The sequence below is a fragment of the Engystomops pustulosus genome, chromosome 1 (assembly GCF_040894005.1).
Source record: "Engystomops pustulosus chromosome 1, aEngPut4.maternal, whole genome shotgun sequence".
NCBI lineage: Eukaryota > Metazoa > Chordata > Amphibia > Anura > Leptodactylidae > Engystomops > Engystomops pustulosus.
In genome coordinates, this window is record NC_092411.1 from 251,789,745 (window position 1) to 251,933,923 (window position 144,179).

A 144,179-nucleotide genomic window follows, 5' to 3' on the forward strand; every position below is an offset into this window, starting at 1 on the left:
TTTTAAATGTTAGTGTTTCTGTACTTTATAATAAAATTTATCTGCACTATCTAAAACAGTTGTGATTTAAACCTCTTTGCACATCCCACCTTCTTACTCAAGAGATTTATATGAACAGGGATGTGAGGCATCTAGAGTTGCCCATATTCGTATAGTTCTACAAAAAATGCTTGACAAAGATTCATGGCGAATCGAAACGTTGCAGTTTTTTCATGCCTGTGTGAATAAAGGTTTATCACCTTTTTCATCATATTGGATGCTGTGGCTTTTTCCTTTCCATATTGACATGAATTATAGTAATGCTGGACAATACAATTTTTTGTTATATAGATGATTCTTAGACAGGAGAAAACACAACATGCCATGACACATACAAAACATCTGTAGGCAAAATACTTTATTTCAATTGCTTAGTAAAAAATAAATCTTATTGAATTGTGTCTGCCCAGTAAAGTACACAACACAATTGTTTCCACAACCTTATGAGACCTTCCCCACCTAAAACTGCAAACAACTCACCAATCATAAAACTCACATTATTATTATTATTATTATTATTGTAGTTTTCTTATAAAATCAATATAAAGTACATTAGTATTGTTCACAATGTAGTAATAAAACACACTACGTATAAACTGCACATAACTAAATAGTCTTTCACATTTTTAACAATGAAGGTCTGAGGTACTTTGGAGGACACATGAAGCACCACTGACGTTGACCATGATTCATGATGGACAAATTTCACTCACAATTCCATTTAGAATCCTAAAGAAGAAAACGTATGGGAATTATCTATGGGGGAAATGTGTTACAAAGATTAGCAAAGTGACCAACAGTGATGTATTGTATACCCTCAAATTGAAAGGCTTCATAGTTTCAGCAATACATCTGTATTCTTTACCAGGGTGAATATCCACGGTTCTTTTTAATGATCGACTAAGACTCAATAACACCACTAGACAGTATGATGACGAGCGGTGTGACCTCTTTAGAGTCTACCAAGCAAAGAACCATATATTGTACATAGACTATGCTCAATTTTTCATCTCAGCCCTATTCACTTGAACTGAGTTGTGAACAAGCCACGTAACCAATGGACAGTCTATAAACGAAGAACCTTGTAGAGCTAATATTGAACACCTATCATAAGATATTCAATAATTAAGAAAATCACAGACTACCCCTTTAACACTGCTACAAACAAATAAAAGTATAAAAACATTTTGGTTTTCAGTTTGATTTATTTGTTATGCGGCTATATCCTTGTTTCAGCAATAACTTCAGGTCCTTCAGATGGCTGATGTAGGCTGTTTCTTTAAGTACTTAACATAGATAGGTCAAGGAGCTGGCTATCATTTAACTTACGTGGGGTTCCACTTCTTCGTGGAGATGGACTACGGCTTCTAGATGCCTGAAAATAAATACAAATAGAAGAGATGCTTAGAAATATTCTAAAATTGTCTTTTTCTAAATGTATAGCTTTGGAAAGTATATACAAGTTTATTGTGAATACAACAAAGCCTCCTTGTTTTGTCTTGGAACTCAGTTTGATGTCAAGTGTGAGAATTGAGCACATTGAAAGGTACTACTCCACCTATCTTCTTTATAGGAACACTCCAGTCAGAGCTGACTCATCGTATTTTGCCTAGCACAGGGTCTGAAAGGAGACCCCAAGCCTGAGGGTACACTCACCCAGGCACTGCGGTAGACATGATTCAAATGGGGGGAATATATCAAGACAGGCGTTATTCATGTCAGTCTTGTCCCCCCCTTTACTTCAGTGCAGCATGCACCTAATATATGTTGAGACGCAGGCCTCATCTTAAATAAGGTGCAAGTCCTTCCTACACTTTAGTCATCAGTACTAATACTTTAATACTAATTTCTTATCTGCTACCATCATTAAAGGGGTTTTCCCAGGAAACAAGTTAGGCCCTTGCTGATTGGTGGAGGTCTCAGTGATGAGACCCCCACAGATCACAAAGAACAGGGGTCTGATGGGTTCCGAGGTAGCACAGTCACAACCCTCCACAGTCACAATCGCTCCCCGAGATGAGCCATGCTCGGAAATCTCCGGGGAGCGACAAGGTGTCCAACGGAGGTACCTTGGACCCTATCGAACCCCAACCCCGTTTCTCGTGATCTATAGAGGTCTCTATAGGGATCCCCACTGATCAGGAAGTCTAACTTGTTTCCTGGGAGATCCTCTTTAATGTTACTGCTTCAACTCACTTTTAAAAGTACATAAAAGTTTACCTGGCTCTCCACCAGCAAACTGGATCAAGTCACAAGACTGCATTCATCAACATTATCTGCTCTGTTCATTCTCTCACTCCTCCCTCCTGCAGCCATTAGCTGACCACGAGCTCCAAGCAAATCTATGTTAGTTCAAGTCTGCGAGAGGGAGGGAGGAATAGGGCTAGCAGAGCAGAGAGGATGAAATTAAGATAACACCAGGGACTCCCTTGATCACATGACTCAATGCAGTTTGCTAGCAGGGAGTCTGGTATACTTTTATCAACTTTAAAAAGTGAGAGGAACAATTAATGTTAATTATAAAAGAAGATTATGAAATTGTATTAAAAAGGCTATGTAATCTGTCAAGAGGTGAGAATGTGCGCCCTGATGACAGGTTACCAGGTTTTATCCTTAGAAACCTTTATCCTGACATGTTAGTATACGTTAGCATGCATGGTCTTATTACGTTACTGCACTATTGCAGCTGGGATCATCACAGTGATGGAAATGAGGAAATGCCATAAGGGAGTCATGTCAGATATCTGCTAGCTAGCTAAAGCATAGATAGATTGATTACATTACTCGTATATAGGTAATCTATGTGTTTATTTGTGCAATATTAGTCACACTTCTGTACTTACCAAGGTACGGCCTGGGCTGACTGATCGGGAACGTAGAGGGCTACTGCTTCTACTTCGGCTTCTGCGGGGACTCCACTGACAATACAGGACACCATATTAGTACAAATATCATTTAGATGTTTATGTATGTATAAATAGCACATCGGATATCCTGATACTAATTCTGACTTATGCAGAAAATCATGGACTATTTAGTGTTAATTTGTTTAATTAGCACGCAAGGAGCATTTTGTACATTAAAATTTGATAGCTAACCATAAAAGTTATGTCATGTGTCATACACAAAACCCAAACTGATTCTGGTATTATGTGAAAAAGTGATATTGGAGAAGACCTTACACTCACCAGTGCGCCTCTTTTTGTCACAGCTTCTCCTTTCACAACAACAGAGTCATTTTCCATCAGAGTCGGCCAGACGTGGTAGAAAACCAATGGAGCAGTGAGCTCAGAGTCATATGTACGGCGATATCTGAATAAGAAAAAAATATTTTCATTATAGTACACTCTTTATATGAGTGGATATATACTCCGATAAAGGGGTCCAGGGGTACAAGTTGCAAAAAGTTCCTGAGGTCTGAAAGGTCCATTTGCCATAAAAAAATAATTAGTGACATAGATGACATATGGTGGATGGGCCACATCTTGCTCTACTGAAATTGAGTTGGGTTATTACATTATATTACACGGGGGCCTCCCTTTGAAAGCTGCTGCCTACATTGGTCAAATCTGGAGCTTTTTTTATAATGGTACAAAATGGCAACTATAGTTTTAGAAAAAACACAGTCCCAAATACTCCACGTGGGCTAAACGACATTTGATTTAGTTTGATGATGTCTTGACCAGAAGCGTAAATACAGCGGTAACAGCCATAGCAGCTGCCATGGGACACAGTGTCAGGGGGCCCCGGCATCCGACCTGACACTCAATAGAATCATTGATGTGCACCATTATATACATAGTATGCTGTGAATTGTACAGTATAATGTGAATATAACAGTGCACATCTTCCACTGTAAACAGCTACTCGATCAGATCGGTGTAAGTGTATAAATGTATATACCAGTGCATAAATGTGTGCATATAAGTGTATAAATATGTGAGTATACAAATATGTATAATTCCTGAGGAGGAACATTCAGAAGTCTTCATTGGAAGCCATTTTATCACATGCCAACAGGGCTCCAGAATGGAAAAACTGTGGCAACAGCTTCCAAAATATAGGACCCGTGTTATGATTAATATAAATTTTTACTTTAAACTAGATGTTAAACAAATATAGGACAAAATTTCACTCCATAGACTTTCTCTTACTTGGTTTCACTAAACAGTTCTCCATCGACGGCAAATGCAATGTCTAATGGGTTCTCAAGGGTTTGCATGGCAAATGCAACCCGACACACTTCCCGGATAAATCCACTGATGAGAATAAAGTCCACTTCAGCTGGGAATGAGATTTTAGGATTGACATTCATGGCACTGATCACCTCCTAAAATAAAAATGGAAAATTATTAGAAGGATCATATTCACTTTTACATTATATGTAACAGTTCCAGGCTAATGGCGATTATGTCTACAACTATGACCAATCACTTGCTAAGATAGGGTAGGTCAATTCCATTCTGAAATAATTTATAACTAGACATATGAAACCGTATCAAAGCAACACGTAAAAGTATGCACTGTGCATATTATAAATACCAAAGGAAAGCCATACATTGACACTGGACTGGACATCATAGAGATCCAGATTGCGGACAATGTAGTCAATCACAGCATCTTCCAAGGATTCTGGTCCCATGTGAGATGGAGACAATGACTTGCGTACACGAAGTTTAAATTGCCTGAACGCCATCTTGGCAGCATGGAAGGATTCCTGCAGACAATAGGGGAAAAAAAGAAAAGTGTTTTTCTAAATGATAGCATCTACACTACTAGAAATACATGTTGAGTCATAACTGATCAGTCACCTACCATGGTAGCAATGAATATGATCCTCTGCACCATCTCTAGGTCTTCAATGTAACGTCTCAGCAGGTTCTGAGCATCAAGACGATCGTTGGCATAGATGTCGTTAAAACGAGATATTAAGCGACTATGGCGGGAGGAATTGGTCAGTTGGGCAGCCGTAGGTGATTCGCTTCTGGCAAATGGACTGGCTGACCTGCTGGAGGGGCGGATTGGACTTGGAGAGCGGCTTCTGGAAAGTCTGGAACATGAAGAGATGCATATGAAGACATTATTTATAATCTTGAATAGCTGACTGATCCATCTGTATTATGACATGGATAAGTGACCTTTCCACACCGCCAAGGTCAACACTGCAGCAAAGTCATTGTCTGCAGTGGTCACATATCAGTGTTGGGATATTGTCACATGTTGTCTTACAAAGCTCAGTATCATTTCATATCCTACTTACCTTCCATGCAGGATACTCTTCTCTGCTGACAAAATAGAGATCTCATCTTTCAGTAATCGTATCTGGCGCTGGTAGTCCTCCTCTGAATCTAGTTTCCGGAGTTCCAGTTTGTCATGGGCTGCCCTCAAGCTGTGATTATAATATCAAGTACATTTTGTTTGATACATTTTATTGATTCATGTAAAGCAGATTAAGTTTCCCTTAAAATTCTGATACAATAGATAAATATGAGATGAAATAAGATCAGCCAAAACCACTCAACCTCAACAGAAGAAATATTGGGTATAATGCATGTCGGCATGCTATGTTCTCACAGGAGATATTCTGCTGAGGGGGTTACTTCATACTAATAAAATGGGAAATATTTAATATGATACATTGGGAGAATGTTAAAATGTCAAAAAGAAAAGACTTTAGATTTAAAGTCAATTCCGTTGCTTTTTTAATCATTGGTTTACCTGTCCTTGATGATAATTATGACCCATCTATAGGATAGGTCACCAATATAGGATTGCCTGGGTCTGACACTTAGTACCTACTGCCTCTGGCACTGAGAATCAACACAGAGAACAGAACTAGAAGAACAGCGCTATTCTCTGTGTAGTGGTCAAGCTGTGTAACTGCAGTTCAACTCTTATTCTCTTGAATATGAACTGAACCTATGCTGCATTTACTCTGCCCAGCCACTGCACAGAGAAAGGAGCTATTCTTCGGAGTGTCAGACCCCCAGCAGTCTCATAGTGATGATCTATTAAATGGATAGGTAATCAATATTAGAAAGCTGGGATGTCAGGAGCTCAGTTGCTCCTTCTCTATAGGCCCTTTATTTTTTTTACATGGATGGCTTTGTCCTCAATTTGCTCTTATAAAATAATAGTTCTTAATGTACTGTATAGCTGATCTTGAAAACCAGACTTGCAGAGATTAAACAGTGCAAAGGACATCAAAAGCTTAACAGGTGGAAACAAAAATGTCTTGTAATTTGCTCTTACTCTGCCCTAAGTTGTAGTATCTCATCTTCTGTGGCTAGGAGAGTAGTTGCTGACTTGGTTTTTGTTTCATCAAGTTCCATTTGAGCTTCAAGAAGGCTACAAGTAAAGAAAAAAGATGTATCACTGAATAGTATAACACCCATTGTGAACGGTTCCTGGTTAAAGGGGTATTCTAGGTCTCAGATACTGATGAGCAGTAAATAATATAATGTGATATAATCACAGGATCCCATCCATACAGCCAATGTAGATAGCTGCGGCAACTGTGGTCCCCACTGCAGTAACCAGAGATGACCACCACACAGTGCACGGAGCTGTCTGCTACTAGCATGGTACACTGTCTGAACAATTAAATGTGGGGGTGCCAATTCTTATACTGATAACCTATCCTAAGAATAAATCATCAATATCCAAATCCTAGGAACCCTCTTAAAGTCTTAAAAATGTACACACTTTTACTTACTAATACTTTATTAAATTTTACCAAGAAAGACAATACATATATCGCCAAAGATTCAATAACATATCCTACATAAAAATAATACAAAGTGTACCCCAAATACCCCCTCCCCACTGCTACCCACCCATCTTAGCTATGGTCAAAATAATTCACACACCTAAATGGGTTGTCTGGGCTTTGCAAAATCTATGTAACCAAACTGGGGGGCTGTTAAAAACTAAAAAAATTTTATGCTAGCCTCCTCCGTTGCTCCCGTTATCCTGCACCACCCGTTCTGAGTCTTACCACAGATTGTTTACAGAGGTAGGGGCTGCTGTCCAACTACTTTTGGTCGCCTGATTCAAGAACAACAACAGATTCAATGCCGTTCCAGGTGCGCGGCATGGGACGGGTGGGTGTGTCTGCCTCTGTACACAAAAAGGGGCACGGAAGTGATAGGCAGTGACACGGGACAATGCGATCAACAGGTAACAGGTAATAGAAGCGAGCAATAGTTTTTTGTTTTTTTTTTACAGACACCCCCCCCCCCCCAGGTCGGTTATATAGCTTTGTCAAAGCCTGGACAACCCCTTTAACTCAAACTATTGTAGAAAGTTCCCCCTAGTGGTGACTGCAGGGCGCATCAATTTTAAAATGTAACACTTTAATTTCAGCATTACAGAGCTCTGAATCCTATAAAGATATTTTAAAGGGAATCTGTCAGCAATCAGCTCCGGAGATCCACAACCCAATACCCATCTACTGCAACAATGGAGATTATCGGTTTCCATCGGTTTCTACTACCCAATACTCACATTTTCCCATGAAGCCCACATGTAAATTAACTTGTGTAAACTAAAAAAACATTCTTAACTTTCCAAAGATATGCAAAATTGGAGACTGGTAACTTACTCTTGCCTTACGGAGTTCAGCTCCACACGTGTAGATGCTAGCTGAGCTTCCAGCTTGTGCAGCTCTTTTTCATGAGATGATGACAAGTCCCTCATTCGTTTGTCTCTTTCTAAAGACTCCTGAAATATCATATGAACCCATTTATTCTCATGAGCAAAGGCCTACAGAACTACAACTATCATTGCTTAATATTTCCTTATTCCAGTAGAACCATTCTATTCTTAACTCTTTCCTTCCTCTGTTATAGTATGGTATTACTTTATAACTGAATATCATTAGTGGGTACAGGAAAGCTGTAAAGATGCTTTCAACCAATATAAATTCCTGCAATAATCTAACCAGGATTTTATCATCCTCTCTCTTTCCCTCCTGCGTGGCTGCGTGGCAGGAGAGAAATATTTGTTAACATAATTTTAAAAGTTTATATTAGAAGGGAGGAGGCCGTGTAAACAAATATTAGAAGATTACCACAGTCACAGTGTGGGAGTGTGGTCCACAGAAAGAAGCTGAGGATAGGGGAGCACCTAGGACCGTCCCCTCATGAATACGTTGGACCGCTGTAAACTTGGTCTGGTGTTCGGAGGGATATGTTCTGCAGTGTTTCCTAGATTATCAGTATGTTCTGATAAAGCTAGCAATTTAAAATTGCTATAGGGAGCTGCTTACTTTAGTAAGGGCTGCAAGAGGGTTTTTTTTCGGGTGACTGGTCCTCTTTAATTGATGGGCCTGGCCGCATCAAAGTCCTGGCTGCACTGTTTAGTTGTTTAGAACTTCCAAAATTGGCCTGGACCAATTACCCTAGGTCACGAAGGGGTTAACACACAACTTCTAGATCTCGGATATCATTATGCATGTTGCTACTTTATGCTTCCCTTGATAAGGCCACCATAGAGAATAAGATACTAAAAATAATGAAGATGGTGATGTACCTGGAGGAGGCCAAAGCTGTTGTCGGCACAGAATGAGTTGGAGAAACAGGTACCGAGCCATGGCAGAAAGCGACTCTTAAGTGTTTCTACCCCCGCATACTGACCACCTGTAGGAGCAGAGAAAAAAACATATTCATATAACACACTTACATCTAAAACATATAACAATATATTAATTTGCATTGATGGACAATGCCAATGTAGGAGTGTTTTTGCAGATATTACACATTACTTTTCAGCTTGTGTTGTGTGCAATGTGGACATGTTCAGCAAACTTCCCAGAGAGCAGGATTACCATAAAAATAAATAGCTAATGGTGCCGGCTCAGCTACTCATCTCCTGCCCAGCAAATAGATGACGCAGAGCATGCCCACAACTGGCTCTTAATAATTAAGTACATCCATACCACACATTGGCACACAACATGATGTCAGCAAGCGGCTGATACCATGGTGTATATGACGGGACCTCGCGAGGAGCCGAAGCCTGAGCTGGAGCTGAAGACAGAGAGGACCTGCAGGGGGGCGTCGGAAAGGTGAGTACAGAGTTTTTTGGGGGCTTTTTAGGCTGGGAAGGGGGCTGCAGGCTGTATACTATGGTGGCAGGCACTGACTATATACTGGGGGGCAGGTGCTGGCTATATTCTGGGGGCAGGCACTGGCTATTTACTAGGGGGGAGACACTGGCTATATACTGGGGGCAGACACTGGCTATATTCTGGGGGGGAGGCACTGCCTATATACAAGGGGGCTGCTGCCTAGATACTGGGGGCAGGAAGCAGCATGCTATATACAAGGGGGCAGGTACTGGCTATATAGAAGGGGCTGGCTATATATACTAGTGGACTGCTGGATATATACTGAGGACAGGGGGTATTGGATATATACTAGGGGCAGGCGCTGGCTATATACTGGGGCGCTGCTGGCTATATAGTGGGGGGCATGTGCTTGCTGGCTATATACTGTGGAGGCTGTAACCAATGCAATTGTCCCACTCGAGTGAATAGGTTTCCCAATTTTGTGTTAAAATTAGGTGCCTAGCCTTATACCTGAGTCGGCTTATACTCCAGTATATACGGTACTTTTAGTTTTATGTCTGCTGCTGTTGTTTTATTACCTCAGACATGATAGGATATAATGGTGTCAGTCAGCCCCCAAAATGTGATAATTTTTCGTACTGGCCCTTTCTCTTTTATGAACCCTCCTGATGTGTACAGAACAGTGGTCCCAGCTCTTGCGTTATACTTTCTTAAACATGTGATTCCTTCAGTTTCTTACCTTCTCTTGCTGTGACATTGAGGATTGTAAAAAGTTGTCCCTGGATTTTGGAATTTAACTCCAGAAGTTCACAGCAAACGTTGAGATTTTGATCACAGGAATTAATCTGTGGGTGCAAAAGCAACAATGTAATTGAGGACTGACTTGACATGAATAAAGAAGTTGTGGCTACAGAAGAAGTCTCTACAGCTGCTCTTTGACCTAGAAACTACTATGTTGGATGCATGATCCTTCTAGGGCAGTGATGACGAACCTTTTGGAGACAGAGTGCCTAAACTACAACCAAAATCCACTTATTTAACGGGAAGTGCCAACATGGCATTTTAGGCAGTAACTTAATGCTACCTGTTCTACCACATCTTTCAATCCTATCGACCCCATGAGGCCACCAATACAGTTGAAAGAAGGAGAGCAAATTCAGACTCTCGTTGTAGCTTCTCTCCAGGGTCTCTCTGTAGGAGAAGAATGGTGGGTCCAACAGGAGGACCTCCAAAGATAATGCAGTTCTGTCCACTGACCTTCTCCCTTTTCCCGCAGTTCCAAACAGCCAATGAAATGTCGCTTTAAAATAGCACTGAGAGCAGCATCTCTTAAGTTGCCTGGGACTTGGTGGATTTGGTCCTATTTGGTAAACTCTGTCCTGGGGTGATGTCTGAGTGCCCACAGAAATGGCTCCGAGTGCCACCTCTGGCACCCGTGCCATAGGTTCGCCACCACTGTTCTAGGGTAAGAGGTACAGTAGGTTTTGTACCTAGTTCCCTATGTCTGGATCCTGGATGGTGTTACCGTGTTGTGGTAGAGTATGCCTATACACATAATAGTGTATGAAATCACAGATACATGGCAGAACAATAGGGACTTCATGTACAATAAGGAACCACAGAATAGATTTTAGTCAGTATCACGTCAGGTGATATACCTTTTATTTTAATGGACAAATACCTCAAATACTATTCTCTTCATGCACACACAACATGATTGTGGAGGATTTTTCCCAGAAAACAAAAAAAAAAATTAACTATACTGAAAATTTTGATTGCAGACTGTTTCAGGATATGTGCAAAAGTACATGTGGAAATGATATGAAAAATTGCTTAATGTTTCCATTGTCTAATATGATATTTACATTAAACAAGAAAATTGCATCCATCAAATAAGCAACACTGTAACGCTGTGTAAGGAGGCAAATAGCAGATTACAGTGTGAAATACTTGTCTTATCTATGTTTACCCTTCTCCTTAACATGTGGTTTCTACTAGCTTGGCCTGCCAGTGCATTACATTACATGGCAACCATTCTGAATTGTCTGGACAGGTGATCAATATTAAGTAGGAGGCACAGCGCTCTATCAGTGTGTACAGTAGCTTAACAATCATCAGATCAAAGGCGAGCGTCTGCAAGTCCATTCATGTCAGGAAGCAGACAATAGAAAGAAAATAAACACAGGAACAATTTACTATATGTTCTACATCTTATAGTAAGGAATGTGTGTACGGTTGTGCCGGCCATGAACATTACAAAGATGTTTCTTTTGGCTTCACCATCAGAGGTGTAACTTTAGGAGGTGCAAAGGTTGTGATCGCACCTGGGCCCAAGAGAGTTAGGGGGCCCTTATGATGTCACTTTCCCATATGAGAAGACTAGTACTATAAACCATACATTATAGTCGGGGCCTGGCCCACCAGCTTCTAGTTGCGCCACTGTTCACCATCCACATGTATTCTCAGCCTAGCTCACAATATTTCACCTATATCTAGAATGACTATATCATTACATTAGTTATACTTTATTAACTGCTGCCTTATTGGTGCCAGGTAAAGGAAACAAAGGAAGACATTTATCACAAGTGTCCGAGAACAAAGCTCTTCTAGTTTCTCATGGCAACTAATTGCAGATCAGCTTTCATTTTCCCATAGCAGTTTCTAAAATGAAAGCCGAGCTCTGATTGGTTGCCATGAGCAACTACAACACTCTGGCTTTTAAACACCAGTTTCCCCCCACCCTCCCACCCCATCTGTGTATCTTTTTATCTTCCTAAGTTGATAAGGTCATGGTAAAATGTCGGAGAAGTGAAAGCCATTTGTTGGCTAGAGATTAAAGCCACTTCAATACTACAAATCCATAGTGTCTACTAAAAGCAATGAAACCCCCATTATCACAATAAAGTTCAGAATGAAATCAATCTATATATTAATATTCATCATTCATTGTATAGAGGATAAGTATCAGATCTCTGGGGTCCTACTGCTGGAAGAATAGGGGTCCGTGAGTGAATGTAGAGGTGGTGTTCAGCCAGGGTCGGCTCCAGGTTTCAGTAGGCCCCTGGGCGACAGAGCCTCATGGGCCCCTTTGCAGAGAACTCATATGGTGGCATTAAAAATTCCTAAACTAAAAAACAGTCTCTTGTTCCCTAAAATATTCTTTAGTTTATCATTCCAAACAGCCCCCTCATGGGTATTTTATATAAAGTCCACTCCCTATGAATTCATTAGATACAGCCCCCCTCACCCCCATGGATTTATACAGCCTTATGTGCCCCCCCCCTCAGCTCTGGGCCCCAGCATTTGCCCAGGTATGCCCAGTGCTTGCGTCAGCCCTGTGTGCAGCCTTGCCCTCTACCAAAACACTCTGGGCCCACAGAAATAACAGGAAGGATAGCAAATCCTGTACATGTATATATATTGTGTAGCACAGGTGTATGTGTATATATTGTGTAGTACAGGTGTATATGTATATATTGTGTAGTGCAGGTGTATGTGTATATATTGTGTAGTGCAGGTGTATGTGTATATATTGTGTAGTGCAGGTGTATGTGTATATATTGTGTAGTGCAGGTGTATGTGTATATATTGTGTAGTGCAGGTGTATATATATATATATATATATTGTGTAGTACAGGTGTATGTATGTGTATATATTGTGTAGTACAGGTGTATGTGTATATATTGTGTAGTGCAGGTGTATGTATATGTATATATTGTGTAGTACAGGTGTATGTATATGTATATATTGTGTAGGACAGGTGTATATGTGTATATATTGTGTAGTACAGGTGTATGTGTGTATATATTGTGTAGTACAGGTGTATGTGTGTATATATTGTGTAGTGCAGGTGTATGTATATGTATATATTGTGTAGTACAGGGGTATGTGTGTATATATTGTGTAGTACAGGTGTATGAGTGTATATATTGTGTATTACAGGTGTATGTATATGTATAGTGTAGTACAGGTGTATGTGTATATATAGTGTAGTACAGGTGTATGTATGTGTATATATTGTGTAGTACAGGTGTATGTATATGTATATATTGTGTAGTACAGGTGTATGTATATGTATAGTGTAGTACAGGTGTATGTGTATATATTGTGTAGTACAGGTGTGTGTGTGTATATATTGTGTAGTACAGGTGTATGTGTATATATTGTGTAGTACAGGTGTATGTGTATATATTGTGTAGTACAGGTGTATGAATGTATATGTATATATTGTGTAGTACAGGTGTATGTATATGTATAGTGTAGTACAGGTGTATGTGTATATATTGTGTAGTACAGGTGTATGTATATGTATATATTGTGTAGTACAGGTGTATGTGTGTATATATTGTGTAGTACAGGTGTATGTGTATATATTGTGTAGCACAGGTGTATGTATATATTGTGTAGTACAGGTGTATGTGTGTATATATTGTGTAGTACAGGTGTATGAGTGTATATATTGTGTAGTGCAGGTGTATGTATATGTATATATTGTGTAGTACAGGGGTATGTGTGTATATATTGTGTAGTACAGGTGTATGAGTGTATATATTGTGTATTACAGGTGTATGTATATGTATAGTGTAGTACAGGTGTATGTGTATATATAGTGTAGTACAGGTGTATGTATGTGTATATATTGTGTAGTACAGGTGTATGTATATGTATAGTGTAGTAAAGGTGTATGTGTATATATTGTGTAGTACAGGTGTATGTTTATGTATAGTGTAGTACAGGTGTATGTGTATATATTGTGTAGTACAGGTGTATGTGTATATATTGTGTAGCACAGTTGTATGTATATATTGTGTAGTACAGGTGTATATGTATATATTGTGTAGTACAGGTGTATGTGTATATATTGTGTAGTACAGGTGTATGTATATGTATATATTGTGTAGTACAGGTGTATGTGTGTATATATTGTGTAGTACAGGTGTATGTGTATATATTGTGTAGCACAGGTGTATGTATATATTGTGTAGTACAGGTGTATATGTATATATTGTGTAGTACAGGTGTATGTATATGTATATATTGTGTAGTACAGGTATATGTATAGTGTAGTACAGGTGTATGTGTATGTATATATTGTGTAGTACAGGTATATGTATAGTGTAGTACAGGTGTATGTGTATATATTGTGTAGTACAGGTATATGTATATGTATAGTGTAGTACAGGTGTATGTGTATATATTGTGTAGTACAGGTGTATGTATATGTATATATTGTGTAGTACAGGTGTATGTATATGTATATATTGTGTAGTACAGGTGTATGTATATGTATATATTGTGTAGTACAGGTGTATGTGTGTATATATTGTGTAGCACAGGTGTATGTATATATTGTGTAGCACAGGTGTATGTATATATTGTGTAGTACAGGTGTATATGTATATATTGTGTAGTACAGGTGTATGTATATGTATATATTGTGTAGTACAGGTGTATGTATATGTATAGTGTAGTACAGGTGTATGTGTATATATTGTGTAGTACAGGTGTGTGTGTGTATATATTGTGTAGTACAGGTGTATGTGTATATATTGTGTAGTACAGGTGTATGTGTATATATTGTGTAGTACAGGTGTATGTATGTATATGTATATATTGTGTAGTACAGGTGTATGTATATGTATAGTGTAGTACAGGTGTATGTGTATATATTGTGTAGTACAGGTGTATGTATATGTATATATTGTGTAGTACAGGTGTATGTGTGTATATATTGTGTAGTACAGGTGTATGTGTATATATTGTGTAGCACAGGTGTATGTATACATTGTGTAGTACAGGTGTATGTGTGTATACATTGTGTAGTACAGGTGTATGAGTGTATATATTGTGTAGTGCAGGTGTATGTATATGTATATATTGTGTAGTACAGGGGTATGTGTGTATATATTGTGTAGTACAGGTGTATGAGTGTATATATTGTGTATTACAGGTGTATGTATATGTATAGTGTAGTACAGGTGTATGTGTATATATAGTGTAGTACAGGTGTATGTATGTGTATATATTGTGTAGTACAGGTGTATGTATATGTATAGTGTAGTACAGGTGTATGTGTATATATTGTGTAGTACAGGTGTATGTTTATGTATAGTGTAGTACAGGTGTATGTGTATATATTGTGTAGTACAGGTGTATGTATATGTATATATTGTGTAGTACAGTTGTATGTATATATTGTGTAGTACAGGTGTATATGTATATATTGTGTAGTACAGGTGTATGTGTATATATTGTGTAGTACAGGTGTATGTATATGTATATATTGTGTAGTACAGGTGTATGTGTGTATATATTGTGTAGTACAGGTGTATGTGTATATATTGTGTAGCACAGGTGTATGTATATATTGTGTAGTACAGGTGTATATGTATATATTGTGTAGTACAGGTGTATGTATATGTATATATTGTGTAGTACAGGTATATGTATAGTGTAGTACAGGTGTATGTGTATATATTGTGTAGTACAGGTGTATGTATATATTGTGTAGTACAGGTGTAGGTGTATATATTGTGTAGTACAGGTGTATGTGTATATATTGTGTAGTACAGGTATATGTATAGTGTAGTACAGGTGTATGTGTATATATTGTGTAGTACAGGTATATGTATATGTATAGTGTAGTACAGGTGTATGTGTATATATTGTGTAGTACAGGTGTATGTATATGTATATATTGTGTAGTACAGGTGTATGTATATGTATATATTGTGTAGTACAGGTGTATGTGTGTATATATTGTGTAGCACAGGTGTATGTATATATTGTGTAGCACAGGTGTATGTATATATTGTGTAGTACAGGTGTATATGTATATATTGTGTAGTACAGGTGTATGTATATGTATATATTGTGTAGTACAGGTGTATGTATATGTATAGTGTAGTACAGGTGTATGTGTATATATTGTGTAGTACAGGTGTATGTATATGTATAGTGTAGTACAGGTGTATGTATATGTATATATTGTGTAGTACAGGTGTATGTATATGTATATATTGTGTAGTACAGGGCCGGGGACATGACACTAGATTTGTTAGTTTCTGCCATGTCTGAGCTCCGTGTTGCCATGTCTCCCCGCGTCCCTGGTTACGGCTGTGTCGCTAGTCGCAGGCCGGGATTGCGGGTGTATAACGCAGTGATATAATCCTATAATCTCCCTGCGGTAATACTGTGTGTACAGCGCATAGTAATCCCATTACAGTATATAACGCTATATGATATATGTGCGGCTCCTCACATGGTAGTCCTTGTACCAGTCGTCCAGCTTGTCCTGCAGCAGTGTGCACGTCCCGCTGTGGCTGAGCCTCCTCAGGGTGTCGGCCATGGCTGTGTGTACGGCTGTGTGTACAGGGTGGCGGGGGAGCTGCCTCTTATATACCGGGGCGCGTCCTGCTCTCCCGGTGCCGCGCTGGTTGCTCTGCTCGGGTGTTAGGGACGCCACTGGATCAGATGGAAACTTTTTAGTTGTAGCAACGGCTTCCCCCTGCCCACCCCTCACCCTGCTGTGCTCCCCTCCCCCTGCCCACCCCTCACCCTGCTGTGCTCCCCTCCCCCTGCACTGTACTGGGGGACAGGCAGGATAGACGGGTGATGTCCCAGAGGAGTTGTCATAGGCACCAGAGACTATACATGACTCGTAGGGGACTGCTGACACCAGCATCACACTCTGAACTGAAACCTGCATTAACCCCTTGAAGGATACACATTTTTGGAAATCTAGCAAACATCATTTTACATTTTTTTCATTGCTACATGTAGGAGGGTCCATTCGGATGATATTTCTATCCTGTGTAAAATGGAGGCACTTGACTGTTTGACCATAATAAAGCCCCTTTCACACTAGCGTTTATCTGCCTTTGTTTTTCACATGCAGAACGTGCACGCATACCCATTTTATTCAACAGGTTTGGAAAGATTTGCATTATTTTTAAAGCACAATTTATTTTTTAACACGTGAAACTCTCAGCATGCTCGACTTTTGCAAGTCACACGCGTGTGAAAAACGCACCATACAAGTCTATGGAAATGCATCAAAAACGCATTGCACTCCGAGACACAGGCAAAGTGATGCATTTTATTACTGATCAATTGCCATAAGATAGACCACATTCTCGAGTTTTAGGGTGATGGCACAAATGGCGTTTTGAACCAGTTTTTGGTCCGTTTTTAAGCAATCCTTTAAAAACTGTAAAAAATGGATGCATTTTTAAAAAACGCATGTGTTTTTTAAAAAGCAGATGCGTTTTTAACGCATGCGTTTTTAACGGAGTGCTTAAAAACAGACCACAAATGGTTTCAAAATGCCATGTGTGGCATCACCCTTAGGGTTTTTGCACACATGGCATTTTGAACCCGTTTTTGGTCCGTTTTTAAGCAGTCTGTCCAAAAACGCATGCTTTGTAAACGCATCCGTTTTTGACCAGTTTTAATTAAGATAATTGGTAAAACTGTAAAAAATGGATGCGTTTTCCAAACGCGTATTTAAACTGCTTAAAAACGGACCAAAAACAGGTTCAGAATGCCATGTGTGGCATGACCCTCAATTACGTGTGTTGTCTTCCTTGAAAATGCATTCAAAACTCCAACAAAACTGAATGAAAAACGTAAAAACGCTAATGACTCCTAGAAAAAAATAACCAAAACCGCAGGCAAAAACATCACTTTTTTATGCAATGTACTCTGACGTGATCTGCAACGCAAGTGTGAAAGTGGGATATGCTAATGACACACAGAAAAAACTGACAAAAACCGCAAATTCGGTACCAAACTGAATCTGAATCTTTCCTGCTTCACCTTGGAAAAATATTTTTTTTAAATTGCAGCTAGGTAATACAGTCATTCATCACAGAGCTTGAAATAAATAAATAAATAATCATGAATAAGAAACTTTTAATGAAAAATCAGGGGGAGGGGGTTATATACTAATTTTCAGCTTATTTGGAGCAACAACAGTTCGCAACAAATAGATCATTACACAGATTCCACAAATTGAATTTTTGATGATTCGCTCTTGTCTAGATATAATATTAAAAGAAAACTATACTTTGGGGGGGGGATGTCAAAATATGTGCAACATCCCCCACCGGGGCCTAGCCCTTGAGGTGAGGCCTGGAGACAGCCGGGGCCCGCGGTACCGGAGTGGCTGGCGGTTGCGGCCTAAGCACGCTATTGTCACGGTGCTTGGTACGGGGGAACCGGAGGGCTGTCCTACAGCCTGGCAGGTCTCCAGCAGGGTGGTGTTGGCAAGAAAAGATGAGGGAGAGGCTGCTATAGCGGATCTCCCTGGGGCAACCCCTTAATGTCCCGAGTGTGAGTCTCTGGGTGATGGACAGGGTGCCGGTGATGAAGGCAGCCGTATTAGCAGGGACCAGACGGAGACAGAAGTTGAAGAAAACAACTTACAGTTCTTTATTTGAACCGCAGGAACCGCAGCAAACGTGCCTTTAACAGGTGGAGTACTGGAGAGGTATTTGGAGGGAGCCACAGGATGTAGATCACCAGCCTGGAAGTATAGGGCAGGCTGGGAGGCAGCTGTGTCCTTAGAGGATGCTTCAGCTCGGTCCTGGATCTCTTCAGGTATCACCCTTGAAGGTAGGAATGATACCCCTTTCCTCACTACACTAGCTCTAGTCTTATCTTCCACTTCAGGCAGGGGCTAGGCTCTTCCTGCACTGGTCTGGTGTGCTAGAGACTCTGAGCTGCTGCTCAGCTAACTGCTCTCTGCTTGTGTCCTACAGACCCAGAGGGCCTGACTAGGACCGGTCTATTCTCCCTTCTGGGAGAGACTGCTCTCTTCTCTCTCCTGAGAGAGACTTCTCTCACAACTCTCTAGAACATTCCTGGCCAGGGGGTTTTATTACCTTCCTTTGGTCAGGTGGTGGCTGCTCCTCCAATTACCTCTCAGTTCACAGAGACAGGATGTAACACAGATCTTGGTTGACATAATTACATCACAAATTAACATCTGCCTTGCCAGGCAGGATTAACCACTGCAATTTCCCCTTGATCCTATAAGGACCATGTAGTGTAATGTGATGTTACCTACAGGTGGGACGTATTCGCAAGCACTACCTCGCCATTGCATCGGCGAGGGTGTTGCATACCCCGGGGGCAATTGAAAGAGCCGCCCTCGGCTCGACTACAGTTGTTTTGGGGCACAGAGGGGGCTAAGGGCACTTCTGGGAAGTGCAGGCTGTGTGAGGTGTAGGGACAAACCGCCCATGGTCCTGGAGACAGGCACCTGGGTTGGTGTCGGACTAAGACAAACATGTAGCTATATGACAGTTGGTCGCTGACGCCATTAAACCGAACTGTACAGTAGGAAAGGTGTGGTGTCATGTCCTGTAATCCACTCCTTGCACCAAGGCCTGTATATTTGTTGTATCAACGCTTCTTCCCTGGCGGCAATTATATAAGGTGTCTATCTGCATTGCATGAGCATATGCGACACGAGTACCTCCTGACTGACAACCTTACCCATGTATGAGTGGCATCCAGGTGCTAACTGTGTAACACCCCCGGTCCCCTAAAGACCCGCAGTTTACGGACTACCCCCATGTGCAAACCTCAGTTTGAGGGATCAGGTAGCGGTCAGTGTTTTACATAAAAGACGGTCCGACACAGCCACACTACAACCTGAAAAGCCTATAAAAGGGTTAATGCAGACTACTGGCAGATATGACAGTGTGCAACAGGTTAGCAAAATCACATTGGCTTAGGAGCCTAATGGGTACACATCTTATAACATAACGTTACAGATAGATAGGCTACTCAGAGTAGCACGGTAGCAAATGTCTCTTTTCCTGCAAAGGAAAGGCATAAAAAGTGCAAGCAGAATGTCCGTACCTAAAAAGGAAGGCATTAAGTGCAAAATAATAAGTCAATAGACATAGCAACTTTTCCCTGGTAGTATCTGGCAAAAGTCTCTCAGAAGGTCTCTACTGACAAAGTCCATCTTCTGGGTACAGCCCTTGATGTGGGGAAAAGTGCAATGAAGAAGCAAAGGGTCTCCTCTATTTGGAGAGGGACAGAGTCCTTTGAAGAAATCTCTGCTGTGGCAGAGGAAGGGTGCTATCATAGCACATAATCTCTTGACTGAGATAAATAAGGGTAAGAGTCTCAGGAAAGTCTCTGGTTCTATAGGGAAAATGAAGAAATATACACAATATGTACATAGTTCAGTACCTGGAGAGGGCGACAGCCCTTCAGGGATTAGTCAGTATCGCTGGGTTCAGCAAAGACAGGATCCAGTTCCTGCAGGGAATCCTGTGCATCCTCAGCGGGAGTAGGTGCCGGCTGGGGACACCCAGTGGCAGTAGTGGGTACTGCAGGTGCAGCAACATCCTCCGGACCTTCAGGGGGAGGAGCGCTGTCGCCCGGGGTGTTGGCTGTTCCAGCCGGGGGCTCAACTGAGCCAGGGACCACGGAGGGGTCCAGGAAGAAATAAACAGGGCCCTGCGGCAGCGCCGCAGCCCCTTCCAGCTCCGGTTCTTCCGGGGCCGGGTCATCACCCCATTGGTAACCAGTCAGGGGAGATGTGGGCCTAGATGGGACCTCCGGACAAGGCTCGCTAGCCGGGATGTCTTCTCCCACAGAAGAGCCGCGGGACCTGGCAATGCTCCCGGCAGGGGAACCGGTGGGGGTGGCGCCCTGTATCATGCCCGGCCCATGGATGGCAATGGGACCCGTACTCACAATTACTGTGGATGGGGCATTCACGTGGGTCACCGCCCGGGGACTTGCAGCCGAGGAGGAAGAGGTGTTCGGAGACTCCGGCCACTCGTCGTCCTCATACCAGTCGTCCTGCGGGAAGTAACGGTCCTCGTCGGAGTCGGGGATCCGGATCACGCCAGCCGCCCAGGGTCCTCGAGGTCCTTCCTGCAGGGAGAACTCGATGCACTCTCCCGGCTTCAGGTTGTGCAGGCTCTCCGGCAGATCAGGCCTCTTGACGGACCGGCGGGGTATAAATACTTCCCGTCCGGTGTAGTCCTGGGTGGCGAAGCCATAGCCCTTCCGCTTGTCGAAGAACCGGACCATGCCGGTGGTGCGATTCTTCTCGACCCAAGCTCCCGCTGTGGATCTGCCGGCCATATACCGCTGGGCCTCCTCTTCTCGGCGCCGTTGGTCCGAGACAGCGTCTCGGAGTCGCCGGCGGGCGGCCTCACCTCGGCCTTGAGGCTGCGGAGGTTTCGGTGCTGGGGCTCGTGGCTCCGGTTCAGGCTCGGATCTCCTTGGACGACAGGTAGGTGCCGGAACAGGAGTAGGAACCACCGGAGGATCAGGAACCACCACATCGGGGTTAGCAGGCCGCGCAGCTGGAGTAGTAGGCCTCGGAGCAGGTGGAGCGGCAACACTAGGCCCAGGCGTTGGCTCAGCAGGAGTCGGGGCCTCCCCACGTGGCGCCTCCACGTGGACCCGCGGTACCGGGATGGTAGCCGGGATAGGGACGAGGAACCGCCCGGGTGGGATTTGGTACTGCGTCACCGTTTGGTAACATGTCCTGGTGACGAAGGCCCGAGTCAATCCTCGGTGCAGCCGATGTCCAGCGGAGGGTCGTCGGACGGGCTGCGCAGAGACCACCACCATAGTCTCTAGGACCTCGTAAAACTCCGGACGCTCCACAGGAGGGAAAGGCGGAGGACCCCACATGGCGTTGTCCTTGCTGTCCAAAGTCCACTCCAGTTCTGGCGCTTCTCTGAGGCAGGGCAGGAAGTCCGCCTCGAGCCAGTGGGAGGAGTCCAAGTCCTTCCCGCCAAGAGCTGTGGCGGGCTCTAATTTTTCCTGCGCCACAGGAGGCGGGGTTCGCGCCCTTCGCGCGTGGGTGGAGCTTGATGCGTCATCTGGGTTTCCCGCCAGTGAAGGTTTTGGCGGGCTTGAATTATTTGCTGCGCCACAGTTCCTGAGGTAAAAATCTTCGGGCGCGGCAGCGCCGGATGTAGCAGAGCTGGTACAGTTCTTGCCAGGATTAACCTCTGGAGTGCGGGAGCGGCGCTCGACCGCACGTGGCAGCAGTATAACACAGTTCATTCCAGAAACGCACAAGTCCTTAGGCCTAAACCCGGATGGCAGCAGGGTTAGGCAGCACAGTCTTTTTCCAGTAAAGGAAAGTCTTTAATGCCGTAATAAGGCACAGAAGTCTATATCCTGTTCGTGACGCCACTTGCAACATCCCCCACCGGGGCCTAGCCCTTGAGGTGAGGCCTGGAGACAGCCGGGGCCCGCGGTACCGGAGTGGCTGGCGGTTGCGGCCTAAGCACGCTATTGTCACGGTGCTTGGTACGGGGGAACCGGAGGGCTGTCCTACAGCCTGGCAGGTCTCCAGCAGGGTGGTGTTGGCAAGAAATGATGAGGGAGCGGCTGCTATAGCGGATCTCCCTGGGGCAACCCCTTAATGTCCCGAGTGTGAGTCTCTGGGTGATGGACAGGGTGCCCGTGATGAAGGCAGCCGTATTAGCAGGGACCAGACGGAGACAGAAGTTGAAGAAAACAACTTACAGTTCTTTATTTGAACCGCAGGAACCGCAGCAAACGTGCCTTTAACAGGTAGATGGAGTGCTGAGATGTGAGTTGGAGGGAGCCTCAGGAGATAGTTCACCAGCCTGGATATAGAGGGCAGGCTGGGAGGCAGCTGTGTCCTGGTAGGAAGCTTCAGCTTGTCCTGTAGGGCTTCAGGTATCACCTTTAAAGGTAAGATGATACCCCTTTTCCTCACTACACTAACTCTAATCTATTGCTCCACTCTTCAGAGGCAGGGGCTAGGCTCTTCTTTTTCTGGAGAGGAGGAGAGGAGGTGATCGCGGCTCACCCCTCCCCTCTCCATAGAGAATAGAGCCGCATGGCCGTTCTTACGGCCATGGATAGAGCACGCTCCATCTCTTTTGCTCAAAACAGTGAGTACTCGTACCGAGCGCGGGCGCTATAGATGCCTATGAGGGAAGTATATCCTTATACAGACATGTTTATACAATTACACACTGATATATACACACCTTTATATACACATAAAGTTCTACACTCGTATACTCGCACACACACACACATATACATATATATATATATATATATATATATATATATATATATATATACACACACACACACATTTATGCACTCATATACATTTATACACTAATAGACAGAGTATATACAAACTCATACAGTATACACATTATAGACATATAATACATATACAATACACATACATATATACACCATATATACACCACATACATGCAGGACATGTGTCACAGTCTATGGGGATTAGTCCCTTAGGACTAAGTAAGTGGACTCCCTGGACCACCGCGGGAGATAACAACCTTAGCCACAACCAGGAGCGGAGTCTAAGTGAACTCCTGGTCTTCGCCAGAGCCCGCCGCAAAGCGGGATGGACTTGCTGCGGCGGGGAGTCACCAGGTCGCTCCACGGGTGCGACTAGGCCCACGGTGGCAGCCAAGGTAGGGACAAGGGGACCCCGGATGGCAGGCAGGACCACGGGAAGGCAGGCAGGCAGGACCACGGGAAGGCAGGCAGGCAGGACCACGGGATACCAGGACCGCCACAGGAACCACAGAACAGGGGAACAACACGGAACACAGGAAACCGGGAACTCAGAGGCGTCTGGAAACACTCAAGAAGGCTTTCTCCTCAGAAGAGTGAACTGAAGATCCGGCAGGGGATGCTGGGAGTTGCCAGGCTATATAGCCGAGCCTGGAATGCCAGAGCCAATAAGGAGGACGCTGGCCGTTTAAGGCTGGGAGAAGTCCGCGCGCGCTCCCTCTAGTGGCAGGAGCACGCGACTGCATGGAAGAAGCATGCGGCCTACACACTGGGAGCAAGAGTGCAGGCCGGAGCCTGGAGAGGTAAGTGAGAGCTGGGAGAGCGGGGACCGCGGCAGCAGGCACGGGTACACCCTCACTCCGTACCGAGGATCGTGGGTGTAACCGTGACAACATGCAGGATAAAAACACATGCTGCATATACACACAGAATATACACACATACAACAAATACACACACATACAGACGGGGGGGGAGGGGGGCATGGCGTCGACTGTGTCACCCTGCAGGGAGATGAGCGGGCCGGTCAGGGAGGCATCCAGGAGAGAGGTGGGCAGTCTAGTAGAGATGTGGGCGGTAGCCGGGACACAGAGGGAGGGGCCCGGGGGCACAATCTGGCCAGCACCCAGCAGTGCATCCCCGGACCACTTACCACCGGCAATGGCAAAGCACTGCAGGGACCGTGCATCCCCGGGCCCCTGAACCTCACGGGTCCCGTAGCAGCCGCTACGGCTGTTACGACGGTAGTTACACCTCTGGACCCACATATGAAAACTCAAGTAATGAGGTTATCAGGGTTTACTTTATTGTACTGTGCAGGGGTAAGGGTGCCCCTAAAGCTATGCTGGCTACGCCAGGCAACGTCAAGGTGTCACCACGTATTGCTGCTCTATGGAAGAGATGGCAAGAACTGGTGAACCCCAATGGGAAATAAGTCCAGAGAGTCAGTGTCTGCAGTGAACAGTTTCCTTCTTTATTGAAGAAATTCAGGTGTAGAGCAATACAAGCAAATCATAGGCTGATGTCTCCTATATCCTCCCTGGCACAAGAAGGGTTAATGCTGAGGAAAAGCCTGAGCTCCCTGTCCCTCTGTTTCTCAGAAGGTTGGTACCCTCAATGTTCTTTAACCCTTTCTACCAGTCTATACAGATACAGTGATTATAAACAGAATGTATATAACAAAACGCTATAGATTAATAACTATACACTATTGATGTCAAATAAAATAAGTTCTGAGTTCGCCTTTGAGAAATATTCAAATGCCCAAAGTCCAATCCTCTGATCCAGGGCATTACATTCTCCCCTGCTTTACCTGTGGGGAGAGTGTAAGATTTATGCAACAGGCATTAATTATGTACATGTGGTTGAAGATTTCCCAGTTCTAGGGGGCAGGCTCTTAAAAGTTACCAATGGGAGGAAGAAAGGCTTAGTTTTAGTCCATTTGAGATTGGTGCGCCATTGAAAATTTCAGTAGGTGGTTCTTTGGCAAATGTGAGTTATATTTGGACAGGACACAAGTGTTCGATGCAGGCTGTAGCTGTCACACTGGTCATCAGTGGTCTCAAGCTGGAAGCTGTTGGACGCGTTGAAAATGGTCATCACAGGGTCATCCAGGATTCAGTAGGCCCCTGGGCAACAGAGCCTTAGTGGGCCCCTTTGCAGTGAACTCACATGGCAGCATTAAAAATTCAGAAACTAAAATAGTCTCCTGTTCCCTAAAATATTCCCTTGTTTATCATACCAAACAGCCCAAACATGGTTATTTTATATCAGGGGTCTCAAACTCAATTTACCTGGGGGCCGCTGGAGGTAGATTCTGGGTAAGGCTGGGCCGCATCAAGTTTTCCACACAAAATGCGCTTACAAAATATCATTATTCAGATTCAAATGTCATGGCGTCTCCCAGCGCAAGGAAAGCCCCATGCTGGGAGACGTGTTCTCTCTATGAACGCGTCCTGTGCACCGAGGGGTCCCAAGCTCCTACCGCACTGAGCCCAGGACACTCCATCCCCCCCTCCCCCCCGGTACTTGCCTCCCATCGAAGAAGATGAAGTCGCCGCTCTGACCTGCACCAAGTGCGTTCAGAGCGGCGACTTCATCTTCTTCAAGTACCGGAGGGAAGGGGATTAACCGGTTACGGGCCCTTTCCTGTTTTTTCATGTCCATTTTTCACTCCCCACCTTCAAAAATCTATAACTTTTTTATTTTTACACGTAAAGAGCTGTGTGACGGCTTGTTTTCTGCGTAACAAATTGCACTTCATAGTGATGGTATTTAATATTCCATGCCATGTACTTGGAAGCGGGAAAAAAATTCCAAATGCAATGAAAATGATGAAAAAAACGCATTTGCGCCATTTTCTTGTGGGCTTGGATATTACGTCTTTCACTGAGCGCCCCAAATGACATGTCTACTTTATTCTTTGGGTCGGTACGATTAAGGGGATACCAAATTTGTTATAGGTTTATAATGTTTTTTACAAAAATTAAAACCTCCTGTACAAAAATTATTTTTTTGATTTTGCCAACTTCTGGCGCTAATAACTTTTTCATACTTTGGTGTACGGAGCTGTGGGTGGTGTCATTTTTTGCGAAATTTGATAATATTTTCAATGATATCATTTTTAGGACTGTACGACCTTTTGATCACTTTTTATAGATTTTTTATATTTTTCAAAATGGCAAAAAAGTGCCATTTTCGACTTTGGGCGCTATTTTCCGTTACGGGGTTAAACGCATTGAAAAAACGTTATCATATTTTGATAGATCGGGCATTTTCGGACGCGTCGATACCTGATGTGTTTATGATTTTTACTGTTTATTTATATTTATGTCAGTTCTAGGGAAAGGGGGGTGATTTGAAATTTTAGGTTTTTTTATTATCATTTTTTTTTTTTTAACTTTTTTGTATTTTTATTTATACTATTTTTCAGACTCCCTAGGGTACTTTAACCCTAGGTTGTCTGATCGATCCTATCATATACTGCCATACTACAGTATGGCAATATATGGGGATTTTCCTCCTCATTCATTACAATGTGCTATCAGCTATCTTCGGAAGACTCGAGGCTACCATGGAGACGGATCGCCGCCCCCCGATGACGTCACGGGGAGCGGCGATCCCAGGTAAGATGTCGGCGCCCATGCGCCGCTATCTTTTTGAGGCTGCCGACAGCTTTGCCGGCAGCCATCGCTGTGAAAACACCCGCGATCGGTACTAGCACCGATCGCGGGTGTTACCGGTAAGCCTTTGCTGCAATATGCAGCAAAGACTTACCGGCTATGGAGAGGGCTCAGCCTGTGAGCCCTCTCCATGCAGCGCGACCTGCCCTCTCCATGCAGGTGGGGGCCGCAAAATATTGTCCCGCGGGCCGCGAGTTTGAGACCCCTGTTTTATATAAAGCCCCCCTCATCCTATGGATTCCTTATGTACAGCCCTATGTGGGCCCCCCAGCACCTCTGGGCCCCAGCACTTTCCCAGGTACGCCCTGAGCTGGCGCCGGCCCTGAGACCAGGATACCAGGTGCTGTGGTCTGGTTGCAGATCGAAGACTTATAGGGCTTGGTGCGCCCCTACTTTTTCCCTTGCCGGCAACTGCATCTTCTCCAAAAAGACTCAAAAGCACATACCGTAGTTACTTGACATAACCATTTACGAAACAAACATTGACTCCAAAATTGTCATCACATACACAGCGTACATGAGAATAAGCCCCTTCTCACAGTGGTCATCACACTACATATCATTTGAACATTTTATTACGCTTAACTCTTTGTAGGGCTGAGAGGACAGGAGGCCACAGGAACAGGCTGGAGGATAGGAGGCCACAATAAGAGGAGGCTGGAGGACAGGAGGCTGCAGGAGAAGGCTGGAGGAAGGGAGACTGCAGGAGGAGGCTGGAGGACAGGAGCTACAGGAGGAGGCTGGAGGACAGGAGGAGGGTGGAGGAAAGGAGGAGACTGGAGGGCAGGAGGAGGCTGGAGGATAGAAGGAGGCTTAGGGACATGGGGTACAAGAAGGAGTCTGGAGGACTGGAGGAGGAGGCTAGAGGACCGGAGGAGGAGGCTGGAGGACAAGGGGCTACAGGCAGAGGAGGCTGGAGGACATGAAGCTACAGACGGAGGCTGGAGGACAGGAGGAGGATGGAGGACAGGAGCTACAGGAGGAGGCAGGTGGACAGGAGGAGGGTGGAGGAAAGGAGCTACAGGAAGAGGCTGGAGGACAGGAGGAGACTGGAGGACAGGAGGAGACTGGAGGACAGGAGGAGGCTGGAGGACCGGAGGAGGAGGCTGGAGGACAAGGGGCTACAGGCAGAGGAGGCTGGAGGACATGAAGCTACAGGCGGAGGCTGGAGGACAGGAGCTACAGGAGGAGGCTGGAGGACAGGAGCTACAGGAGGAGGCAGGTGGACAGGAGGAGGGTGGAGGAAAGGAGCTACAGGAAGAGACTGGAGGACAGGAGGAGGCTGGAGGACAGGAGGAGGAGGCTGGAGGACAAGGGGCTACAGGTAGAGGAAAATAGAAAACAGGCGCCACACCATGTGACAAGGGGTGGGGTTAGGAGATCAGATAGTATTATGTGTAAGTTTGGGGAGATAAAAATAAATGTAAAGGGAGGATTAAAGAGGGGTTTAATATATTGCAGATTTTCATTAGGAAGTATATTAAGGGTCCATTGGTGTGTGTGTGGGGGGCATGTGGCCAAAGTAAAGGGGCACTATACTATGTGTGGGCGTGGTTTAGGAAAGTGCGAGTAGCCTTTTGTCCCTCTATCTCTCGCCCAAAAGTTGGGAGGTATGGGATATGGGCGGGGGGAATCCCCATTAGGATATTTCGACCAGAGCCTAGAGGGCTCTGATTACGCCACTGGGAATGGGGTAATATTTGGTGGCAGGTTGCCTTTAAGTATCAGCATTTTTTCTGAAAGCTACTCCACTACTACCCCGTTTTATCCTCTAGGCCTGCCCCATATGACTGCTCTTTGTCAGTGGAAAACGGACCTTGCACGAAGCCAGCCTGGACTCCAGACATCGTAGTGATAAATAATTCACGGAGTCACTGCTTGCTGGAGGAACAGCATCACAGAACTGTAATCATGATAAAATTTCTAATCTGCTGTTTTCAGGAAAGCAGGGACTCCTTACATCAACTATCACTCCGGTGCAAGGAGTCCTGTCCCCAGTGTTCATGAAATCTGGCCAGTACAAGGTCGGCTTTTAAAAAATGTAAGGTGGAGCAAACTGCAAATAATAGGCCAGAATCTCATCATTATGTTGGTTTTGATGTAAAACAAATGATTGTCAAGTTCAGTAATGTCCTTTGTTTAGCTTAGTACTGACTCTGATTCTGCAGTTGCATTTGCATAACTACAAAGATTTTCCCGAGAGTGTGTTCACACAATGTGTTGCGTCATTTTTTTGATAAGTTTTTGACACATTCACATACCTCCCAACATTTGGGAAAAGGAAAGAGGGACAAATCCCCCTAAGGCGATCCCCCTAAGCCACACCCCCAATCACTCCCTGGCCACGCCCCAAATTTTAGCCATATTAAAATAATAAAAATCATCATTTAAAAAAAAAAAAAAAAAAATTATCCTCATCGGGATTTGAACCCAGAACCTGCAGTGTCCATGTACAATACTAACACAGCGCCTCAACCAACTGAGCTATAGCCTTTGTGATTAACACAGGAGAATTTTGGTAACTAAGAACTATGAGTATATACTGCCTTCGTATATAGGGAGGGATCTTCTCAGATTATTGTAATTATTGAGACTATTATTATTATTATTGAGATGATTATTATTATTTTTACCATTATTAATAATCATCTCCATAATAATAAAGATAATAAAATTTATAATAATAATAATAGTCTCAATAATTACAATAATAATCTCTGAGAAGATTCCTCTCTATATATCAGTGCATTGTCTGTGTCACAGTGTAAATGGCAGATAACATGTCTTAGTTACCAGAAATCCTCAGACATATAGCACTGGGCTTACAGCTCAGTTAGTTAACCTCCGGTCTATGGTGCACAAGGTCCCAGGTTCGATTCTCAGCCTGGCCAAAACTTTATGTAATTTAATTAAATAAAGATCTTGTGTCTGGGGAAGCCCTGGAGACCATATATGGACAGATGCTGATCTGACCTGATGACGTGGTCCCTGCTCTCTGGCTGAGCCGACACTTCTCTGAAAAGGATTCCCTGCCCGATGTCTGCTCTGGGGAACCCTAGGAGATGCAGTGACCATATATGGACAGATGCTGATCTGACCTGATGACGTGGTCCCTGCTCTCTGGCTGAGCCGACACTTCTCTGAAAAGGATTCCCTGCCCGATGTCTGCTCTGGGGAACCCTAGGAGATGCAGTGACCATATATGGACAGATGCTGATCTGACCTGATGACGTGGTCCCTGCTCTCTGGCTGAGCCGACACTTCTCTGAAAAGGATTCCCTGCCCTCTGCTCTGGGGAACCCTAGGAGATGCAGTGACCATATATGGACAGATGCTGATCTGACCTGATGACGTGGTCCCTGCTCTCTGCTAAGCCCGACACTTCTCTGAAAAGGATTCCCTCCCGATGTCTGTAGCAGCCATTCTGTACTGTGAGTTCAGACTTTCAAAGTATTTACTATGCAGACACAGCGCGTTCAAATGTTTAGTTTTTCAGATGCAGTTTTTGATGTCCAAACTAGGAGTGGAGTGAAAAAAGAGGAGGGGCAGCTTCTCTCAATTATATGTTTTCACGCATTATGATCCACGCCTGTTTTTGACTTCAAAAACTGCATCTGAAAAACTAACGTGTGAACGCACATTAACCTCCGTTAATCACTGGTACATTCAGCAGAGTCACGGAGCAAAGTTGTCAGAGCGAACTCGCCTGTGAACAACCAGCCTGAATCAGCAGTAGGGCTCATTCACACTGCCGTCTGCGGGGCCGTACATGCGGCCGCAAATTTGCAGCCGCATGTACGTCCCCATAGACAGCAATAGCATCCTCTATCTTTCGGCGGATATGCGGCCATGTGCCGCTATTTCCTATGGAGGGAGGAGGGGCCACCTCCTCTCTAGCACACGGTGGTATGCCCGCACGGCGGGCATACCACGTGTGAATGTACCCTTAGAGTGTTAAACTCCTGGAGAACTCCATTAAAGGGGTTTTCCTAAAAGAAAGTTAGGTCCTATCAACAGAATAGGGCCTATCTTGCTGATCAGTGGGGGTCTCATGAGAACGGGGGCCCATTCTTTATGAGAGGCCTGTGGTAAAAAAAAAAAAATACAATAAATGTGTTAAGGAGGTCGCACTGGTTTCGGACGCCACCTTGACTACTGTCCGCCATCTTAGATACAGCGGCCATGTTCCCTGACCATTGTCAAGTTAATGTCATCATTCAAACTTCATTTTATGTAACCTGTTTGCTCGCCTGTCAGCTAATACCCTTTGACATTTAATGAGAAGCCAGTCTGTCCTCGATGCTGCATAATAATATGATTCTGGAGCCACTTATCATCTCCTTCTCAGCAAACTAGTATAAACAATATCTGTGTACAAGGTCTCTGAGAACTGAGCACAATTAATTAACTTTTTTCCCAGAATGTGCTGATGACCAATAGTTTTGGAGTATACTATTCACGCCCCTTTGATGACTCTTCTGTCTGTTATATATTATGCATTTTGATTATTAAACGGGAGAAGATCTTGACTAAGAGATTGACGTGTGTCTTGGTCTTTATGTTCAATCATGAAAGGGTTAATTAGGACTCACCTTACAAAAGTCAAGAGGGCTGTTGGGGCCCTGAATAAAAAATCCCTATCAAATGTATGGCTTGATAGCTCATCCCAAGCATGACACTCATCCCTCAGCTCTTCTGTGATACTGGACAATAAGAAGTGCACGGCACTTTGTGGACACGCCCATAGTGCACCAAAATGCTAATATAATTATAATGCAAATAATATTATATTATGCATAAAAATGAAGATTTGTGGTGCAGTACATTTCACCTACAGCACCATGTGCACTAGTGCTGTCTGTATATAACCTGCTCCTGATATGATTCCCTTGGACACAGGGGCGGACTGGCCATAGGACCCACCGGGAGAAATCCCGGTGGGCCGATTGGTTTAGGGCCGGTCTGGGACTGGTGGGGCCGGTGGAAAAATAAAAACAGATGAAACTCACCTCTCCGACGCCCCGACGCTGCTCCCCTGCTTGATCCCAGTCCGGCCGCGGTGTCAGCTCCGTACGCGCCGGCGTCGCACAGACCATGACGTCGGCAAGCGGCTGACGTCATGGTCTGTGAGACGCCGTCCCGTACGGAGCTGACACCGCGGCCGGACTGGGATCAAGCAGGGGAGCAGCGTCAGAGAGGTGAGTTTCATCTGTTTTTATTTTTATGTACTGGGGTGGGGGTGGCGCTGTATACCAGGGGCAGGCTGTATATTGAGGCTGTCTAAGCTGTATACTTGGGCTATGGGCTGTATACTGGGGCTGTCTTGGCTGTATATTGGGGCTGTCTGGGCTGTATACTGGGGCTGTCTGGGCTGTATACTGGGGCTGTCTGGGCTGTATACTGGGGCTGTCTGGGCTGTATACTGGGGCTGTCTGGGCTGTATACTGGGGCTGTCTGGGCTGTATACTGGGGCTGTCTGGGCTGTATACTGGGGCTGTCTGGGCTGTATACAGGGGCTGTCTGGGCTGTATACTGGGGCTGTCTGGGCTGTATACTGGGGCTGTCTGGGCTGTATACTGGGGCTGTCTGGGCTGTATACTGGGGCTGTCTGGGCTGTATACTGGGGCTGTCTGGGCTGTATACAGGGGCTGTCTGGGCTGTATACTGGGGCTGTCTGGGCTGTATACTGGGGCTGTCTGGGCTGTATACTGGGGCTGTCTGGGCTGTATACTGGGGCTGTCTGGGCTGTATACTGGGGCTGTCTGGGCTGTATACTGGGGCTGTCTGGGCTGTATACTGGGGCTGTCTGGGCTGTATACTGGGGCTGTCTGGGCTGTATACTGGGGCTGTCTGGGCTGTATACTGGGGCTGTCTGGGCTGTATACTGGGGCTGTCTGGGCTGTATACTGGGGCTGTCTGGGCTGTATACTTGGGCTATGGGCTGTATACTGGGGCTGTATACTGGGGCTGTATACTGGGGCTGTATACTGGGGCTGTATACTGGGGCTGTCTGGGCTGTATACTGGGGCTGTCTGGGCTGTATACTGGGGCTGTCTGGGCTGTATACTGGGGCTGTCTGGGCTGTATACTGGGGCTGTCTGGGCTGTATACTTGGGCTATGGGCTGTATACTGGGGCTGTCTGGGCTGTATATTGGGGCTGTCTGGGCTGTATATTGGGGCTGTCTGGGCTGTATATTGGGGCTGTCTGGGCTGTATATTGGGGCTGTCTGGGCTGTATACTGGGGCTGTCTGGGCTGTATACTGGGGCTGTCTGGGCTGTATACTGGGGCTGTCTGGGCTGTATACTGGGGCTGTCTGGGCTGTATACTGGGGCTGTCTGGGCTGTATACTGGGGCTGTCTGGGCTGTATACTGGGGCTGTCTGGGCTGTATACTGGGGCTGTCTGGGCTGTATACTGGGGCTATGGGCTGTATACTGGGGCTGTCTGGGCTGTATACTGGGGCTATGGGCTGTATACTGGGGCTGTCTGGGCTGTATATTGGGGCTGTCTGGGCTGTATACTGGGGCTGTCTGGGCTGTATACTGGGGCTGTCTGGGCTGTATACTGGGGCTGTCTGGGCTGTATACTGGGGCTGTCTGGGCTGTATATTGGGGCTGTCTGGGCTGTATACTGGGGCTGTCTGGGCTGTATACTGGGGCTGTCTGGGCTGTATACTGGGGCTGTCTGGGCTGTATACTGGGGCTGTCTGGGCTGTATACTGGGGCTGTCTGGGCTGTATACTGGGGCTGTCTGGGCTGTATACTGGGGCTGTCTGGGCTGTATACTGGGGCTGTCTGGGCTGTATACCAGGGGCAGGCTGTATACTGGGGCTGTCTGGGCTGTATTCTTGGGCTATGGGCTGTATACTGGGGCTGTATACTGGGGCTGTATACTGGGGCTGTCTGGGCTGTATACTGGGGCTGTCTGGGCTGTATACTGGGGCTGTCTGGGCTGTATACTGGGGCTGTCTGGGCTGTATACTGGGGCTGTCTGGGCTGTATACTGGGGCTGTCTGGGCTGTATACTGGGGCTGTCTGGGCTGTATACTGGGGCTGTCTGGGCTGTATACTGGGGCTGTCTGGGCTGTATACTGGGGCTGTCTGGGCTGTATACTGGGGCTGTCTGGGCTGTATACAGGGGCTGTCTGGGCTGTATACTGGGGCTGTCTGGGCTGTATACTGGGGCTGTCTGGGCTGTATACCAGGGGCAGGCTGTATACTGGGGCTGTCTGGGCTGTATACTGGGGCTATGGGCTGTATACTGGGGCTGTCTGGGCTGTATACTGGGGCTGCTTGGGCTGTAAACTGGGTCTATGGGCCGTCTGGTCGTATACTGGGTCTATGGGCCGTCTGGTCGTATACTGGGGCTATGGGCCGTCTGGCCGTATACTGGGGCTATGGGCCGTCTGGCCGTATACTGGGGCTATGGGCCGTCTGGCCGTATACTGGGGCTATGGGCCGTCTGGCCGTATACTGGGGCTATGGGCCGTCTGGCCGTATACTGGGGCTATGGGCCGTCTGACCGTATACTGGGGCTATGGGCCGTCTGGCCGTATACTGGGGCTATGGGCCGTCTGGCCGTATACTGGGGCTATGGGCCGTCTGGCCGTATACTGGGGCTATGGGCCGTCTGGCCGTATACTGGGGCTATGGGCCGTCTGGCCGTATACTGGGGCAGGGGCCGTCTGGCTGTATACTGGGGCAGGGGCCGTATACTGGGGCAGGGGCAGTCTGGCCGTATACTGGGCAGACTGAATATATTAGGAGGACTGTCTGTATACTGGGGGGCTGGCTATATATATATTACAGTGGGCTGGATGTATACTGGGGGGGGGTGTAATGGCTACTTTTAATAGTAGCTATATTCTTGTACATAGGGGGCAGTATTATAGTAGTTATATTCTTGTACATAGGGGGCAGTATTATAGTAGTTATATTCTTGTACATAGGGGGCAGTATTATAGTAGTTATATTCTTGTACATAGGGGGCAATATTATAGTAGTTATATTCTTGTACAAAGGGGGCAGTATTATAGTAGTTATATTCTTGTACATAGGGGGCAGTATTATAGTAGTTATATTCTTGTGCATAGGGGGCAGTATTATAGTAGTTATATTCTTGTACATAGGGGGCAGTATTATAGTAGTTATATTCCTGTACATAGGAGGCAGTATTATAGTAGTTATATTCCTGTACATAGGAGGCAGTATTATAGTAGTTATATTCCTGTACATAGGGGACAGTATTATAGTAGTTATATTATTGTATATAGGGGCAGTATTATAGTAGTTATATTCCTGTACATAGGGGGCAGTATTATAGTAGTTATATTCCTGTACATAGGGGGCAGTATTATAGTAGTTATATTCTTGTACATAGGGGGCAGTATTATAGTAGTTATATTCCTGTACATAGGGGGCAGTATTATAGTAGTTATATTCTTGTACATAGGGGGCAGTATTATAGTAGTTATATTCCTGTACATAGGGGGCAGTATTATAGTAGTTATATTCTTATACATAGGGGGCAGTATTATAGTAGTTACATTCTTGTACATAGGGGCAGTATTATAGTAGTTATATTCCTGTACATAGGGGGCAGTATTATAGTAGTCATATTCCTGTACATAGGGGGCAGTATTATAGTAGTTATATTCTTGTACATAGGGGGCAGTATTATAGTAGTTATATTCTTGTACATAGGGGGCAGTATTATAGTAGTTATATTCTTGTACATAGGGGGCAGTATTATAGTAGTTATATTCTTGTACATAGGGGGGCAGTATTACAATATATTTTACTTAGGGGCAGTAGTATCATAGTAGTTACATTCTTATTTATTGGAGAAGGTATTGTAGTATGTTTTTAATGTACATATATGGCAGTTTTAAGTTGTGTGCTCTTAAAAAGTGTTATTCCTTTACAAGGAGGCAGTATGAGTCTCTTTCTCTGCGGTGTACATGTGATTTAGACCATCTATTAATAGTTTGTATGGAGTTTAGTAACGCCACCCACATCACAAGGCCACGCCTACTCGTTTTGACCCCGCCCACAGAAAGGGGCCACTTTTTTCCAGGGCCACTTTAAATTCCCAGTCCGCCCCTGCTTGGACATAAGTGGACACTTTTTAATTGTTACTTCAGTTGTTGAGTGATATTTTCACTTCCTATGTGCTGCCTATAACTTGTGAGACAACTGGTCTCCACATAACGCTATTTATACAGAATCCATCCCCAACAAGGACCAAAATAGTCCAGAGCCCCGTCCATAGCTTCTCCCACCACTACATTCCTATGGACCACAGGCACAAATCACTGCTGAACGAGAGGGGTGCGGGTCGTAGAAATAACAAAGATCATTTTTAATTGACCACCTAATGTTAAAACGATTTTATTTTTAGTTTATGGCTTTGCTTCCGTTATACTGCAAGTAACATATCGTGTATATTATAAATCCGCAGAGAAATGACTACCCCCCGGTTTTCAGGTGGTACAGTCCGCGCAGCCTCTGTGTAGTCCTGCTGTCAGGATCAGGGCGGAGGGAAGATGGCGGCTGCCGAGCAGGTCGGTGCGGAGCTGACTGCATGCGGCTGTGATTGTGCTGGGGATGGGGGAAACAAGAGCTGAAATAAATAACTACAAAGCATAAAGTCTTGTATGTGTATAATGGCGGGCATTGTGGTGTGTATAGGAATGTATCATCAGGCGGGGGGCGCATTGCTGTGCTGCAATAGACATCAGTATAACTTCTCTTATTATAATACAACTAGTATCAGGCTTCTTCCTCACCAGTACTCCCTCTGTATTGTAGTCTCAGCTTCTGCATGCTCATAATCACTAGTGGGATAAGCGGCTGCCGGGTATAGGGCACCCCTTATCTCTAGAGTCCTTATACCAGTCATCAGTCCCATGTAGGACCCCATAACCCCAAGTCTGGGTCACTCAAGCGCCACGCCATATCATCCACAATATAGAAGTGATGTCTGTGGAATAAGAGATGTACACGGGCCATACACTTAATAAAGTTGTACCAAGTTAGGAAATGGTACAGAAGTTTGGAGAAAGGGGTCCCGTTCTCACTAATGGATGGAGCGGTAGGATGAACATGCTTTCTGCTGCTCCGTTCTAAATTATTGCCGTGTACAGTGCTGAGGTATCTCTGACACTCACTCAGGCCTCATGCACAAAACCGTATGGGACATTGTGATACGTTCGCACAATTTGCAGTCAGATCAGGGCCCCCTAGAACAGTGGTGGCAAAACTATGGCACGGGTGCCAGTGGTGGCACTCAGAGCCCTCTCTTTTGGCACTTAGGCTGTGACACCCAGCACAGAATTTGCCAGACAGTCCAGGAAGTGCTGCACTATCATTGCAGCTTCTTCTCCAAGCCCCTGTGATTCTTCTTCTCAAGCTATTGTATTGTGTCCTCAGGATGCTGATACGATTGAAAGCTGTGACAGAGCTGACAGCAATAAGTTACTGCTTAAATAGCCGTGTTGGCACTTTGTGATAAATAAGTGGGTTTTGGTAGTTTGGGCACTTGGTCTCTAAAAAGTTCTCCTTCACTGCCTTAGGAGGTGTACACCAAACTGGGTGGCTGCACGGAAAAATTTTGGAGATGTCCTATATTTGGATAGTTTAGATTAAGCTGCTTCACAACTTACAGGTAGTGGTTTATTAGGTAATTTTCTGATGACAGCTTCCCTTTAATGCTATGTTAACGCACGCATAAACATTGCATTTACACATGCATTTTGTAAGTGCAATGTAATTTGGCAAATCTCCTTTTCTCAACTGTTATGATACATTAACGCAAACAAAGCGCAACGTGTGAACACACCTTTAAGCTACCTGCGCAGGGAAACACCCATGTACTGGTCAGAGCACAATACAATCACGTTTACAGTATGTTAACAAAAGCGACTTAAACATAATGTTTATGCAATGTAAACTTAAAATATGAACGTGGCTTCAAAGTAATTTTTCAGTGGAGCTAGGGGCATTCCAGCCGGAGCAGAGAGCTGACAATGGCAACATCACGTCTGATATCTCCGTCTAGCCGTTCAAGCCCTTTGAAGTAGCTCTGTGTTGGACAGGGGCAAAATTGCACTAAAGTCACAATTTGCATTTCATATGCCAAAATTAGTGAATTTATTTTTTGCATTGTACTAATACTAATTTTCGGGTGTGCGAGGCATGATAAATTACCCACTTTTAGCTGAAAAAAGGTAGTTTGGTTATGATTTTTTTTCATGGATTTGCCATGAAAAGAAAAAAACTACAGGAAAAAGTGTAAGTAAGGGGTTTTAGTGACTGATAAGCCAGGTATGTGCTGTCCTGTTTAGCTTTGGCTTTTTCATACAAAGGATTTGTGAAGTTAAATCTCTGTGGAGAGCAATGCCCAGGACCACTGTGTACTGCATTATTACCATGGTTGCTGAGGTCAGAGTCAAGTTACAGTCTCTGCTCTGATGGTGGCTGATAAGGGCAGGGCTGCAGGCAGTGAGTATGTAACCAGGAGCTTAAAGGGGTTGGACCTACCTGTTATCCCCCATCCACTGTATAATGTTTAAACCCCCACCTACCAGAAGAACTGGTCTCCCTAAATGCAGTGAAACATTGAGCGTGCCTACTGCTGCTCTATTCACTGTGAGTGTGAGAAATCCCTGAGGACTGTGCTCCGGTATCTCTGCTACTCCTATTTAATGTTTATGTGAGTGATGGAGATGGCCTGGCGCTGTGCTCAGCAACTTCTGGTACTCCCACAGTGAATGGAGCAGCAGGATGCATGCTCAATGTTTTGCTCCTTTCATAAGTGAGAATAATCAGAATGGCATCTCCTATCCTTTAAAGGGGCTGTGGTACTGGCAATACTCATCCCCTAGTGACCGTGTAAAGAATTTTTTGGAAAACTTCCTTCTGGGGTCAAAGGAAACTGACAAGTGAAGTGCTGGTGCACATGCCCGATTGGAGCTCCATTCACTTCTATAAGACAGGTTAGGTATCGCTGTGTCCCAAAATGTCCAATCTGTCAAAATATAAAGACAGTTATTCCTGTCGTTTAACCCAGTAATGGAAATAAGCACCCAAATGTCAGAAACATTTCCCACGCTCAGTCCGAATCAGTTGGATTGTCCGACGGCCCGCCCCCGATTCGTGCCGCATGGGAGGCAGCGCAGCTGCACCAAAAAACGATTGCGTGCGATACAATCCCTGTGGAGACCCCTGTTAAATACCTGTCCAAGCCGTGCAATCCCCGAGAAAGGTGCAAAATCTGACGAAAGTGCAGCGCACGACCCTTAGTAAATGAGCCCCTGTACTCCCCGCACCACGACCGGTCGCTATAGACATCTATGGGAAGATGTGTGGCCATATCACCGGCCCCCATACGTTCTTCTGCATGAGGCCTGTTACCATGAACTGCTGAATGAATGAGGTCTTTAAAGATGAAAGATTTCACAAATATAGACTATGGATATCATGTCATTTTTTATCTGTTGCCCTAGAGCTCCAATGGACCAGTCAAGAAGTCGATGCGGGAGAAGGCAGTGGAACGCAGAAACGTGAATAAAGAGCACAACAGCAACTTCAAAGCCGGATACATTCCCATCGATGAAGATCGCTTACACAAGACCGGCCTAAGAGGCAGGAAGGGCAATCTGGCCATTTGTGTCATTGTCCTCCTGTTTATATTGGCTGTCATCAACCTGATTGTAAGTATAGAGCATTGGAGATGGGCAGTAGTGTTTATGGTCACTTCTGGTAAGTGAAGCCCAGAGCTTAACAGGATACGGCCTAAAATGGCCTTCAGTACACAGACCATCTTTTACATTTTTGCCTGCTCCAATTCCAAAGGACATAACTTGTTTATTTTTATGTGACATGGGCATGTGAGGGCTTGTTTTTTGGGGTAAGATTTGGATTTGCCGCTGGGTTAAGTTTTATGGTAAAAATTATTCTAATTTATTAACTCTTTCATGCAGCGGAACAGATTTAAACAACAGTTTTGCCACTAGTTTTTTAATTAAACACAATTACACAATTCACTGTAGAGTATAATAAACATGATAAAGGTATTCTGTATGTTAGTATGATTAAGGAGACAACAAACATGTACAGGTTTTCTTATGTTTTACTACTTAAAGGAAACCTGTCAGCAGATATTGACCTAATAAACCACTACTAGTTATGTTGTCATGCAGCTAACACCTTTCAGATCATGTTCTTTCATATTCTCGTGTGGTGGCATCATCCAGAAAATCAGCTTTGAAGTGAGATGTGTTAAATTCGTGGTATAAATCAAGGAGGCCGAGAATTTTGCACTGAAGTCAAGCTCCCACTGCATGGACTCCACTTCACTGTAATTGATATTCCTGCAACCCAAGACATCACTGAAGCACAGTGCATTATGTCAATCACATGGGAGGATGTAGGTGGAGCGTAACTTCAATGTTAAACTCTTTACATCTCACTATTACATATTTTTTTACAATACAGATATAATAATGTAATATCTGCTTGCCCAAGGTTTCTACGGACGTGACAATATCAATTGTGTGTGTGTGTGGGGGGGGGGGGGATTGATCACAGCAATTAAGGGGTTAAACTGCCCGTCAAGGAAAGATCTCCCTGCTGGGCCATTCCTTATGCAGAAACCAGTTAAAGGAGCAAATAATTGATATTGTTACAGCTTCGCCGATTTCCAGATCTCTGCTTGCTGTCATTCAACAGGAAGCTTCATTGTTTGCTTCCTGTAGATAAATCCTGACCATGGTCATGTAATATCACACAGGTGCACGGCTTGTTATATCATGTTTCGCTATTGGCCAATACTCACGGCTGACCCCGACCTAGCAGAAAAACTAACAGCAAAACCCACTATCACCTATCGGAGAGGCCCAAATCTACGCAATCTTTTAGTACACAGTCACTTTAGAGAATCATCTGAATCAGCCCAGAGACCAAGGAGCGCTGTACAAGGTTCATATCCCTGCGGGTCCTGCTCGTTTTGCCCGTTGATGCTAAAAACGAAAACATACACTAACCCAGTAGATGGTTTTACCTACACGATTAAATACCATCTAAATTGTAAAAGCACAGCTGTGATATACGTGGCACAATGTACCTGCCCACGATGGTATGTGGGCAAGACGATCCAACAGCTCTGCAGGAGAATGTCTAGTCACATCAGCTCCATCACGACAGGGAAGGATACCCCGATCTCCAGACATGTGAGACTGCATCATGAAGGAGATGCCAATGTCCTGCGTTTCTGGGCCATAGATCAGGTCCGATCGGGACCCCGACAGGGAAACATCGACCATAAGCTTCTACAGTTGGAAGCCAGATGGATCCACCGACTTAAATCCCTGAGCCCATCGGGCCTGAATGAAGGCTTTACCTTCGCAGCATTTCTCTAAGGGGCCACTTACGTGCATCTTTATCTTTTTCATCTTTTTCACAATAATATTTTTTTTTTTTTTTTTTTTGTCTTTATTAGAAGTAGTATTGTATACCTCATCACTTCTTAAATGATGGATATTCATTACTTGGTGTGCCAACCAAGAATTCTATACCCATATACCCCTCCCCCTCTATGCACCATTCTACTGACCTAGGATATCATATGGGAAATGCTCAGAAGTATACTTACCTAACCTAGCGGATGGGTGCATTTTGCCTGATCTCCACCGTGGCGTTTGTGGACAGAGTACCTGAGCGTGCGCAGTCAGCTCTATTGCTGACAGCATCTCTCCGCCGGCCGTACTCCGGAGGCAGAGTACCTGGGCATGCGCAGTCGTCTCCACTGCTGAATCAACACTGCCGAACTTGTCATGCGCACACTCGCTCGCAGGGATTGGTGAGTGTCATCGCCAGCTGTCTGAGGTAGCACCACCCCTGGCCCCGCTCCATTGGCACGGATTTCGGCTCCACCCACCTCTGTTACACATCAATCACGTTAGAAAAGTAGGTGGCGGCGAGCAACCGCTTCACCCATAGGTCAAATACCCTCAGAGGGGAGGGGTTAAGATCTTTATATACCCGGCGAGACAGCGCCGCCGATTAGTATTAGCCCGACCCCTGATGAAGCCAGGTCACTGGCGAAACATGTCGGGGGGCTAATTTCTTTTCTTATTTTAAATTGCAGTGGTCCTATCTAGGGGTGGTACCTTGGTTTTGTAGGCTGGATAGACTTAGGGTCTTGTGGGCTGTGGATACCGTAATAGATTCCTGTATAAGTCTGGGATCTCACCGATCCCATACTACAGGAATCAACGCTTGGGTTTAAATGATAATAACCCATAGCGTTCAGGTTTGTATATCTGCCATACTAGCTACCACTACCCAAGTCCAGCCCACTCCGATGTAACTATATACACAGATCTACGATCCTATACCCTAAGGCCACCTCTTCTAGGACACTTGTGCTTTTAATCACGAATTCTGTTTTGAGCACCAAGTATCTATTCATACCCTATATTATATACTTTAGCTCATAAATAAAAGTTAAGTTTTAAATCGCCACTCCTTATTGTCAGGATATGGGCTCCTTTGTGCCGCCCTAGGGCGGTTTTTGTATCTCTTTTCGGCTTGTTATATCACGCGGCTTTTATTACTGTAACGAGCCATGCACCTGTGTGACATTAGATGACCATGGTCAGGATTTATCTACAGGAAGTAAACAATGAAGCTTCCTGTTAAATGACAGCAAGCAGAGATCTAAAAATCAGTGAAGCCTCCTTCACGCAGAGTTTCATTAGATTTTGGTCAGTGAAAAACAGTCAATTTCCATCAGATTTAAATCGGTTCTCGGTCAGATTGTGTTAATTGTGTCAGTTTTTCGTGTGTGTTTTTGATGAGTTTTTACATGCAGGTTAAAAAAAACTGGTGACCAGATCAGTGATAAAGTCCCATAGACTTGTGTAGGACATATCTTATAGGCGTCACATGTGAAAGTAGAGCAAGATGAGAGTTCACGCGTGTTGAAAGGAACATTGAATACAAGTCCTGCACATCAGAAACATGCGCTGCACATGCATGTGAAAAACTCTCATGTGAAAGGCCCTTAGTAGATGATACAGAAAGTATATTGTAAAATTGTATAACTTTTCATTACACAACCAATATATTTACCAAACAGCACAACAGTAACGATTGCTGTGACCATATGGGGAAAAGCTGGCCATACGCATTAGTTAGCTTTTCTACTTGGCAAGAAGTACATGTGCTCAGTGGGAGATGGCTGGAAATTGCTGCTCGGCACATATGGTGACCAATGCTCCCCCCCCCTTCCCCCTTCAAGAAAAACAGAACATACAATTGGCTTGATTCTTATTCCCCCTCTCCCCACATCTTCTATCATGGGACAGTTGGGTGGTCCCATTGAACAAGAAGTTCCCATCAAAATCAGTTCCATCATTAGGGCAGCACAGTGACTTAGTGGTTAGCATTACGGCCTTGCAGGGCTGGGAACCTGGGTTCAATTCCCAGGGTCAACATCTGCAAAGTGTTTGTATGTTCTCTCTGTGTTTGCATGGGTTTCCTCCAGGTCCTCTGGTTTCCTCCCACACTCCAAAACATACTGGTAGGTTGATTAGATTGTGTGCCCCATTGGGGACTGATTTGCCAAGCTCCATGGAGTGCTGTGTGATTTGTGTGTACTACATAAATAAAGGAATTATTATTATTATGATGAACAGTTCCACCTCAGTGTATTATGATGGAAATATTTTGCCGTAAATAACTGATTTTCCTTCTAGCACTATGGAATCTGCTGTGGATCCTTGGAACAGAGTCCAAGCCAATTTGTTGATTTTAATTGCGGTAATAAATGTGAGGCTCATACACGTGGTTGCTACCTGTACAACAATCATATGGATCTAAATGAACTGTGTCACTGTATTCATCCGAAGAATTAATGTTCTTATTCAGATCTTACAAAATAAGATGTTCATTTGTGTTTTTTTAGATCACGTTGGTTATATGGGTTGTCATCCGTATTGGTCCTAGCGGCTGTGAAAGCTTGGAATTTCATGACAACGGGTTACTCCGGTTTAAGCAAGTGTCTGACATGGGGGTAATACATCCATTATACAAGAGCACCGTAGGAGGACGACGCAACGAAGATCTGGTGATCACTGGAAACAATCAGCCGGTAAGTTACATTGTATATTAGTATCTTATTATTTATCCACTCATTACTGAGGATGTACTAAACATGTATTGTCCCCCTTTTACATGTGATTGTTAAGTGGATACAAATAGTTACATGCACTTGATGTTACGAACAAGAACATTTCAGTGTCTTTATGGCATCTGCAAGCTCATTGGGGTTAATAATTGTATATAAGGTACTACTTCATTATGGACTTTACTCATGTCCCATTAACAAATATCCATCAGGGATTTCACTATCGATAGAGAATCTGTGGCAAAGTGTACAGGTATCACATCCAGATTTTGTGCTAGATTTTCACTATCGCATTGAAAGGGGTTGAAATTTGCAGGAAAATCTGCAGATAGCACTTACATGATCTAGAATAAGAGATGTAAAAATGTAATGAAATGTCATTTCATGTCACCCAGCAGACAGGACGGGGACATTGACATTATATAACTCCTTAATAACTGGCCCTTTTTTGTTTTTCCATTTTTACTCCCCATCTTCAAAAATCTATAACTTAAAAAAAAAATGTTGTGTACATTGCTGTATGAGGCTTGTTTTTCATTAACCCCTTAACGCTCTGTGCCGTAGCTCCACGGCGCAGAGGTATAAGGGATGTATGAAGAGGGCTCACGGGCTGAGTCCTTTTCATACAAAGGTGGGGGTTTTTGCATTTTGCACAAAACCCCCACCGCTAATAACCGCGATCGGTGCAAGCACCCTCTGAACGCCGCCGGCAAAGTCGCCGGCGCCGTTTAAAAGATGGCGGTGCGCGGGCGCCGCCATCTTTTTGCCGATCGCCGCGCCCCCGAACGTCATCGGGGGGCGGCGATCGGTTACCGTGGTAGCCTCGGGTCTTCTTTTGACACGAGGCTACATGGCTTATGCAGGTTCGTTACAATGAGCCAGTGGCTCATTGTAATGTATGACCTGCAAAAATAACATTTATTGCAATACTGTAGTATTGCAGTATATGGTAGGAGCGATCTGACCATCTAGGGTTAATGTACCCTAGATGGTCTAAAAAATAGTGAAAAAAAAAAGTTTAAAAAATAAAAAAAATTAATAAAATATTAAAAGTTCAAATCACCGGATATAAAACATAATAAACAGTAAAAATCACAAACATATTAGGTATCGCCGCGTCCCAAAATGCCCGATCTATCAAAATATAAAAACGGTTACGGGCGGCGGTGACCTCCGAGGCGGGAAATGGCGCCCAAATGTCCGAAATGCGACTTTTACACCTTTTTACATAACATAAAAAATGAAATAATAAATGATCAAAATGTCGCACAGACCTCAAAATGGTAGCAATGAAAACGTCGCCTCATTTCGCAAAAAATGACACCTCACACATTTCCGTGCGCCAAAGTATGAAAAAGTTATTAGCGTCAGAAGATGGCAAAAATTTTTTTTTCTTTTTTGTACACATTCGTTTAATTTTTGAAAATGTATTAAAACACAATAAAACCTGTATAAATTTGGTATCACCGCGATCGCACCGAACCAAAGAATAAAGTAGGCGTGTTATTTGGAGCGAAGAGTGAAAGTCGTAAAAACTGAGCCCACAAGAACATGACGCACGTGCGGTTTTTTTTCAATTTTTCCACATTTGGAATTTTTTTTCAGCTTCGCAGTACACGGCATGTTAAAATAAATAACATTACAGGAAAGTAAAATTTGTTACGCACAAAATAAGCCCTCACACAGGTCTGTACACATAAAAATGAAAAAGTTATGTATTTTTGAAGTTGGAGAGCGAGAAATGAGCCGAAAAACCCTGCGTCCTTAAGGGTTTAAACAAATTGTACTCTCTAGTGTCAGGACATATTCCATGCCCTGCACTGGGAATCTTGAAAAAAAATCCAAGTGTCGTGAAATTTACTGCATTTGCACCATTTTCTTATGGGAAACTGTTTTTGCGGCTTGCAGTGTGAGCTCCAAATGACACGTTTTTGTTATGTTTTTGGTCACAGAGATACTAAATTTATATAGGCATCGATAGGTCACCATATCCTGTACAGACCCGTGTACAGTGTCATGTTTTGTGGGATGAGATGATGTTTTCATTGATACCATTGATACATTATCAAGATGTTGTTCAACATTTCCCCTAAGTAACAAAAGTCTTTGTAAGGGTCCATGCACACTAACGTATGGGGGATGTATATCCGCCCCCCATAGTTGTCTATGGTGCCGGGCTTAGTACGGTGAGCACACCATGTGTTCACCACACCGTACTGTGGCTGCAAAAAAGATAGAGCGTGCTCTATCCTTGGCCATAAGAACGACCGTGTGGCTCTATTCTCTATGGAGAGAGGAAGGATGAGCAGCATTCATGCACATTAGCGTGCATGAGCCCTAAATGTTACAACGTGCTAGTTCTAGTGACCTAAGTGTTACTAGGTCCGTTATTTGCAGCCTGCGTGTCATGGGGGTGTGTGATTTGCGCTGAGGACAATAACAAAGATTGCCTAACCCATGAACACCGTCAGGAATAAGACCTGCCCAGTATCATGCAGTCAGCTCACACACAGCTGTGTGTATGTGTCCATAGAAATACATGAGGACGTGTACAAGCCACTGAAAGCATGCAGACCAAAACTTTGCTTGTTTGCAGGGAGACTTATTGTACATAATACTGTGTGATCAGTCCTGACACAAACATGAGGTGGGAGACTGAAAAGGATTTTTTGTATTTTTTTACAGTTTTGGGCCATTTAGAAGAATTATTTTAATGTCATGTTACCACCATCTTCATGTTAGATTCTGATAAATGTGCCTTCAGGTTTATCTTTTGGCATCATTTATGGACATTGATGTCGCCTTCTATAATGCTGGATGCTGAGAATGTATGAAATTATTCAGTCAGTGCATAGTGATAGTTTTCATTGTGACGTTCTCCTTGAAAAGTACTTTATGGGTTATTGGTCTCACATTTTCAGGTGATTCTTCAACAAGGTTCGACAGTATTGAAAGTGGATAAGAACAAGACCTCCATTACCAGTGATATTGGCATGGAGTTCATTGACCCGCGCACTCAGAAGACTTTGTTCAGCACAGACTATGAGAAACACGAATTCCATTTGCCAAAAGGAGTAAAAACGTTGAATGTCAAGAGAGCGTCTACAGAAAGGGTAATTCAGTTTTTAAAATTTTTTAACATTTCTTTGCATTTAATTTATATAGTGACTCTTAGGATAAAGAACCGCTATGATGTTTATAGTCATGACATCAAAAATTGTATTTTTTGTAGCAGAAGTTCAGACATTGTCATATTGAATTGTTAGGAGTTAGCTGCAGATTCTGCAAGAACCAGCAAGTATTTCACTGCCACGTGGAATTTTATAATTCATATATTTATTATTTGTTTATATTATTATTTATGACTTCAGTTGAGCCGATCCCTGCCTTTTATCTGCTTGCAGTTCTTTGTACTCAGGTCTCACCTGTAGCACAAGACTAATTTTTATGGCATAAAAGTTTTACTTAGAAAACTCAGTTGGAATATTGTCTGCAGTGGTAATTAGGTAGTTGGTATATGTCACAATAACATCCACATGGATGGAAGGACCCAATGTTTCCCAGCAAGATATTGAGCAAACTTAATACTATCTGCGGCAGGTGCCCAATTCACATTATGCATCCTCTTATCCAGGTAAGCAGTGGACATGCATCCACATTATGTAAGCCTAGCGGACATCTCCATTAGGTCTTAAGAATACAGGACAGGTGCAAGTCTTTCTGTATAGCCACTGGAAAGACTTGTATCTGTTCCATGTCTTCGACTACTCCTGGTTTTGGCGCGCAAAAACTGAGGCAAAAATCTTAAGACCTGATGGAGATGTCAGCTAGGTCTAACAGATTTTGTGATTCTACAGACCTTCTTCCATTTCCCCATGGTCCAGTAGCGTGTAAGTGCTGAGCATGGGTTGTTTTATATTGCCAATACACAGTGTGACTGGGATGCGGACAGCCATGGTTCTGATGTCGCCATTCAAATTAACACATTTTGCCAATAATTCACTACAAAATGATTCTGTAGTGACTGTATCATGTACTGTACTGCTTTCAACATTCTAGCTGCAAGAACGGCACGTGGCATTGTAAGATGATAATCAATGTAAATTACTTTAAAGGGAACCTGTCACCAGGAGAGCCATTTTAGCACTCCCCCAGTCCCCACAGAGCATAGTACATACACTGCCAAAGTGTTTTTGTATAAAAAATTGGTTTTACAGAACAAAATATATGTTATATTGTACCTTTCATTAGCATCTGCTGTGTGACTAGGCAGTTGCCCACTGGGAGGGGCTGGAAAGGAGCAGTTCCCCCCCACCCTTGGGAAACATGTGACCTTTTCAAATATATGAATAACTCCCAACACTCGGGATTGGCTGTAGAGGAGCAGGGGCGTCGCTAAGCCCAGTGATGGGTGTTTTCATATATTTGAAAAGGTCACATGGAGAAGCTGTTCCCCAAGGGTGGGGAGGAACTGCTCCTTTCCAGCCCCTCCCAGGTGACGACTGCCTAGTCACACAGCACATACTAATGAAAGGTACAATATAACATATCTTTTTTCTGTAAAACCAATTTTTAATACAAAAAACACTTTGGCAGTGTATGTACTATGCTCTGTGGGGACTGGGGGAGTGCTAGAAATGGGTCTCCTGGTGACAGGTTCCCTTTAATGTAAAGGCTCTGTGTATTGTATGACAAATCTATTGTAATTGCTCATCTCTTAATTTTCCAGATCACCAGCAGCGCAAGCAGTGATCTTAAAATAAATGTGGATGGTCAGATCACTGTACGTGGGAATGAAGGAGTCTTTATAATGGGAAAGACTATAGATTTTCGTACTGGTGGAAATATTGTACTGAAAGCAGTAAGTAGATGTAAATGTTAAGTAGTTTTATTGATTTCATGAAATTGCTCCCCTTCTGCTTATATCCATGTGGACTTTGGGTTTATTTCATTTTGTTTGCATCAAGAGAAATACAGAAGGATCATGGTATATGTGTTCAACAACAGAAGGTGTCCTAGAGGCGTTCACACATGGCGTTTACTTTGCATTTCGAAACAGCAGCTGAGGAGAGGAGATGCCTAATGACATTGCTGTTAACTTTGCGTTTTATAAACATAATGTTAACATGATGTTAAAGCGTGCATTTGCGTTTGTAAACACAATGTAAAGGCATTATGTTAACATTGTGTTTGGTAAGCGCAAATGTTAACACAAGGTAATTAGGCAAATCTCCTCTCCGCAGCTGTTGTATTGCATTTCAAAACGCAAAAATAATTAGGCTGATTTCATTTCAGTGATTTCTAAATTTGGTCCAAGTGCACAGAGTGTGTTTGTCAGACTAAGCTCACTCTTGGGCAACAGGATTTAGCTTTAGGCCAAACATTTGTTCTCTCCGGACACCATCATAAAGATTCACAGATGACAATGGTCTCAAAAAACCAAACAACAGCTTTTCAATGTATGGAGAACCTGGGACAGATCTGGTCGTGGATTATCTCCAAAGATCAGAAGGATCGAGCAGTTGAGTTCCATCTTTCCCAATCCTGAAGACAGTTGGGGAGGCAGATGAGATGTGGGGTCTTCATACACATCAGTCTGTGTACGGGGTGGTCTATAAACAATTGTGAACGAATTGTGATATTTTCCTAAAATGTTCTACTGATACAGATTCAATTTTAAAACTGGAAACTAAAAGACTGTGATGTGTTTCTCTCTAGGAAAACAGCATAGTTCTGAATGGCAGCGTGGTGGTCACTCCTTCCAGGTTACCTACCTCTACAGGAGAGCTGATGTACGATGACGGGACGGAGCGATACAAGCTGTGCATGTGTGCAGATGGGACTCTATTCAGAGTACTGGTGGAGAGCCGTAATATGGGGTGCCAAACTTCAGTAAACCCTTGTGGAGCCACATTTTAGAGCGAGAGAGGGGGCAACCAAGCCAGCAATTCATGCAGTATTATGTTTCATTCAGTATTTGTTTTGCGTGTGATCTCTCTAGGATACCGTCCTATGTATTGCAGCCTGTTTTCACAGTGTTAAAGGAGTATTCCCACAAAGACAAGTTTCTTATATGTACTCAGGATAACAAAATAACACATTCTCTAATTCACTGTTATTAACAAAAATGCAGCATTTCACAGATACAAGTCCAACCTGTCAGTCCTACTGACTTCTGACTTAGGGTCGGATGGCAGCCATCTTAGATTTTTTTGTGAGATCGTGCAGATGAGATTTCTGTCTCTCTGCTGTGTGGAAGTAGCCATGCCCCCTCCATGGAGCTCAGAGACACTCACTGATTACATCCTGTCAGCACATGGTGAGCAGAGAGAGAGGCTGCAAACTACAAGCTACAAGGAGATAAGTGATGGGTCATAATGTGCCTGCTTAGAGAGGCCCTGCCAATACCCTGGGATTTTGCAATGACCAGCCTAGGGAGTGATATCAGCTAAAACAGCAATAACACTGAGTAAAATTGTAAAGTAAAGGGTTAAAATGATCTTTATTGTGTTGACACCACTAGCGGATTTTCTTTTGTGGGAAAAACCCCTTTAACCGTCTTCTTCATGATTTGGAAACTTCACAGCAAACTCCAGGAGTCTTCAGTTCTAAATGCTAAAAAAAATATTTATTGGGGGAATTTTATTGAGACAACTTTTTACTACTTTCTAAAGCATTTTTATAAGGGGCAGGAGGGCTGGACACACTTTTATCCTCTTGTTAGTCAAGAAAACAAAGTGGAAAGTTGGAGACGTCTTATAAGAGATTTTTTTTTGCATCTTGTCCCTTATTTCCTGTCTATAGGGGATATATTTTTGATGACCCCCACTGATTATGAGAATGTGGGAGCACAAGTGCCCCATGTGTCGTGGTGCTGGTGCAGACGCTCAGCCAGTCCTCCATCCACTACCATAGGACTTGTGCATGCTCACCACCAGTCCAGTCATATGAGGCCGGTGCGGACCCCTGTTCTTGGGTACAAGAGTGGAAACTTATCTATCATGAGAATTCTTTTATAAGAAAACCAATAGAAGGTTGTTGTTAGTAGATGTGCCCATGTATATCACAAGCTTTATTCTCCTGCCCCTCTTGTCAGAGTTGTGTGACTTTTGACTTAAAAACGGTCAAAAACGGATGCGTTTTAAAAACGGACCTAATACGCCAAGTGTGGCATCACCCTTACACTATACTGCAATAAAACAAAAGGGGTGCCAATAAATATCATCCAAGAATAAACTGTTTTGGTTACTTTTGGGCAAATGACCCCTAAATGTTTTCTGTAGATATTGCACCACTTTTTTTCTTTTTTTGGTGCACCTTTAACATTGGAAGTGTAACACAATTCTGTCTGACTTTTCATGTTATATGTGGTGCATGGTACAACTGTGCACTAGAGTGTCCCCTAATTGGCATGATGCCTAGGGCAGACACGCCACAAAAGGGTCGCGTGTGACACAAATGTGCCGCAGATACTTCTTACATACATGTGCAAGCAGTTTGCACTAACTGGCGCAGGACCCTTAGTAAATGTTCCCCATTTTCTTCTATTCTAGTCAGTATAGAGTAGATCATAACTTCCATATAAGTGTGGCTGTATCCATAGTATATGTTAACAATAATATATCAGTATATTTTAACCAGGGATTTACCCTCCCTTGACTATTGGCTCCAAGTGAGGTATGAAAAGAGGTTGTAGTTACCCCCCTCTGGTGTGGCACCACCTGTCACTACCAGTCTCGTATTTGACCTGAAAACACTAATATTTAACACTTTATACATTGTGCACTAATAAGCCAATCCAGTATTATATGAGAGTGTGCTGCTTTTGTTGAACTATTTATTTGTGGTATGTTTGGTTTGTTTTATTTTTGATGAATTGCTGAAAAAGAAAAATTACAGCGGAAAAATAAAAATGAGACGTTTACCTAAATCTACACCAATGTGGCCCTGTGTGTTTTGTTAATTCCAGCTAGACCATACTATACATATGTGCATTATAAATGGGGGTAGCCTGCATGACCCCCATTAACCCCACACAAAATGTTCAAGCAGAAGATAAAATGTAACACGTATGACTCACTTGCAGGATTGAAAATGTTGTAAATAGCATCGGTATCATGGTTAATAAGTAGCTCAGCGGTAAACCATTGGCTACAGCCGGTCACAGCTTATCAATACTTGTGACAGTAGATTTAGGGATACCTACACCTCTGCTTATCACTAAAGAATGCTAGGAATGTACTACTTTAGCTTGAGTTACAATGCGTATTATATTCCTAATAAAGATACGGGAAATATAGAATATACCAGATGAACTTGAATGTGTTTAAAATCCCCCCCCCCCCCCAAAAAAAAAAAAAATATAAAAAATAGAATTTTAGGCTTTGTCTACATATGCACTGTTTTCCTTTCTAACACAGTATGGACAGAACTAACACTGCCTGTGCTGGATGGCTCCCGCTAGTTTACAATAGATTGTGTTTGCTTCCTCAGAGGTGTTCAAGTATCTCTATCCTATGGAGACTAATGAGAACATTGACAGGTAGTCCCACCTAAGATATATTCCTAAGTGACATGGTCACATGATTTGTCAAAATTTGTCCCAGCTTTGGAAGCCTATCAAGAATAGGGGTCCGCTGACCAACATCCCGGCCAAGGGTATAAGCTCAACATTTTTTTTTGCCGTTCCCATAGACTTGAATGGAGAGACTCACATGCAGGCTCTCTCCATTCGTGTCTATGGGAGTTCCGAAATTCACCTTTAGTTCCAAAAGTCTATTGAAAGTCTCATATGTAAATAGCAGATTGTCAGCTGGTACCATCAATATTGTTAATATCATTATGTATATATTGACTTTGTATTGTCACCTTTATTTCCAACTGCGGTCTACTACTCCATGGATTGATTGCCAAAAGTTAGAAATATATTAACATTATATATCCTGTTGCAAAAATGCAATCTACGGTAATATTGGCCAACTTGGCTTCTTATCTTTACCAAACTTTGACCTCCAGGTTTTACTCTTTGATAATACACTACGTGTAAGTAATTTCACGTCACAATTAAAAGCTGAATCATACTTTTCACCTATGTACGGCTTGTAGAGGTGGCTCATTCTATCTTCCACTTTTAATAGATTTGGCATCAATAATAGATGCTACTTTGTCTCCAAGAGTTCCAAGTTGTCTTCACTGTCATTGCCAACTAGATCACGTCTGATGTGCAAACCTTCTTAAACTAGACAAAATTTGACAAATTTACCTACATGCCTGATGCTACTTTTGTGACACCTTTTCGGTTATCCCTTAGGTCATCAGCCTTAGGCCTCATACACAAACGTGTGCAACAAACTGTCTGCAAACTGGCTGCATGGAGGAGAGAGGGGGTGATCGCTGCTCATCACTGCTCCCCAATAGGGAGCTGAGTGGCAGCAAAAACGCACCGGAATAGAATCTGCCCTACTATCGCGGTGCAACAACATGGCTCGCCGCACAGTGCACCCCTATGGCAGCCGTGAGCTAGTTGCCGTTTTTGTGGCCAGCTCACAGCCACAGTCACCTGCATGAGGTCTTATAGATATTGCACTGAGACTAAGAATAATACCTCTGTGTATGTATTGTATATTGGAGATTTTTAACCTAAACCTTCTTGTACATCTGCAAAATATTCTCTCCTAGTCCAAGACTTTATTAGCTGAAACTATGTGATTGATTGCACATTAGATATGTAAATTCCCTGTAATTATTGATGTAGACTTTGCCCAGTAATAAAACATACAGGAAGAGAAGGAAAGTGTGTGCACCCAGTAGACATTCTGGAGACTGACAATACCAGGACAGAACTTGTAATTCTCCATGATCCACTGTCAGCCTATCTGAACACATTGGGAAACCCAGGATTTCACAGAATCTTTAGATCTTCTAGATATTAGGAAACATACGATGGAATCGGCAGTGGTAGTCTCTGGCTTCTAGTACATGATTCGGAAGAAGACTGTGACGTCCAGGTATTTCTATGTATAGTTTACTTGGATATAGATATTTATTACGAATGATATGTATATTATACTTTTATACCAATTATTTCTATAAACAATGCTCTGAAGACAGAGGTTTACAAAAACTAATACTAATAGTTTAACTATGTGACACCAGTATTGGACTGGAACCACTTGCTGGGAGTAGTGGTGATCACATGGTGCCGTTGTATCTATATACAATGGATACAGAAACTATTGAGACCCCTTTAAATTTTTCAATCTTTGTTTCATTGCAGCCAGTTGGTAAGATCAAAAAGTTATTTTTTTTTATCATTAATGTACACTGCTCCCCATATTGACAGAAAAAAAAAGAAATGCAATATCACGTGGTTATAGGTCATATTTAGTTCACCTGCTGCCCATTTCCTTCTTGAGATGGTTCTAGTCCTTCACTGGAGTCCAGTTGTATTTAATTAAACTGAATGGATTTGATTCCAGGCACAGACCTGTCTATATAAGACCTCAAAACTCACAGTCAGCACGTAAGAATCATGGGGTCTAAGGAACTGCCCAAGGAGCTCAGGGACTGAATTGTGGCTAAGCTCAGATCTAGTCAAGGTTACAAAATAATTTCTGTAGCACTTAAAGTTCCTAAGAGCACAGTGGCCTCCATAATACTTAAATGGAAAAAGTTTGGGATGACCACAACTCTTCCTTGACTTGGCCATCCAGCCAAACTAAGCAACCATGGGAGAAGAGTCTTGGTGAGAGAGGTAAGGAAGACCCCAAGATCACTGTGACTAAGCTCTAGAGATGCAGTAGGTAGATGGGAAAAAGTGCCACAAAGTCACCTATCACTGCAGCCCTCCAGTGATAGAGGGATGACTTCTACCAACTTCTCCTCAGTGCAAGACATATAAAAGCTTCATACAGTATGCAAAATGTATGAAATTCGCATGGGTGCAGAGTGTACATTTATGAGCAAAAAAAACTTTTTTGATCTTACCAATTGGCTGCAATGAAACAAAGTGTGAAAAAAATGTAAAGGAGTCTGAATACATTCCTTCCCCCCTGTATATAGGAGTTTAAGGCTGGGGCTACACCAAGACTGTGAGTAGCACAATGGCTGTCGGTAGGAGACTAAAGTGAGAATCGCTTCACATTGCTGCAGTAAAGTGTGTGTTGCTGAAGTCTTTGGACATTGAACTGTTTTTTTTTAATGTGCTGCATGCTGAAACGCAATATACCCTCCATAGAGTAACATCCAAATCTCATGTAAATTTAGTAGCAGTTGGACAAGCATTTATTCTCTAGAAATCAGTTCACTTTCGCAAAGAGAAAAATAACTTGTCCAGTGATTCTGAAGAGATCTTCCAAATGGATTCATATGGATAGGGAGATCACTGCAATTTTTTTTTTGTTGCTAAAGAACGTCTGTGTGTAACCTCAACATAAGCTGTAGTCATGTATATGAGCTTGTAACTGTATGTATATGAGCTTGTAACTTTTGGAAAATATGTCATCCATACCTGCCCAGCTGCCAGCATAGCACCTAGCCCTGCCCAACTCCACCCTAGCTGCTGCTCATAGGGAAACTATGCTGTACATAACAGCTTAGCAGATAACACTAACTTTATATTGCAGGACTATTCTGAGTAATCAATTCTTTTCAGGGACATCCTCATGATTCATGAATGAGCTGTAAAATGCACAATTACAAAAATCCTATGTCACATTCCCATGGCTGTAATATCTGTATTAAAAGATCCATGGAGGGTCAGGGGCAGAGGGCTTATAAGTCAGCTTATCTCCGTAGGAAAAGACCAGTACTATAATCAATGCATTACAGGCAGTCCCCTGGTTACATACAAGATAGGGTCTGTAGGTTTGCTCTTAAGTTAAATTTGTATGGAAGTCAGAACTGTATATTTTATCATTGTAATCCCAGCCAGAACTTTTTTGGTCACTGTGACAATTGGATTTTAAAAATGTTGGTTGTCATAAGAATCAGGAGTAACACTAAAGCTTCATTACAGACACCTGTGATAACTGTTATAGCTGATTATTGTAGACTGGGGCTAAACTACAATAAATAACCAATATCCAGAGGTCCGTTTGTAACTAGGGGTCGTATGTAAGTTGAGTGTTCTTAAGTAGGGGACCGCCTGTATACTGTAGGGGCCTGGTAGACATTATGTGCCCAGTATCTTCAAGTTATGCCTAACCTTTAAAGTTCAAACATCTTTATCGATGGTTTTTCACGAATATGGAAAACTACCAGGGGGCCAGGGTGAAAAAAATAGAACACATACTGACCCTGCTCCGGCTTCCATTACCCAAGCTGCGGTAGTTCAGCTTTTTGGGCTTGTGTCAAGCCAGGAGTTTCAAGGGGGCACGACACCCGCTTCAGCCAATAGGTGACCTATTCAGACCAGGGAACACCACATGAAATAAAGTCCCCTGGAAAACGGAAGTGACAACCAGTGGTCTGGTTCATCATTGGATGAAGTAGGTCCTGTGACAGCCCAAAACTCCTGGCCGGGTACTGTACTGATGCAGGAACCTGATGCCATAGCATTCATTTCTTTTTACATTGCCTCCTGGAAGTTTTCCATATTCTTAGAAAACCACTTTAAGTTTAGGCTTTAGTTTTGACTTGCAGTTGATACAAGGTTTGCAGCGACAGTACAGAACTTTAACAGGTATCTAAATGTGGCCTCAAGTCACATATCATGGTTGGAATTGGGTCCAGCACATATATGACATACATGTTTTGGGCCCAATATTTTTAAGTTTTAAGTAGCTGGTTCAAGCTTAAAAATACTCATACAAAATACTCTCCCCGTGTATATGATAATGGCCTTAAAGAGAACGTTTCATGAAATAGCCCTCTAATGTAGAGAGAATATATTTTTTCAGAGGTTGGCACACACGTCCCATTTATAAAGAAGAGAAAGATCTATAAGCTGCTTCCTACGCAAACAGAAGCACTAAATACTTTAAAGGAAAATAAAGTATGGAACAAAGGGCGAGCTCATATACAATTTGTGTTTATGGGTAGAAAATAACACCAATCGTTATAATAAACCTTAAAACCATCTGAAAAAGGGCAACAAATTGTTGAATGCCCAAATTTGCAAGGGGCAAATTTACCATTCGACATTATTAGCATTCGACTCAAGATGTACAAATATCACCCACCATATTATTATTATTGGCTGTATAAGGATAAAACTTTTCAAGACATTAAAAAGCTCATAATCATACTATCAAGTCATATAATCATCATACATTAACCTTGGAACAGACTGTATATTACTTACAGGGTTATGTTTTATTGTGAACTTATTATTACAGTACTGATCTTTAGTTTTGTTTCAGCGCTCTTAAGGTATCATGGGGAGTTTCTGGATATTTGTTTTGGCCTCATTTCTTCTTGCTGGATCTCTTAGAGGACATGAAAATGACCTGACGTCTGGGTGTCTCTGGGACAACATGTATTCTCTGAGTTGTACTTCAGCTGGAATCTCTGTTCTACATGATGTTGGACATGAAAGCACAAAATTATCTTCTTGGCCCCGTTCACCAAGATTACTGAAGACTATAAAACACATCAACTTGAGTAACAACATGATATCATCATTGCATATGGCAGCTTTTTACAAGTTCTTGGCTTTGGAAACGTTAAATGTTAGCAATAATTATATCTCCATGGTTTCAATGAATAATGAGCGGGGGAGACAAGATGAAATTTTGACTTCTTTACATACCCTCGTGATTGACAGGAATGGACTGACCTTTGTTCCAAAAGGTAAGAGCACCTAGCCTAATAGTAAATGTGCTTTTGGGAATGCAGGATCCTGTTATCGTGGCATTTTATCCAGCTTTGGGAACTCAACACCTAAAAGGGATTTATACAATATACGGAATATGCATTTCATATATTTTTATTTAGTTCTGTCTACTTCATATTCTTAAATGTATTTAATCGTCCAGAGGTTGTAAAGTGGTACTGTTAATGGATTACACGAATGTGTGCTCGCCGGGCCGTAATCAGTGTGAGCAGGTGGCCGGGTGCAGGAGAGAGGAGGGTTGAGCTCTCCTCACCCATCCCCTTTCCATAGAAAGACTAGCATCTTGGTCGCAGCGTGATGAGACACCGAGTGCTAACTGCACTGTGACCTGATGCCATAGACATCTATGGGGGCTGTGATCTGGCCAATCATGGCCCTCATATCCATAGTGCCTTATGTAATATGTAATGTGTAATAAACATATTATATAATGACTAACATTTTTGTCTCATGTTCCATGTTAGGCCTTGGAAAACTGAGATCTTTGCAGACTCTGGATTTATCTGCCAACCATATTGTACGGATACAGAGGGATGACTTTGCCAGCTGCACCCAGCTCCAGATCCTAGATCTAGGGGACAACAGAATTCACCAAATAGATCCGGATGCTTTTAGAGACTTAAGGAAACTGCAGGTGATTGATTTCATAAAAATGATTATATAGGTTGGACCATAATGATTATATTATAATTAAAGGAGTTGTCTGGGATACATTTTTAATTTTACTATTCAGGCGGCATGAAATAATAAACAACCTATACTTAATAGTAAAATATAATGCAATCCCAGAGAAATCCTTTAAGAATCCACTGGTCCTGACATGATTCTAATCAGAAGAGTGAAAAAAAAACTGTGTTCATTTTATAGTTAGTCTAAATGATAATGAATCCAATGACACCTATTGGACATTGTGTACATCATAACTAAGTTGTGGCCTGGGACAATATAGGCCATACAATAAGGTTGGTGAACCCCACTCTTTATGGTGGGACTGGGGTATCTATTATGTATTAGATATTTGCCAATGTTTGAGTGGCATATGTTAGGTTAAAAAGGATAAGACATGTTTAACTTCAATAGGCCCGAACCTCATGAAGATAGGGATCAGAGGTGTCTGACTGGGGCTTACACTACCCTCACAAAATTGCAAACACTCGCACTCTCAGACAGTTGGTGAAGTGTAGGGGCACTTTAAAGGAAATGCGTTATGAAAAAATCAGATGCTTAAAATCAGGTTTTAATTTTAAAGGGTAACCAGTCACAAGGATTTACCCCTCTAGACTACTAAAATGAATACTCTCAGGTAGGGTAAGAAATGTCCTTTTTGGAATCCCCCCTGGTTCCCCCCTTATGTGAAATCTCAACTATTTATCTATAAAAAAAATCCCCCAAAGTCATGGAAATATGACTCTTCTCCCCTCATTTTCACATGAGATGAGTCAAGTTTAGTGGTTGCAGAGGGAGTGTCATTACAGAAGCCATTATCTTTGGTTTTATGGTAATTAGACACATCCTTTTAGTGATTTATTAAATACTCGTAATCCCACCAGTTTAACCCTATAGATGCCTTTATAGAGCATTGCCGGGTACTCACTCAGACAATCAGCACCCTCCAGAGGTGTCGATCATTTCCATGGCAACCCTGGGGTCCGATGAAGATCATGCTGAAAGCATAATGCATGGTCTGACTAATGTAATATGCTGCAGTACATCAGTATTGCAGTATATTACACTGAACATGTGATCAAAGTCCAAATCCCACACTGGGACCAAATAAAACGGTTAAAAAGGTTGAAAAAAAGTCCTGTAATTCCTGTAATGTTAAAATACATGTGACAAAAATTTTGCTGTTAACCCCTGTGAAACTAACTTCTAAAAGCTGTTTTTTAATTCGTTGAGTGGTGTCATTTCTATAATGGGGTAAATGTACATTTTGGTGTTTTTCATAAAAATGTGAAAAATGAAAAAAAAAAGTGAAAATAGTCCCATAACATCCTATAAAAATAAAAGTATACATAAAAAACCATACCAGCATAAAACTTACATTCGGGAAAAGTTAGTTATGAAGTTATTTGGGTGTCTGACTATCTGCTTGACAATTAACCCCTAGGGGACACAGCCTATTTTGGCCTTAAGGACGCGGCCCCATTCTTCAAATCTGACCTGTGTCACTATGAGTGGTTATAGTTTTGGAACGCTATGAGATATCCAGGGGATTTTGAGATTGTTTTCTCGTGACACATTGTACTTCAAATTAGTTTAAAAATTTGGATGATATCTTTTGTGTTTAGTTATGAAAAAAAACTAAATTTGGCAAAAATTTGGAAAAATTCTTTATTTTCAACGTTCTAAATTCTCTACTTTTGATGCAGATAGTCATAGCTCCCAAATAAATTCATAACTTACATTTCCCAAATGTCTGCTTTATGTTGGCATGGTTTTTTAAGATTCCACATATTTTACTAGAATGTTATGAGGCTCAGAATTTAGGTATCATTTTTCAAATTTTTTGTAAAATCACCAAAACCTGTATTTAGATGGACCTGCTCAACTTCTAATTGACACTGAGAGGCCTAAATAATAGTGGGACTCGTAAAATACCCCATTGTGGAAACTACACACCTCAACGTATGAAAAACCACTTTTAAGAAGTTTGTTAACGCTTTACGTGTTTTATAGGGGTTAAAACAAAATGGAGGTGCAGTCTGCAAATTGTAATATTTTTTCACAATACACTCATTTTGGGTGGAAAATTAAACATTTACAATGGATTAAATGAATAAAGGCTCCACAAAGTTTGTTACCCAATCTCTCCCGAGTACACGGATACTCTATATGTGGTGGTAACCTGCTGTATGGGCGCACGGCCGGGCATAGAAAGGAAGGAGGCGCCATCCAGATCAGATTTGCTATGTCACATTGTACAGGCTATAATTTTTTTCTTTTTTTAATGTGGACCTATAGGGGCTTATTTCTATTGCCACATGAGATGCACTTTTCTGGTACGTAATTTGGGGGAATCTATAGGCTAATTGGTGAGATTTTATTAACTCTTTGTTGGTGGAGGAAATGAAAATCATCACTTTTCAGGAAGATTTTTATGGGGTTTTTTTTTTTGGCTGTTTACCATACCATAAAAATAGTATATTATTTTTATTCTATGGGTCGCCACGATTACAAAAAGACCTCATTTATATAGATTTTTTATTTTTTTCCCATTTTTAGTGCATAAAAAGTAATTTGGCAAAAATGTTGTTACTTTTAGCATCACCGTCTTTCATATGCATAATTTTTTTATTTTTCGCCTCACAAATCTGTTTAAGGGCTTATTTTTTGCGAGAAGGATTTTTCTTTTTAGTGGTCTTATTTTAGAGTGCATAACATTTTTTAAATCCCTTTTTAGAGCATTTTTATAGGGTATTAATTGAAAATGATCTTTTTTCTGGAGCTTTTTTTTGTTTTGTTTTTTACGGGGTTAACTTTGCGGATCTAATAACGATTCTGCTTTATTATGCAGACTGTTACGGACGCAGGGATACCAAATATGTGGGGGTTTTGTGTATTTTATTCAATTGTACTGAATAAAAACCAATTTGGAGAAAATCTTGTTCATTTTAGCATCATCATCTTTTCATATGCATAACTTTTTTATTTTTCGGCTGACAAATCTAGTTAGGGGCTTATTTTTTGAGAGAAGAGTTGTTCTTTTTAGTGGGCTTATTTTGGAGTGCATAACATTTTTTAAATTACTTTTTAGAGCATTTTTTTATAGGGTATTAATTAAAAATTATCTTTTTTCGGAACGTTTTTGCGTTTTTTTTCTACGGCGTGTACCGTGCGGGTCCAGTAACAATTCTGTTTTATTATACAGATTGTTACGGACGCGGCAATACCAAATATGCAGGGTTTTTTGTGTTTTTGTGTTTTTTATACTTTATTAAGTGTTTTTATGGGAAAGTGACATATTAGGGGCTTATATTTTTATGTATTTATTTTTTATTTATTATAATGTGTAGTGTTAAGTGTTTTTGCATATTTTTACTTATACATACTTGAACTTGAACCAGTGATGCTCTGATCACTGGTTTAAGATCAATACACTGCTCTCCAAAATCCATTTTTTATTTGTAGAGCAGTGTAAACTGTCTGAGCAAGCTTGCGCATGCTCAGACAGTTTACAGTCAGACCCGGAAGGGGTCTGACTGCCATGGAGACCGGGCAGCTCCGGGGCACATGCCAGTCCTCGGAGCTGCCCAGAAGTGGATCGGATCCCCCGGTAAGCGGCACGGGGGATCCGATCCACAGCGCAAACACCCTTACACGCCGCGGTCATGTTTGACCGCGGTGTGTAAGGGGTTAACACCCGTGATCGGAGCCGGCTCCGATCGCGGGTGTTAGCGCAGGCTGTCAGCTGTACTAGACAGCTGACAGCCGCTGCTTCTGGTACCGGCTCCGTTCGTGAGCCGGTGCCAGAAGCAGGACGTTATAGAACGTCCCCGTGCGCTAAGCATCTAGCCCCGGGGACGTAGTATAACGTCCTGGTGCGCCTAGGGGTTAAAGAATTTAGAACTTTGAAAATGGAGAATTTAAGTTTTTGCCAAATTTTCATTTTTTTCATAACTAAACGCAAAAGATATCATCCATAATTTTAAACTCATTTGAAGTACAATGTGTGATGAGAAACCAATCTCAAAATCACCTGGATATGTTAAAGTGTTCCAAATTTAGAACCATTTAGAGCAAAGAAATCTGTAAAGTAGCTTAGTCTTTAAGGGGTTAATAAAGTCTATTAAATAAGTCCACACAACAATACCCTCTCACACAATATTAAAAAGTATCTCAAATGACAGTAACGCCTTCAAAGTCTGATAGGATGGGTGTGGGGTGGCCACATTAAGTACTAAAAGATTTTGACCAACGGTGTACCTCGATCACGGCCTAGTGACTGGCTGAGGGAAACTGCGCATGGGCAGTGAGACAGTTAAGACGTGACTCCTCTATACCATTCACTAAACCTTTCGGAACAAGACTACGGTAGACTACATGGTGATTTCCTTGAAAAGGTACAATGACGTAGTCAGAAGGGAGGGGGATGAGGCCGCACTGAGAGAGTCTTACTGCATGACAATATGACTCGTGGATAGATAAAGACACATGACACCCACATGACTCAAGTAGCCAGGTGCATTTTTAAACTTCTTTTTATGAAGAATCTTAGGGATCAGTGTTAAAATTGCTACATGTGACAGGTTCCCCTTAAACCAATAGATGATACCTTTTTACTATGGAAACAGGCCCGGCACTAGCTCCTAATATCTCCTACTACTACAACAACCTGATTGGTTGTATGCTGATATAAAATCTGATGAATTGTGAAATAAATAGAGTTAAATATGCATTTAAATATCCTTACTATAGAATGTATTTGTATTTTTCAGGTTTTAAGACTCAGCAACAATGCATTGGTCAGTATTTCTCCTCTGGTCTTCCTGTACAATCATGTCTTGAGGGCCAACATCAATTTATCATACAATCCCTGGGCTTGTGACTGTAGGATTCTGCCTTTGAAGCATTTACTTACTTCTCTGCCAGTGGATATGAAGAAAGAGTGGAACGTTACATGCAAGTCACCTCTCCCCAGAGCAGGACGTCCTCTGCTTTCCATAGACCACATTAATGGATCATGTGAATCCCCTATGCACAAATATATCAATGCTAGAAATATTGTAGTTAACAAAAGGGAAGATACATATTTGCCCTGTGACATCAAAGACATAAGTGGTAAGTATTTATTTAAATATTACCATTTATAATGAAAAAAATTGCATGCCTAAGTCTTCTGCATTGATATTATATAGTATAACAATACACAAAGGTACAGAATTTAAAGGAAATTTACCATTAAAAATCCAGCATTATAAAACAGGGACATTACTCATAGATCCAGGCACTGTGACTGTGGTAATCTTATTATATTTGTTATCCATGGCCTCCTTCTAAAATCAACTTCATATGCTGTTTCATTGTGGAAGGAGCAATCCCCCTCACACTGTGTGAGGTTACATCAGACACATGGAGGAAGGAAATGCTGAGGGGGAAGGGTCAGGACAGTGCAAAAGTATTTGAAGCTTCAGTACCAAGGGGCTCTGTTAACAAACACAGGAGCTTTCAGGCTTGTTAGCATAATTAAAAAAAAATCTCCCAAATAAGGCTGGGATAAAATCATGTTTTTTTTTACACATTTAGTGTACACCAGGAAAGCTCTCAGCTTATACACTAAATTTGTCCATTCACTGTCAGGCGGAGGCATGCTTTTTGCCTCTGACTGCTCTTATATGTGCAGTCTGCCCAAAATAAAGGAGGCCATAACAACCTATAGGGGTGGGCATCTGTTTGGCATCCATCTCTGGCCTCTGCTGAGAGTACACTCTGGGAGGACCCCAGTGATGTTACTGCCCATATAAGGACCGTTATGAATATTGGAAGAAGCCAATAACTTCCTGATGCTTATATTCACTCATCCAACAGCTTTCAGTGGGGGAAGTCGAATTGGAGGACATATCCTTCTATATGAACATACAGTAGGATGCATTTCAGCCCGCCTTTGTAAGGATACATTTGATATCCTACCAATATTTCCTTGAAATAGAGGGCTAAAAACACAATGTGAATCCAGCTTAAGGAACATAAAATGAGTCACCTGGTGATTGTCCTGGATCTTGGTTCAGAGTGCCATTAGAAAACCTTTCATTGTATCAGAAGAAACTTCCACCGGCCAGGAATGTTGATAACAGTAGGTTATGCCCACCCTTGTAATAAGCCCTGATTCAGCCAGTATGGAAGCCATCATATAGCTCTTAGTCCTGGCTTGGAGAGGGGGATCCCCTATAGGGGGTCCACTCCATGATTTCCTTGTGTCCCAATTTGGATTATGTATTGGGGCTTTCCTCACCGTACCACCCTTTTAATGATTTTTAAGCAACTTATTGCAAAGATTATTGAGAAGAGGAAATATATCTTACTACAGTCCTGGTTACATATTTCACAGAAAATATGTGATGTAGATTTAATTCAAGAATTTTTGTTTTACAGGGAACAAGAAAACATTTTGGTGGACTCCACAAGGTGTCATACCAGGAGAACCCTCAATAGCAAACCATTACATCGACAAAATGAACAACTTCATACTATCAGAGCATGGCCGTTTTCGTGAGGGACTTTATATCTGCATTGCGGACATGGAAAGGGTTGTGTACCAGGTACATTTCCAGGCAGATATAGAGAAGCCTTTAATAAGGAAGCCACGTGATGTGCAACAGCTTAATACCAGAGTACGAACGGATCAAGAGCTTGCTCTAGCAGTTTCCCTCTCCGTAGTCGTCACTTTTGTATGTGCGTTTTTACTGGGTGTCTTCCTTCGACCGTGCCTGGAAAAGTTATTGAGAAGGATATGCAAACCCAACTCAGAGAAAAATACCTCTGATGAGGTGTATGACAATGAAGCTTTTTCTGAGGAAAACATATCAACAAGGAATTCCTCAAATAGACTGGGGAGTAGTTTGCCAGTCCATGTCACTAAGGACAACTCTTCTGAAAGTGATATGGGCTATGAAGAATCCAACACTGAATATGTTAATGTCACATATAATGAAAGAGAAATCTACTATAATGATGAGCAAGCCCCTACACATATTGAACTTCAAGAGAGAAGCAACATTTATGATGCAGTTGAGGCTGATTCTCCTATTCCAGAGACTTCACACTTGCCCAATACAAAGAGAGTAACATGGGCAAGCGATGAAAAGGATAGTCCTAAAATAAACCTTAAACATGCAATTGCATTGCTTAAGCCTATTAATATAGTACCAATAACTGAAATGGGAAGTACTGATGACCATGATCAAAGCATTAGTGTCTCTGGAACGAAAAACGAACAAGATTATTCAAATGTGGTCATCCCTGAGAAAAATAGGGGGAGTTTTTCAGAAACGTCTTCTGATGGATCAGAGTTTTGGGATGCAGAGGATCTTCTTTCTGACGAAGACATTGTAATAAATGATGTTTCTACACAGCAAGTAGAATCAGCCAATAACGGGTCCAATAGGTTAGTTGAAGATGACAGCTCAGAAGAGGATGCTATAATCAATACAAGAGCAAATAGAGACCATGACAGCCCTAAAGTCAATCTAAAACATGCAATATCTCTATTACAACCTATTAATATAACTGTTCCACAGTTTACAGAGTATGACATAGTAAAGAGTCCTACACAGAAGCAAATATTTCCAATTCCTTTGCCAAGATCTTTCAAATCCAGGAATGAAAATATTAATAATGAAGACATCATATTGTCTAGAGTTCCAGAAAATCAACTTAAGACATCATTAGATGAATCACAAAGTAAGGCGAGTTATCACAGCAGTTCATCAGATGATGGGTCCATTGATTTTGATTACAGTTCAGATGAGGGGGTTACATTGAAACCTGATTTGCTGCCGACAAAGAGAGCATCAAGAAAAACCAAAGATGATGCTAACCCTACAGTGAACCTTCGACAACTTATTTCTCTTCTCAAACCTATTAAAATCATTGCTGAATCATCAACAGAAGAAGAACATATTCCTCAATATCATTACCAAGAGCCTAAATATTCATTCATTAGACCAACATTAGAAAGCCAAAAGACATTTTCTGACAGTAGTTCATCAGAGGATGAATCAAAGGAGAATGGAGAGGATCACAGTTTGGGTAAAGGGAGTATGTTCCCATCTCTTGTTATCACAAAGAGACCATGGGAAAGAAAGGAAACCACTACTCCCACAGTGAACCTGCAACATGTAATGTCTCTTTTTAAACCTATTAGTATCACAATTGCTGAACCCACAGTTATTGAACAAGTAAAGAGACCTTCAGAAATGGAGTTCTTACCAACCAATGTATCTAGATATCCAGAGCGCAAAAGTATAGATGATCTAGAATCAGAAAAGGAACCGTACAAAAAGATAAATGACAGCTGCTCATCAGATGAAGGGTCAGAATTTGATTACAATGACAGTTCCGATGAGGACCGTCAGCTTAATTCTGGCTTACCTCCAACACAGATACCATCATGGACAAACAACAAAGCCACAAGCCCTACAGTGAACCTTCAACAAATTATTTCTCTTCTTAAACCAATTAACATTGTAGCTCAAGAACCTGTACCATCCACAAGACCAACTTATAGTATGGAAGGAAAACAAATGTCCTCTGATAGCAGTAGTAGTTCCTCAGACGATGAATCAGTGGACAATCATGGTTCAGATGAGGGAACTATCATTCCTACTGTTGTGCCTACGAAACAAGAAACTTGGGCAAAGCCACAAACAGCTAGCCCTACAGTGAACCTTAAATATGTAATGTCTCTTATAAAACCTATTAATGTCACATTTCAAGATTCTTCAAAGACTGAAGAAGTTACAAGACCTTCACAAACACTATTTTTCCCAGGTAGTATACCCAGATATCCAGACCACAGAATGGAAGATGATATAATTACTATTGCCCCTGTAACTGGTGGAGAAGCAAAGAATATGTTGTATGAAAGCAGTTCATCAGATCTTACCGATGAGGACAGCTCAGATGATGATGTTAAGGGGATTCCACAGATGCCTCAAAATCACCAAGCATCATTCATAACCAACATTGATACTAGACCTACCGTGAACCTTCAACAAGTTATTTCTTTTCTCAAACCTATAAAAATAATAGCTCCAGAGTATGAAATCAGATTGGAAGAAAGAGACAGTCTTCTTAAACCATTACCGGAACCTGAAAATTGGTCCCCCAATCCAAAATATGAAACTAGTTTTATATCATCAAGACCAACAAATGATTTGGAAAGTAAGCAGATGTCTTCTAACAGCAGCTCGTCAGACGATGAATCAAAGAAGGATTACAGTTCAGATGAAGTAAATATAAAACCTCCTTTTGTGCTTATAAAACATCAAAAAGTTAGCCCTACAATAAACCTTCAACAAATTATTTCTCTCATTAAACCAATTAACATCATAGCTCCAGAACCTGTACTATCCACAAGACCAGCTTATAGCATGGAAGATAAACAGGTGTCTCCTGATAGTAGCAGTTCATCAGACAATGAATCAATGGAGGATGACAATTCAGATGATGGAACTATAAGTCCGACTGTTGTGCTGACAAAACAAGAAACGTGGGCAAGGCCACAAATATCTAGCCCTACAGTGAACCTTAAATATGTAATGTCTCTTATAAAACCTATTAATGTCACATTTACAGATTCTGCAAAGATTGACCAAGTTAAAAGACCTATGCAGTTTTTCCCAGGTAGTATACCCAGGTATCCAGACCACAGAATGGAAGATTCAGAAAATCTGTGTCATTACCAAGATATAAAACTATCTGGAGAACCAAAATATAAGGCACCTAATAAATATGGAAGTGATAGTACAATTAGTACTTCCCCTTTAACTGGTGGAGAAGCAAAGAAAACATTGAATGACAGCAGTTCAGACAATAATACTGATGAGGACAACTCAGATGATGAGGTTAAGTGGATTCCACAAGTGCCTCAACAAAACCAAGCAACATTACCAGGCAACATTGATACTAGACCTACTGTGAACCTTCAACAAGTCATTTCTCTTTTCAAACCTATAAACATCATAGCTCCTGAGAATGAAATCAGATTGGAGGAAAGAGACAATCTTCTTATACCATTACTAGAACATGAAAATTGGTCAACCAATTCAAAATATGAAACAAACGACATGGAAAGTAAGCAGATATCTACTGACAGCAGTTCCTCAGATGATGAAGCAAATAAAGATTACAGTTCAAATGAACTGCTTACAAAACATCAAAAAGTTAGCCCGACAGTGAACCTTCAGCAAATTATTTCTCTTCTTAAACCAATTAAAATCATAGCTCCAGAACCAGTACTATTCCCAAGACCAACTTATACTATGGAAGGGAAACAGATGTCTTCTGATAGTTGTAGTTCCTCCGATGATGAATCAGTGGAGGATAACGGTTCAGGTAAGGGACCTATAATTACTTCTGTACTAACAAAACAAGAAACCTGGGTAAAGCCTCAAACAGTTAGCCCTACAGTGAACCTTAGGCATGTAATGTCTTTAATAAAACCTGTTATTATCACGTTCCCAGAATCTCCAAAGATCGACCTGGTAGAGAGACCTTCACAAACACAGTTCTTCCCTGACAGTACATCTAGGTATCCACAGCACACTATTGAAGATATAACAAATAAACCATACAATGAAAATCAGGGCTACAGGGATTCTATAACAACGAATCCTGGCTTGCTTTTAACACATCAGCCATCATGGAAAGGAAAAGGAGAAGAAAGCCACAAGGTGGATCTTCAGAAAGTCATGTCTTTGTTAAAACCAATCAATATCCTAGCTCCAGACTACTCAGTATCGGAACCAACTGGAAGTCCTTCACAAGAACAGTTTTTCCCAGCTAGTAATACAAGTAATGAAGCTGGAGATGATAGCAGTTCATCAGACAGTGATTCAAAAGATGAGGATCACAGCTCAGATGAAGGAAGCATCAAAAGTTATGATTTACCTATAACACAACAATCATCATGGATAGGAAATGAAAGCCCCAGGGTGAATCTTCAAAAAGTCATGTCTTTGTTAAAACCAATTAATATCCTTGCACCAGACCATTCAGTAAAAGACCTAGTTGGAAGTCCTTCACAAGATGAGCTTTCCCCAGCTGGTAGTACATATGATGTTGGAGATGTTTTAGTATCCACAGCACTACCGAATGATAATAAAGAAATGCACACTTTTTATGATAGTAGTTCATCAGAAGATGAACCAGAAAAAGATGAGGATCACAGTTCAGATGAAGGAAGTATCACAAGCTATGACTTACTTCCAACAGGCCAAATACCATGGACAACACAAGAAATTGAAAGCCCCAAGGTAAATCTTCAAAAAGCTATTTCTCTCTTGAAGCCTATATCGATCGTAGCTCCAGGCCATTTGAGGAATCAAACAGTTGGAAGTCCTTTAGAAGAAGAGTTTTTCCCAGCTGGTAGTACATACTCTGAAGCCCAAGACTCTTTGTCACCCACTGGACTCCCAAATGACAGTAGCTCATCAGGAGATGAATCAAAGGAGAATGGGGACCATGATTCAGATGAAGGAAGTATTGGTAGTGACTTAGCTATATTAGATGATATACGATGGATACCCAAAGAAGATATAAGCCCAACTTTGAACTTGAAACATGTCATGTCTCTTTTTAAACCTATTCGTTTTATAATTCCAGACTATAAATCAAGTGAAACAATGCAAAGTCCTGCACAAATGCAGTTTGTTCCAAGTGAATTGCCAAGAAAGCCGGAATATAAAGCAGAAGATACCTTACAAAGATGGTATGACAGCAGTTCATCGGATGATGACTTAAAGGACGACCACAGTTCAGTTAAAGGGAATGTAATGCCTTTTGTACCTATAAAAAATCCAGAAACATGGACAAGTAAGGAAGTCACTAGGCCTTCATTCAACCTTAGACACGCCATGTCTTTAGTAAAACCTATTAATATTGTATCTTCAGAGTCAACAACTGATCTTAAGATGTACTATCCACATAATCATCAGTATATGAAAGAGAATGAAAAAGTTGAAAATCAACCACAATATCCAAATTATGAACAATATCATGTGGAAGTTATTACCAGACCCATAAAACATAAAGATACCCTATATGATGGCACTTCATCTGATGATGGTTCAGATAGAGAAGATGATAACAGGTCACATGTGAGTGATCGGAAGGACTCTGAGAACGTTATATGGACAAGCATAGAAAATGATAGCACAACAGTTAACCTTGAATCTATGATCTCTCTGGTAAAACCTATCAATATCAAAGCTCCAGACAGCACTGTAACTGAAGCATTACGCCGTTTTAAGGAAAAGTATAATATCCAAGTACGTGAACATCAAAGGGGAAACCAGTTACAGGATACAACATTTGAAGATCCTTATTTAGATAAACTCCATAGTCCCAAGACCAATCGAGAAGATGAACCAAAGCAATTTGTTTATGAGATGGGTCTGGATTCAGATCCCAGTAAGGGGATTACAAAATTGTTAGCATGGAATTATGATGAAGATTCTAACCCTAATGTAAACCTGAAACATACAATGTCTCTCATAAAACCCATTAATATCATAGCACCAGATTCCTCTTCCACAGTGACTATGAAAAGTCCTGAGCAGAAACCAAAAGATAAATTGGAAGATACAGAGACATACCAACAACACCATGATCAATACCAGAGATTTTATAAAGACATTCCTACAAAACAAATACATAAAACAAGTTTTAAAGACCCTAATAGTTCTAGTTCAGAAATAGCTAATGCTTCCTACAGCAGGTCTCCTGAGAATGAAAAAAGTCGGCCCTCATACAGGGGTGATATAATAAGTTCTGCTCCTTTTACATTAAAGCAGGCAAGTCCGGCAAGCAATGACAGCACAAGCCACAGACTAAACCTCAAACATGTAATATCCCTAGTGAAACCTATTAGCATTGTAGTTCCAGACTCTACATTGACTGATACTTTAGAGATTCCCACAAAAACATTACTATCAGATCGACTGTCACATAATACAATTTCTGAATACTACACAGATACCCTTCATGATAGCTCCTCAAATGATGGCTCATTCTTTAGCTTTAGTCAATCCGATGACCCCGAAACCATAGATGCTGCCAAAGTAAAGGAGGGAGGACTCATAGGAAAGATTAACAAAGATAAAGTTTCAGAGGGTCATCAAAACATAACAGCCAAAAGCGATGAAGGACTTAAAGACTTTGCCGAAGGTGGATATGAATTGAATAAAACTAAGGATGTTCTACATTGGTTAAATACCAATACAAATGATGAACCATTACTTCCAGCCAGTAAAGCCCTTACTACACAAAAACCTGAGCAAGAACTTGTCTTAGACCTAAACAAACATGAATGGACAACAAGAACTATTACAAGAAAAGAACCCTTGACGGTGCCCAGTTATGAATCTCAAACATCTGGGAACACAACTTATTTATTACCAGATTTTGGTGAAACTAGCACAGATGCAGGTTATAAAGAGGACTCTTCACCTCAATGGGATGTAATAATACAAAAGGTGGATTCGCCCACGGTGAACCAATCTGCGCCAAAGCATCATGGTAATTACCATACAAATAAGAGAAGGGTTTTTGATGCATTTTCAGACTCCATGAAAGAGGAACCAGTCTAGCATTACGGAGATACCATATTCTTAATATAAAAGCTTCTCGGATATGTAAATATATTGTAAATTATAATATGCTGTACATTAATCTACATAATGTTGTAATATCAATCTGTGATACTTATAATCATCCACCAGATTACCAGGAACCACTGGAATACAAGGTCTATAAATCACAGTTGAAATAAAAAGTTATTTTAAACTTTTTGACATTGTATGAAATACAGTGGGTACGGAAAGTTTTCAGACCTCTTTAAAGGGGTTATCCGGGTTTAAATATTGACTTAGGGTCGGGCTGGGGTGGGCTATTTAAAAATAATAAACGTGTACTTACCACGTCCGGTTTGTTTACAAAGGTGCACAGGGAGCTTCCTGCAGGCCGGAAACTCCCATCCGACACCCTCTCCCAGCGCTTACAATGCTGAGAGATAGGGACGATGGGAGGAGCCGGCCGGAAGCTCCCTGTGCGCGGCTTATGTGCCCCTGTAAACAAACAGGGGCATGGATCAAACGGACCAAAGCGCCAGACATCAGCGGCACAGGAGGAGGTAAGTACATGTTTATTATTTTTAAATAGCCCTCCCCAGCCCGGCCATAAGTAACTTTTTATAACCAGATAGCCTTTTTAAATTTTTCACTCTTTGTTTCATTGCAGCCAATTGGTAAGATCCAAAAAGTTCTTTCTTTGCTCATTAATCTAAAATCTGCCCCCATCTTGACATAAAAAATGAAATGTAGATATTTTTCTTTAAGACAAACTGAAATATCACATGGTCATAAGTATTCAGACCCTTTTCTGTGACACTCACATTTAACTCTCATGCAGTCCATTTCCTTCTAATCCTTCTAAAGATGGTAAAGGGGTCTTAATACATTCTGTACCCATTGTAGATCAGGAGGTGAGCATTTCTAGTTATATAGGAGAACAAATAGGGATGGGGGGGGGGGGGAATATTTTTTGGTTACCTATTGGATTCAGCTTCTGCCTGATATAGCTGCTTAAGGCTGAATGGCCAGATATTACCAGCCTGCAATGGCCAGAGATTACAGGACTGTGCAAAAGCTTTAGGCAGGTTTGTATAAATGCTGTAAAGTATGAATGTTTTCAAATATATTGATCATCAACTTTCACCCCTATAAACCTACACTGCTCCCTTATAGAGCTTAGCATCAACATTGCATCTATACCTTTATTTAGAGATTTAGTGAGATTTTTTCCAATTAAAGTTTTTTAAATAAGTAATAACCAAAATATGTTATAAATATGTACTGCATTATTCCATCAGCCTTTACCGGGTTCAGCTACAGATGCAGAGGGTGCATGTACTTCTGCAAAGTGAAAGTCTCCTGCAGCTTCTTCTAGAATCTGCCTTCAGCTGACAGGCTGGAGGGGGGCTTACTTCAAACGCCTATTTCTTCTGAACCCTGGCACCTAGAAACACAATTGTGTCATATTAAACAGGAGTCTCATTTTTAATATGATATATGGATTGTGCATGGATGTTTAAGAAATCTGGAGATATTCACTCTTAAATTTACAATCTAGAATACAAGGTTGTACATAAAAATCATTTTTTAGTACAACTTTAAGGGTGAATATCTCTGGTTCTAATAAGCATCTATTGCCAATATTCAGGAGTTATGGCCGTTTGAATTTGGTCACTGGCAAGTTGTTTATAGACATCCTTTCTGCACGGGCCATGTGCAAATAGGACGTATATAGCTGTATGGCAGGCGTGAAGGGGTTAAAGTAAATGAGGCAGATCTTTGGGAAGTTCTACAGCGCAGTCTTGATGTCCCCTGGTAGTGGGCATTTTGGAGGAGGAACAATGAGTGTTAGAAGTGCTGTGGATGCAATATCAATGTTAATCTATATAGGGCACTGGGGAAGGGTTATAGGCATGAAATTTGATGATAGATTTCAATTAAACCCTCCAGGAGCACTTATTAGAGTAAGCAGCTCCCTAGCCCTACCCCAGTAATAGCAGTGTTAAATGGCTAGTTTTATCGGAACATACTGATAAAGCTAGGATACACTGCAGAAAATAGCCGCTCGAACACCTATCCAAGCTTATAGCGGTCCGGCGTATTCATGAGGGGGTGGTCCAAGGCGCTCCCCTCTCTTCAGAGGACAGCCACTCCGACACCATAGGCCGGTAGTGACTGCCAGGTTCCATGCTGCAGTCACAGTCTCCTCGGACCACCCCCTCATGAATACACCAGACCGCTATAAGCTTGGTCCAGCGTTCGGATGGCTATGTACTGCAGTGTATTCTATGTTCCGATAAAGCTGGCGATTTAACATTGCTATAACTGGGATAGGGCTTACTTTAGAAATCGTTGCTAGAGGGATTATTTCGGGTGACAGGTCCTCTTTAACAAATCAATATTTGATGAGATCATTTGTCTTCAAAACAGCATCAATTCTTCCAGATATAGTAGGGAACTCTGTGTGGAGGTTGTTCCAAACATCTTCAAGGACTGATCACAGATCTATGTATATACGCAGTCTCAAATCCTTCTGTACCTTCATTAAATCCCAGATAGACTTGATGTTGTGATATGCGCTCTGGATATGGACTCTTTGATCTTTTTAAAACTGATACAGATGATTTTGGCTTTATGTTTAAGGTTGTTGTACAGAATACTTCTGCATCTTCTAAAATCACATATGACTATAACTTTTGCACAGCACGATTTATCTTAGTCCTGTCATTAACCAATATGGCTGGGAGGCATTTAAGCCAAATCACGTAGACGCACCCTCAAAAGGAAGATTGTATTTATTTAACATTTTGCAGTGATATTCAAAAAAAACCAACATATAACACAAATTTTTATTTGGGGTTATTGATATTATTAACAGTCAACTGCTCCATTCATTAATGAGAACCAGATGTACAGTACCTATAGTGTCATTTGTTGCTGTGGTAATATATGTGAAGTCCATTGAACCTTTACATTAAATTGGGAAATGTGTGTGATGGTCTATGTCCATAAAACAAATGTTCACTATTCTTGATATATATCATATTCTTCATATATATCAGTGACTATGTGCAGAAATCAGCTTGACCTGTCAGCTTATTGAGAAATCAGTGAATATCTGACACATTTTCAGAATACTTGGTCTAGAGAGGTCTACATGGTTTAGACAGTAGTAGTGAATCAGTAGTGAATGTACCACAATTCTGATTTAAATGTGCACCAGATTTATTAATGGTTTTAGACACTTATTGTATGCCTCCCCAAGTGTTTAGAAAAGGAAGTGTGGATAAGTGGATTATTAAAACTCGCCATATTTCTTTATTGCCTGTGCCAGTTTCTTTGCATGAAATAACACTGAAAATCTTAGCTGGCATAAGGTTTAACTAAACCTTTGAAGCTTTTTTTTTTACTTTACAGAAATGTAAACTTTGTAATATACTTTATTAATAAATAAAGCATTTCTGTCCAATTTTTTGCTTCTTTCTTCTCCTGCATTGTGCGTTTTTTTCACAACATACTCAGATCTGTACACTGCAGATAGAAAAGGACAGGAGGCTAATGAATAACTTTCATACCTAGAGAACATTTTGAAGTTCTCAACTGAGTAGATAAAACTCCTAGTGACTGTTCGGGTATCCAACTTGCGTATAATGTGTGGATTTGCCATATTGCATGAATGTACAGTACATCTGAAGCATTATACGATAACATTGTAGTGTACAGGGTTTACATGATGACAATACCACACACAAATTGTAAAAAAAAAATGCAAAAGTTGAGCTCTACCCCCATGCGGTGGCAAAATCACTGCATTATACACAGGACAAATCTGCAAGTTTTAGCTAGTTTCTGATTAATGTATGATAGCAGCATTATTACCGTAAGGGTTAACCCTGCAGCCATTACCTATCTAATCTCTGTGAGTACTGAAAGGAAAGTTGACTTACATTCAGTAGACTTAAAGCATGAAGAAAGGCAGGGGGGAAAAGAGGATCCTTAAACATTTTTGTGTAACCCCTTCCTGACGCAGGGCATAATAGTACTGCACAGTGAGAGGTGACTTCCCGACCCATGCCGTACTATTACATCAGGCTTCTGGCACCAGCTCACAAGCAGAGTCAATGCCAGTAGCTGCGGGTGTCAGCTGTATCTAACAGTTGACACCTGCCTCTAACACCCACGACAAGAGATACTGAATTATAGGTTTGCTTGTTTAAGCCGAAATGTGGAAAATGCTATTAAAAGTAAAAAAACAAAACCATGAATACAATATATTTTTAAATAAAGACAAATAGATAAAGTCACCACACATGACCATAACATATACACCTTTTATAAAGTACAAAAACACGCAAAATCACAAATAAAACCCACACCGCATAAGTAAAAATCTGTACAATAAATTTGAATTTGGACTCAATTGATGGAAAAAAAGACTAAAACCTTGCCATAAAAATGTAGATTTTATCATCAAATCCCCTCTAAATATTGGTCATAAAAAGTTACGTGCCCTCAAATGATCCCACTGAAAAGTACAACTCGGCACGCAAAAAGTAAGCCATCAACCAGCTTTGTCAACAGATAAATACTACAGGTATGACTCAGACAATACGGTGATGGTAAAACACATAAGATTTTCTCAATTTTAGTTTTTGTTCAGTAAAATTGGGCAAATATAAAATTAGGTATTGCCTTAATCGTAGTGAACCATATAATAAAAATAACATATTAATTTTCACGGTATGGTGATTGGCACCAACAAAACAATGATAAACAAGAATAGATGATAGACTTTACCAGGAAAGCCAACGTAAAGTAGACATTTAGTACATGTTATTAGTAAGTTATTCTAGATGACCATCTGTCTGAGAAGCTGAAAATTTTGTAAAATGGAGAAATTTTTCAGAATTTCTACTTTTTTCATAAATAAATACAAAACGTATCACCCAACTAATATGGAGTACAAAGTGTCACGAAAAACATCAGCAACTGGCCTAATAAACAACTACCACTATATTATCAAACAGTGTAACATCTTCTAGTTTTTGTTTATTTCAAGGTCCAGTGCGGTGGCATTATCTAGAAAATCTACTTTGAAGTGAGCTGTAAACTGGTTGCATAAAGTCAAGGAGGTGGAGAGTTTAACACGGAAGTCAAGGTTGGGAGCTCTGATCGCTTCCTCCTCGGTGATTGACATCATGCATCGGACTTCAGGAGATCTGCTTAGTGATGTCTCTGGATGCAGCACCATCAATTACAGTGAAGGGGCTTTCTGAGGAAGAGAGAGCTTGACTTCAGTGTTAAAATCTCTGCCTCTGTGACTTTATACAACCAATTTACATCTCACTTCAAAGATGATGGCACCACACTGGGTCATAAAAGAAACAGAATTTTGTAGGTGTTCAGCTGCTTGGCAACCTACTGGTGGTGGTTTATTAGATCACTATCTGCTGACAGGTTCCCTTTAAAGCGTTCCCAAGTTATAACCTCATAGTGACAATATCAAATCTGAAAAGGGGTTAATAAAGTTTACTATTATCACTTACACTATTCTTTTATGCATTTTGGTTAAAAGTTTAATTACCCTTTAAAGTAGAGAAAATAAAATCTAGGATTGCCGGCCATTATTATAAGGCGGTGAAAAGGATCAACCCCAAAAGTGAAAACCCCAGGCTTAAACACTCACACCGTAACAAGCTATGGACCACACATGAACAGAATTCACAATTTTAGTTTATTTGTGGGTACAATGAAACAATTTTGGAAACAGAACTAAAGCTGCCACTGTCGTGACAGATAATTGAACAGTTTTTGAGTCACATGACTTTGGTCCACCATGTGTGCTCAGTGAGGGGTACTCAACACAGAAGCATGGGATTACTTTCCACAGCAACAATGTAGCAGCAATCGGAAGAAATGGTTAGATAGAATTAGAAAAGTCAACCAAAATTTTGGTTCAATTTTAGACAGTTTTGCAGGTAGAAAAAAAAAATCTCATTATTTACACCGGTAACACATTCTGTTATAAGGCTAATGTATTTCTAAGGCGTGTGGGGGCATTGTAGCAGCTATTGGGATAACAGGAGGACAAGGTTAGGCGATAGAAAAATCATGGAGACGCTCACAGGGACATCCTCAATTCATTAGTAAGGTATTCCTCCAACACAGCTACAGAACATAAAGAAGCATGCAAAAAATGATTGTATTCATACAGAGCTATACAGATTGTAACAACCTGGAAAACAAAATGTGAAGGTTTACATGAATTCTGGGGTCTGGAAATCAGTTTCCTACTACACGGACCTTGCAATAGTTTCCAATAAATTAATTGATAGATGTCACAGAATTTGAAAAATTCATATGGAACGGCAAATGCCCAGACAAAGCCACTGCTCCATAACATAATGGCCCGGAGTCACAGTGACCCAGCATTTACCAGGCTTATAGTGCATACACCCCTTTAACTATAGTGTCAAGACCATAGGAAAGCACATTCTTCAACATACAGACCCGAATTTTGTACATTTGTACTGATAGCAATTTTAGAACTAATTAGCTAAATGTGTAAAGTAATGTAATATAGCAATATAGTTCACTTGTTGTACACTACAGACAGAAGGGGTTGAGGTAGCTATACCAGCACCAGCCAGCATATATCTCAGATATGCCACTGATGTCAGTCTAGTAAGGTATCACGGAGAAACATGAGATACATTCAGAAACATCAAAATATAATAACTCAGATAAATTTTAGCCCAACATTATGTCCAGGTATAGATACATAGAAGAAACTATTTTGTGATTTTTGTAATATTACAGCTAGAATAATGTTCTCTTAAAGTACTCGTCATTGTAAAGAAGTCTTCATAAATTAATAGTTGAGGTGATATCTGTAAATTGCCCCCACTTTCTGTTACCAGTCCTCTCCTGCCTGCTAAACTGCCCCTTTCACTGCTCAGACCCAACATCAGTGAAGATGGACTTTAAACTACATGTCTATGGAGGGAGAAGCCGGGCAGGAGAGACACAGATACATGTTGCATCAAAGAACAGCAAACCTTAGCAGATTTTTTTATTTTATTGTTATTTATCTTATTGTTACTTCCCCTAGGAGTGCTGTATGTTTGTTTCTGTCTGAAGCAGATCCAAGCAGTAAACTGAGCAGGTTATCAGATAATTGGATATCTTACAAAGTTTCACATATTCACATTAACTAGTCAATTACAAAAATACTTGATATGACAATACTTGATAGTGAGGTTGGCCACTTTACCTCATGTATTTTGTAATGTGTGTGTGTAAGTGTGGGGGGAAGATATTAGGTAATTTACCATTATACATCTATTACTAGTCCTGCTCCGTTTTCTTGATATGTAAAGTGAGGCCTCCTGTCTTTTACCTCATCAGCCAGATATTCCTGTCCATAAAATGGCCGCATATGGAGGACCATGTGATATATAACTGTCCATGAACAATCACCCTGCCAGGGCCTTGATCTTATATTCATGATAACGATCATAAGGTCCTGACAGGGCGACTGCTCATGGACCTGCCAGGGCCTTGATCTTATATTCATGATTACTATCTTAATGTCCTGACAGGGCGACTGCTCTTGGACAGAGATCACCTGACCCTCCATCTGCGACCGTTATATGGACAGAATCTCTGGCCGATGATGTAAAAGACAGGAGGCTTCACTTAACATATAAAAAAAAAACAACATCTAATATCTTGCCCCTTATTAGAATGTTAGTATATTTCCTTCATATACATTTCAGAACACACAACCAAAAATTCTCTCTCAGGAGTAGTACCATATCTAGTAATCAAGCAGGGAAGTAATGTACATGAAAGCAAAGTTGTTCTGGCCTTTTTAAGGCAGAGCTTGTGTGTCCTTGTGTGTCCTATACACATGACTAGTGTATATTATAGCTATTTTTATGTTTAGGTTCTTAAGGTATATTTGCAGCAAAAAAAGTGCCTTTGCAATTTTTAGTGCCAAGGATTCCAATAGCTTCACGTGGAAATTGCACAAGAAAAAGGGCCATCGAAACACTGAAACATTTGTCTGCATAATCTTCCTAAAAAGAAAACTCAAAAACAATATTAACTCGAGATGAAAATTTTAGGGAATAAAAAAACTATACAACTAATAGAGCATTGGCAAAAAATGTATTACCCAGTCCAAAAAACATTTCAAACTTTTGCCAGGGTTGTATAATTTACAGAAATAACTACGCGTACATAGCAGTGACATACAAATATAATTTCCATCACATTCATGGTTTTCCAGAACACAACTGACAACGTTCTTCTAAAATACACTATTAAAATACTTTTTCCAATCACATCAAAATATAGAGTTTTCTGACCCAGACTGCAGTACCCGCGTTTCGTCCAGTTTATACCATACTCAGTTTCTGGTATCAGTGTCCTTTCTGATGTTACAATATTTAGCACAGGGGTCCATTTTGTTCTGCATTTTATACACAGAACACAAGCCATACAACAGATACTTAGGAAGTCCCTATCACTATTAGGCCTATTGAACATGAGTGAGTTTGATGCGTCTAACTCACATCGTGTTCTTGCTGGAATGTCCGCCCCAAACGCTCAGGAACCGGAACTGAATGGACATGCTGACTTCCAGTTGCTGAGCATTCGGGACGGACGTTCCAGCAAGAACACAATGCGAGTTAGACGCATCAAACTTGCCGGTGTGCAATAGGTCTTAGATGAAGAAAGAATATCTCAATGTAAAATAAATAGAGGTAATAGTCTGCAGTGATGATGTCATCAGTCTCCAAGACTACACGTTCCTAGCACGATTACTGTGTACATAAAATAGCAGTAAGTAAATAGCTGATTGATTAGACCTTACATGCTTCTACTTGTCCATCTACACTACTTCCTTGCAGGTGAATGTAAGTTTGGCTAGGGATAGTCACAGATATTACAATATGTAATATTAGACATTCAAATTAAAGGGGATGTCCTTTGGAAGAAGCTGAGAATAGAGGAGAAGTTTCAGATCACTGGGGGATCAGCAAGATGAACCATTCAGCAGCCCTCTAATCACAGCAAGATCTTCAGACTCCGTTCTACTGATAAAAAGATAAAGGATGTGTTTCATTTACGGACAAACAAGCTCCACCATAAATGTTGCAACTACTGTACATGACTTTATGTAAAGATTTATTATTATTTTTACAAATAGGTATATTATTATCTATTGGTAAAAAAAATGGACTGGACATGTAATCCAGCATGCCTGATCTCCTTGAAAGGGAACCTGTCATCAGCAATTGAGCTAATAAACCGCTGCCAGAATATTGTCAAGCAGTTTAACACCTTCTAGTTTTTGTTTCTTCCATTGCCCAGTGCGGTGGCATCATCCAGAAAATCAACCTTGAAGTGAGTGGTAAATTGGCTGTGTAAAGACAAGAAGGCGGAGAGTTTAACACGGAAGTCAAGGTGGGGGAATCTCTGAACGCCTCCTCCTCGATGACTGAAATCATGCATCGGATTTCAGGAGATCCAGTTAGGGATTTCTCTCGATGCAGGACCATCAATTGCAGTGAAGGGGGGTTTCTGAGGAGGAGAGAGCTTGACTTTCGTGTTAAAATCACCACATCCTTGACTTAATCAATTACATCTCATTTCAAAGTAGATTTTCTGGATGATTCCACCCCACTGGGTCATGAAAGAGACATAATCTGGAAGGTGTTCAGCTGCTTCACAACATACTGTTAGTGGTATATATTTTATCAACGTATTTGTGTGCCAAATGCAGAGTAGTTTGAAAGGCAAGGACACAGAAGACAATACTGATGAACCCGTTCACATCTCAAACATAAAATAGAAATCGACTCATACTGAAATCATCAGGTTTGGTTGATATTTCTTTTATGTCTACGCAATATCAGATTACAGAACAGTGGCCCATATTTATCAAAAATAGTGCACTCTGCTATTTGCAGTTTGCCTGTGTAGTGTGCAAGGGGCGCCAGATTCAGGATTTCTGGTGCACGCTCTTCATGTACCTAGCACCCTCAGCACTGTTCTGACAGAGTGCAGCAACTTTTTTTTGCTGCACATTTAACATGGGGCGTGCAACACACTTCTACCAGACACTGCATGATAAATGTGGCACACGGTCATGGCACCGGAGCGCCCCCTTCAGTCCAGAAGTTTTCAAAGAAAGTGCAAAGTCAGCCAAAAGAATGGCGCAGGTGCTTTAATAAATGTGGACCAGTGTCTCTTATTGCTTTGAATGAAACAAAAAGAACTATGTACAAAATGATATACAAGAGCTCTAGATGCAAAGGTTGATCTGCAGCAATAAGTTCACATCTCTTATTGGCTGTGGATCATAAATAAGCTCTTCTACTGTTGCGCGTACTTGGCCCTGAAGCCGAAGCTATTAAGAATGTGCAGTAGCTCTGGCTTCGCAGCCGCGTGACAATCTCATAGTAGGAGGATCCAAAGAGGCTACTACGGCGTGGAGTAGCTGTGCAGTGTAGCTTCAGCTCCGGATACTCCATGCCCCAGTAGCCTCTTTCAGATATTTGCATATTAGGTGATAAAAGACTTCTAAAGTTACAGGCCACTCAAGGATTAGCCCTAAAAAGGGCTCCCATGTCATTCATTATTGAACCTGCCACCGGATCTACCTTAACAGGTAGATCCAAGATGGTAGGTTTCCTTTAAAGGAAAAAGGCTGAGCTCTGTGATATATAGGATCAAAGATTTTGGAACAGAATTAGGATTCACAGGAGAGCCATTGAGTCCCGACTACCATGTCCACACACAGTGATTGACAGCCCGGTACAGGGAGATCTGTCAACCTTTGTTGGCTTGGTAAGCAGGACTCTGAAATGAATATAAAGTGGCCATGCTGGTGTCCCAACACTCTCCCCACTGCAGATGTGGGGGGATTGGACATACTGGCCCACATTTATCAAAACTCCTGTAGAGGGTGCAGTGTGTGACAGATTCATGAAAGGTGTCACACATTCTTCATGAATCTGGCGCCCCCTGCACTTCTCCGGCAGAATACACCATTTTTTTCCCCGTTTCACTTTCTTTATGCTTTAGAATTGTGGCACAGATACAATAGTGGCACATGGTCCAACTGTGCACCAGAACGCCCCTTTTGTAGTACATTTTTTTGTCTTTTTGGACGCTGTGCAGCCGCGACACACAAAACTGGCGCAGACACTTTATAAATACATATACAAGCAGCTTGCACCTTCTTTCTAGTGCAAAGTTAGACAGAACACTTAATAAATGTGGGCCATTGTATTTCCACATGCCCAGAGGTGGCAGCCGATATCCTTTCCTTATAAAGGACACATGCATGCTCAGCCATATCCATACATGTTGGGGTGTAGACAACTGCTTTTGAAGCTTTATTGCTACTTTATAGTCTCATGCAGATGGCTATAATGCCACTAAATTTAAAAGCTTTTTTGTAATGCGTGTGGGGGCCAGATAATAGATGTACATTGGTAAATTATCTAATAATAGTTCTGCTCCGCTTTCTTGATATGTTAAGTGAAGCCTCCTGTATTTTACCTCATCAGCCAGAGATTCCTGTCCATAAAATGGCCGCAGATGGAGGGTCATGTGATCTCTATGTGCTCATGAACAATCACCTTGCTAAGACCTTAATCTTATATTCATGAGTAGTATCATTAACCCCTTCACGCTCCGCGGCGGATATATCCGCCACGGAGCGCAGTGACTTAGCGCTCAGTGGCGGATATATCCGCCACGGCTCCTATGCCGGCTCGGCTCTGGATCAGAGCCGAACCGGCATCGGGAAACACGGGGTGCCGGCTGTAACTAATAGCCGGCACCCCAGTGTAACACCCGCGATCGGAGTTGTCTCCGATCGCGGGTGCTTAACCCGTTAGATGCCGCGGTCAGCGCGACCGCGGCATCTAACAAGTATCTGGGGGGTCTTTCCCCCACGATCGGCCCCCCCGAACCGTTTTCGGGGGGCGCCGATCGTTGCTATGGTAGAGTTACTAGCAAGAATTGCCAGTAAGATGGCGTCTGTGACGTCATCTTACTGGCAAAGTGCCAGCCTATGCAAGTGCATAGGCTGACACTGATAATACTCTGCAATACATGAGTATTGCAGAATATTATCATGAAGAAGCAATCAGAAGATTGCTTGTTCATATCCCATGGTATAAAAGTGAAAAAGTAAAAAAAAAAGTTATTCAATAAAAAAATAAAGTCATAAATCACTAAAAATGCCCCAAACCCCCAAAACATATAAAGAGACATATAACTCAAAAAAAAAGTCTAAATCATAACACAAACCCCACATATATAGTATCACCGCGTCCGTAACAACCCGTAGAATAAAAGTAAATCATTATTGAACCCCCACGATAAACGCCGTAAAAAAAAACTGTTATAAACCCTCCAAAAATTATGATTTTTACCTTTTCAATCCCACAAAAAATGATATAAAATGCGTCCAAAAAACCATATGTACTCAGACATGATACTGGTGCAAAGTACAACATGTCCCGCAAAAAACAAGCCATCAACCAGCTCCGTAGCCAAAAACGTAACAAAGTTATGCCACTTGGAAGACGGCAATACAAAAATTATAGATTTTTCCCCACATTAGGGTTTTGTTTGACAAATTTAGTAAAACGTAAGAAAATATATTCATGTCTGGTATCCCCGTAATCGTATCAACCCATAGAATAAAGATAACATGACTATTAGTCTATACGGTGAACACCAAAAAAAAAAAAGTCAAAAATCCAGTACAGAATTGATGCTTTTCTACTCCTGCCCTCAAAAAAAGTTCCTAAATTTTCAACAATAGGTGATACCAACCCCAAAATGGTAACAATGGAAAAAGCATCTCATCCCGCAAAAAAAATGCCGTCACATGGCCCCAATAACGAAAAAGCGAAAATTTTATAGCCTTCAAAAGGGGCCAATGAGGAAACTAAAATCCTGGCAGCTGCAGCGCCCTCCTTCCCTTCTGCGCCTCGCTGTGCCCCCATAAAACAAGTAACGGCCACATGTGGGGGGTCTTTGTACTCAGGAGAAATTGCAGAACAAATTGTATGGTGGGTTTTCTCTTTTTATATTTTGGAAATGTGTAAATTTTGGTGCTAAATGAACGTATAAGGGAACAATATGACCATTCTAAATTTCACCTCCATTTTGATTCAATTACTATGAAGATCTCAAGGGGTTAACAATCTTCGTAAAAGCTGTTTCTGATAGCTTGAGGGGTGCAGATTTGAAAATGGGTAGATTATATAGGGGGTTTTGATGCTAAATATGTAAAATTTCATTCAAAACTGTATTTATCCCCAAAATAGTCAATTCTGAAAATCCGGAAAAGCGATATTCTATTTGTAAGCCGCGTGACGTCAAAATAAATTATCCAGATATTTCAGAAATTATGAAAATGTAAAGTAGACAAATGGGAAATGTTATTCAGCAACTTATTTAGCTGGTAAATCTATCTGCCTGAAAACGTGATGATTTAGAATTTCGAAAATGGCAAATTTTTCAAAAAATTCATCATATTTTCTTTTTTTTGTAAATAAACGCAAAACTTATCTGCCAAAATTTACCACTAAAATGAAGTACAACATGTGGGGAAAAAACAATCTCAGAATCGTTTTGATAAGTAACAGTGTTCAAAAGTTATAACCATATAAAGCGAAGCAAGTCAGAATCCAAAAAATCGGGCTGAGCCTTAAGCTGTAAAATGGCTGCGTCCTTAAGGGGTTAAGGTCCTGGCAGGGATCACATGACCCTCCATCTGCGGCAATTTTATGGAAAGGAATCTCTGGCCGATGAAGTAAAAGACAGGAGGCTTCACTTTACATTTCAAGAAAATGGAGCAGGATTATTAATAGATTTATATTGGTAAATAGATAACTTGCATGTTGTCCCTTAGAAATCAGATTATTGTCCTTAGGTACGACCACCACCGCCTCAAGAGTGCGGGAATGGTCGTAATAAAGGACAGCCATCATGTTTCTAAGAGACAACATGGCTACATTTATGTGAAATCATCTTTCCACATGTATATTTTTTTAATAACATGCAGTTATAGAAATGTATATCTGTGGCAGATTAATTAAATTGTGTGTGAATGCCCATATGGGAATACGCTTTATGCAAAATATATGTATTCTTTTAGTCCACTGGAGCCGGATACCACCACACACATAATCAATGATTAAACTATAAAGTGCAGGCTACACAAATGTTTTACACAAGAAGTTTTGGCAGAAACGTTTTACTATGAGGGGAGAAGAAGACTGTGCCTGCGTGTAGTCATATCACTAGCATGGCCATTGTCCATTTCATGATTTGTTTAATATGTGCAATATACAGGACAATGTGAGAAATAGTTTCCCCAACTCCTGTAGAGAACCGATTCAGCTTCAGAAGGCAAGATGTATGGGGGGGGGGGCGGGCTGGGGGTTTGGTGGATTTTGCTGGTATTTTTTTCCAAAACATTTACAATATTAATACAATATTAGGCTACATTCACACACATGTATGGGGGACGTATATACGGCCGATATACGTCCCCCATACACTTCTATGGGCTCACGGCCCTGTACGGGAGCGGTACGTTGCAGCACACCGTACCGCTCCTTAGCCCGCCTTCCGCTGTATCTTCTTATGGAGAGGGGCGGGGGTGAGCAGCGCTCATCCCCCTCCTCCTCTCCGCAGCGCCGATGTATGCCCGCCGTACTACGGTACGGAAGGCATACATCGTGTGAATGTAGCCTTAGACTGTACTAGCTGTGCATTGATGAATTTTTGCTTATTGTATATTATTCAATTGACTGTATAGTGTTCCCAGACTTGCTTAACATAAAATATTAATAAAATTTGTTCTTAAAAAAAAAAATACTAAGTCTGAGAACTGAAAGCACTTTTAATTTTTTACTTGTTTATTGAACTAACAGTACAGTAAAATTCCTTGAAATGAGGCTACACAGCAAGTGGAAATCAAGCCAAGATCTTGCTCACTATGTGACATATTATCCGTCAAAGTGTAGCCCTAGTTGGTCACTTTCATCGTACATAGATGTGTGCTTAATATTTTTTAAGCATGTATGATGCTGGGCAGGTTTCGCTGAAAGCCCATTCATGTACAACAAACCAGCTTTCTGTAAGGTGCGCAGTCTTTGGATATCAAATTTTAGGAATTGTACTGTTCCACCTGAGAGGGTTTGGAGAGCAACTGGACTGTACAAGCCTTACCAGACCCTGGTAATTCTGAAATTTTCAGATTATGAGCAAACAGTTTCTAACAATTTCTTACACATAAATGATTAATTCTTAAAGTGAATACACATTTGTCTTGGTTTTCCTCTGCTTCATTTTCTTCCTAAAAGTAAAGTGTCCAGGTTGAAAATATTCTTAGGTATTTGGCTAGCTACAGAATATTCAGATTCCTAATAAACCCGTAGGTTCATAAAATGGCTGTGTTATCAGCTCCTGCATCACCCATAAGAAAAAATTGCATTATGTAGGGCTCTCTATAAACTTTCAATACACCTCTTTCCTATTCACCATCAATGTCTTGTTGCAGAGAAAATTCTAGTTTTACATTTATGCAAATAAGTCTCCCAATGCACCTGTATTCCTGCTTCTCAACAGGGGGGCACAGACATGTTTTGAGAATAGTTTCTAAAATGCTCAAGTTTATATAAAGTGTCCTACAAAATGTAAGAATTACCTACAGAGACATTTAGGAGCTGTTAAACCGTAGGTGAGCAACAAAAGCAAGAGGCATTTTATGGGTTATTACAAAAGACAACAATCACTACTCGCACGGATCAAAAATACAGATTTCTCTTATCCAAAGGTCTACAGATTCAGTGTCACTTTGTGCCACAATAGTAAAGTACACAGTGCAATAATGCATTATGCCAGAAACAAACGTTTACAATGGAGCATTTCCTCTAGATATCATATCACAAGTAAATACAAGTCCTCAATGTGTTCTCATCTGTTAAATCTGTAAAATAAAAATTTAGGGTATACAGAGAGCCTAGAAGAGGGTCTTCTATATGAGTAAGAGCCATGTGCCTATGTAACCACTATAAAAGTCACATGGTAGTCTTATGGTAGTCTACCATACTACCATTGCCATGAGGTTTGGTTCATATTCATGTTGGAGGTTCAAATACGCCAGAAGAAGCCATTTATGCAATTTTGTAATAGGAGGGACACAATAATGGACACCCAACATAACCTACTGTCAATGGGATCTGCAGTATCTATTAAATCTATCCCTGGGATTACATAATTTAAGCAGACAAATGCAAAGCCCACCACACATGTGGTGGTCTTTCCAATGAAAGGACAAATTCCAGGGATAAATTAATTCAAGGATAATTAATTCACAGGACAATATACAGTCAAATTCATTTATATGGGCCTGTGGCCCAATGTGTGGAACAATTGCCCTAGCCGCCAATTATAGAACAGGTCCTATTCCTGCCTGTCTTTGCGGCTCGAGAGTCTTCATTAAGGTCCTCTCACACACCAAAGACACGAGGGATTACGCATCTGTTGTTTGTGGCCCATGAGTTCATATGCATGTAGCCTACTACAGCGAGACAATCCATGCATCGTAGCTGTGCAACATGGAACCAATTTCTTTGATTCGGTTACTTTCATATGTATATAGTTTAGACTTGTTTCACCAACTTCAAAAGAGAAGAATTTAAGGACTTTTATATACTGTGGATTGTAGAGGAAATGGTTTCTAACTTATGAAGATGCAGATCATGTATAAGGGATGCTCCGGTTTAAAGACAGGGAAAGGGGTTAAAACAACAAATAAAGTGGCATCACCTGATGAATCCCTACCGATGCAGCCCTTGGTCTCCGCTGTTCCAGCACAATGTTGTGGGTATGTGACCACTGTAGTCAATCACTGTCCTTAGTCAACCAACACAAGACGGATCAGCGGAGACAAGTGGCTTAGCGTCCGGGGTATCAGGAGGCAAGAAGTGCAGTTATTTCACTCCCTACCCTTCTTTCTCCAAAAAAAAAAAAAAACACAGCCACCCCTTTATCAGATATTTCTAACAACAAATATTTCAAGGAAAACAGAAGAAAAATAAAAATTTGGGAATACGTTATTTTTACAATGCATGTGAGCAACCAAAAAAAAAAAAAAAGTTTAAGATAAGCATTTATGTACAGGCATATACAAAAAATGAACAGCAATATACACAGTATCACAGTGAGGACATTGGCATATTCACCAATCTGTAGTGTAAATACGAAATGCAAAGCAGCCTGAAAAGAGAACAGTGCTACACATAAAGCCAGGCTCCTCCAACAGCTAACACACCGGGAAGGGGGGCCCGGCAGGAGGGATATACTGTGCAAATAAGCAACATGCATTTGATACAAACAGCAATTTATGGCTAATGGTTGACGTAAGTGTGTTAACAATGACTCTTCAGCTGCAATGCATAGGGGATCAGTTATGCCATCTGCTTTTCTTTATACCACTCCACAAACTCATCCAACAATACTGGCCCTGCAGGGAAGACAACAGAATATATATTATATTAGAACAACGGGGGATGTACAATCAGATATGGCTCCCATACAGGTGTTTTCACAGTAATTACATTTATCACTTATTCACTGGAGAATTACTAGGACCCCCAGTTATCGCCGAAAAGGGTACCTAACTGCAGTAATGCAACAAGGAGGAGTCTAAATATGGCGCTGGTCGAGGAACTGTATAGCCATCATGCCATAGCCATTATGCCATATCCTGATGATGACACTTTTATCCCTTATCCTGTAATAGTGTCTGGGGGCTACACGCAGCAGGGTTAGCAATAGTATGTTCAATTCTCATGGCTGAACAGATACTTATTCAACAAACAAAAGATTGTGGTTAGGCTGCATTCAGACGGCCGTTGGGGGGAGTATATACGGGCGACGTATGGAGCGTGTACCCGGGGAAAAGATAGGACATGTCCTATTTTCCCCGGAATACAGCGCAGTGCTCCATGTTTCTCTAAGGAGAGGGGCAGGGGTGAGCAGCGCTCACCCCCTCCCTCCTCTTCCAGACACCAAAATTTCCAGCCATGCTACGGTGTGGCGGGCACACGCCCATCTGAATTTAGCCTTAGGCTGCGTTCACATGCTGCATTTTGAAATGCATCTTATGAAAGTCTGCTTTTTGCCTGATGCAATGATAAAATGCAACAATAGACATTGGGGTAGATTTATCATGTTTTTGAGGTAAAAGTGTTGTAGTTGCCCATGGAAACCAATCAGAACTCAGCTTTAATTTTATAAAAAGTTGTAGGGAAATGAAAGCTGAGCTTTGATTGGTTTCCATGGGAAATTAGAACAGTTCTGCTGTGAGACTTCTGATAAATCTCCCCAAATGTGTGAATGCACCCAGAGCCAATGCTGCATAAAAAAACAACCATCTAACCATGTGGTGATCTGACACCCATCACCTTTAGAATTAGTTGTCTGTAGTAGTCACAACGCTTTTGTGACTGCGGCTTCCACATCACAGGTCAGTAATGTAATGTCATATGGCCTTTTGTGCAGCTCATAACCATTCAAGTGGATGTGTCTGGGTTGTAATACTAAGCATGGCTGCTATATATGTACGGCGGTGTGCATGCTAGGGAATGCATAGACAGCATTCCTCTGAGCACTGTGGCCATTTTACTGAACTGTTCTTGGACAACCCCTTTAAGAAGAGACATTTAATGGACTACTCAACTGAATCCAGCATCTTTTATTCTGAAGGACAAAACTGCCGTTACCTACTGCCCCCCAATACCATTAATCTGAGAACTATGTACTTACAAGCCCCATCTTCGTCGTAGTTGCTGAGGTCAAGGTTAATTGTGCGGCTGAACTCTAGAACGTTACACCATTGGTCCTTGTTAATTACTTTGTATTTCGATTGCTGCAAATAAAACATTGAGAATTTATGCAAGGACCCTGTTAGTGAACCCCGTTTTAAATACACTTTGTAACACACAAGGCAAGTACAGCATTTGGGGTTATGTGACTCTTTGTAGAAGCAGCAAACTTCCCAGACACCATGAACACTGTGCTAGGCATGAAATCTTAGAGCATAGACATCATCATAAAGTAGAACAGAGGCGCAGCAATCATGTCATTACATACAAAGTCACCATTCATTCTCATCTCTGCATGACATTTCTGGAGGAGCCTCTCAAGGCTATGAAATAGGCACAGTATGTATTGTTCTATGGATATTCTGCTGCTTCTGTACATTCCTTCTGTTGTACATGGAAATAGAGCCCCAAGACTCTATTCAGATGTTTATGCTCTTGTACAGTACAGACCAAAAGTTTGGTCACACCTTCTCATTTAAAGAGTTTTCTGTATTTCCATGACTATAAAAATTGTTGATTCACACTGAAGGGGTGTTTGGGGTCATTGTCCTGTTGAAAAAGAAATGTGGTCCAACTAAACGCAAACCGGATGGAACAGCATGCCGCTGCAAGATGCTGGGGTAACCATGCTGGTTCAGTATTCCTTCAATTTTGAATAAATCCCCAACAGTGTCACCAGAAAAGCCTCCCCACACCATCACTCCTCCTCCTCCATGCTTCACGGTGGGAACCAGGCATGTGATGTCCATTTGTTCACCTTTTCTGCATTGTATAAAGACACAGTGGTTGGAACCAAAGATCTCAAATTTGGACTCAATAGACCAAAGCACAGATTTCAACTGGTCTAATGTCCATTCCATGTCTTTAGCCCAAATAAGTCTCTTGTGCTTGTTGCCTGTCCTTAGCAGTGGTTTCCTAGCAGCTATTTTACCATGGAGGCTGCTGCACACAGTCAGTTGTTGTGGAGATGTGTTTGCTGCTAGACCTCTGTGTGGCAGTGACCTGGTCTCTAATCTGAGATGCTGTTACCCTGCGATTTTTGAGGCTGGTGACTTGGATGAACTTATCCTCCGCAGCAGGTGAATCTTGGTCTTCCATTCCTGGGGCAGTCCTCATGTGAGCCAGTTTCTCTGTAGCATTTGATGGGTTTTGCAACTGCACTTTCAAAGTTTTCCCAATTTTGCGGACTGACTGACCCTAACTTCTTAAAGTAATGATGGCCACTTGTTTTTCTTTACTTAGCTGCTTTTTCCCACTTACTAAAGCTGACAGGCCACATCTGTGATGTGAAACCTTTGGTGACTACCTCATGAAGTGCATCAAGAGAATACCAAGAGTGTGCAAAGCAGTAATCAAAGCCAAAAGTAACTAGAAAAACCTAGAATACAAGACATATTTTCAGTTGTTTCACACTTTTTGTTAATTATATAATTCCACATAGTTTTGATGCCTTTAGTGTGACTCTACAATTTTTATAGTCCTGAAAATACAGAAAACTCTTTGAATGTGAATGTGTGTCCAAACTTTTGGTCTGTACTGTATTTGATGGCATGACTACAGTATATTAAAAAATGTGAATTCTTGGTCATGGAAAATAAGACATCCTCTGAAAATAAGACCTAGTGCCTCTTTAGGGACTATTTTCAGGGATCTGTAGTGTATCTGCAGTCATAGAGATTAAGAGTAAATAATGCAGCAAACCAGCACTAGTAAGTTCTCTTCATCTAATAGTGCTGGCTTGCAGCAGTACACAGCTGTCCCGCGGTAAGGCTTGATCAGGACTGCTGTAAAGATACTACGCATGCCCGGCAGCCATCCTGATCTAGCGAGTATGGTATATGTGAACTGCGCATGCGCTAGGTATGCGCGTTCACATACTCCCGGCAGGTTCAGAGAAACCTCACTTTAAGCACCTGCGCGGCCACTGCTGCAAGTGATAACAGAGGGCCATTACTAGGGAGCTGGTAAGCCCCATTTACACTGTTATGTGAATAAGATAACTTTTTTAAAATAACAATGCATTGAAGAAATTTTTTTTTGGGTTAGGGATTAAATTTACTGTAGTAGGGGAGATGGGAATACCCCATTAAATACATTCATAACAAAACATAATTCTGTGTGTATGTAGCCTGAGGATGCACTTATACTCGTACAGAGAGGTTTTGAATTGAAAACAAAAGGGTGGATGAAAAAAACACATCCAAAAAACATAAGACACCGGAGAAAACATATCCAATACAGAGTACCCTCTCCCTATATGACCCACACCTGGATTTGCACCTAATAACATGGACAGATAAACACATCCTTACAACATTTGTGCAATCAAAACATGCGTTATATGCCTGTAGGTTGATAATGCAGCAACATACCTCTAGAAACTGATGAAACACTGGAAACAGAGGCCAGGTTTTTCCTAATAAAAGTCCTAACATACACTTTGCTGTATTCATATCTAAGCTCCGCTGGTCTTTTTCCTAGAAAATAACAATGAAATAAGTGAGAAGCAAATAAGAAGTAACCTTACAAGTAAAACGCTAAAATTTGTCTTATGTGCAGGATTGTTAGTCTACAAAAAAAAAAAAATCAGCATAAGTCATTGTCTAAAAGGCAAAGATCACATACCAGCAGTGGATGCTGATCTTCAACTACCCACTGCACAACTAAAGGAGATTTCACATTATTGTAAGAAAAAGAAACTAAAACATTAACCAGATTCAAAGTTACAAAAAGGGAAAAAATATGCAATATGAAGTTACCACAGCAGTCTCCCCAGAAAAAAGACTGAAACACGGGTGCAAAAGCTGTGCAGACTGCATGGCTTGACAAAAATATTGAGACGTCTACGACCTTCTCCTTCTCAGCTAAAATCTTATTGTATTCACCACGTAATCTTATTGTATTCACCAATGTACAATTGGTATTATCTACTTTGCAACCTGTCCATGTGGGCTGATCTACATTGGCCTAAAATCTAGCGAACATTTGCTGGGAATGGAAATGGCGTCTCAAGTAAAGGATATTGCTAAACTGAAAGTGAACTAAAATCATTTTTAGCTGGTGACAGGTTCCAATAGCCTATGCTATTCCATTTGTAAACATGCCGTATCATTTCAGTACTTGGTAATAGTTTATTTTACCTTACCCGGCTCTCTCCTAACAAACTGTGTTAAATCTCAGGAGGTTTTCTGCTATAGCAACCTTTGCCATGCATTCTTGTGGACTGAGACACAAGTGTGTATATACTGTATGTGTAATAATATGATATATACTATGTGTGTATTTGATGTATATGCAGTGTATAAGATGTGTATACTACATGTGTGCATGTGTATAAATGAGTGTAGAACTGTAAGTGTGTACATACAAGTATATAAATATTTGTATATATGAGTGAATAATTGTGTGTAATTGTATAAACATATGTGAGTCTACAGAGGGGAAGGGGGCTCCGTGTAGAAGTCTGCTATGGGGCCCAGCCTATCCTAGTTACACCACTGCCGGTTACTGTACAGGTCTTGATGTGTTTTTTATATCTAGAGAGAATTACCTGACAAAACCATGATGCTAATAATGTCTCTGTAGTAGCATATAAGATGTTAACAAGTCAAAACGTATTGCGAGCTCCCAACTGCAAACGTTCAGGTCTAAAAGCATCTTCATTAGGGTGTTATTCCCTGATGTACTTAAATTGCTTTTTAAAACGCAATTCAGGCGCAATGTGTGAACACCGCCTAAGTGGTATGCAAATGATTTGTCAGTACAGAGGCTCTCTTAACTAAACCTAGCTCTACATCAAACCTTTGGGCTTGGTGGACAACACCAGGACCTTTTTCACAACAATCTTCAATGAAATCTTGCATGTGTTTGGCCTTGATAGACCTCACCAGCAATGTCATACAGGATCAAATTGAATGAGGACGACTTGATAAATTGGCACTTCTAAGGGCAAGCATTAGTTTAATGAGCAGAAAGAACTGACACCAGTCAGTATTGGCTCTGTGCCCTAAATACTCATCACATCATAGCACTGGACTTCCAGATTTGGGATCAGGCTTGGAAAAGAAATCAAATGCTGTAATAGCAAATGAAAGGGTGAGAAGTGTACAATTCTATTGAAACATACAAAATGTGTTTTTCCAGAATTTGAACCATATTATCAGCAACTTATAGAAAAAAAAAAGGATGTAAAACTTAGTTTGGATTGCTCAATGCTATGCTTTATCCAAGCACTTGCCTATTCAGAAATGCTATACGACATTGCTGTTCTGCACAAGTATCTTCAAAGTGACATATCGGAGTTAAAAAGGTGACTTACCCGTGCAAAATCAAAAGCATATCTATAAATAAGTTTAAAATTAGCTGGCTCATTTAGTAAAGATCTCAAGTAATCCAAAGTATTCCTAAGTTTTTCAGTGGCGTCACATCTGAAAGAGAAAGCACAATATGACTTTCTTGCGTCTCTCGCAATCGGAAATGTGTTCATACAAGCTAAAGTCATATGGACCTGATATGAGTAATGACATTGACATTGACCACTACTGCATCAAAAGAAGCTTTAAATGGAACCTGTCACCAGATTTAAACCCATGAAATATTATGAAATCTCATGCATTTATCTGTATTAAAAAAAAACAAAAAAAACCCGCCAAAACTCATGAAAATGAGCAGAGAGGAGTCATATTTCCTTAGATAGGTCAAGTATAGAGGATGCAAATCACCCTTATATTTCATCCTATAGTACCTAAAAACATGTTTTTGAAGATTAGAATCTAATCTTTCAGGCTGCCTCAGGATTGTGGTTGTGTGAGCTACAGAACCGGAGATATGGACAGACCTGAAAGGGCGCAGGTTAAAACGCAATTGCCACCCATCGGGATACATCAGGAGGTGGGGGCACCGGGAATATCATACAGTGGTGCAAGTTAAAGGGAACCTGTCACCAGGAGACCCATTTTTAGCACTCCCCCAGTCCCCACAGAGCATAGTACATACACTGCCAAAGTGTTTTTGTATAAAAAATAGGTTTTACATAAAAAAAAGATATGTTATATTGTACCTTTCATTAGCATCTGCTGTGTGACTAGGCAGTTGCCAATTAGGAGGGGATGGAAAGGAGCAGTTCCCCCCTCCCACCCTTGGGAAACATGTGACCTTTTCAAATATTTGAATAACTCCCCTCGCTCGGGATTGGCTGTAGAGGAGCAGGGGACGTCGCTAAGCCCAGTGATGGGTGTTTTCATATATTTGAAAAGGTCACATGGAGGAGCAGTTCCCCAAGGGTGGGGGGGGGAACTGCTCCTTTCCAGACTCTCCCAAAAGGCAACTGCCTAGTCACACAGCAGATGCTAATGAAAGGTACAATATAACATCTTTTTTTCTGTAAAACCAATTTGTAATACAAAAACACTTTGGCAGTGTATGTACTATGCTCTGTGGGGACTGGGGAGTGCTAAAAATGGGTCTCCTGGTGACAGGTTCCCTTTAAATAAACCCTATGACTTTAATCGTCTGTACCTCCAAAGTCCAAAAAAGGGCATCTGAAGTAAATTTACTCTTTTCAGCTCTTTTTCATAAGATTTTGTTTTATAAGCAAACAAATAAGATTTCACTTGAAAGAGGGATGCTAAGATTGATACAGTACCTGGCTATTTATCATACCAAACTGTGTTTTCCATGACCTATTGTAAGGCACCATTCTGTTTTCCTTCAATAAAATTTTGTTGAAACTAAAAGAGGGAATGCTAAAAAGGATATTTCATATCATATCTGGGGAGACTTGAGTGCCAGATCTAGACTAGAAGAAGGCTTGAGAAAGCGTGTTTGCACGTGAAACTGCCCGTCGCCTTAGCGAGGCAGCTCCTCATTCTGCTCTGTACCTCCACAACAATAATAAAGAAAGCATTTTCACATCATTCCGCTGAGTGCCGCATTTCCCTCTTTTGTTTTGCCTCATCTGTCTGCATATATTGGACGTGCACCCTGGACTGCTTTGTTTTCCCTAATGCCCAGTCTCCTGCCTTTGGTCTGCAGAATGTGTTCATTTATGTATTCTGGTGTGAGCAGTGCCAGCCTTTGAACTTTCTTTCCTCCTCTCTCTCCTGAACTAGACTAGAATAAGATTTACCTATTTCAAGGTAAAGCACTAGAAAATGGCTGGCTTTCTGTCACAGTGTTCAGAGTTCAAGTATATCTTTATTCATTTTAACACAATCCCTTTAGAAGAAGCAATTGGTCTATAATAGCAATTGCCACAGAAAAAAAAAAAATGAAAAGATACCAAAAAACGGCAATGGCAAAGCTGTAACGCCTGTGAGATTCATTATGCCCTTTATCAGTCCGTACAGCCCACCACATCCTCCCATTTGTATACAGGTGGTTGCTGGATGCCCATCAATCACTCCAATACCAGTTTAGGCACATCCTAACCCTATATAAATTCAGAGAAGTAAACATGCACTTACTGTAGGGATGTCATTCCTTTTAACCACTCCTGTAATGTAAAGTAGCCCATATTTTGTGCATCCAGTTTCCAGGCCAGTACAAGCATAACTACCTATGGGAGAGCAAAAAAATTGCAATGACTAGCTGCACTTAGGGCACGCCAAATGTGTAAGTATTCTCATCCGCAGACCCCAGGTTGTCTGGATTAGTTCCAGCTGTATATTGGACATAACCTTTAGGCCAGAAGCAGATGACCTTGGTCAGACTGTGAATCGCAGACCACGCTATGGGCGAATTTCATGGACCGATTATAGTTTGTTGCTGCTATTCGGTGCGGCATATATGACTATAATGCTCAGAGTCCTGTCCTCTGCACTGTGGTTGGGCTGTGAAATCCGGGAAGCGTGCGGTCTACGATTCACAGGCCGGCCACGTTTGTCGGTTTCTGGACTTACACTGATCAAAATTGTTGTTGAAATCTACATTGTTGGATTTCCGTTATCTGCCCTCATTGCCCACATTGAAAAGCAGCCTTACATTTTCAGGTTCTACACAAATATCTTCACAGAACTTCTCCATGCCTTCTGGACCTACGATGTCATCAGTTCCTGTAAACAGAAGCATGAACCTTGCGTTATGGTGTGTAGTTAGACTTCCTTTAATGAATAGAACAACGAACATCAAAATTTGTCACAATAAACCAGCGTCACTCGTGTCCATATGAACATCCCAATTCCATAACAGCCTTTCTTATTTACACCCTCCTTCTTACAAAACAAAACAAAAAATCAAGTTTTATAAATATGTAAATGAGGCCTATATGCTTGGGGGCCCCTCCGGGCTCCATCTTCACAGGCTAATACACATCCCCTGCAGCGCTTCTTTTACAATTCCTTCCTACTTTGGAGCTTCCCAAGACGCTGGTGACCTGCTTACCCCCCTCAAAGCACTTTTACCATATTTACAGATTTATGAAACTTATTCTTGTAGGAAATATTTCACGAAGTACACAAAGACAGTTATGGAATCAGGGTGCTCAGATGGACAAGTGAGTGACACTGGTTTACCATAAATTGTGAGGATAGATTTCTTTTAAAGAGTACGGAGTGTTTTAAAGTCAGTGGATGTAGTAGAAGACCCACTATGTCATGGTATTAAAGCCCTTTCTTTTATTTACGGACATAACGCTGTCTCTACAATAGTATGTGGACATTTACAAGAGGGCTACTGATATGACAGTCCTCATCAGCAGAAACAAAGATTTAGGGGCTGTTTATTGGCACACATTTGGAGCCTACCGCTGATACCACCTGACCTACAGGGGAAAGTTTAGCCGAATCAGGCTGTCAGATCTGTACATTTTCGACTTCTACATAAGGCAAAGAAGGTAATCAATAATGCTAGCCTGCTAAACCTAACAGTGAATCCTGTAAGATTATGGGGCTTATTTACTAAGGGTCTGCGCGCACTTTTGTAGGACTTTCCGACGTTTTTGGGTTTTGCACGGCTGTGACAGGTATCAGATTGTGGCGGGGCTACGGGGGGCTTGCCATCGGACGATCCGACTGATTCAGACTAAGCGCAGGATTTAACTTTCAAATTGTGTCACAAGACAATGCACTTACATGCACCCCGAAGAAGAAGGTGAACTCCGGTGACACATGCAAGATATCGGGCGCACAACTTAGTGAATCGCGGCACAGTGCATTATCGTCGGACAATGCACTTTCGGGGAAATTCGTTGGACAGGTAAGTACTGTAAATGTGCCCCTATGTCTCCATCACATAATCATGGAACAAAAATAAGTCTGTAGAGACAGGCGGTTTGCTATGATGCGACAGAAAAGCCGTTTCCCTTTTAAGACTGTGTAAAATAAAGGGACCATACCTGCGTATTCATAAAACCATTCTAGGCATCTCTTGCTTGAAAAAGCTTCATCCTCTGCTCTTATTCTGGAAGAGTCGTATTTCTTATACATTCTTCAAGGTAAAAGGTAGAGGGAGATTATGTTCAGCGAGTGCGGCACCATAGCTGGAGGGGGGGGGGCTGTCTGAAGTCATCTTTCCTCTGGCATGGCTCTTATTTATTAAGAAACCTGCCTATTATCTGACTGAATTCATGTTTTTACAGCTGGAACTCAGACTTCTGCCAATGTTGAACCAGCAAGCCAATTATTAAGGCTCTAGTGACTTGCATGAATGCAAGGAATGATATGGAGGGGGGTGGAAAATCCATGGAGAGTCAGATGATTATTTCATACTACATGCATTATACTTTTGAAAGTCACCTAAAAACTCTTAGCCCCATATAGTGCAGGCAGTTAATAATAGGCGTGGATGGAAAATGGAATGTGATGAAGTTAAAACACGATAAGAATATCTCCAAACCCTAAGTTAAATGTTAAAGGGGTTCTCGGGGTCACCCTATAGGTGTCAAATGATTGTGTTCTGTCCGTGAAAAATGTACCGGATTTCATGGACCAACCACAGTGCAGGGGACAAGATCCCAAGCATCATAGTGATATGTAGAGTGCCATCTTCGGCACTGTGGCAGGTGTGCCGCTGCTCTTACTCACCTCTCCTGGGATTTCACATAGGGTCTCTATTCCCATTTGCCTATCATTTCTTAGGATAGGTTATCAGTACAAGATCAGTAGTGACCTATTGCCTATGGCCATACACCATCCCGGTCAGCAGTTCCCGGTACACAGAGGATGGAGCCAGAAGCAGAAGGCTCCATCCACTAGTGGGCAGGGTACTGCAGCTCTGCTTCTATTTACTTGTATAGCATCAAAACTGGACCTGGGACCACAAATCCCGTTTAAAGTGAATGTATTTCATTTACCCATTGAGAAAGCAAAGACTGGAGCAGCAGCAGTGTAGGATACAATAAGATTCACGGCATGACGGACTTCAGGATGCTTTCATTATGGAGCCAACTACATAACAGTTAGGCTACATTCACACTACAGTATGGGGGACGTATATACACGTGCGGCACCGTACCGCTCCGTAGCCCGGGGAAAGATAGGACATGTCCTATCTTTCCCCGTATTACGGCGCCGTGCGCCATTACTTCCTATGGAGAGGGGCAGGGGTGATCTGCGCTCACCTCATCCTCCTCTCCCCGCGCTGCCGTGTGCCCGCCGTGCTACCGGTGCGGCGGGCTCACGGCAGTGGGAATGTAGCCTTAATGGCAATATTCTCATGTGAAATGGGGCTGCTAATGTCCTACCCATCATGTCTACTCTTCTTAGCCAACAGGTCGTCACCAGCAGCAGGTCTCCTCTTTTTCCGTGGTGGCATTGTTTTATTAAAGCAGTCGGAGGTACTGCAGGAACGCAGGCTCCCTGGAAACAAATAGGCAACATCTAGGTATAAGAATCATTTTAGTCAGTCTTTTATGTATATACAGTATACTGATAACAGATCATTAAAACATAGAATGGCTTCGCTGTCAGAGATTTGCTGTATCATTTGTACTGTTAAAAACCTTTCAGGCACCTCCTATATCATGACACGATCTAATGTACATGGGAGCCTTTACACAAAAGATCCATCATATTGTAACTGTAATGCTTCACTTGTATCAAAAACAATGTAAAAACTATAAACAGGGTCTTACTTTATTTTATGAACAAATGTATTAAAATAACTTAAAAGATAACCTTTAGCTAAAATTAAAAGTACCTGTCTGGTGATCGTCTTGACCCACGTCTTCCGTCAAATTCTGCAAATGAAAAATAAAAAGCTTACCCAAGTACTAATGCAGACTTACTGCATTACCCTATTTTCTGGACTATTAGACAGGCTTTTTAGCAAGAAAAATTCTTGCTAAAAAGTGCCTGTGTCTTATAGACTGAAGGTCAGGAGGATCCAGCAATGCCAGACCCTCCTGACAGCTCTAATGGACATCGGGTGATGCCCTGATGTAGAGCTGCACCCGAGGAGAGCCTCCGCACTGCTCTCTCCCTTTGCCTACAGGACCTGCTGTGATATCAGAATCATGTGACTGATCACATGCTTCTTACATTACCATGTACTGCCAAGAATGAGGACATGCTGCGCTGGGACAGAGTAAGAAGAAGAGGGGAATAGGGTAAGGGGTTCTGTGAGTGTAGAGTAGTTCCCTGTGTGTTATTTATGTGTGTATAGCAAAGCTGTGTGTGTATTCATGTGTAGAGTAGTTCCCAGAGTGTTCCTTATATGTGTATAGCAGATCTGTGTGTGTCTTCATGTGTAGAGCAGTTTCCTGTGTGTTCCTTATGTGTGTATAGTAGAGCTGTGTATGTATTCATGTGTAGAGTAGTTCCCATTGTGTTCATTATATGTGTATAGCTGATATGTGTGTGTAAATGTATGGATGATGCAGAGCTGTGTGTGCAACTGTATGGATGATGCAGAGCTGTGTGTGTAAATGTATGGATGATGCAGAGCTGTGTGTGTAAATGTATGGATTAAGCAGAGCTGTGTGTGTAAATGTATGGATTAAGCAGAGCTGTGTGTGCTGTGCTTGAGTGTGACCAACAGGGATATATTAATTGGCGTAAAATATATTTTTCCTTTTTTGGAAGCCTAAATCTGGGGTGCGTCCTATAGTAAGAAGTGTCTTATTGTCCGAAAAATACGGGTATATACTTCCTAGTGATGGATACAAAGAATAGTCTGCATCACACCTTTCCTTGATGAGAAAGCAGTATTAAAGTAATAAAATAAACATGATTTCTCCATCTTACTGGTCACAAGAATAGGTCCTCAATATACATCTATCCCCTTCCATCTCCAGTATGAAAAACTTATGTGTACTTCAGCTGGAAGGATTTTTATATGCTTCAGTCAGATAACTATTATCATCATGCCAAATTCTTGCCCTTACCAGCCGATTGAGTGTGTGGTATATCTTGTGAATATTGGCCAGTGTTGATAGATGGGAGTTCAGCTGAAAATCTGTGCAATGAAATAAAAAAATATATACAAAAAAAATTAAATACAAGATGCCACAATAACTATGTAGATGCAAGATCATACTAACGCTACATTCACATGACCGTTATTGTGGCTGGCAAATGGCACCAGATCACGGCCACAATGGAGGTCTATGGCACTGGGTCACAGTTTGGTGAGCACTTGGTCTCATTGCAACGTGACCCGAAAACTCGGCTTTCTCTGCAGTCGGGAGGGGCGAGGAGAGCTCCCCCCTCCACTGTTCTGCAACAGAGATGTGTGCATGTAGGATGTGCCAAGTTTTCCTGGATAATAAGTCGAGTCATCATAGCAGCGAATGTTAGAACTCCTCTTAGATATAACAAGTGCAAGAGCTGAATTACTTTTTCAATGCTCAATACAAACACATCCAGTTTTTAAGAATTTGACTATTAACAATTTTTAGTGAGAAAATTGAACACCAGCTCACCTCTCCCTCTCACCTCTGCTCAGGTGTATATAATATTCCAATACGAAAGAAGGTCACGGTCCAGCCAAGACTCTCCAACTTGACAATCTTTTATTTCAGATAAATCATAAAAAGTTCCAATGCATATTTAAGGTCTGACAAACATATACTGTATATGTTTGCTATGATTAAGAGCGGGGTCTCCGCTCGAAACGCGTAGACGTTAAATATGCATTGGAACTTTTTTTGATTTATCTGAAATAAAGGATTTGTCAAGTTGGAGAGTCTTGGCTGGACCGTGACCTTCTTTCGTATTGGAAATTTTCCTAATGATAAATCTCTGCTTTAAAATTATATAGGTGTTAGTGTCTGTGTTGCCATAATTTGCATTATACCCCTCCAGACAGAGGTGGCATTAACGATTTATGACCCTTCCCTGCTATAGTTCGCTGCCCGGCTTAAAAATCACGTGACCAAAGCCATTCATTATTGTCCGCCGATGCTCACTTGACCTTCTAAAGTAGACTGCCATGTTTAGCAGTGGGAAATCCTGGCCATCTACATGTTGATATGTGCTCCTCCACACAATGCCATCAGCAGAGTTATTCCCTCCCCAGACCAGTCAGTATGCTCCGGGGGAATCAGTCATAGTCTGCTCCGGGGGAATCAGTCATAGTCTAGGCTGAGGGGATGGCAGGGGCAGTTATGTCTGGTCTAGAAGTTGAAGTTTTTGTGGAGACAAATAAAAATAAATTTGAACCCCTTGTTTAAACCCATAACATTTTGATCTTTTTTTGTTTTCATTTTTCACTCACCACATTCAAAATTCTATAGCTTTTTAATTTTTTTATATAAAGAGCTGTTTAAGGACTTGTTTTCTGCGTAACAAATTGTACTTCGTAGTGTTAGTACTGTATTTAATATTCCATGTAGTGTACTGGAAAGAAAAAACAAACAAACTGTGAAAATATGCATTTGCTGGCATTTTCTTGAGGGCTTGGTTACTGTGTTTTTATACATTTACCAAAAAAAAAAAAAAAAAAGGGAAAACATTCTGTGCAAAAAAAAAAAAACTTTTTAAGGCCATCCTTTGATACAATCAACTTTTCAGATTTGTGTACGGACCTGGGTAAAATGTCATTTTTTTTTTTCCAGATGACATGACATTTCCATTGCTACCATGATCGTTCCTACCACATACTACTATATTGCAGTATATGGAGAATTTGCTAAGTATCTGTAGAAATGTGCCACTGGCACACTGTTACAGATCTGCTGCAATGACAGGTCCTGGAGTCTTATAAAGACGTCACAAGAAGTGATGATCAAATCCAATTTGAAGGCGCCTGTACGTGCCGTCTTTTGACTGCGACCGCTGGAAGTTAAAGGGTCGACATCGGCAACCCGGGGCTGACCCTGGTCCTCTCCAGCCTCCATTTAAGGACTTGTGATGTACTAGCATGCCCCAAGTCGTTAAGGGGTTAATGAATGAAACAAGATCACTAAAATTGTCTCAATTTGCTATTTAAGCATAGAAAACATAGGCAGGAATGATTTTCTTAGATAAGCAGCAGTCTAATAATATAATATATATATATATATCTAGGAGTTACATATTTATGTAACTGAAATTTCATACTCCTCATCCGCTGAAAATAATAGTAAGAATAAAAAAAGCCGTAAGGGGAGTATTTTCACTGTTCTAGAAAAATGTTAGTTTGACCTCTGCTACCAGTCATCATCAAGATCTCTGCTTGGACACAAACAGGGTGTAGGTCAGGAAAGCACACTGAACGTGTCCATAATTTCGCAGTAGATGGAGGCCTCCTTCAGGAAACATAGGAAGAAAAAGCTTATTAGACCTTGACCAAAAAAAGGGGTTGTACTAAGTTTGCATGTTTTCTTTTATCCACAGGAAAGGGGATAACAAGCCGATTGGTGAGGGACCTCCAGAATTATGAGAAATTACCCCCCCAGTGATCCGGAAACTGGGGACCCTGTTCTCAATAATTGATGGCGCGACAGCGTGTACTGACATTCCCATAATATTAACATTCTCCACCTATTAGTGGGAACATTACTTTGGATTGATGGAGGACTAGAGGTCCCAACAGTTAGACCCTCACCGATCAGCTGGCAAAAAAAATAAAAAATGAAGTATAATGTAATAGTAGCAGCACTGTGATGAATCACTGTAAGATCAGTTACATGTGTCACACAGACTGACCTTATCATGAAAACTGAAAAAACATGTGATAGAAAAACGTTTGAAGGAAAAGAAAAAAAGATAATGTACAGCAAAAACCTAAGTGTATGGTGAAATGGTAAAAATGGAACAATTCAGACATTTCAACTTTTTTTTCCCCATGAAGGAATGTACTGCATGGAACAATCATGATGAGCGGAGCAGCAGGACCCGCATGATCGGGCTGCCCCCTTCATCTCTATGGAGCTAACGGAGATTGGAGTATGGCGCCCGGCAATCTCCAGCAGCTCCATCAAGATGAACGGGGCGGCCCGCCCTTTGTGGGGCTGGCTGCTCTATGCGGGGAGCGATGAGTGGTCCGACTGGGGTCTTGTTTTGTGGGAAAACCTCTTTAATGATGCAAAGCAGAGAATCATTTTATTGTGCATAACAAAGTCCAAAATTGAACAACATTTCGGTCTTACACATTTTTTTTCCTTTCATTTGGGGAAAACGTAAAAAAAAAAAAAACATAAACCAATTCTCTAGAATGTTATGGTCATTTTGATATATAATTCACACAGTACTAATAGGACACAACCAGTGATATTTTAGAGTGGGTGAAGGGATTTTTATTTGGTATTCTTTATTTGAAAATATATATATATAATCAGGGACACTTACTCATAGATCCAGGAACCGTGACTGTGGAAATCTTCTTGTTACCATGGCCTCCTTGTAAAATCTACTTTTAACATTATGCTAATGAGCCTGAGGGGCTCTGGCGGGTGTTACCAGATCCCCTCAGTGATGTCTTTTCATTGGTTGTTACAATGAACGAAAAACACGTCACACCCCTTCCCGTTGCTTCCAGATTACACAGGTGGAGGGAAAAACTAGAGAACAGAGGGAAGGCGAGACCTGCTCATTGTAACTGCCTGTGATGCTGCAGCACTAAGGGACTAACACGAACCAGAGCCCCTCAAGCACATTAGCATAATTTTAAAAGTTTAATTTAGAAGGAAGGAGGTCAGGGAAAAGAAATATAAGAAGATTACTACAGTCACAGTGGCTGGATTTATTAGTGTCCCTGGTTTATCATGATGGGTTTTTTTTTAATATACATTGTATCCCCTGTGCGGACAGATGTTTTGAGTACTGTATCTGAAAAACCCAGGAGCTTTGCTACACCCTACGACACCCCGTGATCACTTAGTACATGTTCAGCGCTTAGGTAGCATAGAAAGGAAAAAAAAAAAAAAAAAGCCAATTGATAGAGGACATAGCAGAAAAAAAAATAAAATGGTGTCAGGGTGACAGGTTCCCCATCATTGTACCTACATGAAACCAGTTAACCCACTGGAAGCTCCCCATAGCACACAAAAGACAATGGCTCGACACTTCCTTCCTTACGGTTAGCATCTCATTCCTGAGCAAACACCCCAACTGCAGAAACATCTAGCTATTTACCTTGGCCACACAAGCTTTATTTCTAAATATTCCTGCAGGAACACAATATGAATGGAGACACGGTGCTGCTACAACAAAATGATTTATTTGCAATACATACAAAAAATAAGCACTGGAGTATATTCATTATTTAAAGGTGAAAAATCAGGCTGAAGACTGGTAGATAAAAGATAAACACTTACATAAACAAATATGTTACTTTGAAATTGACTTCCACAATAAAAAAACGAAAAACAAATTGGAGCTTATTTAATAAATGTCCACGGTAGCACTTTCCTCCGTTTTCCCGACGTTTTCAGGATTTGCGCAGCTATGACGGATATTTAACAGGGGTTTGCGCTGGGATTGTGTCGCACGCGATCGGGGGGCGGGTCATCGGACGATCCGACTGATCGCGGGATTTAACTTTCAAATTGTGTCGCAAGGTCAAGCACTTCCATGCACCAGGAAGAAGAAGGTGAACTCTGTCAGACCTGAGCGCGGAAGCGACACATGCAGGATATCGAGCGCACGATCTTAGTGAATCGCGGCACAGTGCATTCCGGATGGACAATGCACTTTCGGAGAACGTGTCAGGATGGGTGAGTAAATGCACCCCGTTGTTTTTTTTTTTGGAGGAAATCAAGGTGGCAGATATTACTGTGTTATAAACTTCAGATCTCTGTAGTGTTTTGTTTTTGCATTTGTTCTTGCTGTATAGTGATGTATATGAACCCCTCTGACTGTACAGCACCATGGAATATCATAAATGAAGCCAGGGAGCCAAGTACAGAATCTAGTAGTCACCAGTGCACCAAGCATTGTTATAAATGTACGTACTGTAGTTAGACTATGTAAAATGACTATCTAAAGATAGTGTAGGGAAGACTATAGAAACAGGAATCTACCAGTTAGCAGATTTTATGGATAGAAGATGACAAGCTGATCAATGAGGGTCTGACCGATGGGACCCCTGTAATTCCAGAGAACAGGACCACCAGCAATCTAGGTAATGGGGGATCCCATTCTCACTAATGGCTGGAACAGCAGGTTGAGCATTTGTCTTGCCGCTCCATTCAATAGTATGGGAGTGCGGATCTGGCAACACCCCAAAAAAGCCCTTATGGCTGATTAAAATTATTTTAAAAGTTGATTTGAGACGCAAAAGGTCCCTGGTTTATAATGCTTGGTTTATCATGCTTGATGGGATTGGACTACCCATGACATTTATTCTCTATAGTTCATAGCCCAGCTGCTGCAGAACCTCTTTCTAAAGCAAAATGATGGGCTTTCCACTAGCAACTGAACAGGATTTCCAACAACTGATATTAGCACTTCTTCAAAGTATAAGGGAAAATTATTTAATAGCTTTGTACCCCACTATAAAACTTCCTAGCTACACTAGGGTTCCCAAATCTCTGCAGGTGGATGTACTTTAGATACAGAAATCTGTATACAGAAACCTTTACCCAGTTATAATCATGGAATATATCTGTATTTATCACAGTCCTGCTGCTACTAGCAAAATATATGGTTACACAGATGTCCTGGGCTTCTATCTACAGCTTTGTATGGTTTAAATCACGGGAAGATTTCCTTGAAAGGGTATGAGATATAGAGTCAGCAGTTGAATTATAGAGTTGCATTGTCAATTATACCATCCCTCTGTTATTCCTCCTGAAAACGTCTTAATAACTTGACAACTAGGTGTTCCCTATTCCCTTGTTAAAGTGTTGTGTCCCTACATCATCAGATACTGGATACTGTATTCACACTCCAAACGGTAACATCCAGTTTCCAATTTCTAGGAGGAATTACGGAGGAAATGTACACCACAGATTTACAGGAAGAGTTCCTCTGGCACTGGGAAGAATCAGGAGAGGTGTCATGATGTCCTATCCTCTGGGTACATGGTGTGCTAGTCATTATACCATAATTATACATGACCTAAAATGTCCTGGACAGGGCTCTCTATAACTACAGAAGTGCCCTCCTATCCCCGCAATGGGCACACATACTCCTTTACACTATTGTTCAATGTATCATAACATTTAACTAACATATACCACCCTGGCAGGTGCTCTTTCCAGCATACATCACACTGACTTGGCACACTTACTGACACATGCCACGCTGACCGACACATGCCACCCGGCCTTGGCAAGCTTACTGAAAAATAACACACTGACCTGGAACACTTACTGACACATACAATCCTACCTTGGCACACTTACTGACATATACCACTCCAGCCTAGCACATGCCACCCAGACCTGGCACACTTACTGACACATGCCATGCTGGCCTGGCACGCTTGCTGACACACGTCACACGACCCTGGCACACTTACTGACACATGCCCTCCTACCTTGGCACGCTTTCTGACACATACCACACTGGGCTTACTGCCACCGCAAGCTTACTGGCACATGCCACCCTGCCCTGGCACGCTTACTGGCGCATGCCACCCTGCCCTGGCACGCTTACTGGCGCATGCCACCCTGCCCTGGCACGCTTACTGGCGCATGCCACCCTGCCCTGGCACGCTTACTGGCGCATGCCACCCTGCCCTGGCACGCTTACTGGCGCATGCCACCCTGCCCTGGCACGCTTACTGGCGCATGCCACCCTGCCCTGGCACGCTTACTGGCGCATGCCACCCTGCCCTGGCACGCTTACTGGCGCATGCCACCCTGCCCTGGCACGCTTACTGACAGCACCACAATTTGTCTGGATAGGCATGGGGTTAGATAACTGGCCACACTGTGCGGTTATGTCACCTGTCAGTCTGGCACACTGCAGCCAGACACAATGGGGGCAGTTATACCCCGGCAATGCTGGCATGTGCCCCCCTGGAGGGTGATGTCCCCAGCTCCCCTTGCCCCTGGGTGTGGGATCTGGATGGAAATATGACAAGATCGATTCCTGCCCGATAACACATCAATTGTCTGCGTTACCTGCGCACAAAGGAATAGAGCGCTGAGCACTGCCCCGCCACTAGGGTGCAGCACTGAGCGTGCACGTCCTGCCTCCCCCTCCTGCACCCCAATGCTGCCAGAGCCGGGCCCCATATCCCACAGGGCTGGGGAGAGGGGGGGGGGGAAGCGGCTCAGTCTCAGGGAGGGGAAAGGAGCGCCAGACGATGATGGCGGCCGCTATTATTACGCAGCAGCACAATGTCCCAATTGCCCCGGCGCCCACAACTAGGGGGCGCCACCGGTGTGACATATGACGCAGACAGCCCCTGTGTGCACCGGGCACCTTCCTCACACATAACAGGTGGAGCAGAGGCAGCGCGGCCTGTACTTACTGACAGCATCCGAGTGCATTTTCGTGTGACGCAGACAGACAGGCACTAGCAGCCCGGTCCCCCCGCTTCCAATACTCGACCCGCACTCACTTCTCAGCGCACACGCACTCTGCTCAACCACGCCCACGGCGACATCGATAGGAAGACAATTTCCCACTCCCCGCCCATCAATCACAGTGATTGGTTCATCTGGGGGGTGATGGGCGGGAAACGCGAACGCTTGGGGCGGGGTTTTATTGGTCTTGGGAGGTAGGTAATAGATGACGTCATAGCTAGCTAGTTTTCTCAGGCCACGCCCACAAATAGATAGGCGTTTATGTAGAGAAGGATTGATTGTGTCCTGAGGGCGACTTGTCTGTGACGTCATAATGTCTGGAGAGAGTTTATGAGTCTGCAGGGAGAGGTGTGAGGACAACACACCGGAGGAGAACTATTCCCGATGTACTGAAGGGGGTGACTGGGATTTACAAAAAAATAAAAGAAATATAATAAAAATAAATAAATTATAAATATATTGTCCTCTTTACTTCTGTGAGATGCCAAATCCTCCACTTTGCTGACTACATATTTTTTTATCTTATTCCCTTCTCCCTGGATAAGGTCCAGTTCACATTTGCTATTATTTTCCCTCACTAAAACAAGAATAAGGGGAGTCTATTGTATCCTTATAATGTCCATTGATTTCATAGGACTGTTAATGGCTTCCGTTAACAGAAAATTATGCGGATGCTGCAGCGCTATTTCATCTCATATAATGGAAGTAGTGGAAACACACACTTACATGGGCCATTAGAGGTCCATTTCGATTGATGAAAATTTTAATGGACCCGATGATTTTGCTTGTGATTGTTTTAGTGGCACAGAGGTCCGAACAAAGGTGTGAGCTGGTGCTAATTTTTTTGTAAACCCCAGACACCTTTGGCTTTATGATGTTATTGATAACGGTCCAGTGTAAATAAAACTGATCAACTTCCAATATCATTTATCATTAAAATAAAATCATACAAAAAAAAAAAATTTTCTACAGTTTTTAAATACAAGTATTAATGATCTGACTGACTGATGGTAGATTTCTATTACTGACCTGTCTGTTTTCAAAATTTGTGCCCGGACCTGGTCTCTGTATATCAATGAAGGCCATTTGTTGTAGAATATGAAGTTTTAAAAATATGCAAATTAGCTCTTGACTCCATTGGCTATTAATTTATTCATGCCCCCACTCTGTTCATTGTAGCATGGCCTTACCTGTCACTGGCTGTCTGTGAGACTGACAGGCCTGGCCAGACTACAGTGGACAAGCTAGGGATAAATTAATAGCAGGCGGGGCCAAAAGTCCAGCCTCCGACTCATTTACATATTTGTAAAACTCAGACATTAACCACTCAGACAGGGGAACATCAGACAAGAATTCTGAGGACAGTTGGTAAACTGGGATGAAAAATTGTAACACACGCGCCATTACGTTCACATCATGGCAGGACAGCTAAGTAGCTGTCCTCAGGGAAGTCCATCTAGATGTATGGTACAGGATTTGACCTAACTTTTTAGCCTCTCCAATTAAAAGCAAACCTGCAACCAGGAATGTCATTTTGAGCTGGTGACAGGTTCCAATAGTCCATGCTATTGCTGATTTTAAAAATGCCTTTTTTAGCATTCTGAATCATTTCAACGCTTTATAAAACTTTATTTCACATTACCTGGCTCCCTGCCAGCAGCACATGGTGAGTCCCAGATGAGTGGAGAAGGGACAATTGCAGCCTGTGTCGCAGAAGAATATGCATTTGGAGACAGAGACACACACAGGCTGCTGTAGCTTCCCTGTACCCCCTCCCCCTGGACTCACACAGTGCTGGCAGGGAGCCAAGTAATGTGAAATAAAGTTTTATAAAGTAGTGGCAACATTTGGAATGCTGACAAAGGCCTTTTTTAAAATAGCCCAGGCTACTGGAATATGTCACCAGCTGAAAAGGGCACATTCGCTTTAAGCAGTTCATCATTCAACGCCATTTTGAGTCAATTTTGTGCAAAAATGAAACCACATTTATTAAGCTGTCTAAGCCTTGATACTAAATATGATAAAATATTTACAGCACTCATAAAACATTGTGCCCCATTTTACTTATTAATTCTGACTCATAATTCCTACATAGTCACTTGGCCCCTATTCACATGCTAAGTCTTTTCTAGAAAAAAAATAGGGGGCATATCTGGGCTTGTATGCCACTTTTTTGGGTACTAATCTTGAATTAATTGCAATATATGCACTGCAATTATTTCCCTCATCACACCTTGAAGAGGTAGTGCCCGGCGGTGGAGTGGCTGCCCTGTTTCTGAGCACTGGCTGGGTCCCCACAGACCTTCATCCCATTCCTAAATTGTACACAAGCCTGCTCCAGCAAAGCATGTGGATTTGTACGTTTCCAGTGAGTCCACAGTATATAATCTGCTACATAAATGTCCCATGTGGACCCAGACTGAAGACATGTAATGAAGTAATACACAATTTTATTTTGGCTGGCACTGCAAATGTTAACAAGCTGTTGTTGTCCTGGAAACCCAAATGTCTCTGTAAAATTGTTCTTAAATTCTAAAAGAAGCTGATTTTATTGAGTAACTAAGAACAGATGGGTCTTCACTTCAGGTCCTGAGATAGTAGTAGATAGTAGTAGATTTCTCCTACAGTATTTAGTAGGAGAAAATGTAAATTGCTCAGCAGAGAACAGTTGTATGCAAGAGACTTTTTACAGGGACCGGTGGGAGAGTATGCTTTGCTGCAAGATTTTGGCAGGGGAGTAGGCAGAGGAGAGCGCAGAGGGAGCAGGGAGCTGTGTCACAACAGTTTCGATGGGTGTGTAATAGTCACAGAGCATCCCCTGAAGCACTTGTGCTTCATATCTATAAAGATAAAAGAAAAATGTTACCATAAAGAGGTACTTCCATTTGAGCAAATTCATGTTAATGTTTTTATGGTAAAAAGTTATACAGTTTTCCAATATACTTTCAGTAACAATTCCTTACAGTTTTCTAGATCTCTGCTTGCTGTCATTCTATAGAAAGCTTCTATGTTTTCTTCCAGTGGACAGAAATCTGACCATGGTCACACAGGTGCGCGGCTCGTTATAACACACGGCTCTGATTACTCTCTGTGATACTAACGAGCCGTGCACCTGTGTGACCATGGTCAGATTTCTGTCCACTGGTGGTAAACAATGAAGCTTCCAATAGAATGACAACAAGCAGAGATCTAGAAAACCATAAGGAATTGATACAGAAAGAATATTGGAAAATTGTATACCTCTTTATCATAATAGGAATGATATTAATTTGCTGTAATAGGAATACCCCTTTACAGGAGCAAACCTCCTAATAAGCATATAGCTGTATTGCCCAGCAGCATTAAAGGGAACCTGTCACAAGGGGTCTGTTTTTAGTCTCCCTCATGCCCCCACAGCCAATGCCTAGCACATTCCCAAACAGGTTTTAAAAGCAATCAGGCTTTTTTAAATATAAAGAAAATTTATATTAAAGTTTACCTGTATCTCAGATCCTGGGGTTGTGTTTAGTGAGGAGTGGTTTCCACCCTCGGGAAACCGCTCCGTCTTCTGCTGACCACAGCAGACAATTTCCTCACCTGCACGGTCAGCATCTTCATGTGGGCATACACAGATGAGTGTGAAGCCGGCCACCCAGTCTCCACATCAATCTGCGCATATGTAGCGCTACGCTTGTGGTTTCTAGGCCGGGAGATAAGAAAACTCCATAGCGATTGGTGCTAGGATCCAGCCAAGCCGGCGGACGTACAAGACTGTGGGTGCCGCCATTTTGGCTTAAATCATTGCTCACCGTGGCGTCATCGGGGAGCAACAATTTGTCTCCTTGACAGCATTGGGTCTTTCTCTGCCCAAGAATTAGCAATTATTTCACTGCTTCTATACCAGAAAAGTAGTGTAGAAGCAGTGATAAATCTCCAGCATGGAATCTGGGAATGTTATGTGCTGTCACTTGGCTTCAGGGCCTTCTCCATGGATAGATGGCTTCATCCATACTGGCTCCTAGGTCTTCTGCTCAATGTTGGTCTTGCAGCTGTCATCCTGCATCCTGGCAGTGGTAAATATAGAGATGACTCTAGAGAGTTGGGATCCACCTTTGCATTCTTTCCTCTTGCTTGGCTCATTGCAAATGACAGCTGAATCTGTAGCTGGTGGACTCTCTCTGCAGCTTCCTGAATGTTGGAACATCCCGGCAATGGGGGATTGTTCTCTCTCTTGCCCATGACTAATGCATTGATTCCTTAGCCATTATCAGAAGGCAGGTGGTCAGGGTTGCCCATTCTCTATATCCCACATGTTATAACAGCAGGTTGCAAGCCTGGAGAAGTTGTTCGCTCTTCAGGCCCAGGGGTAGATCAGTCTACAAATATGTATTTCTTCAAACTGATTGGCCAAGCAAAGTGCTGGGAAAAGTTGTTCCTGTAGTCCTCTGTGTGTAGTCCTGCTCTCCTGAAGTATTCACACACCTTTGCCAGGAGATATTTATCTGAAATCATCCTGCGGCTATCACTGGCAAGGAACAAAACTTCTTTTAGAAGTTTGAGAAAAGCGCCCATCTCCTCGACATCCTTCCTCCTCTTGTGTGGAGGCTCCTGGTGAAGTCTCCAACTGTCTCTTCCTCTTCAGGAAAGGTTGTCCTGTTTCTGGTGTTCTGCAGATCATGTCTGCTCTTCTTCTAGTTGGTGGTAAATCTTCTTATTCGGTGATATGGAGCCGGTTTTGTCAGAATTGAAGAATTCCTAAATGGCTTGGTGCAAGTAATGGAGCCGGTCTTATTTCTGTAAGAGCGTTCACAGACTGGCACCAACCAACGTTTTTCTTCCTGCATTGAAGGAAAATTGGGTGCTGTGCATGGCACCTACCACGAGGAGTCACACAGCAGAAAGTCTTAAAGGGGAATCACACTCCATTAATGTCATATAATTTGTTATACTAGCTTATACACCCAGTTTTACACCTGCACTGTATTTCGACCAATGTACATGTTGCTTTTCTTTTGCTGGAGCAGATAGCAGATAGTCTGAGCTGTGAGAATGTTCCTAGAAAGTGGAAACTATTATGTGTGAGACCACTACAAAAAAAACAAAAGAACTATATCAGACCAATTGCCCTAACTTCTCATATCATGACAAAATGATTATGCTGTATCTGAAAGAGGCTGTGAAAGGGGAATATAGATCCACTCCAATTTGCATACAACAGTAAAATGGGATTCAATGACACCATTCTATTTCTACTTTACAAAACCTACTCTCATCTTTAATGATTCTTGAATGCAGTGTCCACTTCCAAAACATCTTGGATTACCCAGTGATCTCGGCTGTATTCATAATGGCAATGGTAACCACTTCACAGAGGTCTGAAACAAATTGTAGCATGGAGTAGAATAACAACCTGGTTATAAATGTTGAGAAGACCAAGGAAATGGTCCTCAACATGCGGAATATAAAAGTGGCCACGGGGTGTGGAGGTGGGATCCATTCTTCATATTTGGTGGAGCTGCTCGGTAATACAGGTCTTCTGGTGGATGGTGTTTGACACTTATAGCAGAGTGTCTGGTAAGACTATACAATTCAGCCCACAGGTTGCCCTCCTTTCAGTGTTACCGGGCACCATCTCCTCCATCAAAAAAGGACTCCTTCGCCACTTTCTCACGGCGGCAAGGACAGTGATCCCTCGACACTGGAAGAGCCCTCATCCACCCACAGTTGTGGAGTGGATACAGGAGTTCCGTTACATACGGAGGATGGAGGAGCTGGTGGCCGAAGACATGCCTGACCCCAGTAAGACAGCCACTGTGTGGACCCCATGGGAGGAATACCAGCTAACCCCGGCCTTTCAGGATCTTTTTGCTTAAAATAATAAGTTCTTACTTGAAATTGTAACCTTTCAGGACCCTTGCATTGAAAATAGGCGATGCGCTTATTGTGTATGGCCAAAGAATGACACAGAAGCCATCCCTAACCCCAGACCCCTGCCCCTCTCCCCACCCAGCTATGCCCTTCTCGTCTATGTCTTGTGCTGTCTACCCCCTGTTCGTATTTTTGTTGTGTTCTATCTTTGAAAAGGATGGGCGGACCCCCGCAGCCGGTACATTACGATCTTTACCTCAGTACGATTCCACAGTCTGCTGCCACGTCACTATATGACATGATGTTGTATGTATCTTAATGCGAGACCACCCTTCATGCCATGAAAATTCTGTTCGCAATTGTTAGGCCCCTTCCACACTAGCGAGTGTGATGCGATGAACTCGCATCACACTCGCAACGCAAGCTGCCGGGAACGCACGGCCCGAACCCTGCACCGCGGGAGTGAACTCAGCATGTCAGTTCACTCCCGCGGTGCAGGGTTCGGGCCGTGCGTTCCCGGCAGCTTGCGTTGCGAGTGTGATGCGAGTTCATCGCATCACACTCGCTAGTGTGGAAGGGGCCTTACTCTTTTTCACCAATAAATGTTGATTGAACATAAAAGTGGCCACGGAACCAATCATGATCAAAGGTTGGGCCATAAAACAAGTCAACACCTACAAATACCTAGTGGTACACATAGATGACTGATGATTGAACTTGCCAACAAACAGCAACAACATAGGATGTACTTCCTCAGGAAACTTGAATCATTTGATATCTGTAACAAAATCCTCAAAATGACTAGCAATAATCGCTGGCATAATCTTCTTGGAGGTAGGATGCTGGGAATGTATTGTAAATGGAAAATATGAATTTGAAGAGTGCAGAGCATGGTCAGAGATTCGTTAAAGGGGCTGGCCACTTTACCTCATGTTTTTTGTAATGTGTGTGTGGGCAAGATACCAGGTAATTTACCAATATACTTCTATTAATAGTTCTGCACCAGTTTCTTGATATGTAAAGTGAAGCCTCCTGTCTTTTACCTCATCAGAGATGGCGATTGTTCACAGACAGTTAGGCCCCTTTCACCCTTGCGTTGCAGATCACGTCAGAGTCTGATCAGGGTTTGATCAGTGAAAAACGGACAGTTTTCAGTCAGAGTTTGTTCAGTGTCTCAGTTTTTCATGCACATTTTTTGGGCAATTTTAATGCAATTTCACTGCGTTTTTTTCTGGAGCAGAAAACCCGCGTGGAAAAAGGCTCAGGACTGTCTATATTTTCTATGGCAATTGATCAGTGAAAAACTGATACATCTCCATAGACTTGTTTGGTGCAGTTTTCACGCGCGTGACTTGCAAAAGTAGAGCATGCTGAGATTTAAACGCACGTAAAAAAAATTGTGTGTGTGCATGAAAAAGGATGAAAGTCTGAAAAAAAACCCATGGATTACAATGGGCCAGAGTGCATTGCATGTTCTGTGCATTAAAAGCATGTGCAGAACATGCATTTGAAAAAACGCAAGTGTGAAAGGGGCCTTAGAGATCACATGACCCTCCATCTGCAGCCATTTTATGGTCAGGAATCTGTGGATGATGGGGTAAAAGACAGAAAGGGGCAGATTTATTAAGCTGTCTGTAAGTCAGAATATTTCTAGTTGCCCATGGCAACCAATCAAAGCTCAGCTTTCATTTTACCAGTGCTCATGAATATTTTAAAGGGGAGCTGTGATTGGTTGCCATGGGCAACTAGAAATATTCTGACTCTCAGACAGTTTGATAAATCTGCCCCAAAGTCTTCACTTATATATAAAGAAAGCGGAGCAGAACTATTAATAAATGTATATTAGCAAATTACCTAATATTCCGCCCCCCCCCCCACACACATTACAAAAAATATGAGGTAAAGTGGCCAACCCCTTTTAGCTAATTTTAAACAATATGGCGTGACAGATGTTTCCGTCAATTCGAGTCTATAACAATTAATAACTTAAATCCCATGCATTTCATTATCCTGCAACAACCAGGAACACTACCACTAAACTGCAGGACCATGATGTTCCACAACTCATTCATCCCATAAGCAATTGAACTTTACAATTAAAAACAATGTACCAAAAAAGTGTGGAGATGTAAAGAAAAATTAAAAAAAAAAAAAAGACAGTACATTTTTGAAATATATCCATGTTATGTTGCTGTTTTTGTGATATATGCTTGGAGATGTGTTGTACAAAACTATTTCCCCATGCCAATTAAGAAAGTTATATTGTATTGTATTATGTACAGTAATGTCAAGGAAAGCGATGAAGCAGCACTCCGTATAGTGAAAAATCTTTCGTTTTTATTCCACCATGAAAAACATGCAATGTTTCACCTTATCAATAAAATGCCTTTATTGATAAGGTGAAACGTTGCATGTTTTTCATGGTGGAATAAAAACGAAAGATTTTTCACTATACAGAGTGCTGCTTCATCGCTTTCCTTGCTACTACGGTGGGCTGTGTCTAAGCCCGTTTGGAAGATTTTTGCACCCAGCTTTATCCTCTGCACGGTGCTGCTCCACATTTGAATTTGTGTCTGACATGTACAGTAATGTAATGTTTTTATAAATCTTTTATGTAAACATTTTTTACATAAAAAATGGTGTGGACGTATAGTCACACACGTATTTCCCTTCTGCTCTCTTTGTAGTTATCCATTATAGTTTTAGTTCAGAATGATAAGTACTGGGAGCCATTTCCTAATTTCTGACCAAATTTGCAAAATTAATTGGTAATTCCAAGCTAGATACGAATGAAAGCTCTAGCAGTGCAGCACAGTCCTGGAATGTTTCTGGATGACTGGAGATTGAATGCCGCTGACGTTTATTCCAATTAGTGTCATTAGAAGTTCATAGCAATTACTAATCAGCAATGCTAGGATGTGATGTGTTTACTAGTCTACTGTAAGGTATTCTGCCTATTCAGTGAACATATTTAATAAAGTGTTTTATGAAGAGTAAAAGGAGAAGCAGTGAACAGTGACAAAACTCTGATGCTGTGAAGGCACTATTGGCCAGATCTATAATTCTGCCTGCACCACTTTTCTGTCCGATTTTTCACTGAAAAGAACGTCTTTGGAGCTTGCACGTGGATTCATAATAATAATTATATTTCCTTTATTTATATAGCACACACAGATTACACAGAGCTTGCCAAATCAATCCCTGTCCCGTGGGGCTCACAATCTAATCAGCCTACCAGTATGTTTTGGAGGAAACTGGAGGAAATTCACACAAACACGGAGAGAACATACAAACTCTTTGCAGATGTTGACCTGGATGGGGCTTGAACCCAGGAGCCCAGCACTGCAAGGCTGTAGTGCTAACCACTGAGCCACTGTGCTCTGCACCAGTTTTGAATTGCGGCTGCACTGTGCTGAAAAGACAGAAGAAAGGTGCGTGTTAATGCCTAGTCAGATGTTGCAAAGAATTTAATACAGCAACAGAATTGTGTCACACGCTGTATGTTAAAGGTGCATCAGGGTGCACCACATAATTGATGACCGTGCTCTAGTCTTCAATAATCTTCCGCACCCTGCATATTCCTGAGGCAAACTGCACTTGGAAAATCTGTGGATCCTGGGTACCATTGTAGGAACATAACTTCAGTTTTATTATCAAATCACATTAAAAAGTGCAACCCACGTATGTGACAGTTGTTTTGGCGACACAGAATCTTTTTCACGTCTGCTTTTTAATCTGAAGTTTTATTCATACAATGGTACCTTGGACTCCAAACTTTTCTCCTTGTCGGTGGCCATTGAAAAGTAGCCACTCAGCTCCACTCCACACTGGCATTAGTGTTTCCATACTGTATAAAAGCCTCTTAGTGGCCGCTTAAGGTATTATGAAACATCAGTGCCCCCACACATCATGAAATAATCCTTACTCAGGGCCCCAACACACTATAATGCCTCCCTGTGATCATAATATCATTTATAAGCCCCTTGTGACCCTCACATTGTGTAATGGTCCCTTGTTTCCCCAGATGCCCTGCCCCACACTCTTTGCACAGTCCAATGCCAGAAAAAAAGGAATACTCACCTAGTCTCATCTTGTACGCTCTTTGTGGTCAGTGGCTTTGAGTTCAAATTAAGTAATTATTAATTAATATATCCCTCATTTGTGCCATTCTCATAACTTTTACCTGTTGGTGGTAAAAGGGGAGCAGTAAATAGGTGCACACCACATAATTGTGCAGGTTTGTTGGTAGCAAATATATTTATGAGCTGTGTGGGTACCGCAGTATAGTAAGAGCCAGAGTTCTGCTTATGTGTTGTAAAAATGTCACAACAAAAAGAATCAGACACAAGAATGCGCTCATCAGTCCATACTTCTCACAATTTATGTTACCTAAAGAAAAAAAAATGATAATAATTAAACATAAACTATAACCAGAAAAGGAGAATCATAAAGTTATAACAATCAAAAGGATATCAAATTAGATAATGATATAATAATACATAAAATCAACTTATATGTCATGCCAGTGATGAATTTAGTAAATAGGATGATAAGAGCAATGGGCAATAAGAAGTATAAGAGCAATTAGACCCTATTTGTGTGCCTACAGATGTGTGTAGCTTACTCAGTTTTTGCAAGTTTGTATTTCAGGGGTGTAATTACAGCCATACCAGCAGTAGCGGCTGCTAGGGGGTCCTCAAGGTGCGGGGGCCCGTAGCGCACGGGCAAATCATAATGCATTATTGCCATGCTCCCTCAGCCTGTCCCCACCCCAGAGATCGGCACTCCCATCCAGCTGCCCATGCCTCAAACCCAAAAAACCCATCTACCATCCCTCATCCACCCCCGCCAGGGTCGGACTGTCCCACTGACACCTGTTGACTCTCCCCTTGCTGTGACATAAATCTTGTGTACAACTTTGTTCTGACGCTAGAACTCATGACACTTATCCTTAATTTGCAAGTGCCGGAGTCCACTGCACGCTCCTAAAGGCCAGGAAATGACGGAAAGCCGGGTCGGAGGTTGTGGAGGAGGAGGTGTGCGGTGAAGATGTAATGTCCCAGTTGTGACTGTATCTGTAGCTGCTGGTGCTTTGATGCCCTCCCCTTCTGCTGCTTCCCTAGAATAGTATATTTATGTATAGTGTAGCATTATATTATATATATTCTAGCATTACATTATTAAAATCTTCTTGCTCCTTGCTATACCACAGTTTTCAAGGGTCCTGAGGACACCAATATCTTTTACAGAAGGTGGGAAAATTCAGATTGCCATTGGAGCTTCCCTGAACATGAAAAATTGTGGGGCCAAGAGCAGGAGCTTCATGGCTCCAATGATAATCTGACCATGTCCTCACCTTCTCTTCTTGCAGTCTCAGGTAGACCAAGGTGCTTCACGTTTTGGGCTACTTGGGCCTGCAGGAGGATCTTTCAAGTCCTGTCTGGTGAATTCTGTGCTGGGGCAACAGCCTGAGTGCCCACTGAGAGGGCTCAGAGTGCCACCTCTGGCACCCGTGCCATAGGTTTCGCCATCACTGATATAGCGTATTCATTTGTATATTGTGTGTGCTGTAAACATTTGTATGAATCTGTACTTATGCAAGTAATTGGACTATAATATGTATATACATTTATTACATTTTCCAGATTTATTACAGCCCCTGCATCAGTTTTCTGTCTGATGTTGCACATTCTTTTCAGTGCAAACACAAGTGACGCATAATGGGGCGTTCTGGTGTACTGATCCAAAGTTTGAATTGGGGGCCACTGGTGTCTTGTTACGTCACTGAATGGCAGAACCCGGACAGGACCTGCCATCAACCCCAGGGCTGCCACGGGATAGATTGGACTTTATTACTGCCATATATGTCCTGTTTTTAACAATTTCTAGAGTTTTTATAACCTTTCATATCATATAATAAATACTATTAGAGTGGAGCCAGTGCCTATTGTTGTTGATACTCCTATCTGGTGGTCAGTGCTCATATGTTTTAACCTGTTTGCTTTTTGTATCATAGGATAGATTGGTTCACCTGTAAACTCAGTTTGTCCTGCAATCTTTTTCTACGCGTTGATGTAGAAAGGCGCCGTGTCAGATGAAGTACCCTTAATGGCCGCCGTAATAACCCAATACAGTGGTCATTATGGGGTTAGTCGCCCTCCAGAAGTCCTGAGGCCGAAAAATTTATATAAAAATAAAAATTGGGATGATACAGCTGGGATGTAGTGTTCTTGACTGTGAGGAATGGTGTGATAGGATGCACAAGGTCAGAATTATAGCTCCTGCACTGGACAAGATATATCGCTCTTAAAACACTTTAGAATCTTTATTTCAGCTTCTTAATATCACACAAGCAGCACGACAGCGCATACAAATACAGTACTTTGTATTCACCGTCGTGCTGCTCGTGTGATTTTAAGTAGCTGAAATAAGGATTCTAAAGTGTTTTAAGAGCGATATATCTTGTCCAGCGATGGAGCTATAATTCTGACTTTGTAATCCAAAAGATGACCCACAACAAATTAAACTACACCTAAAATATAATGTGGGGTGTGGGGTTCATATTGTGTCACCTATTAGCTGTAGCTTATATTAGGACAGTAGTAGTAGGCTTCTGCTTCTTTCGCTCTTCTTACCTTTCCAACAAAGACGCTGTTTTTCTAAATTATTATTCCTGCAGTTTGTAATTTGTCCAGCAGGTGTCCAGCAGTCAGTGCCCTTGGCAAAAGGCTCATACTATTTTACAAAGCACACTGGGGGACAAATATCATTATTAGGGAATAGTCCACCATTTTATTTTTTGCTTTTCTGCTCCTTAGATTTATCATAGGGAGTTGCCAGCAGTGATTTTGTGCATTTTTGTTGCAATTTCTTAAAAAGTAAATCCAGTATACAGGGGCATTTATTAATTAGGGCAAAGGGTGGAGCAGAAAACGTGCTATAATTTTCAGTGTGATTTAAGTTTTTAGCGCAAGGGATTAATGATTTGCCGCACAAACCAAAAGATTAAGAACTGCCTCCACATTGATGAAGGTAAAATAGAACTCCCTGGATTTGCTTTTAGCTGCTCTATTTTTCCACCACAAATTGAGCAACAAAACTAGTCCAAAAAATAGAAGTGCCAGAAAAGTTTAAGTTTCACATGCAGCAACATAATTTTGCGCCCAAAAACAGAACAAGTCTTGAGTGTCGGAAAACCACCAAAATTGTGGTGCCACCTCTTTATAAATATGGGGCGAAAGCCGCAGCAAGGAAAAAAAAAACATTCCGCCAGTGTTATTGATTGAAAGATGATAATAAATGCCCCCCCCCCACTGTGTTAGAAAAGTACATTGGATTAACTTTAAGCACAGAAAAAAGTATTTCTGTATTGCAATATGGGACAAAGGAGCCGTACTCTTGTTATTGGTGGAGCTCACAGTGGTGGTCAGACACCTATTGCCTATCCTGTGTAACAATCTCTTTACATCATTTGCACACTAAAATTTTTCATTCATCACAATTTTTTTCCCACAGTATAAAAATTAGGGGTAAATATTGAATATGGATTTGGTTTTGAGGCGTAATACTAATCTCGAAGTAGGACGACAAGTAATATGCATTATACTGTATATACTTTATTTTACGGAATATTTTAACAAACTTTACTCTGAAAAACATCATCATACATCTAAGTAAACTACAAGTATAAATAATGTTCTTACATCTCAATTCTACCACTGAGATGTAAACATCAGCAATCCATTGTCATCAAATGGTAAATATGATTGAGAGTTCCATAAAAAAAGATTTCTTTTTTTCCCATGACTTTTTTTCTGATGACTTTCTTCATCGGATTGTGCAGTAAGATGTTATATAGCATTGTCGCACTAGTTTACTTTACAAGAATCCTCTTAGATTAAATACGTTCTAAGTACTGCCTGACCAGCTGTTCTCAGAGCCTCTAGAAAACATGTCACATGAAGACTCTATTACACCTTCGTTAGAGAACCTAAATGAAACGCTAAATAGGGATCCAACACTTTTGTTTTTGCCCATTATCCAAATAATCACAACTTAGTCTAACTACGGTAAGTATCCAGAAAATTATCAATTTTAAATATTTACCCACTCCTTTGAAAGCTAAATGAAAACAAATATTGTATATTTCACCTAACAAATATAGGTGAATACCAATATAACCACCATTAGCTATTAACGTTCCATTTTTGGTAGGAAATATCCACATTCTACATAGAGAGAAAGCATGCCTTGAATTATGACATTTCTCTAGAATAAGGAATCTGTGTTCAATTTCTTAACAGATGCATCATCTTGGTTCTCACAATTATCTGGGGTCAGTGATTGGAATCCCACCTATCTGATATGAAAATGAGAACCTCCAGAGGACCAGGGTAATAAACATAACAATACACACATATATACTACTTTTGTACAAGTGCCACCCCTTATAAACCATTTATTAAAATTACTCTAGGTAAACGGTGAACCCCAGTTAAACTTTGACATCTCACCTTGGTCCACTGAGGAGCTCCTTCCGTAACTAAATAAACAGCTCCAGCTATTTTCTGAAGATGTGAGGTCAACGCACATGGCTTTGCATAAAGGAGTAGACAAATTTTTCATCATATGTGATGTACCCATGTGTGGTTGTAATTTCCTATGGGAAGACTCTGAGTTTCAAGAGACTAGAACAGTGATGGCACACCTTTTAGAGACCGAGTGCCCAAACTGCAATCCAAACCCACTTGTTGCAAAGTGCCAACACAGCAATTTAGACAGTAACTTATTGCAATCTTTTTGCTCCGTGCTATACCACAGCTTTCAACGTTACTGAGAAAACCAATATTGTTGACAGAAGGAGGGAAAATTCGGATTGCGTTTGGAGCTACGATGATAATCTGACCCATCTATACCATCTCTCATTGCAGTCTCAGGTAGACCCGGATGCTTCACTTTAAAATAATGCTCAGCGTGTCACGTCCTGGGCTACCTGGGCCTGCAGGAGTGTCCCTTAATCTCCTGTCTGGTGAATTCTGTTCTGGGGCAACAGCTTGAGTGCCCACTGAGAGGGCTCAGAGTGCTACCTCTGGCATGTGTGCCATAGGTTCGCCACCACTGAACTAGAATATAGAGGTAATGAGAAAGGGTTATCTGTAATCCAAAAGATGTTCATGCTTCATAGAGTGTGACCCAGAAAAGCAATCCAGCAAACATGATCTTGTAATTCTGTTAGGAACTAACGCTCCACCTTGTGCTTCAAATTCTGCATGTTTTTTTTTACTTATTGGGGAAATCAATGGTGTATCTTCAAAACTATGACCTTAATTGTTAGTCACCAAAAGAACCCAACCATGGTATTATGTGCAGTGTTGGTATAGGGTTCCTTGGATCCGCCAAATAAAATCCTGGGGGCCCACCATCCATCAAGCTGTAGGAAGTATACCCTAGTAGTACTGGGTTAAAGACTGGGCCCACCAGAGAATTGTATGGGCTTTGGTGGACCAGTCCAAAACTAATGTTTCAATATAATACAACTAACCAGAAAGTGACAAGTGCTCAGGTACATCAAGTGTAAAGCAATTACAAAATCGTATATTGATGTAGATAACTATTTTGAAAACAAACAAAGAAGAGAGAGAGCATTGCATGCAAGAACCTTTTATGTAGGTGGAAAAATAAAGAACATATAGATGTGGTAGTAAAAAGCTTTTAGATTTTTACATTTGTAGCTTGTGCCACAGATGGAGCTGAACACCCTAATATTTTCCTCAACATCTTCTCAACATTGAAAGTTATATGTCTATGGAAATCAAAGGATCAATAGCCATATCAATTAATGAAAGAATGGAAACAAAATATTTAAAACATCAATAGCAGCAATATTTGGTATGAGTGCCATGTGCAGAAATACGGTTTGTGGACTTACACGCCTTGTCATGCTATGAATTAGGTTATTAATGGTTCTCTAAAGAATGTTCTGCCACCCTAAATAGACTTAGGCACACAAATCATAATAAGACCGCTATTGGCTCTCTTTATAATCGCTTACCAATGCCGTCAATGATGTGCTCAAGAAACGCTTACCAGCACCGTCAATGATGTACTCAAGAGTAGGCCATGTTATCATGTTAAGGCACGCAGGCTGCCACACCTTAAAGGCGTTGGCCACTTTACCTCATGTTTTTTGTAATGTGTGTGTAATTGTGGGGGGACAGGACAATATCTATTAATATATATTGAAACCTGTTTTTTATCTCTTCAGCCAAACATTCCTAACCATAAAATGGTTTCCGATGGAGGGTCATGTGATTGTGTCCCCATGAAGTGGTTAGTGGCTTATTTAATTTTATTAAAATGTAACTAAGAGCCATAGGGTGTGTCACGGGTGCCCCCACGATCCCTGTCTCGGATGGCAGGTGCACCCGTGCCTCTCCCGGGTCCGGTGGCCGGCTTCTCTCACCTTCCCCGGCTCCCACGGCGACCTCTGCAGCTGCCGCGGCTCGGCCAGCGCGTCCCCGTCTCCTAGGGAAGCTGGCCATTTCACTAATTCTATATAAGCCTGCCTCTTCCTGCAAGCCTTTGCCGGATCTTTGTGCCTAACAGCCTGAGAGAAAGCTCTTCTGCGATTTATCTGCGTTCCAGTGTCTCCTGCGATTTACCTGCGTTCCTGTGTCTCCTGCGTCCCTGTGTCTCCAGCCTTCCTGTGTCTCCAGCGTTCCTGAGTCCCTCCATGTTCCTGTGTTACCTGACCTCCTCCGTGTTCCTGTGTTACCAGAGCTCCTCCGTGTTCCTGTGTACCAGTGTTCCTCCGTGCTGCTGTCCTGTGTGCCGTGTTCCCGTACCCATCTGCTTGGACCTCCTGTTGCTGACCGCGGATCGGACTCTGACATTGCATCTCTGCCTCCTGCCCTGACCCTGTGCCTGAACTTTGACCTCAAGATTGTCTGCCGTCTCTGTACCTCGAACCTTGGCCGCCACTGCAGACAAGTCACGCCTGAGGAACGACCTGGTGGTACCACGCCGCAGCTTGTCTAACCCACTTTGTGGTGGGCTCTGGTGAAAACCGGGTACCACTTAGACTCCGGTCCCAGGTAGTGGCTTGAGTCATTGTCTGCAGTGGTCCACAGGATCCACAACCCGCAAGCCTGACAGTGTGTAGATGTGTGCTCCAGATCTTTCTTTCTTGCAATGTTGGTATAGTTTCATTCTGTTCCTTCATTTATTACATTTTTTCCTAACACACCGCCCTATTTGCAGGAGACTGCATAAAGTGTCCGCCTAATTGTCAGTTTTTGAGGCCACCTGGAATGGCGAGCATTCAAGACCTGTTCACATGGTGGGTACAGCATAGTGTCTGCTATGTCTGCTTTTATTTGCAGTGCTGGTTGGGACAAGGGCCTAGAGCCACAGGGGCTATGTCTGCCAGTATGGCTGCTGAGATTTTAGTCCCTGCTGGTACTATGTTGCAGCAATGGAAGATGCCATATGATGCCGCACCCTATAGTGTAGGGAACCACTAAAACAATGACATTAATATACACAATAGTTACAGTAGCACACATACCGCATATACTGTGTCACAGCACAGACAAAAACACAATGGGGCACATTTACTTACCCATCCGGAGTTTCTCCGCGGACCCTTAGTAAATAAGCCCCAATATATAATAAATTAAGATTTGCATTAAGCATTTACAGCACACAGGAGTTTTACCCTCCAGTGTCCCATGAAAATGCTATACATGAACAGTGCTCGATCAGTATACCCAACAAAAACACATACAATTTTAATTACAGCAATGGTGGAAGGTGAATTTGGGATAGGGTATGTGGTCCAGATTATTATAGAAAGAAAGCCACCGCTCACTCACATATGGTGCATTCTCAATGTAGGCAAGGTCCGATTCCACCTTAGCTCCCGGTGCACGGAAAAGGCAGTCCTGCCGGTTGACTGGATGATGCACAATGAAAACGAAGGTATTCCAGCACTCAGTATCTTCTTAAAAATATTTAGATTTTTATTATGTAAATATTAAAATTGCAAGGTCACATCTTGGCATAACATCCCATGTTATCCCATGGGATGTTATGCCAAGATGTGACCTTGCAATTTTAATATTTACATAATAAAAATCTAAATATTTTTAAGAAGATACTGAGTGCTGGAATACCTTCGTTTTCATTGTGGTCCAGATTATTCTCTCTCCCAGTGGTGTTGATCTCTAACTGTCCATGAGCAATTGTCCTTCTAGGATCTTTATCTTATTTTCATGAATACTATCAAAAGGTCCTGGCAATAGATGTATATTACCTAATATCCTGCCCCCCACACTTACACACCCATTACAACATACATGAGGTAAAGTGGCCAACCCCTTTAAACATCAACCAATCACTGATACATCTTAAACATGCTTTTCTTAGAATTGTAATATTCCTTTCAATTCCTCATAATAAAATGATAAATCTGGAAATGTTTAATTAGTCTAAAGATTTTTTTTTATGTTTTTATGTAATGATGAAGAACTGATGTAAGAAGCATCTTCTAACCAGACTATTGTACAGGGCCGGCTATGAAGAGACTGGTTTGTGCAGTATGTATTTTCACCACTAGATGGCAGTAAAAGACTTTTCAGCTTTATAGGGTCACATCACTCCTTTTTTTGCAGGTTTCTTGCACTATTTTATCAAACAGTTAAAACCAACATAGAAAAGGTATTTTAGCGCCAAAGACAGTTTATGAAAACTTCACCCCATCCTTTTCCTTTTGTTCTTCAGGAGGCAGCACCAGTTAATGGATGCCAGTGGCTGCCTCCTGTTAAAGGAAACCTACCACTTAAAAGTGGTAGGTTTAGACACATATACATGGCACCAGCTCAGGGTGAGCTGGTGCCAGAGCATATTTTTGTAAGGGGAACAGAGCCCCTATCGCCGTTTTATAAGTTATATTAACTTATAACTCAGCGCTCCGCACTTGGGCACGGCGCACCATGCGCGTGCCCGTGCGCGCGCCGGATTCTAAAGTGCTGGAGAGCCGGTGACGTCACCAAGCTCTCCTGCACCCACGCGCCTGCGCAACTTAGCACGGCCTGTTTCCCTGTGCTAAGTTGCGCAGGCGCGCGTGTGCCGGGGAGATCGGTGACGTCACCGCCTTTCCAGCACGTTAGAATCCGGCGCACGCACGGGCACGCGCATGGTGCGCTGTGCCCAAGTGCGGTGCGCCGAGTTATAAGTTAATATAACTTATAAAATGGCGATAGGGGCTTTGTTCCCCTAACAAAAATATGATCTGGCACCAGCTCACCCTGAGCTGGTGCCATGTATATGTGTCTAAACCTACCACTTGTAAGTGGTAGGTTTCCTTTAATTCCCTTGGCGCACTGAAAGTGCTTCGTAGCCGCTACGGTCATGTGATGCATCCTGAGCCCATGCATGCTACACATCAGAATTTTTATCAGCGGCTATGGAGGAGGACACTTGCTCAGCAGCCTCAGCGATTCTTTCGCCAAAAGTGCCGAAAAGAGGCTTTACACTTCTTACTTAACTTCAGAGGAAGAAGTAGTGAAACCAAAGAGGATCAAAGAGAAGGTGGTCGTGTCAGACACCTTTCAGTCTCTGAGGACAGGGCAACTTGTAAGGAGAGACAAATGGCTCACAGCTGCAGGGATGTTAGATTTATCCCCAAAAGCACACAAGTTTCCGAACATGGAGACATGTTGGCCCAAAATTCATTCAGGAGGTCAAAGTGAGATACAAGGCTAGGAAATTATTTACCGATTTAAAGAAACCTGCCCATACTTTCAAACATCCTTTTCCATTATACAAGTCCCAGGGACAGACCCGCGACTATACCCAGGGACCATATAGAAAGAAGTCACAAAGGCAAGAGGCCAGAGGTCATTCCTACAGACCCAGAACATCAAAAAGAGGTCAATCAGGTAAATTGGAATTCCAGGGCATATTTAAGTGCCTGGAAGGAGCTCAATACTGGTCTTTGGGTATCACAGATCATAAGAAACGGTCTGAATCTGCCTTTGAAAAAGTTTCCCTTCCAGAGGTAAAAACACAACCATGAGTGACGAATTGAACAAGGTGCTAGACTTAGCATTAAAAGTTCAAACTGCAGCGCTAGATCAGAACAGGTGGATAAGCCATATGTTTCCTGTAGTAAACTCAGACAGCTTATTAAGATCAGTGTTAAACATAAAACTGCTGAACAGTTTCCTGAAACGGAAAAGGATTTTATGAGAAAAAGACATGTATCTAATAAAGTTAGACCTTTCCTAAGAAATCAGTTTTAGATCTGACTCAGTCCCTAATATTTTTAGGAACAAATATTTTTTTCATAGATACAAGCTTATTTCACCTAAGTGTTCCCGGAGATAATTGGGCGGAGGATCAAAGGCTGGCAGGACTGTTTTGCCCAAAAACCAGACAAAAAAAAAGATGGAAAATTAATAGCTATGCAACGTGGGTTTAAACTAGCCCCGACCTGGTGGTCTCACATTCTCGAAAATGTGGTCTCCAGGGGCATGGAGAGAGGACGCACTATCCTTCCGTGGTTGGGTGTGCAGGGCCTATACGCCTTTCCTCCGACAAATTTATTTCCACACACACTACAGAAAATTCAGGAGGAGAAAATTTCTCTGTACAGGAGCTATAGTGAAAGATGTGCAACATTTTTTAAGAACTGTGCACCTGATATTTCATTCTATACATTTCAGGCCTCCTGTGGAAATGGGGCTGTATGTTGGCCAAATCTCACAGACCGCACACATTATACGATATGATACAAGGACTTCCTCTTTGCAGCCAGACTTCAGCAACTGCACTGTAACAGATACAAAACTTCAAGTCTTCAAGTCTTGACAAAACTCTTAAGAATCCCGTGTTCATGACCCAATTCAGTCCTCAATACCATACATATACTTGTATATTGTATTAACTGTATACTGTATGCAACTTGTGATTTACATTTATTATTACATTATCAGTTAAAATATTCTTTGCACCGTGTTAGCTTGTGGTAAAAAAGATGATAATAAAAGGTGATAATAATTGTAAGCTTTCGAGACAACTCAGGTCTCATGGTATAAGAAAACATCTGAATAGAAAACAAATTTATACACAAATGGACATAGTAAGGCTATGGTTGATGAAACAAGTGATAAGGACAATCAATGGATGAAGAAAAGTACAAAAACAATAAGTAGCAATAAATGTTCTAGCACTCGGGGAGTGAGATGTTTATTGTCTCTGTATTGAGATCTGGTCCATGGCAGTGATGAGCCCACCAAGTCTGCGGAGCAGAATCCTTAACTCGTTTTTTGTCCCGCGCTAACCCCGGGAGCAGGGCCCAGGCTCCAGGTGTCAGAGGCTGCTTCTCCGCTCTTCAGTACTCACAGCATTGGGCTGAATGAGCACGATGCACGGAGGAGCATAGCCGGCACTGCCGTCGGCTCCATAGACTCGCCAGTCACGTGACCACCGGGTCTAAAGGGGTTAAACAGAGCTGCTGGGTCTAAGTTATAGCCCTTAAACCGGCGCATACGAAAATTCGCTAAATATGCCCGGTCACTAGAGCCTTTTCAGTCTGCGTCACTAAGGGATTAAGAGTCATAAAAAGACATAAATCCATGTGACACATTCTTTCCTGTTCTGAGTGGGACAATAAACATCTCTCTGAGGACCCTCATCTTTCATCTTTTCCATAAGTCAGAATGACAAAAGCAAAAATATGAATAAAATATGATTTCCCTCCTGCAGTCAGTGAGTGACACATGGTGGGTGAATTATCTGAATGTTGCTCCCTGCCCTAAGGTAAGAAAACGGATTCCTTTCTGTTTTACCAAAGCTCTGCCTATTACCTGCCACCCATAATCCTTAGATAGCTGACAGCCAGCCCTCCCAATAATCCCCTTACAAAAGCAAGAAATTTTCTGATTTCAAAGCAGAGAAGCGAATATGTCTCTTCCAGACACCTTTGGCAGTGGCGCACCTCCTGTAGAAACAATAAATCTTTTTCCCCTAATAATTTACAGCCAATATATTCTGAACACTGAAAAAGAAAAACATTTTGCTCACCCAATGGTCTAATGCTTGGATTAGGCCTTTGCATGACTGGAAAAAGCCTAGGGACTGGAACCTGTTACATGTTCAGATACACAATGCATTTTTTGTATGTGAACCCCACATATTGCACTTTGCACAATGTGCCCTCCATTAAGTACACTACAAAAGTAGTTGCACAGTTCATATACCTGTGAATAATACAAGTTTAGTTATTGGCAGGTAAGTAAAGAAATAGTCTTGTGCCTAAACTTGCAAATGTTGCATAGTCTGCCCCTGCAGCAGTAGTTCCCCTTCTAAATTACCCATGTGGAGGTACAATCTGTAGCAGAAAAGATATTATAAGGACATAAGGATTTGGCTAATGTAGGAGCTCATGTAGACACACCTCCAATACCACCAGAAAGTATATGAGTATAGAGTCGCAGTCCGAAATTGGTAAGCATTTTTTAATCATGTTAGTAATTTGATGGTATTGAGGACTGAATTGGGTCATGAACACAGGATTCTTAAGAGTTTTGTCAAGACTTGAAGTTTTGTTCAGCTAGAAAAAGTGAACGAGGTTTATTGTCTACTATTCTCCTGTCTCTTTAGCAAATAGCCTAGAAGTAACCGCTGTTGCATAGTCATGAAATGATAATTTGACATTCAGATTTATATGCCCGATCTTCCCATGTGGTACAAATGAACTCCCCTATGGGTACGTTTCTGACAGTATGATGTGGGGGATCTGCACTCAACAAGGTGTTACCACTCTTTGGTTTACATTACAAACAGATTATTTACACTGTCACCTGTTAAATAAATGTCAAGGAATGGAATGGAGGACAATTTATGTTCAGGAAATTCAGGACATTAGAGTTAATATATGAAATAAGTCGACCGTCTCCTGAAGACCACACCACACCAGGAGGCAGTAACAATCGATATAACAACCATCCCATTTATTCCACTTATTTATCAACATTGTATAGACATCTCCCTTCCCAGGAAGCCAAGTACATGTTGGCCAGGGTATAGGGAAAACATTCTACCATGGGATAACAATCATCAAACCGAAAGAAATTGTTCTGCAATAGATAAACCAGTACAGAAACAACGTAATCTTGTAAAGTGTCTGGCTGCTCCGGTCATCTTGAGTGCAACAGGGATACAATGGACCCCCATTCTGGAGATCCTTGGGGGTCCCATCACTGAGACACCCACCAATCAGGAAGTTAGGCTGTGGATAGGGCCTAACTTGGGACACCTTTAAGTGTCCCCATTTAAGTGACAATCCCCAGGCGACTTCCAAACAGGCTGTAACTCTGGACCAGTACAGGATAAGTAACACCGTAACAGCAGTATCTCAACCTTTTATATAGACTAGTAAGAAAACATTCACAGAGAATCATAAAAGTGTTTTAATTCCTCATTCTGAGCAGTGGAGGAACCCTGGTACTAGATTCAGTCTTCCTCCTACACACTCCCATATACTGTATATAAGCATGACTGCAAATTTGTCTTACATTTGTCTGTGTTTATCTAATATGTGTGGGTGTCTCAAGGCAAAGATTACAAGTGATAAATCCTCTTATTACAGTGTATCTCCTGTTGTCTTTCTAAAAGGTTACCAGGATAAATGGTATTGATGCAACACAAGCGCAACAAGACTATATTTGTCATATAGAGGGGTATTACGCATAGCAGTGCTCAACGGAGGGCTGGAGCGCTAAGTGAAGCAGTGGGCAGAAGACAGTATGACTGGTGTTTGCAATAAGGGGATTGGGTGTTTTGAATGAGTGGGAAAAAGGGTCTACAGAGGGGCTATATGATAGACAATTAGCGATAGATTAATTATACAAATTATACAATTTCCTTCAAATGCCTGTTCTATAACTTATCCAAGAATTCAGGCCAGGGGTGAACAACATGTATTGTATTATATAGTGTCCTACTGCTCCACTTAAAGGGAACCTGTCACCAGGAGACCCATTTTTAGCACTCCCCCAGTCCCCATAGAGCATAGTACATACACTGCCAAAGTGTTTTTGTATAAAAAATAGGTTTTACAGAAAAAAAGATATGTTATATTGTACCTTTCATTAGCATGTGCTGTGTGACTAGGCAGTTGCCAATTGGGAGGGGCTGGAAAGGAGCATTTCCCCCCCACCCTTGGGAAACATGTGACCTTTTCAAATATATGAATAACTCCCAACACTCGGGATTGGCTGTAGAGGAGCAGGGGGCGTCGCTAAGCCCAGTGATAGGTGTTTTCATATATTTGAAAAGGACACATGGAGGAGCTGTTCCCCAAGGGTGGGGGGGGGTGATTGCTCCTTTCCAGCCCCTCCCAGGTGACGACTGCCTAGTCACACAGCACATGCTAATGAAAGGTACAATATAACATATCTTTTTTTCTGTAAAACCTATTTTTTATACAAAAACACTTTGGCAGCGTATGTACTATGCTCTGTGGGGACTGGGGGAGTGCTAAAATGGGTCTCCTAGTGACAGGTTCCCTTTAAGGGGCTGCATTAGTAACCAGAATTGTAGATGCACCAACAACCACAATACAGCACAAAATACAGCAAAGAATAGCAATAAATACAACTCCAGCAACCAAATACTGCATTTAGAGCAGGAATTAATTCCGATAACTAACTAGACTCCCGCATGCTAAATAGTTACCCCCCCCCCCACACACACACACACACACACATATGAATTTAAGATATGAATTGAAGTGGATCGTTATGAGAATAAAAACATCTATAAAAATACATCAAACTGAGTGCCACCTGGACTGGATGACAAAAACAGAGGATACTTGAGTTGGCCATATCATTTGTACCCAGCTTTTCCAGAAATTGAAATATTTATAAGGCAGCAAATGTTTAGCCAACCATATTTGTGACAAACCTCAAAATGTAAGATCTGGAGAGTTTCCAATACAAAATGTCATTTAAATCTGGATACAAATATCTGGATTTCACAGTAAAGTCGTAATATTACATTACATGTTAGTCCACCTTTAGTGGAAACTATCTACATATATATATGATTGAGTATGTCCTGTATTTAGTTTTTGATTTTGTATTTTGATTTCGGGCTCTCTATACTGAATGCTGTTATTTTGAAAGTCTTTGAATTTCCTTTTCAAGTCTCTTAAAGAATTTCAACGTCATCCTGTGATGGGAGTGACCTGTTCCTCCCTCCTAACTATAACCACACGTAACAGCAGCAGCAGTCTCCTCCAGCACTCACTGCACTCCACACTGTGTTATTGACCTTCCTTCCTTCTCATCTACTACTAGACGCTATGGCTTCTGACCCACAACAAGCTGCAGGCCAAAGCACCAGCTCTGATCCACAAAAAATTCCAGTAAGTCCTAATTCAAGTTACTTATCTTCTCATGAGATATCAGTGCTCCAACCTGTGGATCTCCAGCTGCTGCACAATGAGAGTTGTAGTTCTGTAATACTTGTAAACCCTTAAGTTGGGTATTATAATATTCTGCATTATAGATATCTATGGTTAGAGACAACACTTGGAAGAAGAAAAATAAGTATTTCATAGCACTAAATGCTGCTGTGTGTATAGCTATTCTCTTTATACGCACACCCTTTGTCAGTAGGACATGTAGATGCTTGTATTAGCGGGCAAAACTGCTCTATTGTCAGCTAAAATTGTCTTTCCACATTAGTCAGGCGACGTATAAGAATACAAATCCCACTACTCTTGGAACTGAAAGATATACAGCAAAAAGGAAACATATACAAAGTGTCCCGATGATGAATAACATCTGTGTTCGCTATAAGTCTCTGAATAGATTGGTTTAGTTGAAAACAATAAATGTACTGTTCTTCTAAGTATATACATATAGGAACTACTTTTAAATACGTTAAAACGCGATTTGGCAGCACTTTTGATGCATCCACACGTTAACTCCATTAAAATTCTTCTTTATTGATATAAACGCACATTTAGGGGGTCATTTACTAAGGGCCCGATTCGCGTTTTCCCGACGTGTTACCCGAATATTTCCGATTTGCGCAGATTTTCCCTGTATTGCCCCGGGATTTTGGTGCACGCAATCGGGTTGTGGCGCATCGGTGCTGGCATGCACGCAACAGAAATCGGGGGGCGTGGCCGAGCGAAAACCCGACGGATTCGGAAAAACCGCCGCATTTTTTAAAAAAAAGTGTTGCTGAGCTTGCACTTACCTTCACTAGGAATAGGCCGGTGAACTTGAGTGATTCCGGGGAACTTCAGCGCAGCAGCGCCACCTGGACGTCGGAGGAACTGCCTTAGTGAATCCCGGCCGGACCCGAATCCACCGCAGAGAACGCGCCGCTGGATCGCGAATGGACCGGGTAAATAAATCTGCCCCATTGAGAATGGACAATACAGTGATCTACGCGTTTCGACGCAGCAGCGTCTTAGTTATGATCCTACAACGTGTGGATGCATCAAAAGTGCTGAAAAATCGTGTTTTAACGTATTCTGATCTGGAGGTTGAGGATCTAATGAGCATGCGCCATTCACACATCACCATCTACTTCAAAGGAAAAATGTGATTGGGTGAGCAAGTGAGTAAAGTCAACCAAGATGATTCTCCATAGTCTATGATTGATCTGTGAAAAAAATGGTTCAAACTAGGCTCTTCGTTCTTATTAATAAAGCAGAGTCTTATACATTCATTACTTCAGAGCCACAATTTTATTTGTACAGGTTCTATCGGACTCATAGTAGTTAGAAGCCACTGAAGCAAACGCACACTACAACTAATACTAGCAGTCCAGTGACTATGGTGATGTGAGACCAGTGACTATGATGTCTATGAAGTCTTTCTTCTATATTTTACCAATAACTAAAAAAAGGCAGAAAAACTTTTGTGTGACTATATATATTTCCCTCCAAGTCAGTGAGTATGATATATCTGACCTTTCACTCATTTACACTTCTCTTTAAGGTTAGGGTGTGCTATTGTTGCTTTAACTAACAAATACATACAAAGCAAACATTCAGAAGCATATCCGTCCTCCTATCTGACTATATATTTTTCCCTCCAGTTGCATAGAGGGGAGGTCTATGAAGATAAACATGTTCTACACTGGTCTTTATTCCCTTTGTGCTACTGGGTGATTGTCCCCCTCCAGTTGCACATCCTCCAGCTCAAATCTGCCATCGATTTCACTAATAATTTACACCAGAAAACTGCTGATGATAAATCTCACCACAAACACTCTCATGTAGCAAATGGAAAACTATGTCAAGCCAAAAAAGAGGGCTAACATCCCAGTTACAGCACGATTTGTGTGCCAAAAACACGGACCCTGCGGCACAATTCAAGAATACCCCCCTTTGTCTCAGGGGAAGCAGAAATCCCATTCATGGACAGGTGATGGTATTACCCTGATGACATTGGTTCTTGCTCTGAGGATTCCCCTTACTCTCCATCTCCACAGAGAGGATTCCCTCTCTGAACACAGTACCTGAACACAGTACCTGAACAACATATCAGTTAACCTTAGTCCTCTCACCTGTGCACTATGGTGTATAGAGCCATCTCCATTCAGGAAGGGGTCGTTCTGTGACTCCAGGCCCTTAACTGCAGTCACAGTAAACCCCCCTAATGGCAGCCCTGGTTTTTATACTCAACTGGACCCTAGAAGTCAGATATGGATCCTATTGCCTCAAAGCAATAATATAAAATATTTTTACTACACTTCTTTCTATGCAGATCCGATGTCCCATTCCGCCTGAACACAGAAAACAATTTACTAAAATTGTCAAGGAATGTAATGAGGAAAGTTTCTGGAACAGAGGTAATTAATAAAATCACTAATCACTGTCAGACCCAGTTCACATCACTGTTTGTCTTTCGGTTACTCTGGTCCGTTAAACAAAGAAAAAGAAAAATAACAAATATGTTTATTGTTCCATAAGTTAAAGAGGTATGAATACGGCCCTGATCCTTGCCAGTAGTGTGTAGGAAATATAGTAGCAGGAATGCCGGTGTAGTACCCTGTTTCCCCTAAAGTCATCCCCTGAAAATAAGACCTAGCAGCAGTTATTGCCACAGTTGCCCCCATGCCATACATTAGTATTAGTAAATCATTAAGATATTACAAGAGGTAGTGAAATAGGTGAAGCATTCATGGGACAAAATCACTGACTGCATCTACCCAGACAAGAAGGGGTTCATTGAAGGAAAGCACGAAAAATGAGAGATTGGGGCCAATGATTCAAATAGTAATGGAGTCACAAGAAATAATAATAATGGATATTGGAGAAGTTTTTGGGAAGTAGTTTTTGTTCATGGAAAAATAAGACATTCCCTGAAAATAAGACCTGGTGCATATTTAGGAGCAACAATTAACACAGTAGATGGGTCATGTAGCTCTGGAATTCCTTACTATGAATCCATAAGGAGTCATTTACACAGTGTAGCATTTGCAAATCTTATTTTATGTTTATATTTTTAGGAAGCATTCCTGGACTTACTTTACATTTATAAAAAAAATCTGTTTTTAATTCCTTCCTGAATCTGACGCATTTTTAATACTCTTTTTGGGCTTTTCTTGCAGCTCTGCCTTTGTCCATTACAAGCATGATAGCAACACAAGCCCTCATTTACACAGGTCAGTAATTGTACAAGTTATACTAGCAGAGGACCCATTTGCTACAGTCTAAAATGTTTTGTGATCCACTATATTGTGACTGTGATATGTGAAACAGTGTATCTATGTTTTAAGATCTAAAGTATGGAAGAGGTTTATGAAACTTATGATGTTGCATTCAAGTCCTGCTTCCAACCTGACTGGATTGTTACTAAATAAACAATCCCAGCAAAGTTAGAGAAAAGTCAATTATGGATGTTGTGCTCCCCTAGCACAGAGCCATTCTTTGTCTAAAGAAAAGTAATTATGTCTATTTAGAAGAGGGGTCCCACTCCCCTTACTGACTTGGGCTGACGAAAGACTAAAACCATCCCTGCCTCTTATATAGGAAGCACACCTTAACATGAAATGGCTCTTGTGTGCATGTGTATTGAGAGCATGAACACATGTACAAGGATTTCATGGCTGAATGTTCTCAGTTTAAAATATGATGGGTGGTTTGGGTGGCTATGAGCCACCCTAGAAGGTTTGGACCCCGGGCTACCGCCCAAACGGCCTATATTATAATCTATTACTGCAGTCTACACCATGCAGAATCAATAAAACTGTTATGTGGAATAAATCATATTTGATTTCCTGCCTCTCTAATTTAAAATGTACATTAATTAAAGGGGTATTCTCATCTGGGCATTCACATTCAGTTTCATTAATCTGACATATATATATGCATTTCTTCAACTAGATGTTATTTAAAATATTTTACCTTTGTGAAGATAATTTCTCATAAATGTAGCGATAAGGTCCCTTAGAAACAAGACCTTGGATACGACCACCTTTGCTGGAGGGATTGCACAAAGAAACAAAAGGTTTTTGTATATGAAATGTCCGATAATTACTGCATGTCCCACGGACGTCCTGTGGTAATGATCACTGAAGCCAAGCAGTCGAGCTGGACTCAATAGTGCATGTCTGGCCACCCCTGCCAAAGTGCGAGGTGGTCGTATCCGAGGAAGCTATCTTGTTTCTAAGGGACAGCATGGCCACATTTATGAGAAATTATCTATTTTAAAACATTCAATTGAAGAAATGTTTACATATGGTAAATGAATTAAATAAAATGTGAATGCCAAGGTCGGAATACCCCTTTAAGTTAATGGAACACAGCAAATAAAAGCAGCCAACCTTATAAGAGCAGGTGAACTTGACCCATTAGTTACCGATATACAATGGGGCACATTTACTTACCCGGTCCACGGAGTTTCCCGATGATAATGCACTGTGCCGCGATTCACTAAGATCGTGCGCCCGATATCCTACATGTGTTCCTTTCCCGCTCAGGTCCTACGGGGGTCCACCTTCTTCATCCCGGTGCATGTAACTGCATTGTCTTGTGACAAAATTTGAAAGTTAAATCCCGCGCGCAGTCCGAATCAGTCGGATCATCTGACGCCAGGCCACCAATTTCTGTCATTTGACAGCCCGCACAACTGCTCCAAAAACCGATCACGTGCGACACAATCCCAGCACAGACACCTGTTCAATACCTGTTGAAGCCGTAAAATCCCTGAAAACGTCGGAAAGTCCGACAAAAGTGCACATTCGGCCCCTTAGTAAATTAGCCCCAATGTATCTTTTACATCCATTTAGATCTTGACTGTAGTTTGCTTTAAAAGTTGCTTTAAGTTAAGTTGGTTTCCTTGCGAATCTTATAATCAATTCTAAATGTTATAAATCAATACTGTTCTCATTTTGCCCTGCAGGATATCTGTCAAAAAACAAACGGTTTGGTTCCTTGCCAAAGGTGGCATGTAAGTATGAGAGCTCATCATACAAATGACATCCGTGATGTATCACACATTACCTAAAAATTTGAGACAATAATTAATTAAATACTAATATGCTATAAAATAATAACTCATATTTTTTTTAATGACACAGTGGCTGGTATCCTTGGGTTCGCTGTTGGAAAGATATCCTATGCATTAACATGCAAGAGAAAGTTTGAGAAGCTGGGAATGCACAACCTATTTGAAACTGGTGCTTTCGACCCAGCGTTTTTTGCACAATTTGACAAGTATGTCATACAGAAAATAATGTCTGATTATTGTAATGTAAACCTATTTTTTGCAATATTTTTATGTCCACAGAATTATGCTTAGAGCATGTAGCTGCGGGCGATAAATACCTGCATTTCTTAAAAATTGTGTAAAAAATGATTGCCCCTGAGTAATAGTGTCCTTTATATTTATCAGGCAATGTCCGCATATCTGTGAGGAATGCAAAAAGAAGTGTACCAAGGACAAGGTGCAGGGCGCCCAACCCACTACTCAGTCCTCCTGAGCCCCTGTAAGTATTCTGGAGGAAGAATACATAAATCGATATCTATCTATAATCACGTACAGCATATGTTCCATTAGACACTAGTACACACTACAGGTATCCTATAGAAGGCATAATACTACACTGCAGTGCTGTAATAAGTATGGGCCGTGGGCTGTATGAATATTACAGCCCCTACAAGTCCAAAATTCAATTCCCACATCTGTACTAGAATCAAGCTTCTTGGAGAATGGAGGATGTGTCCCTTTTGCTTTGAATCTGTGGTTTCAGGACCTTTGGATGTCCTTCAAAAGGTCCTGAAATGGTTCTTGTTCAGATGTGTATTGAGAGCAGGAACATATATATGTGGATTTCATAGGTAAAAGTCCTTCTAAGTATAAAATTTGGTGGGGTGTTTGGGTGGCCCGGGGCCCTAGTAGACTTGGGCCCCGGGCCACCGGCAAAACAGCCTATATTATAATCCACTACTGATACCGTGAATCTGTTTGCAGCCCAATAATGCACATGTATGTGTAGTGACTGGGCAGTCTAGATATATCATAGTGACTGACTCTGGATTCCAAGTTTATTCCACCTATTCACTGTGCCAGAATATTGGTGTACACTGTTGGAGGAACATTTTAGGATGTATTTACTATATTTCATTCTGTTTCCTCAGGTTACCCCAACTAATATGAAACTACCTCTTGGATATCCTTTTTAGTCCTTCATGCTTATAATACATTTTTTAAATAAATACTTTATCTCGTCTGAAATTATTTGTATGATATGTATTTCTTAAAAAACAAGTATGAATACAAGCCAACAAAACATTGTTTTATTAAGGCTCATTTACCTTGAAAAGAAGTGCCTTGGGCTGTGGTCCTGAGCTTTAATCCTGCACTATTGTTAATGTACAGCGTGGGTGTAAAGCTCCTACTGGCAGCTGGTAAGAAGACATGAAACCTAGCACTCAATGAGAGTTAAAGGGTTGCTATCATATGTGATCATTTTTATTTCACTATTGTGTTGGGGGATGTGATATGAACATTTTTGTGATATACTTTATTAAGAAATCCTGCCCCTTACAACTTTTATCTCTTTGTTGGTAAGGAAGATCCATATTCCAGGCAGGATAGCTTCTGTGTTGCTCACCCTGTGCTTATGTATAGAGATCTGAACAAGGAGTTTTAACCCTTTCTATTAGTATTCTGTGAGCTTTATTTTCAAACAAAATAGTTTCTGTCCTGGTCTCTTACTTTCACTTTCAGCTAGAGATGGACAGACTGAGCGGGGATTGATAAAATCTTCTGTTAGAATACTATAGCGGGACAGAGTGTATTTTTACAAGCTTAACAGAATTCCTTAATAGAATATATTAGACAATTGTTTCTAATGTACTCCTCCCCCAATACAGAGTAAAATCATCTCAAATTACAGTAACACTTTAAAGGAATCATCAGCTAGCCTGCAGCTCTCCTCCCCTCCATGCCCCCAAAAAGTATTTTGAAGGTGATGCAATAGGACAAAAATTGCAAAAGAGCAGACTATATTATAATGTGATTTTTTTCCGTATATTAATTAGTCTGTAATATAACATTCCAATATTGTTGTAATAATACAGAATTGATCATTGTCGCACCTTCCAACCACACTACTATATAAGCAGAAAGTAAATTCACCACTAGATGGCAGGAAATGACTGATCAGAGATGACCCATTTCATTCTGTTTCATCACACAGGCTCAGACTCTTGCTGGAATATTGCACTATTTTTAAGCAGGTGGAATATAGATCTAAGTTTTTTAAATTGAACTTAAAACAATAAATCGATATACAGCCAAACATGTATGTGTAACTCCCTATATGGCCATGCATAACATCTATGCACACGACACTGTCAATCCATTATCTACTGGATTTTATTACACAAACCTCTGTAATGTGTTCTCAATTGTATCTTTTACCTTCTATATACTCAGAACTTCTCCAGTTTGGATATACCACAAACCCAAAGACTATTCCAATTTCCCAAAGAAATTCCCATTTTTAATCAATATGCTAATGAGACAGTTGGTGCACCAAGGTCATGTCAGCACCTGCAGCACTGCTATTCCTACCTGGACCAAGACTATTTGTCTTGTGAGAAGCAAGGGGCAACACTGGCAGAAGAGGGATGTGGTTTAGGTAGGAATAGCAGTGATCCGAGGGTTGAGCATATTTCCAGGGTGCACCAGCTGCCACATTAACATAAAGATAAAAGTGGGAATATTTGAAAACTGCATAATGGTCTACACATACTCACCTACTCCCCTCTTCATCTTAATCCCAGCACTGGTCTTCTCTAATCTTGACACGCCAAGATCACCTAGAAAAAAGAGGTATAAAAAGCAGCCCGTAGAACTAGGATGAGATGTCCAGTGCTTCGGACTGCCAATTATTCTCACCTCTTGCACCTCCCTCTCCCATGCGGTTAGAGGGATTTGACATCACACCTGCTGCGTAATAAATGCCTCCCTCTCCCATGTTGGAGAATGAGTGTGACGTCACACAGGGGGTGTGAACAATTAGCAGCGCTGGACATCCGGGCTGCTTTTTTCTAGGTGATCATGGCGTGTCATGATTATCGAAGACTGGCTCCAGGTTCAGGATGAAAAGGAAAGTAGGTTAGTATGCGTAGGTGTTTTTTTACATTTGTAAAGAGGTAGATTTCCTCTAAGAGTTTGCTGCCAATATTTAGCTGTGCCATTAAGCTCGAAGGTTGATTCTTGGACTTAGATATTAAAAAAAAAAAAAAATTGTCAAGCTTTGTGACTCCATATGTGAACTATTTTTTTATAAGCTAAGATGAATCATAGAACCTGCAATCGAGGAAAAAAGCTTTAATCCAGCTAGATGCGAGGAGCCAGTGTTATCGATAAAATCATCAAAAATTTATTAAATCCATAAAGCGATAAAATATACAGCACAGCATAATGGGGGAAAAAAGGGGGAAAAGGGAGAACATGAAGGCTACAAGCCTACGCGTTTCGGTACATGACCTTATTCATGGCTTCTGCATTACTTTCTGCAATGTTGCCTTATAAACATGACTTCCGGATCATTAGCTTTTTTCAGGTGAGATTTAACACTTGCTATGCTGGAACATTTAAAAACAAGTCATTCATGAACAATGCATATATAACAAAGACGTCTGTAATGAAAAATTGATTAAGAAAGGCATCACACTAACAAAAATGTATTAAATCTTGTTTTTTGTTTAGACCGAATGGAACTCTAGTTTGTAGAGTAAATATCCAAAAGGTCTCACGGTTTAAAAGAATGCGTTTAAGATCACCGCCCCTTTTAGGTTTTACAATTCTTTCAATTCCTCTACA

General features: G+C 41.7%; 5 protein-coding genes across 8 annotated transcripts; 3 read left to right on the forward strand and 2 right to left on the reverse strand.

Annotated features, from left to right (window-relative positions):
• Positions 1 to 382: 382 nt before the first annotated feature.
• Positions 383 to 16,771, reverse strand: SPATA18 (spermatogenesis associated 18). Of its 3 annotated transcripts, XM_072124449.1 has the most exons (14): positions 16,668 to 16,771; positions 16,372 to 16,574; positions 9,849 to 9,954; positions 8,572 to 8,678; positions 7,643 to 7,761; positions 6,292 to 6,387; positions 5,300 to 5,428; positions 4,855 to 5,089; positions 4,598 to 4,756; positions 4,194 to 4,369; positions 3,228 to 3,351; positions 2,883 to 2,957; positions 1,369 to 1,414; positions 383 to 768 (listed from the first exon to the last, which is right to left on the reverse strand). In XM_072124449.1, the coding sequence occupies exons 2-14, from the start codon at positions 16,456 to 16,458 to the stop codon at positions 761 to 763; spliced, it is 1,467 nt and encodes a 488-aa protein (XP_071980550.1). In that variant the 5' UTR covers positions 16,459 to 16,574; positions 16,668 to 16,771; the 3' UTR covers positions 383 to 760. The 3 variants fall into 3 exon arrangements, with proteins under 3 accessions (XP_071980550.1, XP_071980540.1, XP_071980557.1); XM_072124439.1 differs by lacking the exon at positions 383 to 768 and having other exon boundaries at positions 1,225 to 1,414; XM_072124456.1 differs by lacking the exons at positions 383 to 768; positions 16,668 to 16,771 and having other exon boundaries at positions 1,225 to 1,414; positions 16,372 to 16,633.
• A 19,587-nt stretch (positions 16,772 to 36,358) lies between these two features.
• SGCB (sarcoglycan beta) lies at positions 36,359 to 51,998 on the forward strand. The gene is made up of 6 exons (XM_072124467.1): positions 36,359 to 36,436; positions 39,380 to 39,586; positions 43,843 to 44,028; positions 46,986 to 47,177; positions 48,794 to 48,925; positions 49,783 to 51,998. Exons 1-6 carry the CDS (start codon positions 36,419 to 36,421, stop codon positions 49,981 to 49,983), a joined length of 936 nt encoding a protein of 311 aa, XP_071980568.1. The 5' UTR covers positions 36,359 to 36,418; the 3' UTR covers positions 49,984 to 51,998.
• Positions 51,999 to 53,885: 1,887 nt separating this feature from the next.
• LRRC66 (leucine rich repeat containing 66) lies at positions 53,886 to 72,207 on the forward strand. The gene is made up of 5 exons (XM_072144946.1): positions 53,886 to 54,071; positions 57,426 to 57,855; positions 58,363 to 58,532; positions 63,337 to 63,679; positions 64,991 to 72,207. The coding sequence occupies exons 2-5, from the start codon at positions 57,441 to 57,443 to the stop codon at positions 72,205 to 72,207; spliced, it is 8,145 nt and encodes a 2,714-aa protein (XP_072001047.1). The 5' UTR covers positions 53,886 to 54,071; positions 57,426 to 57,440.
• A 14,908-nt stretch (positions 72,208 to 87,115) lies between these two features.
• On the reverse strand, positions 87,116 to 110,089 carry DCUN1D4 (defective in cullin neddylation 1 domain containing 4). Of its 2 annotated transcripts, none has more exons than XM_072124484.1 (11): positions 109,995 to 110,089; positions 102,445 to 102,515; positions 101,259 to 101,298; positions 100,804 to 100,918; positions 99,457 to 99,548; positions 98,106 to 98,176; positions 97,589 to 97,680; positions 95,443 to 95,551; positions 93,497 to 93,601; positions 91,066 to 91,168; positions 87,116 to 89,761 (listed from the first exon to the last, which is right to left on the reverse strand). In XM_072124484.1, the coding sequence occupies exons 4-11, from the start codon at positions 100,872 to 100,874 to the stop codon at positions 89,706 to 89,708; spliced, it is 699 nt and encodes a 232-aa protein (XP_071980585.1). In that variant the 5' UTR covers positions 100,875 to 100,918; positions 101,259 to 101,298; positions 102,445 to 102,515; positions 109,995 to 110,089; the 3' UTR covers positions 87,116 to 89,705. The 2 variants fall into 2 exon arrangements, with proteins under 2 accessions (XP_071980585.1, XP_071980580.1); XM_072124479.1 differs by having other exon boundaries at positions 109,905 to 110,067.
• A 24,992-nt stretch (positions 110,090 to 135,081) lies between these two features.
• LOC140110712 (OCIA domain-containing protein 2-like) lies at positions 135,082 to 141,578 on the forward strand. The gene is made up of 7 exons (XM_072132267.1): positions 135,082 to 135,241; positions 137,604 to 137,688; positions 138,451 to 138,504; positions 140,244 to 140,291; positions 140,422 to 140,557; positions 140,736 to 140,829; positions 141,482 to 141,578. Exons 1-6 carry the CDS (start codon positions 135,179 to 135,181, stop codon positions 140,821 to 140,823), a joined length of 474 nt encoding a protein of 157 aa, XP_071988368.1. The 5' UTR covers positions 135,082 to 135,178; the 3' UTR covers positions 140,824 to 140,829; positions 141,482 to 141,578.
• Positions 141,579 to 144,179: the final 2,601 nt, after the last annotated feature.

What these genes read in the sequence shown, in the direction of transcription:
- SPATA18 (XM_072124439.1), bottom strand. Translation starts at nt 16,458, where the DNA reads ATGGCCGACACCCTGAGGAGGCTCAGCCACAGCGGGACGTGCACACTG. An exon ending in ACAGCTTTGGCCTCCTCCAG is followed by an intron (nt 7,762 to 8,571) that starts GTACATCACCAT and finishes ATGATATTTCAG; the next exon opens with GAGTCTTTAGAAAGAGACAA. An exon ending in GAACTGTTTAGTGAAACCAA is followed by an intron (nt 3,352 to 4,193) that starts GTAAGAGAAAGT and finishes TTTCTTATTCAG; the next exon opens with ATATCGCCGTACATATGACT.
- SGCB (XM_072124467.1), top strand. An exon ending in AGAGAGCGTCTACAGAAAGG is followed by an intron (nt 47,178 to 48,793) that starts GTAATTCAGTTT and finishes TTAATTTTCCAG; the next exon opens with ATCACCAGCAGCGCAAGCAG. An exon ending in GAAATATTGTACTGAAAGCA is followed by an intron (nt 48,926 to 49,782) that starts GTAAGTAGATGT and finishes GTTTCTCTCTAG; the next exon opens with GAAAACAGCATAGTTCTGAA.
- LRRC66 (XM_072144946.1), top strand. Translation starts at nt 57,441, where the DNA reads ATGGGGAGTTTCTGGATATTTGTTTTGGCCTCATTTCTTCTTGCTGGA. An exon ending in ACTGACCTTTGTTCCAAAAG is followed by an intron (nt 57,856 to 58,362) that starts GTAAGAGCACCT and finishes GTTCCATGTTAG; the next exon opens with GCCTTGGAAAACTGAGATCT. An exon ending in GAGACTTAAGGAAACTGCAG is followed by an intron (nt 58,533 to 63,336) that starts GTGATTGATTTC and finishes TGTATTTTTCAG; the next exon opens with GTTTTAAGACTCAGCAACAA.
- DCUN1D4 (XM_072124479.1), bottom strand. An exon ending in TTTGTGTAGAACCTGAAAAT is followed by an intron (nt 97,681 to 98,105) that starts GTAAGGCTGCTT and finishes GCTCTCCCATAG; the next exon opens with GTAGTTATGCTTGTACTGGC. An exon ending in AAAGGAATGACATCCCTACA is followed by an intron (nt 95,552 to 97,588) that starts GTAAGTGCATGT and finishes TTTCTCTTTCAG; the next exon opens with ATGTGACGCCACTGAAAAAC.
- LOC140110712 (XM_072132267.1), top strand. Translation starts at nt 135,179, where the DNA reads ATGGCTTCTGACCCACAACAAGCTGCAGGCCAAAGCACCAGCTCTGAT. An exon ending in CTGATCCACAAAAAATTCCA is followed by an intron (nt 135,242 to 137,603) that starts GTAAGTCCTAAT and finishes CTTTCTATGCAG; the next exon opens with ATCCGATGTCCCATTCCGCC. An exon ending in TTCCTTGCCAAAGGTGGCAT is followed by an intron (nt 140,292 to 140,421) that starts GTAAGTATGAGA and finishes TTAATGACACAG; the next exon opens with TGGCTGGTATCCTTGGGTTC.